At 35.5% G+C, this 144179-nt stretch overlaps 2 protein-coding genes across 3 annotated transcripts; both read left to right on the forward strand.

Annotated features, from left to right (window-relative positions):
* Window positions 1-16860: 16860 nt before the first annotated feature.
* Window positions 16861-84368, forward strand: LOC148941261 (uncharacterized). Of its 2 annotated transcripts, none has more exons than XM_089104095.1 (11): window positions 16861-16957; window positions 34622-34807; window positions 36712-36853; window positions 40937-41041; window positions 43469-43723; window positions 52763-52881; window positions 56914-57187; window positions 63136-63499; window positions 70154-70341; window positions 76405-76563; window positions 79580-84368. In XM_089104095.1, the coding sequence occupies exons 1-11, from the start codon at window positions 16926-16928 to the stop codon at window positions 80471-80473; spliced, it is 2718 nt and encodes a 905-aa protein (XP_088960221.1). In that variant the 5' UTR covers window positions 16861-16925; the 3' UTR covers window positions 80474-84368. The 2 variants fall into 2 exon arrangements, with proteins under 2 accessions (XP_088960221.1, XP_088960222.1); XM_089104096.1 differs by having other exon boundaries at window positions 16940-17010.
* Window positions 84369-103795: 19427 nt separating this feature from the next.
* LOC148941262 (uncharacterized) lies at window positions 103796-140228 on the forward strand. The gene is made up of 8 exons (XM_089104012.1): window positions 103796-103884; window positions 114150-114885; window positions 117390-117623; window positions 120623-121048; window positions 124070-124284; window positions 130220-130445; window positions 137936-138205; window positions 140053-140228. The coding sequence occupies exons 2-8, from the start codon at window positions 114166-114168 to the stop codon at window positions 140176-140178; spliced, it is 2217 nt and encodes a 738-aa protein (XP_088960138.1). The 5' UTR covers window positions 103796-103884; window positions 114150-114165; the 3' UTR covers window positions 140179-140228.
* The last annotated feature ends 3951 nt before the right edge of the window (window positions 140229-144179 follow it).

A 144179-nucleotide genomic window follows, 5' to 3' on the forward strand; every position in this document is an offset into this window, starting at 1 on the left:
TTTATTTTTGCTCATTTTTTGTTTAATGGAGTTCTTTACTTTTCTTTGAAAAACTTATTTTGTGGAAAAAGTTTTTTTTAATTAATTTCTGTTCGTTTTATATTGACATAGTCTTTTCAGGGAAAAAGAAAATAACACTTTAAATCTTTTCGTTTCTTAAGACTTTGTAGTTTGGCCTGCTATTTGTATGCTGGATAAAAATTTTCAGCAATTTTTAACAACATACCCATTTTAAAAATCTGGACACAAATAGTACTGTTTAACTTAGTTTCATACCTCCTCTAGTTGACATGAAATGGAAAATTTGATACCATTCGCGGAAAAAATCTGTTTACTTTCTTTGATAGCTTTGATACACTTACGCTATTTTGATTCGGTTAAATTTTAAGAGCAGAAGCAGCCTCGAAAGTTTGAACATAATACCCTCAGTCATTTTTGGGATACTGCTGAGATGCCTTATTCGGAATTAGCATTATCACAGTGCATTTTGTCTTAATCTTGAGGCAACATTTAGTTTTTAAACATAATGGGCAAATGGGAGGGTGGGAGTAGAAAGGGGATTAGTTGCCCTCCAATCACTTTCGAATATTAAAAAGGGCATCAGCCCATTCTATTTTCAATCGAATGAGCCCCTTTCGAAGTTCCCACGACAACTCCTTCGATACAAAGTGCCCTGGTCTAAACAACAATAACAACAAAAAATATTACTAGTCACCTTCGACTATTAAAAAGGGCACTAGCCTTTAGAATTTCAAATCGAATGAGCCCTTTTCTGCAGTTTCTACGACAACGTATTCTATAAGAACCTTATATGCCCCCAGGGCATAACTTTAAACCCTTGCCCTGAGGGCTGTGGCGGAGTATCCTCCTCAAAAACATATTTTCTATCAACTACGCTGAACAAAATGGATATCTCCAAATTGTTATTGGATGTGTCTGGGGGAATGATGGGGGTGAGGGGGGGGCTAGTTGCCCTCCAATCACTTTTGACTATTAAAAAGGGCACTAGCCCGTTGAATTTCCAATCGAATGAGCCTTTATTGAAGTTTCTACAACAGCGTCTTCTATAAAAATATTTTATGCCCCCTGGGCATAACTTAAAACCCTTGCCCTGAGGGTTGTGGGGGAGTGTCCTCCTCAAAAAAATATTTTCTATCTGGAAATCAACCACGCTGAACAAAATGGCTATCTCAAAATTTTGATTGGATGTGTTTGGGTGAATGATGGACGTGAGGGGGTGGCTAGTTGCCCTCCAATCACTTTCCACTATTAAAAAAAGGGCACAAGCCCTTTGAATTTCCAATAAAATGATCCCCTTTTGAAGTTTCTATGACAACGCCTTCTATAAAAACCTTATATACCCCAGGATATAAATTAAAATCCTTGCCCTGATGGTTTTTGGGGAGTGTCCTCCTCAAAAACGTATTTTCTATCTGGAAATCAACTACGCTGAACAAAATGGCTATCTCAAAATTTTTATTGGATGTGTTTGGGAGAATGATGGGCGTGGGGGAAGGACTAGTTCCCCTCCAATCACTTCGACTATTAAGAACGGAAATAGCCCTTTGAATTTCCAATCGAATGAGCCTTTTCTGAAGTTTCTACAAGAAAGCATTCTATTTGAACCTTATATGCCCCCAGGGCATAACTTAAAACCCTTGCCCTGAGGGTTGTAAGGGAGTGTCCTCCTCAAAAATATTTTTTCTCTCTGGAAATCAACTATGCTGGACAAAATGGCTATCTCAAAATTTTGATTGGATGCATGTGGGGGAATGATGGGCGTGGGGGGGACTAGTTGCTCTCCAATCACTTTCGACTATTTAAAAGGGTGCTAGCCCTTTGAATTTCCAATCGAATGAACCTGTTTTGAAGTTTCTACGACAACACCTTCTATAAAAACCTTATATGCCCCCAGGGCATAACTTAGAACCCAAAAGGGCATAACTTAAAATGCCCTGAGGGTTGTGGGGGAGTGTCCTCGTCAAACACATATTTTCTATCAGGAAATCAACCACGCTGAACAAAATGGCTATCTCAAAATTTTGATTGGATGTGTTTGGGGGAATAGTGGGCGTGGGGGGGGCTAGTTGCCCTCCAATCACTTTTGACTATTAAAAAGGGCACTAGGCCGTTGAATTTCCAATCGAATGAGCTTTTTTGAAGTTTCTTCGACAACACCTTCTATAAAGACATTATATCCCCCCTGGGTATAACTTAAAACCCTTGCCATGAGGGTTGTGGGGGAGTGTCCTCCTCAAAAACATATTTTCTATCTGGAAATCAACTACGCTGAACAAAATCGCTATCTCAAAATTTTGATTGGATATATTTGGGGAATGATGGGCGTGGGAGGGGGGTCTAGTTACCCTTCAATCACTTTCGACTATTAAAAAGAGTACTAGCCCTTTGAATTTCCAATCGAATGAGCCTGTTTTGAAGTTTGTATGACAACGCCTTCTATAAAAACCTTGTATGCCCCCAGGGCATAGGGAAAACATATTTTCTATCAGTAAATTAACTACGCTGAAGAAAATGGCTATCTCAAAATTTTGATTGGATGTGTTTGGGGGAATGACGGGCCGGGGGGGGGGGCTAGTTGCCCTCCAATCACTTTCGACTAATAAAAAGGGCACTAGCCCTTTGAATATCCTATCGAATGAGCCTGTTTTGAAGTTTCTATGACAACGCCTTCTATAAAACCTTAAAAAAAAGGGCAGTAGCCACTCCAATTTCCAATCGATTGAGCCCTTTTCGAAGTTTCTACGACGACTCATTCGATACGAAGTGCCCGGGTATGGAGAAAAAAAAACAAAAAACGACACATTGTGCCCACATCGTTCTTTACTTAGGCAGCGCTAGCGCGCTGCCTATGAAAAGGTGGGCACGAGAGGGGGGTTAGTTACCGTCCAATCATTTTCAACTATTAAAAAGGGCGCTAGTCGTTTGAATTTTCAATCGAATGGGCCTTTTTTGAAGTTTCTACGACAACACCTTCTATAAAAACATTATATGGCCCCAGGGCATAACTTAAAACCCTTGCCCCGAGGGTTGTGGGGGAGTGTCCTCCTTAAAAAGATATTTTCTATGTGGAAATCAATTACGCTGAGCAAAAGGGTTATATCAAAATTTTGATTGGATGTGTTTAGGGGAATGATGGGCGTGGGAGGAGGGCTAGATGCCCTCCAATCACTTTCGACTATTAAAAAGGGTACTAGCCCTTTGAATATCCAATCGAATGAGCCTGTTTTGAAGTTTCTATGACAACGCCTTCTATAAAACCTTATATGCCCCCAGGGCATAATTTAAAACTCTTGCCCTGAGGGTTGTGGGGGAGTATCCTCCTCAAAAACATATTTTCTATGCGGAAATCAACTACGCTGAACAAAATGGCTATCTGAAAATTTTAATTGGATGTGTTTGGGGGAATGATGGGCGTGGGGGGAGGGCTAGTTCCCCTCCAATTACTTTCGACCATTAAAAAGGGCACTAGCCACTATAATTTCCAATCGAGTGAGCCCTTTTCGAAGTTTCTACGACGAATCCTTCGATACGAAGTGCCTGGGTATGGAGAAAAAAAAACAAAAAACAACACATTGTGCCCACATCGTTCTTTACTTAGGCAGCGCTAGCGCGCTGCCTATGAAAAGATGGGCGCGAGAAGGGGGTTATTTACCGTCCAATCACTTTCAACTAATAAAAAGGGCACTAGCCCTTTAAATTTCTTATCAAATGAGACTTTTTTGAAGTTTCTATGACAACGCCTTCTATAAAAACCTTATATGGCCCCAGGCCATAACTTAAAAACCTTGCCCCTAAAAAACCTTGCTTAAAAACCTTGAGGATTTTGGGGGATTTTCCTCTCAAAAACATATTTTATATCTGGAAAACAACTACGCTGAACAAAATGGCTATCTCAAAATTTTGATTGGATTTGTTTGAGGGAATGATGGGCGTGGGGGGGAGGGGTTAGTTGCCCTCCAATCACTTTCGACTATTAAAAAGGGCACTAGCCCTTTCAATTTCCAGTCGAATGAGCCTGTCTTGAAGTTTCTACGACAATGCCTTCTTTAAAAACCTTATATGCCCCCAGGGCATAACTTAAAACCCTTGCCTCGAGGGTTGTAGGGGAATGTCCTCCTCAAAAACATATTTTTATCCAGAAATCAACTACGCTGAACAAAATGGCTATCTCAAATTTTTTATTGGATGTGTTTTGGGGAATGATGGGCGGGGGGGGTTAGTTGCCCTCTAATCACTTTCGACTATTAAAACGGGCACTAGCCGTTTGAATTTCCAATCGAATGAGCCTTTTTTGAAGTTTCTACGACAACGCCTTTTATAAAAACTTTATAAGCCCCCAGGGCATAACTTAAAACCCTTGCCCCGAGGGATGTGGAGGATTGTCCTCCTCAAAAAGATATTTTCTATCTGGAAATCAATTACGCTGAACAAAATGGCTATCTCAAAATTTTGATTGGATGTGTTTGGGGGAATGATTGGCGTAGGGGGGGGGGGCTAGTGACCCTACAATCGTTTTCGACTATTAAAAGGGGCACTAGCCGTTTTAATTTCGAAACTATTGTGCTATTTTCGAAGTTTCTACGACATCGCCTTCTATAAAAACCTTATATGCCCCCAAGGCATAACTTAAAACCCTTGCCTCGAGGGTTGTGGGTGAGTGTCCTCCTTAAAAAGATATTTTCCATCTGGAAATCAAATACGCTGAACAAAATGGCTATCTCAACATTTTGATTGGATGTGTTTTGGGGAATGATGGGTGTGGGGGGGCTAGTTGCCCTCCAACCACTTTTGACTATTAAAAAGGGCACTAGCCCTTTGAATTTCGAATTGAATGAGCCCTTTTCAAAGTTTCTACGACAATACCTTCTATAAAAACCTTATATGCCCCCAGGGCATAACTTAAAACCCGTGCCCCGAGGGTTGTGGGGGAGTGTCCTCCTCAAAAAGATATTTTCTATCTGAAAATCAACTACGTTGAACAAAATAGCTGTCTCTAAATTTTAATTGGATGTGTTTGGGAGAATGATGGGCGTGGGGGAGGGGCTAGGTCCCCTCCAATCACTTTCGACTATTAAGAATGGAACTAGCCCTTTGAATTTCCAATCGAATGAGCCTGTTTTGAAGTTTCTACGATAACGCCTTCTATAAAAACCTTATATGCCCCCAGGGCATAACTTAAAACCCTTGCCCTGAGGGTTGTAAGGGAGTGTCCTCCTCAAAAATATTTTTTCTCTCTGGAAATCAACTATGCTGAACAAAATGGCTATCTCAAAATTTTGATTGGATGTATTTCGGGGAATTATGGGCGTGGGGGGGACTAGTTGCTCTCCAATCACTTTCGACTATTTAAAAGGGTGCTAGCCCTTTGAATTTCCAATCGAATGAACCTGTTTTGAAGTTTCTACGACAACACCTTCTATAAAAACCTTATATGCCCCCAAAGCATAACTTAAAACCCTTGCCCTGAGGGTTGTGGGGGAGTGTCCTCCTCAAAAACATATTTTCTATCTGGAAATCAACTAAGCTGAACAAAATGGCTAGCTCAAAATTTTGATTGGATGTGTTTGGGGGAATGATGGGCGTGGGGGGGGGGGGGGCTAGTTGCCCACCAATAACTTTTGAATATTAAAAAGGGCACTAGGCCGTTGAATTTCCAATCGAATGAGCCTTTTTTGAAGTTTCTACGACAACACCTTCTATAAAAACATTATATCCCCCCTGGGCATAACTTAAAACCCTTGCCATGAGGGTTGTGGGGGAGTGTCCTCCTCAAAACCATATTTTCTATCTGGAAATCAACTACGCTTAACAAAATCGCTATCTCAAAATTTTGATTGGATGTGTTTGGGGGAATGAAAGGCGTGGGGGAGGGACTAGTTACCCTCCAATCACTTTCCACTATTAAAAAGAGTACTAGCCCTTTGAATTTCCAATTGAATGAGCCTGTTTTGAATTTTCTATGACAACACCTTCCATAAAAATCTTATATGCCCCCAGGGCATAACTTAAAACCCTTGCCCTAATGGGTGCGGGAGAGTGTTCTCCTCAAAAACCTATTTTCTATCAGGAAATCAACTAGGTTGAACAAAATGGCTGTCTCAAAATTTGCATTGGATGTGTTTGGGGGAATGATGGGCGTAGAGGGGGGCTAGGTGCCCTCCAATCACTTTCGACTATTAAAAAAGGCGCTAACCACTCCAATTTCCAATCGATTGAGCCATTTTTGAAGTTTCTACGACGACTCCTTCGATACGAAGTGCCCGGGTATGGAGAAAAAAACAAAACAAAAAACAACACATTGTGCCCACATCGGTCTTTACTTAGGCAGCGCTAGCGCGCTGCCTATGAAAAGGTGGGCATGCGAGGGGGGTTAGTTACCGTCCAATCATTTTCAACTATTAAAAAGGGCACTAGTCGTTTGAATTTCCAATCGAATGAGCCTTTTTTTAAGTTTCTACGACAACGCCTTCTATAAAAACATTATATGCCCCCGGGGCAATAACTTAAAACCCTTGCCCCGAGGGTTTTGGGGAGTGTCCTCCTCAAAAAGATATTTTCTATCTGGAAATCAATTACGCTGAGCAAAATGGCTATCTCAAAATTTTGATTGGATGTGTGCGGGGGAATGATACGCGTGGGAGGGGGCTTTTTGCGGTCTGCTTACTTACGACTATTAAAAAGGGTAATAGCCCTGCCAATTCCAATTAAATGATCCTGGTTTAAAGATTCCATGACAACGCCTTCTATAACACCTTATATGCCCCCAGGGCATATAAGGTTAAAACCCTTGCCCTGAGGGTTGTGGGGGAGTGTCCTCCTCAAAAACATATTTTCTATGTGAAAATCAACTACGCTGAACAAAATGGCTATCTCAGAATTTTGATTGGATGTGTTTGGGCTAATGATGGGCGTGAGTTTGGGGCTAGTTGCCCTCCAATTACTTTCGACTATTAAAAAGGGCACTAGCCACTATAATTTCCTATCGAGTGAGCCATTTTCGAAGTTTCTACGACAACTCCTTCGATACGAAGTGCCTGGGTATGGAGAAAAAAAAACAAAAAACAACACATTGTGCCCACATAGTTCTTTACTAAGGCAGCGCTAGCGCGCTGCCTATGAAAAGATGGGCGCGAGAAGGGGGTTATTTACTGTCCAATCACTTTCAACTATTAAAAAGGACACTAGCGCTTTGAATTTCGAATCGAATGAGCCTTTTTTAAAGTTTCTACGACAATACTTTCTATAAAAACCTTATATGCCCCCAGGGCATAACTTAAAACCCGTGCCCCGAGCGTTGTGTTTGGGGGAATGATGGGCGTGGGGGGGGGGGGGTAGTTGCCCTCCAATCATTTTCGACGATTAGAAAGGGCAATAGCCCTTTGAGTTTCCAATCGAATGAGCCTTTTTGAAGTTTCTACGACAACACCTTCTATAAAAACCTTATATGCCCCAAGGGCATAACTTAAAAGCCTTGCCCCGAGGGTTTTGGGGGAGTGTCCTCCTCAAAAAGATATTTTCTTTCTGGACATCAACTACGATGAACATAATGGCTATCACAAATTTTCTATTGGATGTGTGTGGGGGGATGATGGGCGTGGGGGGGGCTAGATGCCCTCCAATCTCTTTCGAATGCTAAAAAGGGCACTAGCCACTCCAATTTCCAATTGAATGAGCCCTATCCGAAGTTTCTACGACAACTCCTTCGATACGAAGTGCCCGGGTATGGAGAAAAAACACATTATGTCCACATCGTTAGGGGGGCTAGTTGCCCTCCAATAACTTTCGACTATTAAAAAGGGCACTATCCCTTTGAATTTCCAAACAAATGAGCCTTTATTGAAGTTTCTACGACGACACCTTATATACAAACCTTACATGCCCCCAGGGCATAACTTAAAACCCTTGCCCTGAGGCTTGGGGGGGAGTGTCCACCTCAAAAATATATTTTCTATTCGGAAATCAACTACGCTGAACAAAATGGCTATCTCAAAATTTTGATTGGTTGTGCTTGGGGGACTTAGGTGCGTGGGGGGGGACTATTCGCCCTCCAATTACTTTCGACTATTAAAAAGGGCACTATCCCTTTGAATTTCCAATCAAATGAGCCTTTTTGAAGTTTCTACGACAACACCTTCTATAAAAACCTTATATACCCTTAGGGCAGAACTTAAAACCCTTGCCCCGAGGGTTGTGGGAGAGTGTTCTAATCAAAAAGATATTTTCTATGTGGAAATCAACTACGCTGAACAAAATGGCTATCTCAAAATTTTGATTGGATGTGTTTGGAGGAATGATAGGCGTGGGGGGGCTAGTTGCCCTCAAATCACTTTCGACTATTAAAAAGGGCACTACCCACTCCAATTTACAATCGAATGAGCCGTTTTCGAACTTTCTACGACAACTCCTTCGATACGAAGTGCCCGGGTACGGAGAAAAAACACATTATGTTCACATCGTTTGGGGGGGGGCTATTTGCCCTTCAATAGCTTTCGACTATTAAAAAGGGCACTAGCCCTTTCAATTTCCAATCGAATGAACCGTTTTTGAAGTTTCTACGACAACACTTTCTATAAGAACCTTGTATGCCCCCAGGGCATAACTTACAACCCTTGCCCCGAGGGTTGTGGGGGAGTGTCCTCCTCAAAAAAATATTTTCTATCTAGAAATCAACTACCCTGAACAAAATGGCTATGTCAAAATTTTGATTGGATGTGTTTCGGGGAATGATGGGCGTGGGGGGGGGGGGGGGCTTCCTGCCCTCCAATCACTTTCGACTATTAGAAAGGGCCGTTATCGGCCGTTTGAGTTTCCAATCGAATGAGCCTTTTTGGAAGTTTCTACCATAATTTTTTCTATAAAAATCTTATATGCCCCCAGGGCATAACTTTCGACTACCAATAACTTTCGACTATTAAAAAGGGCACTAGTCCTTTGAATTTCCAATCGAATGAGCCTTTTTTGAAGTTTCTACGACAACACCTTCTATAAAAACCTTATATGCCCCCGGGGAATAACTTAAAACCCATGGCCAGAGGGCTGTGGGTGAGTGTCCTCCTCAAAAAGATATTTTCTATCTGAAATTCAAATACGCTTAACAAAATGGCTATCTCAAACTTGTGATTGGATGTGTTGGGAGGAATGATGGGCGTGGGGGGGGGCTAGTTGCCCTCCAATCACTTTTGACTATTAAAAAGAGCACTAGCCCTTTGAATTTCCAATTGAATGAGCCTTTTTTGAAGTTTCTACGACAACGCCTTCTATAAAAACCTTATATGCCCCCAGGGCCTAACTTACAACCCTTGCCCCGAGGATTGTGGGGGAGTGTTCTCCTCAAAAGATATTTTCTATGTGGAAATCAACTACGCTGAACAAAATGGCTATCTCAAAATTTTGATTGGATGTGTTTGGGGGAATGATAGGCCTGGGGGGGGGGGCTAGTTGCCTTCCAATCCCCTTCAACTATTAAAAAGGGCACTAGCCACTCCAATTTGCAATCGAATGAGCCGTTTTCTAACTTTCTACGACAACTCCTTCGATTAGAAGTGCCCGGGTACTGAGAAAAAAAAAACACATTGTGCCCACATCGTTCTTTACTTAGGCAGCGCTAGCGCGCTGCCTATGATCCCATGAACAATAACTTTATTTAGACACACTAATTGTGAAACAGATATAAACAAAATTCCAGCAGGGTTTGTATTTACTGAAGATATACAAACAAGCACACTAAATGCTTGATTTTGTGATTTCCAAATCTATAAATAGTAAAAAAAAAATTTCTAAAAGCCTTCCACCCGCTCATTTGAGCAAAATCACATGTCATAGCAATATAACCTTGGGTTGTTTAGCATGTCTATAAATTGCTTGCGTGGCTTAGCCTCTCTAAAATGCTTGAAAAACAACAGGAATTTCAAACAGAAATATACAGATAAACCAGACAAATATTAACATATTTTTCCAAACTTAGTGCTTTTTTAAAGAAAATTTTCAGCTAAGCCAATTCACAGTTTTAATGTTGTTTTTAGGCCATCCCCCTAAATAAATTAAATTGTATTATATGTAATCTGGAATAACATACTTAAAACATGTTTAATCAAATATGTGAAATGAGAGGTCATGTTCCCCATGAGATTTTTGCACTCTGTACAAACACAGTAATTTACCTTTTTCTTAGAAAGCAAGAGCTTGATTTTTGAGAATATATTGGGGGGGGGAGCACTACTAATTTTTGGAAGATTTTTTGGGAACTATGAAACCAAATTTTATTTCTAACAAAGCCTGAGAATTTTACTATGTATTCAGGGACAATGAAAGTGCTGTTCATTGCGTTATTCAAAATGTGCATGTAGTGCTTCCAGTACTGCTCTTACCATTCCAGGTTTTGGCCTTGCAATCAAGCAATTGTACTATTAGCAGTGTTCTTCAGCAATGCTAGCAGTGCTCACATCTTTTGGAGCAGTAGTTCAGTAGCACTAAATCAGTACTAGCAGTGCATGATTGTACATACCTCAATGCAAGTAGCTGAACATGCTTGAACCAAGCGAGCATCTAGTGTACTCAAAGAAAAATCATACCTTATGTGTAGAAAGCATAAATCAATAGCACCTTGGAATATTAGGGAGGGAGGATTCCACCCCTTTCCCCTGAGCTGTACCCCTGGATGGGAAAGGTGCCTTTCATGGTCATTTTTTCAAAGAAAAAAGCATTTCAAGAATTTGTTTTCAATTCAAAAAAGTAGTTAAGCATTTGCTGTTCCCAATCAGTCAAATGTTACATGCATAGGAATTTTAACAGTAAGATAGACTAGAATTCAAAATCTTATGACAGGTCAATCTGTCTTTTTTATTGTCTTCTCAAATATGAATAAACAAAAAGCATGTTAATATAGTCAAATAATTTTAATCATATCTATAATTATTTTTTGTAAAGAGACTTAAAAAATAGATTATTATGTCTTGTTTGGCAGTGAGTGTTTTATAGTTTTTGCTTTTCCTTGGCGGATATGCGTATTGTTTCTGTTTTGATTCAGAGCTGAAGAATGCTCATCAGTCGAGCTTGACATAGTAGCTGCGTTTACATTTAGTACATGATAGGAAATTTATAACAGTAAGATAGCCGAGAGATCAAAATTTTATAAAAGTTCAGTGTGCTTTTGTAAGCTCTTTATAAAAAAGAATACACAAAAGCATGGTAATATGATCAAAAGTGCTTTTTTCAAATATGACTGCACAAAAAGTATGTAAATATGATCAAAAGTTTTTAGTTGTACCTGTACACAGGAATTCATTAGCTGACTTATAAATTGTCAGACCTGTGTTTGCCACTTATACCTCATTTTGTGGTATAATACTGCAATTTCGAGAGAAATGCCGCACTTTTTTTATTATACCGCATACCGTAATTATACCGAAATGACTTTGATTAGCGTCCTTATACTGCGAGATGATGTGTATCACTGAATTTATACTAAGTAATGTCACGGTACGGGAAAAGGGACAAACGTTTGCTCTCTACTTCTAACGATATATGGCTTCATAAGTTACTGCGGAAATAGCGATAATTGTAACTAGTAATTTACGTGCTTCCAAGGGCAAAGATTTTACATATCAGTCAGGTACCTGAATGAAAATAATTTTCAACCATTAATATGGTAAAGGTGCACTGACACTGCAAAGACGACTCAATACTGTACTAGAATTGAGTAAATAGGTTGTCCCGGGCTATCCTTTCTTGCTTCTTTTGGGAGTTACCTTTCCACTTTTACTGCCCAATAGACTGAATAGTATAGAGTAAAAGAAGTGTTTTTAAATATGTTTTAAATTAAGAATGCAGAGCAATGGTTAAGAAATAAAAATGTTATTTCATTTAGAACTTACTATTTGTTGACATATTGGCTAGTACTCATATCCTGTACAACCTAAATTCCAAAACGTAGAAAATTATCTGTTGATTAATTTTTACCTGATCCTTTATTACATATCGCTTATTCAAATAATATATGAACTCAAATTTGTAGAGGGGCTGTCTAGAGGAAGCAAGTTATAAACCACTTACTCCTTCTTGTAACCTAGGCTGTTTAATGGTCCCATTGGGCAGCCCATCTGTAACCTTTATTGTCAGGGGCTAATGAAAATACATGGGTTGCTTCGTCTTCTCAGATTCTGCCACTTATTCATCACTTTTTCCTAAAACGAAAAGGAGACAACTATTGAGGCAAGGCTTGTCTCATTGCTTGTTGAACATGATGTACCCTATTCGGTCGCTGAAAACTTGCTGAAGTTTGTGAAACGTATGCCATGACCAGATTTGCTGAGCCATGCTAGTCTAATTAGAATAAAGGTAACCAACAATGCTCAACAGGCTCTTGCATTTCATCTTCATGATAAACTTCTCGTCAACCTAAAAACTAGCCTTTTCTCAGTGGATACTGACTAGACAATAGATCAGTTTGTAGCCAAACAACTCTGTTTGTGTCAGTTTCTGTATTGTCATAATGGATTTACTGGTAGATTTACTTGTTCTGATAGAGTGTAATGATGGATCAATATATGTTATTTTCAGTCAGTTGGTTGGAGGGAAGGACTATGTTAAGAAGACAGGCGTTCCCATAAAAAACTAGATTGGAGATTGCTTCACCAACGGGAATAAATAACCAAGTCGAGAGGTTTTTTTTAGGTTTAATAACCATGGGTTGCTGTTGTGAAATTTAGCTGTCATTAATATGCCCTGGTTGCAAGTCATAAATGTACAAACAAATCTAAGTCTGGAAGATTTAAGCAAAAGTATAGGAATGAATATATCTTAGTCTTCACTCAGGTGGAACAACACATATTCCTTGCTTTGGCTCCCACCTGTTGGCTTTGATTTGAAAACTTTACAAGGCGTATTCTCGAGTTTTTGGATACTCAAACATTGTGCTCTATTATTAAAGATCCTGCACTTGTGTACATCAAACCAATTCTAGATCGTTTTCACTTTTCTGAAAATAAAATGACTTCCTGTATTTTCTTACCCCTCTAGTTATGAGATAAGAGTAGTCATAAGTAATTCTTTTAGTGCTATACGTCTGGTATATTGAATAAGGTAAAGATGGATCAAAAGTGGCAGTTTTTATCGAGTGTAATTTTATCTGAAGGTTTGAATCTTAAAAATTTCGACAACGCTGACATAGTGGAGTATTGGTAGTGTACATAGTGATGACCTTTGTCTGCATATGCGAATGATTCCTTTTAATGTTTTAGATTCTTTAATATGATAATTATCATTCAAATCTAGTCGTGGTCATAGTAACGCTCTTTTGGTAACCACTTCGTTTTCTATTTTTCCATCTCTTTTTTCAGAAAATGCCACATCTCTGGTTCATTGAACATTATTTCTCCCATAAAAGCTGCAAGAGTTACTTTTGGTATAAAAAAATGGCCTTAAGGTCACCACAAACCCTGTAAGTGCACATGAAGCTAGATGCAATCTTTTCAAGCCTAGTTCTCATTTCTCCAAATACCATTAACATATTATGTCAATCATTCTTTTGAACTAGGGTTTTTCCCGATAATGGAGTCAAGCTTCGGTAAAGAAGGGGAAGAATCAAGAAATAAAATTTCAAACACTCATGGCTTGGGCACTTATGTAGACAAGAGTGCTAAACCCTTCTTTGCTTTGGGGCAAGGGAAGCAGTAAAAATATGCAGACAAATCAAAAACCAAACCATGCTGAGGAATTTTTTTAAGCAAGTAAATAATATGCTCTCTCGAAAAAATGAAAATTGTAGAAAAGCATCACAAAAAATTGTACTTTTCTTTACATTAATTTCTTTGAAATATATTTTAAGGAAGTAAGTTGCGTAAAAACTGCTTCTGTAGCGCAAAGCGTATAAAATTAAAAGTGGGAAAAAATGATTATTTGGTTGGAGAATGTCGTTTGCATATTTGCTGAGCCAGTAAAAACTTTTAAATCTAGCATTTTCGTCTTTTGGAGTCCGTCAAACTATCTACTTTCTTAAATAAAAAATGTAGCAGAAGACTGGAAGTGTAGACTAGCACGTTTGTCTCTTTTTTTTCGTTTTCAAGGTCAGTATATATTAGAGAATCCGAAAATAGAAAAATGAGACAAAAACCACAGGATACGCAGTATTTCTGGAGAAAGTGCCAAAAATGAAACAAATATTGATAAATAAACTTTTGATCTAGTTTAAAACAGAAAAAAAAGTAGATTATCCTGCTTCCAATTTTTTTAGAGAACGGATGGTCTGGACGAGCTATTAGTGATGAAGAACGGATGAGAGTGCCAAAAACTGGGAAAAAGATATGAATTTATCATTGGGGACTTTTTTTCTCTTTTATATTTCGGGTGTGTATCTGGGGGGTCTTTTTTCATTTGTATTTGTTGTTCAAATTCCATTGCAAAATCTACTACTTAAAAAAAAAATAATAAAGTACAGTATCCATTTGCTAGAAAAATAGCAAGGGATTAATTGCTTTTAAAAAGTAAGCTTTTTGTTGAAACTAGTAGTGAAGTGTATGCATTACGGGTATCAAAATATACCATAAATTATACCATGTTTGGGTAGAAAGGATACCGCAAAACACCGCTTTTTTCATAGACCGGCGCCGCTTTTTGGTGTTGGTGAGTGGCAACACTGTTTCAGTGTCTCTCAACAGTGGCAGACACTGATGACACATGTTTGACTTTAGATAGTGCACCAAGGGAAGCGAAAATGCACCATCGGCGCATTTTCGCAATAAATTTTTTGGGTGGAGTTCGAAATTTAGGATAAATTAGATCTTACAGGGATGAGTGCAAAAAAAAAAAAAATATTCAGAGACATTGTTACGAGATAGTGTGAAATTTGCTTTTCTGAATACTAGAACTCAAATTTGGTAGGATTCAGTCTTCATTGAAAGACTTCGGCTCCATATTCCGAAATCTTTAACAGTTAAGCATTTTTGACTGATTACATGCGCGCTTTTGTGGTCGAAATTTTCTGTTCCCAGTCTCTGGCTTGACAAGAAAGATATTTCCCTTAGTTCTCTGGTATGTCAGAGAATTAAATGAAAAAAGGGAATTAAAGAAGATATAGCAAAAAAAAATACTTGCCAATATCTAAGGTGGTACTTTACAGTGCTTTTCGGCTAATATGCTGAATTATTCCCTATCAACAATAAAAGTTGTGATTAAAGAACTAAAAAAAGAAATAGGTACTCAGTATACTGGTTTTGCAATATAGATAAGTTATACAAAAACGTGGAAGTTAAAGGCGCATTTCACAAAGATAACTAATAGATTGAATTTATAATGTAGAACTAAAGAGCAGCATAATCCTTAAAGGTCATATCTCTCCAAAATGCCATTTAGGTAAGTGACATCAAAGTTTACTTCTTTATACAATGTTTTTATGACATTGCAATTCTAAGCTTAAAAAGAAATAAATTCTCGAACTTTGTAATGAGAACAAAATGTTCGTAGCTTTAAAAATATAAATTAAAACGACAAGAACGACAAAGTCAAAGATAAGAAATTAGACCGGGCATTATTAATGCAACTATCTATGAAATTGCAGGCTAAAGACAATGTTCTGAAATTTGTCATGAAACAGAACCCAAAGACAAATATACGAGACAAAATTGTACTTGGCAAGGTCCTTCAACAGTTCCGATTGTTATTTTATTTGTGTTTTCCTTTTAATAAACTTGGAATTAGTTCTGTACATTTTTAAATCATATATTGTATTTATATTCGACTAGTATTCAAGATCATTTTCAAAGTTAAACAGCAAAACCTCCTTCTATATTGCTCAAAATTTACTCAAGAGTTTCATCTTCATTTTCATTGTCATTGGATAGGCTATTGATGTTATACATGTCAATTGTAAATCTATTCAGCATAGCGGGTAAAGCATCAAAGTCCCTGCAGCCCTTTCCCTGGCAATTTAGCCTAAGTCGGATGGTCACATTAGAGTTAAGCATTTTAAGGTGCATCCTGTTTTGAATTTTGTACTTGACAAGATTCGTAACAGAAAACACTCTCTCGACGAATGGGTTGCTGATGGGTAAGCTTAAGACAGAAAGAGCTGATTGAGCTATGTCGAACGAAGGTCAGCTTTTCCCACACTTTTCTGTATCTTTTTATCGAAATTTGACCACTTTCCCATTTGTCTTTTCACGCTAAGGATAATTCACGCTTTGATAATTTAGAATTTAGGTCGTCATGGAGCCTGAAATGCGATATGAGAATCCCTAGGGGGCTTTGAAAATTCCACTTATCCTTACAGACAGATTCCTGAATATGTCAGCAAAAGTTGTGAGCAAACACTAGACTTTAAAACTTTGAGTTTTTTCATTGTTATTGTGAAGGCAAAATGGGCCCACTTTGCGCCTTATTTTTTGACATGCGCAAAATCGGCGCAATGCGCCAATTTTAAAAATTCAATGCGCAATCAACTCAAAAAAGAGCCCAAATGGCGTAAATACGCACCACCTGGCAACTATGGTGGCAGCTCTACACATCCCGACACTGTCTACACATCCAAGTTGTCTAGAAAACACCGAGTGTAGATGCGGCTTAATTCTGTAAGAAACCGCATAAAGCCATGATGGCTTTTTCAGGCGAAGTCGGCCGAAAAAAAACAGCTTTCTGCTGATCAAAAATAAACTTCAGAAAAGCCTCTTCAAATGCATTTGATTTGCCTTCTTTAGCCTTTAAAAGTACCAATGTAGACTTGGGCTGCCTGAAAAAGTAAAAAAAAAAACTCGGGTGACTTTAAAAAACTCGGGTTACCTGAAAAGCCATTGCGAAGACACGGCCTAATTTCTTGTCGTTTCGACAGAGGTGAATTCTGAAGTCGACAGACTATCTGCAGAGTTGTTGATAAAACGCCAAGATTTTCAAACCCTTGACTTGCGTTATTTTCTATGGAAGATACAGACTTTGAGCCAGTAAATAGGCATGTGATCTTGAATAATATGACAGCTTTCCCTTATGATAGCAAAATAGAGGGTAAAATTAAAAGTAAAATTCTACTTTTGGCTATCTTGGAAAGGGGTTAGGTTAGGAAAATGAAACTTTCAGGGATGGGTCTACAGGTTTAAGTATGTCCCAGGAAGGTATTTTAAAGTACCCAAATCTACTCATTCTCCCTCTAGAGGACCTGAAATTTGCCTACATGACAGGTATATGTCTATTGAAATTTTGACAAAACAACATTTTCCCTTAATTTTCAGTAATCAGTTTCTTTTTCTCTGGCTTTGGTTCTGAAAATTCAATTCCTGTTATTTGAGTAGAATCTTAAGCCATATCAATTTTTTTCAAAATTTAGGAAATGTATTTGCATATCTTTATAACCTTATTAATCAGGATTGAGCAAAGCTGTGAAGCTGAAAACAGTTTTTTTGTACTTCTTTTAAGCAGAAGATCTATTTTACAAGGTTTCGATTTTATAACACACAGATTTTTAAAGGTTATCAAAGGTCAGGACCCTTTAGAGAGAGAAGGAGTGAAGGTAGGTACTTCAAAATACCTTCCTGGGACATACTTTGGTAAATATATACCAAATCATATTAGCCTATTGAGTTAGGAATAAAGTGAATACAGCATTTGATGCCTTTTTTTATGCTGATTACAAATATAATAGTCATTTCTATCAGAAATGAATTTCAGCTAAAGTAGAATTTTACCAAATATTGATATATTCATTTTGTTCAGCATAGTCAACAAATCTAATAACTATGTCTTTAGGTGTATAATGACCTACCACAGCTCCCAGGGAAAGGGCTGCAAGTTGTGCACTTTGCCTATTGTTTATGTATAGTATTTTTTATTGGGAAGTATACAGCCATTTTTTGGGGGGGGGGTGTGTTTGGGGTGGATTTCTAAGGGGAGAATCTTCCTTTGGGAGGGAAATTTCTGATGAGTGAATATTCTAGGGGGAATGTAACACTGGGGGGTTTTGACAGAATTACTATACAAAATTCTTTTTAGTTGTCATACATTTTCTTTGCCAAATTTTTTATATGGATATGTTCCAGGGGGATTATCTGGGGGCTGTTTTCTTAATGTTTTGTTTTCTAGGAAATAATATCCATGGAAGGGGGCATTTCTAGAGTGACCAAGAAACCAATTATAGATTAAAGTCTGATTCCAATGAAAAAATGATAAGGAGAATTTTTCAGGGTGAATTGTCCACAAGTAGTTTTACAGAGAGGGGGGATTCTCAGCAAGGAAGGAACTGTCTGAAGGGAATTTGATGGGGGGGTGCATTTTATGTTGGATGAAATTTCCATGGAGGAGTTCCATGAAAGGGAGGGGTAATTTCATAGAGGGTGAGCCAGATTTAGCGGCATTTTTTGAAAAACGAACAGAAATTATGCCACACATGAAGGGTTGCCCTCCTCCTCAGTACCTTATTCTTTACGCTAAAGTTTGACTGTTTACTAAAATTGAAACACAGGGGCTGTTTAATTAGAATAGAAAGCCTTTTTAAAGTGCTAACAGCTTTAGCATAAAGAGCAAGGTATTGAGGAGGGGCAACCCTTCATATCTGGAATAAATTTGCCAAAACTAATATGCAAATTGTGTTATAATTTTTCATTTAGGGTGAGCCAAAATTGAACCTGCATTAGTTGAAAAATTTTCAGAAATTAAATAAAAACAAGTTTTTTTTAACTGAAAGTAAGGAGCAACATTAAAAATTAAAATTAACTGCAATTATTTCATATATGAAAGGGGCTGTCCCCTCCTTAACACCTCACTTATGCTAAAGTTTGACTCTTTGTCACCACTACTTTTTAAAACAATAAATAAACTTTAGCATAAAGAGCAAGGCATTGAGGAGGGGACAGTCCCTTTCATATATGGAATGATTGCTGTCTGTTTTAAGTTTTAATGTTGCTCCTTATTTACAGTTAAAAAAAACTGTTTTTTTTTTGTTTTTTTTTAATTTCATAAAGACAATACTTTTGTCAACATATGAAGACCTATCTATATTGCAATTGTATCTGTCTGGTTTATATACAAAGTAACACAAGAGACAAAAATTAACAAAAAAGAGAGTAGTGAAGAATTATGGTATACAAAGTAATATTTGGCAGGGATAGTCACTAGTGATGAATCGCTAGGGTGGCACTGTGATTGGGTGATTTTTGGGGATTTGGGGAACAAAATTTTTTTTTCAGGGTGACACATAGATTTTCAAGGAAATTCCCAAATTTGGGGATAGTGCAAGCCCTGCTTGATTTCTAATCAGGAAAAATCAAAACACTTAACCACACAAGAAAAAAAAAGCTCCAACTTTGAGGTTGATGCAATAAAGAATTGCTGCAAAATTAATTCAAAGTCAACCAACCAAATGGCGGTGGCGCACGTGCAGTGCAGCAGTGGTTGTGTTACACTTTGGCATTGTTCAACAACGCCTCTTGTTGGTGGCATTCAGTCAATGCACCAGCTTGGTGCCAGGGTCTAGTAGTAGCCCAACTTCTGTTTAGTTTAATTTATGTTTGTTTTTGGTTCATTTATTCTTAGATATTGTGAATTTTGGTTTTAAGCTTATTTGTTATTTTAAGCATATTTTGGTTTTCTCAAAAGAGAAGCCAATACTTTAATAGTCCCAGATATAAATCTTATAACACTTTCCCAATCACTGAATCAGAAACGTCAACAACCCCTTAAGTTTCAAAGAGTGTCTGCTGAATGCAATTTTTAAAATCAGGAGTCAGATGACATAGCTTTCCAACTCATTCAATGCTGTTTTGGTTTGAGTGAATGAATGTTTTTCTTTTATTTCTCAGTTATTCACTAGTATCTGTTGATGGCGGTTCAATTTTTGAATTTCTTTGCAAATCACAGATATTGGTGAATGACTAAATTTTATTGTTGTTAGGTATTTGGTTTCAATTCTTACAATTTTTTTTTGCTTTATTGATATTTCTTTGTCTTTTAATTTCACATTAACTTTTTGCATTTTATATGTTGGTTTTTTTTTGGCACTCACATTGATAATATTTTTTCATTCCATGCTGAAGAAGAGAGGCATTTGTCTCCTCAAAATATTTGCTTTGTTGTGTTTTTTCAGTACTTTCATTTGGCCTTTAAAAACCCCATTTTTGCTCGTTTTTCTTTCTTTATGTTATATCAGGCCAATGTGGTTTAAGAAATTATATTTGTTATAGGATTTTATTTTGTTTTGTCTTAAGTTTTCAAATGGTTCTTTCTTGTCTTTGAAAAACTTCTTCTTTCAGAAGAAGCTTTTCTTTCTTTCTTCTTTTTTCAGAAAGTTTAACTTTCATATAGAACTTTTTTTAAATCCCTAATAATGACAAAATAACAGTACTAGGCTATTTGGCTTCCCAATCACCACTCTTTCCAACCCTACTATGACAATAAATGCATTCTAAAACCACACTGGCTATACATGGCATATGAAACTAAGAGAGGAAAGAATTAAATTATGTCAATGATATTCTATTCTGCAATGGCTACCCAATAAACCTTATTGAAAATATCATAGATAGACAATTAAAAAAGATAAAACAAGAAAATAGGGAGCTCGTTCCCCTTTATTCAGTTATTCCAGCAATTGAGAACAAAACTTTCACCACTTTACCATACATCTCAAAACTTTGATAACTTTTAAAAAAAAACATAATCTCTCTGTTTCTTTCAAAACTGAACAAAAAGTTGAACATTTTTTCAATACAGGAAAAGATAAAACTAACCCTGTACTGGGTAGTGGTGTCTACAGAGTCCTGTGTTCATGTGGAAAATTATACATTGGTAGGACCCATCAAGAACTTGGTGAATGTTTGCATGAACACAAAATTTAATAGATAAGTCTCTGAAATTCAAAAATAAAAATGATAACTTTGATTCTGCCTTGGCGCTGCATATCTTTGAAAATCCTACACATTTGGTTCTTTTTGAAGAGGCCACTTTAATATCTACTGTAAATGGCCTTCTGCAATTTTTTAAAGAGGCAATTGAGATACAGAAAAATATATATAAACAGAAATTTGGCTATAAATAGAGACCCAGAGATATTTCATTAAGCCCAATTAATGACAATTTAAAAATAAAAGACTTGATCAATATTTTCACCCAGTCTAATTTAAGAGAATCTATCTGTATATCTAATGAAAACCGAAATTGCAGACAGGCTAAAACTATTGCAAGGCAAACAATTCTTGCTCAATTATTTTGGTAAATCCTCTTTCATTTATTCCTAGCTAGTTTTTACTCAGTATCTGTTCTATTTTTGTCAAGTACACTTTGAAAAGTTAGATTTTTTTTTAGCACTGAGGACAATCTTGAGCACTGGCAGAGGTCCTTGTCAAAATATTTGCTTGTTTTTTGTCTTCATATTTTGCCACTGGCTGACAAAATCCTCATTTTGTCACCTATTTGATTCTATTTTTCATTTATTATTTCCTTTCCACTCTTAGTTTTATACTGTGACAATGCCTAGCCAACAGTGTCCTGTTGTTACAAAAGCATTGAGATCAGTTAAATAAATGTATAAAATAATAACAATTTAATGTTGATAATGATTGGAAGAAACATGAAAATCTAATTAATAGAAACATACTGCATATTATAAATTAATAATTCCATTTTTATAGCCATTTCTTTTAGTTTTGGGTAAAGGTAGAGGTGTTTCCATTACTGATATATGAAAAAGGTGAATATACCTCTTGATGCCTTTTTATGCTCTTTCCAAATAGCCTATAATAGTTGTTTTACTTTGAAATTCAATTTGAAGCCCTTATAGACCCTCAAAGATGATACCCTTTTCTCTTATTTTTGGCTATATAAAAGGGTTAAAACAATAATTCTTACTTCATTATATGCAGAATAGTTGTAGTTAGCACATGTTGACTACAGCTCCACTTTACTTTACCCCCACCCCCTGATGTGCAAATATATAGCCTAAATTATATATTTCCCATGTGTTTTCTGGTCCTTGTTTTCATCACAATTAATTCAATTTATGGGTAAACTGGTTTAAACAAGAGTAATGGTAACAGCTTAAAGTAAACACAGCAATTTTTATAACATTTATAAATTTTTTATTCAATTGGAGCAGGTTTTTAACCAGTATTTTAACCCTTTTCTATAGCAAAAATACAAGGAAAAGGTATCACCTCTGAGGACCCATAAAGGGCTTATAATTTAATTTATGAGTAAAACAACTTATATTCAGAAAGACAATGACAAAAGGCATTGAGTGGTATCTTTACTTTTTTTGTAGGCCAGTAATGGAAACATTTCCAGCTTTACCCAATTTTGTATATAGTCTATGGCTATATTAGGCACCAATTAGGAATAGGGGGTACACTTTTTTCAGGGTAGCAACTATTATATTTGGAAAGAGGATTGACTTGGAAAATCAAATGGTTCTCTTCTTGTTATTGTTAGGTTTCCTTTAGAAGGTAGCCTACAGTGTTACCATTTTTTTTTAGTACTTATTTCTTGTCAACTGTTGGTTCATAATTTTAAGTAAGCTAGTTTGAAAAAAAAGAAGCAAATTTTGTGTTTAGCCAGGGGTATTGTAATTGCCACTGCCAGGGCTGTCACCAACCATATGTCAATCTATCAGACATGTTTTTATTAATATTCCATATGCCTAATATTATAAGATCCTTATTCCACGTGCCACAGTTGCTTTTTTGCAGCCTTTTTCTATATGTATAGGTTTATTTAAATTATTCATCAATTTCCCTCTGTTTAAGAATCTAATTACTTTAAATTACCTTAAATTGTAGCTAGGAGCAATCTAAGGATTTCCCCTTGTAGAGCTCCAGAATGATGACTAGTTGTATGCAGGTTCACTGGTGACCAGGTGCTGTTGCATCTTCAGTAGCATCCCAATTGAGTTTACACTCTCTGGAGGACCAGTCAGCAGTCAAGTCAGCAGGACCATTCAGCATTTACAAACATCAACGGATTCAGCAGTAACTGTTTCATTAGATAATTTGTTCCAATTATTGACAATAAGTGTTGAGAAGAATTGAGTACAGACTCTAGAAATTGTAGACTGCTTGACAAGTTTCAGGTGATGACCTCTAGTTCTAGAATTGGTACCAACAGTAGGAAAGCTCTTGCATGCCAGATATCACTTTAGTGGCACATCTCTGCACATCTTCAAGAATTTTTATATAAAATGTGGAGAGGCAAGAGACATTCCAACTTCAAGCTTAGGACGCACAAGTCCCTTATAAATAAGACTGATGACCGTAGGGAAGTGAGAGGAAATAGTAGGCCCTACGCTTAATCAGTCCCAAGGTCAAACTAGTCCCAGCAGCAGACCTCTTAGCATGAGTGCTGAATTTTAGTTCATTATCAATAGTGACACCAAGATTTTACATATTATTTACAGAGAAGAATGGGTGGCCTAAGAAAAAATAAGAGTAGCAATGATTCAGTTTACCAGAATGAATGATATGGCACTTGGCAACATTGATTTCAAAAAGCCAGGTCTCAGCCCCTTGACCCAGTAGTTGAAGATTGTTTTGTAGCAGTGAATGATCTTCACAGGACAAAGCTGGTCCAAGAAGCTTCAGGTCATCTGCATAAAGGGTTAACTTACTGCTGATAATGGAGAGAGCATCATTGATGAAGATATTAAATAGTGTAGGACCCAAGGGTAACCAGCTGTTTTTTGATGCTCTACTTTTTACCTCTAAAGACATACAATAAAAATTTTGAGATATCCATTTTGTTAAGATTAGTAACGAGCACAGTTCATATAATTATCCAGTATGATCATTCCCTATCTCACCCATTATAAAAACCAGGACTGGGGTGCGAGTGCTCCGGAGAACGTTTTTGCAGATATAAACATAGGCGGTATCAGATCTTTTCACGGGTAGACAAGTCAGATTTCTCTTGGACGCGAAACTTGGCTTCAATGTTGAAACACTAATTTTGAAATAACTAATTTTAAATTAATTTATTCGAATACATACATGAAAATCCGTAGTTAGTAGTGTAATGTTATTATTAGATGTTTTTAGGAATTAAAAATAGGTTTCGAAGTCTCAAGTTGGTTTCAAAGGCATTTTGAGAAAGTTTCTGCCAAAATACGTGTTCCAGGGTAATTGGACCGCTGATGGCAGATCAAATGAGAGGAGCTGTTTGTACGCGCCGATATAAATATAAATATATATATATATATATATATATATATATATATATATATATATATATATATATATATATATATATATATATATATATATATATATATATATGTATATATATGTATATATATATATATATGTATATATATATATATATATATATATATATATATATATATATATATATATATATATATATATATATATATATATATATATATATATATATATATATATATATATATATATTATATTATATATATATATAATATATATATATATATATATATATTAATATATATATATATATATATATATATATATATATATATATATATATATATATATATATATATATATATATATATATATATATATATATATATATATATATATATATATATATATATATATATATATATATATATATTATATACTTTACGAAAAAGAAAGTTTTTTCAAAGAAAAGTAAAGGGCTATATTAAACTTAAGACCAGTAGAAATAAAAGCCTACAATAATTCAAACTCAAAACAACCAAAAATTACTATTAAAGAATAAAAAAGGAAAGGAGAATAATTGGTATGGCGGTAATCAATCAGGAACCCTTATCGCTATCTAAATTCAGAAAGTGCAAAGATTTTCAAACAGAGGTGTTTATTGTTTAAAGTTCAGGAAAGGTCTGCCCATTTCATATGAAAACTTTGATTGAAAACGAAACTAGTCATATTTAGGCTCTCAGCCAAAACAGATAACTAGACTATTCAAATATCACAGGAACTACAATCTGAGAAAATAAATATCACGACGTGAAAAAAAATGATGAACTATCCAGTTGCGGATCCAGAGGGGGGGCGAGGGTTACCCCCGTAAAGTAGTCTAAAGTAGTGTAATTTACCTAATTAACGCAAGTTTGCATTAATTAAACTTGCTCCTAACGTAAGTTTGTCGGATCAACCTACTTTGCGCCCCCCTCCCCTAAAAAAATCCTGGATCTGCCCCTGAAACCATCACACCTACTCCACCAGTTATTAGAAGAAAAAAAAAATCCTTGTTTTCAGAAATTTCATCAACCCCCAGCCTCCTTTTTTACAAAATCCTACATAGGCCAATCATTTGAGTCCACTGTATGTAAATAATAGATTAAGTCATAATTTGTATATAAATTAATTCATACCTGTGAGATGGGACACTTGCAAACCACTTGGCAGGCTCACCAAGTTTTTTCCTGCTTTTGCAATTACGAACAATGCACGTTGTAACCATTTCTCATACTAACCCGCTAATGCAGAAATAAGTGGGAGGAGCTTTTTGTTCGCACCGAGAACGAAGACCAGAAATGATCTGCGATAAGCTTACTGGATAATTATATGAACTGTGGTAACGAGGTACAATAGCTGTGCCCCCAGGGATGATATGACCCTTCACAGCCCCTGGGACAAGGACTCTGAATTGTGCAAGTTGTCTGTTGCTTATATACAGGCTTTGTTAGAAAAGTGTTTGATCCATGTTTCTGAAAAGGCTAAGGGAGTTGAGATGAAACTTTAAGGGGATGATGGGGGAAAGGTTTTATTTTGATAAAAGTTTATGCTCAATTGAAGTAAAAAAAAAAACCATTGAAACTACCTTTTCTGAAAACTGTTAGCTGGAAGTTTACAATCTCACCTTATATGACAAGAAAACAAATTTTTTTAATGGGGAATTCTAAGGTGTCTCCTTCTCCCCCTCCCCAGGGGTTATATATATATATATATATATATATATATATATATATATATATATATATATATATATATATATATATATATATATATATATATATATATATATATATATATATATATATATATATATATATATATATATATATATATATATATATATATATATATATATATATATATATATATATATTAGTGAATAGAAATGATTGTAGAATAGAAGGAAAGGGCTTGTTTATGCCCCCCCCCTTTTTTTTTAAATATTCCCTATGTCTATAAAATTCTGAAAAACTGCTATTTAATTGAAAAATGAGTTTACTTGACTTTTTTTTATCAAGTTGTAAACTAAAAGCCAGGGTAATAAACATGGTCCACAGCTCTCTTTTGTATAACACATCTTTCTTGTATTTTTGGACCATAGTCATAAAAAAATGGCAGCAGAAGGAGCATTATTAGAAAATTGAACATGGCTCAAATTCAAAACAGCATTTTTGGCAACTTTCACATCATTCTTGGCATTCTTTGGTAAATAAACATAGAGTAGTTTTATTATTTTTCTCTGCCATTTCTGCCAAACAGGCATACCACATTCAAGAAGAAACCGGATCAAACAGTTCGTGGTAACGAACTGTAAGTAAGGAGCGACCCGGCTCAATGGTAACCGAAACTCTAAAAAACGGGATTTTGATACCAATAGATACATCAAAAGAAACAGATTTTAATTCTGATTTCAAATATATAAGTTTCATTAAGTTTAATTTTACCCAACAAAAGTTACGTGCCTGAGAAAATTTGGCTGATTTTCGAAAAAAGGGGGAAAGACCCCTAAAAGTTATAGAACCTTAATGAAAATCCCACCATCATATTCAGCGTATCATACAACTCAGCTGTAGAGGTTTCAAGGTCCTATCTACAAAAATATGGAATTTTCCATTTTTTGTCAGAAGAAAGATCACGGGTGCGTGTTTATGTGTTTGTGTGTTTGTTTTTTTTTTCCCAGGGGTGATTGTTTCGACCCAGTGGTCCTAGAATATCGTGGGAGGGCTCATTGGAACGGAAATTAAAAGTTCTAGTGCCCTTTTTAAGGGACCAAAAAAAATGGAGGGCAACTAGGCCCCCTCCCACGCTCATGTTTTTTCCAAAGTCACCCGATCAAAACTCTGAGATAACCATTTTGTTCAGCATGGTCGAAAACATGATAAAAATGTCTTTTAGGATGACTTGATCCCCCAAAGTCCCCAAGGGGAGGGCTGAAATTTATGAACTTTACTCAATTTTAACATATTGCCTAGTATTGGTTATTGTGAAGTATACAGACTTTTTCAGAGGTGTTTGTTTGTGGTCGGGGGGGGAAGGCGCGGGGCGGGGGCAATATGGAAGGATCTTTCCATGAAGGAAGTTTACATGGGGGAAGGGACATTGCTATGAAGGGGGCGCCGGATTTCCCAGCATTATTAAAGAAAAAGATCAGGAATTAAAAAAAAAACAACAAGTTTTTCAACTGATCAACTGATTGTGATTAAGAGATAATTTTTAAAGAACTGGAAAAAAAAATTCGAACTATAGTTTAAATAGCAGGGTATTGACTAGGGGGCGAACCCCCTAACATACGTGTTAAAAATTTATGAATATAGAAGTTCGTTACGTAAGTTAATTCTAAGTTACATATATTTATTACTAATAAAAACGTTCGTAAATAAAATTAAACAAGTTTTGAGAAAGCCATTTAACCAAATATAATATGCAAATTTTGTTTTAATTATTCATGTACGGTGAGCCAAAATCAAAACCTGCATTAATTCAAAAACGTTCAAAAATTAAATAAAAAAAACAAGTTTTTTTAACTGAAAGTAAGGAACGACGTTAAAACTTAAAGCGAACAGAAAGTATTCCGTATATGAACGGGGCGGTCCCCTCCACAACGCCTCACTCTTTACGCTAAAGTTTGACTTTCTCACAAATCTATTTTTTTAAACAATAAAAAAAACTTTAGCGTAAAGAGCGAGGCGTTGAGGAGGGGACAGCCCCGTTCATATACGGAATCATTTCTGTTCGTTTTAAGTTTTAACGTCGTTCCTTACTTTCAGTTAAAAAAACTTGTTTTTTTTATTTAATTATCTATAAGAAATGGCTTGTTTTAATAGGCTGAGTTGCTCGAGAGATGTAATTTGTGTCTGTAGGATCATCCCAATTTTGCAGTATTGCGGTAAAAAGTAAGTCACATTGGAAAAAAATCTGCCTTTTGATTCCCCAGTCAATGCTATTTCGAAATATGATATTCACTGTTATTGTAATTGCCTCCCTCATTCCTAGTGGTTCAAGGTATGACCCTAGGCTATATACGTGTTGGCTGCTTTTTGTCTTTTTATGCTTCATATTGACTTTAAAAAAGGTCTTCTTGTTGGTATTTTTGTTAAATTTTTTTCTTTTTTTGCTGGTATTTCCATTAAAAAAATTAAAACAAACAACAAGATCACCTTTGTAGATTTTGATATTTTTGTCATCCTCCGACATTTGTGTGAATTGTCACCAATGGCAGATAATGAGGATGGCTCTCATGTCTGGATAGTGAGAAATATGGCTTCAATGAATTATTTATTTATTTATTATTTTTTGCCTGACCTCTTTGTATGGAAGAACCAGTTTTAAAAACTTCAGAGAAGGGTTATTTAATTGAATTTTGAAAGTTCTAGTGCCCCTTTTAAAATTAAAAAAGTGATTGATGGCTGCCAGCCTGCCTCTCCAGCCCTTCTTAGCTGCTCACCTCCCCTTTAACCCCAAGACATTCATTCAAAATTTTGAAATAGCAATTTCGTTCACACCACTTTAAAGATTCAGTAATTAGTCTTTTAGAGATGGCATGACCACCGGTCCTTGGCTAAGCATAATAAGCTGAAACTTAGTGCACGACAGTGCACTTTGAAACTTTGAGGGAATATCAGGGGGGCGGGGTGTTGACCTTAGCCAAAAGACACTATATGCATCCTGGTTGTCAAAGGGGGTATTTGCAATATCATTGAAATGGCTGAGGGTATTAGGTTGAAATTTTCAGGGAATCTTCAGAAATTTTAATTAATTCAAAAAGCATTATGTGCATCCAGGTAAGTAAAAGGACATATCTGCAATACTTCAGGAACAGCTAAGGGTATTAAGTTGGAACTAAGTTGAAATTAAGGGTATTAAGTCAGGGAATGCCAAGCTAAATAAAAAGTTACTATGTGCAGCCAGGTTGTCAAAAGGGTTTGTGTCTGCAATGTCTAAGCAAAAACTATGGATATTAAGTTCTAACATTCAAGGAATGATTAGGGGAAGTTGAAGTAGAACATCCAGGTTGTCATAAGGGTTTGTGTCTTCAATGTCTAAGCAAAAACCATGGATATTAAGTTCTAACATTCAAGGAATGTTTAGGGGAGGTTGAAGTAGAACATCCAGGTTGTCAAAAGGGTTTGTGTCTGCAATGTCTAAGCAAAAACAATGGATATTAAGTTCTAACATTCAAGGAATGATTAGGGGAAGTTGAAGTAGAACATCCAGGTTGTCATAAGGGTTTGTGTCTACAATGTCTAAGCAAAAACTATGGATATTAAGTTCTAACATTCAAGGAATGTTTAGGGGAGGTTGAAGCAGAACATCCAGGTTGTCAAAAGGGTTTGTGTCTGCAATGTCTAAGCAAAAACTATGGATATTAAGTTCTAACATTCAAGGAATGATTAGGGGAGGTTGAAGTAGAACATCCAGGTTGTCAAAAGGGTTTGTGTCTTCAATGTCTAAGCAAAAACAATGGATATTAAGTTCTAACATTCAAGGAATGAGTAGGGGAGTTTGAAGTAGAACATCCAGGTTGTCAAAATGGTTTGTGTCTACAATGTCTAAGCAAAAACTATGGGTATTAAGTTCTAACATTCAAGGAATGATTAGGGGAGGTTGAAGTAGAACATCCAGGTTGTCAAAAGGGTTTGTGTCTGCAATGTCTAAGCAAAAACTATGGATATTAAGTTCTAACATTCAAGGAATGATTAGGGGAGGTTGAAGTAGAACATCCAGGTTGTCAAAATGGTTTGTGTCTACAATGTCTAAGCAAAAACTATGGGTATTAAGTTCAAACATTCAAGGAATGATTAGGGGAGGTTGAAGTAGAACATCCAGGTTGTCGAAAGGGTTTGTGTCTGCAATGTCTAAGCAAAAACTATGGATATTAAGTTCTAACATTCAAGGAATGATTAGGGGATGTTGAAGTAGAACATCCAGGTTGTCAAAAGGGTTTGTGTCTCCAATGTCTAAGCAAAAACCATGGATATTAAGTTCTAACATTCAAGGAATGATTAGGGGAGGTTGAAGTAGAACATCCAGGTTGTCAAAAGGGTTAGTGTCTGCAATGTCTAAGCAAAAACTATGGATATTAAGTTCTAACATTCAAGGAATGATTAGGGGATGTTGAAGTAGAACATCCAGGTTGTCATAAGGGTTTGTGTCTACAATGTCTAAGCAAAAACTATGGATATTAAGTTCTAACATTCAAGGAATGTTTAGGGGAGGTTGAAGTAGAACATCCAGGTTGTCAAAAGGGTTTGTGTCTTCAATGTCTAAGCAAAAACTATGGATATTAAGTTCTAACATTCAAGGAATGATTAGGGGAAGTTGAAGTAGAACATCCAGGTTGTCATAAGGGTTTGTGTCTACAATGTCTAAGCAAAAACTATGGATATTAAGTTCTAACATTCAAGGAATGATTAGGGGAGGTTGAAGCAGAACATCCAGGTTGTCAAAAGGGTTTGTGTCTGCAATGTCTAAGCAAAAACTATGGATATTAAGTTCTAACATTCAAGGAATGATTTGGGGAGGTTGAAGTAGAACATCCAGGTTGTCAAAAGGGTTTGTGTCTGCAATGTCTAAGAAAAAACTATGGATATTAAGTTCTAACATTCAAGGAATGATTAGGGGAGGTTGAAGTAGAACATCCAGGTTGTCAAAAGGGTTTGTGTCTGCAATGTCTAAGCAAAAACTATGGATATTAAGTTCTAACATTCAGGGAATGATAAGGGGAGGTTGAAGTGGAACATCCAGGTTGTCAAAAGGGTTTGTGTCTGCAATGTCTAAGAAAAAACTATGGATATTAAGTTCTAACATTCAAGGAATGATTAGGGGAGGTTGAAGTAGAACATCCAGGTTGTCAAAAGGGTTTGTGTCTGCAATGTCTAAGCAAAAACTATGGATATTAAGTTCTAACATTCAAGGAATGATTAGGGGAGGTTGAAGTCGAACATCCAGGTTGTCAAAAGGGTTTGTGTCTGCAATGTCTAAGCAAAAACTATGGATATTAAGTTCTAACATTCAAGGAATGATTAGGGGAGGTTGAAGTAGAACATCCAGGTTGTCAAAAGGGTTTTAGATATAGAGAAGGAGAAAGGTAGCACTACTCCAATTTGTAAACTTTGATTTGCCTTAGGATAAAAAATTTGTTCATTGATGGCAATTTCTGTTTGTTTTAAGTTTGAATTATTGTTTAACTTTATTTTTGCCTGTCTTTAGTTTAATATTAAATTAAAAAAACAAGTTTTTTAAACTGAAAGTAAGGAGCGACTTTAAAACTTAAAACGAACAGAAATTATTCCGTATATGAAAAAAGCTGTCCCCTCCTCAACGCCTCGCTCTTTACGCTAAAGTTTTTTATTGTTTTAGAAAATAAAGTTGTGAGACAGTCAAACTTTAGCGTAAAGAGCGAGGCGTTGAGGAGGGGACAGCCCCTTTCATATACGGAATTATTTCTGTTCGTTTTAAGTTTTAATGTCGCTCCTTACTTTCAGTTTAAACAACTTGTTTTTTTTTATTTAATTTCTGATCGTTTTTTAGTTAATGCAGCTTTTGTTTTGACTCACCGTCCTTGAATAAGTTAACAATATTTGAACAAAAATTTTACTCTTCTTTTGCTAAATTGCTGTCTCTAAATTTGGTCCTGACGTAATTTACAATTTAAATTACGTAACGAACTTCTATATTCGTATATTTTTCTTCTGGTAAAAAATACGTTGCAGATATAGTTGCAGATTTTTGCAGATATGAGCTTGAAACCTATGTAATAGGGTTTTCTGATACGCTGAATCTGACGGTTTGATTTTCATTAAAATTCTTTCACTTGTAGGGGATGTTTCCTCCCTCTTTGAAAAATCAGGTAAATTTTCTCAGGCTCGTAGCCTTTGATGAGTAATACTAAACTTAATAAAATTTATATATTTAGAATCACCATTATAAGCCCATTCTTTTGATACATTTATTGACATCAAAATTCCGTTTTTAAAAGTTTCGATTACTATTGAGCCGTATCGCTTGGTTTTTTTTTCGTATATGTTATTACGTATATTAGGGGGTTCTCCCCTTAGTCAATACCACCCTTACTTTCACCTCCCCTTACTTTCAGTTTTTTTTATTTAAATTCTGATTTTTTTTTAAATAATGATGGGAAATCCAGCGCCCCCTTCATAGCAATGTCCCTTCCCCCATAAAAACTTCCTTCATGAAAAGATCCTCCCATATAACCCCCGACCCCCCCCCACCTCCCACTACCAGAAAAAATTCCCCCTGAAAACGTCGGTATACTTCCCAACAACCAATACTATATGTTAACATTGGGTAAAGTTCATAACTTTCAGCCCTCCCCCTGGGGGCTTCGAGGGATTAAGTCTTCCTAAAAGACATAGTTATAATATTTCCGACCATGCTGAACAAAATAGCCATATTAAAATTTTGATCAGATGACTTTGGGAAAAAAATAAGCGTGGGAGGGGGCCTAGTTGGCCTCCATTTTTTTTGTCACTTAAAAGGGGCACTAGAAATTTTAATTTCCGTTAATGAGCCCTCCCACGATATTCTAGGACCACTGGGTCGATACGATCACCCCTGGGGAAAATAAAAAAAAAATAACAAATAAACACGCATCCGTGATCTTTCTTCTGGCAAAAAATGATCTTTCTTCTGGAAAATTCCACATTTTTGTAGATAGGAGCTTGAAACCTCTACAGTAGGGTTCTCTGATACGCTGAATATGATGGTGTGGTTTTCATTAAGGTTCTATAGATTTAAGGGGGTCTGTCCCCCTTTTTCTAAAAATCAGCTAGATATTTTGAAGCGTGTAAATTTTTACGGGTAAGATTGAACTTGGTGAAGTTTGCAAATTTGAAATCAAAATTAAAATTTAATTCTTTTTAGGTATGCTTCAACATCAAAAACCTGTTTTGTAGAGTTTCGATTACCATTGAGCCGGGTCGTTTCCTTACTTACAGTTCGTTACCACGAACTGTTTGATAGCTCTTAAATCCCTTCTTTCAATTTAAGTGCAACCCCAGCCTTGTATGATTATTGCTCTATTGGTGTTGATTACAATTATGCTTGAATCAAAATTTTGAAATGTTTTATTATGAACAGTAAAATGTGTAAAATGTAAGACTTACAGGTAAAATATGTCTAACAATACTTTTTGTGTAATAGAATGTATTGTGTCTAATGTTGGAATTATGTTTGCAACTTAGGTTGCCCTATATGACACCCAATATGAGAAGTTAAAAGCCCATATTTGACACCCCTATCAAAGTGAGGGGGGTTAAGGTAGGTATAACTAAACGGTAGTTACCTCGTGATGAAAACCCCTCCAGCATCCAATGAATAAACTTATATATTCTCACTCCAAATATCGGGGGGTCTATCTCCCTTAATACTAACCCACTGTGATCTTTCAAGGTTCATTTCCTCAACGTCTGGAAAACATTCCTCTGACCTATTTATCAAAAGGTTTGCATTTAATTTGGACTGCACCTTATACAAGTTGTGAGAAAACTAAATATGCAATGGATTGACTTTATAAAAAGTAAAAGAAAGAATTTTAGGAAAGCTTTGGGTTAGAAAACTGTGCCATAGCTGGTCCCAAGCCCACACTGAAAAGGAGGAAGGGTGGATGGGGAAGGGAACCTATTGGTTAGATGAATTCCCATGAAGCATCTACAAATTGCTGTTAGATCTGTTCTCTTCTATGCAGCTGAGTCTTGACCACTGAAGGTGCTTCATGTCCTTGATTTGGAAATCTTTGACCACTGCTGTCTGCAAAAAATCCAGAGTGTACAATGCTCCAAATGGATTTCATATGTTGATATGTACCACCGCTGCTGTAAAATCGAGCCCATTGCCATGATTGTCCAACAGAGGAGACTGAGTTGGCTTGGCCATGTCCTGAGAAAACCCAATAACCGCATCGAAGTTCTTCTAGTTGCTCCTCTGCCTGAGTGGCGTATGCGACCACGTGGTCAATTGAAAAATTGGTGAACAACTCTCAGAAGTAATCTGGAACCCATGGGTGGATTTCAAAAATTTGGTAGAAGGTTGGAGATTTACAGTTTGCTGAAGAGCTGGGACAAGATTGCAGCAGATGAGAGTCATTCATCTGAGTCTTCTGGATGCCGGGTGAGGCTTTTGCATCTGGTTTTGCAACACATACAAGTACAAACAAGTTTGGGCTAAAAAAAATGGCTCAGCAAGGGGCAGGATTTTTTGAAACAGTATTTTTATTTGTTAGGTATAGTGTACTGATAAAAAGGCTCGACATCCAGTTTATATATATATATATATATATATATATATATATATATATATATATATATATATATATATATATATATATATATATATATATATATATATATATATATATATATATATATATATATATATATATATATATATATGGAATTAAAGTAAATTATGTTTAATTCTAGTTCCTCCAAGCTTGGTCTGTTATTTGGAGTGAATTGCTCATCATCAGATAAAAGCCTGTTACGGTACAATGGGGAGAAAGAACAAATCGAAAAGACACCAAAAACGCCAGAAAAGCTGGCATCATCAAGAGTCTCAGAACAAAGTGACAAAGCACTTTTTGCGTGCTTAGTAATGGCAAAAAGGATGTAAGTATGTTTTGGTAGTGTTGCTCAAAGACAGTGTAATGGTTGCGTAATGGTTATATATATATATATATATATATATATATATATATATATATATATATATATATATATATATATATATATATATATATATATATATATATATATATATATATATATATATATATATATATATATATATATATATATATATATATATATATATATATATATATATTATATATATATATATATATATATATATAATAATGGTTGCGTAATGGTTATATATATATATATATATATATATATATATATATATATATATATATATATATATATATATATATATATATATATATATATATATATATATATATATATATATATATATACTATATTTATATGTGAGTAATAACTGCGTGTTTCAGTTCTCGAAAACGGCTCCATTTTTTTGGGGGGGGGGAATTGGTATCTTGGGATACTGTCACATAAAAAACGATCTAGATAGGTCAGAAGTCGGGGAAAATTCGTTAAGAGTGTTAATTTTGGTTTTTGAAAATTATGGCATGTAGCAAAAATTACAATGACGTTATGCACGTGATGCACTTCATGACATCACATGGTGACGTCATGTATTAAAAAGTAATTCATGACATCATATGTTGTCATTCATATCGGGGTTGCAGTGGTATCTAGCAATCTGGGAAACAAACCCCTATATAGGAAACTTACCCTCTCTTAGTACAACAAGAAAAATATATTGGCTTGAAAATAAAAAAGTGGGTGAAACCACGATATTCTGCGTATACGGCATCTTTTTTCTGTCTCTGTCTCCTCAGATAGCTTGGCACTGGAACATCGTAAAGAGCTGATTAATGGCTCACTTTAAATGAAATTGATGTGGTTAAAAAGCCTTAATTTTGAGTAATTGGTTAAAAAGCCTCAATTTTGAGTAATTGTGGTTAAAGAGCCTTAGTTTTGAAAAAAAAAACTATTTATGTGAGTGAAATCCTTTTTATTGAAGATTTTCAGGTATGGGAGAAGTACATTAAATTGCATAAAAGAGCAAAAAATTGGCTATTGCAAAAATGTTTGTATATATTTTTACAAGGAATTACAGCAATTTCAAAACCTTAAAAAAGAAAATCAAAAGTTTGAGACTTAGTAGAAATCGTTATTAGAAATCGGACTTGCTGTAACCGAGTGTTTGAAGCTTAGTAGAAATCGTTGTAAGAAATCGGACTTGCTTTAATAATCGAATATCTTTGAATAGACTGCAGTATGAGAAGACATTGAATTGCGGAAAGAGCAAAAGCTTAGTAGAAAGAGATACATTGACAACCTTGAGTGGGTTAATTACCAAATTCACTCTCCTTGTTTGTGACTTGAAAGCAGGAAGGCTTTCCTTTTTTTTTAAATTATTATACGGAATGGTCAATGACCCATCCTTACTGTGATTGGAGGGGGGTGATAACCCTCAAAAAGTGTCTAATCTTTGCTGATGCTTTGCTGCTTTCACACCAATACTAGGGAGCAGAAGTAACGGAGTGAGAGTATTTTTTTAAAGGAGTGGGAATGAGGACGGACAAAATATACTTGTCATTCCCAATTGCTGTTATTGTGTTCTAACAAACTATGAACAGGAATTTAGCTAAGCATAAACTTGAACTTGATAATCTTGAATAACAAAAATCAACTGAAATAAGCTGCAGTCTGGCAAAATATGAAGCAAATCACAATCACTTTTTTATGGGGGACAGTTTTTAAAACTCTTTTTAAGGGCATTTCAATTTCAAGTTACGTTTTTATTCTAAAAGCTAAGACTATGTCACACATGTCTTGGAAACTCAAATTGAATAATTTATAGTTGCAAAGTTCGACGGAAATGTAATATACTGTATTTTAAAATTATTTTATTTTAGAAACGATGGAAGTGTTACATCCCAAGAAAAGGTTGGATTAGCTCTGTTAAAGACGTCACCTGGCATTTTTGAGCTCTTCTTGTATAAGGATATGAAGAATATTCTTTGGAGAACAAATATACAGCCTGATTCCGAGTACAAGGTATTTTAACGGGGGTGGGGGTCAAATTAACTTTTAATTGGGAATACAATGTTTGTCATATAACATACTTTACATGAGGGTGTTAATTTTGTACAGGAAAGTTCTAATGCTTATTGTACAAATGTTACGAGCTTGAATTGGCTGTTGTCAGACACTCAGTTTTTTTTTGGGGGGGGGAGGTCAAAGGAACTTTAAGTTTGGGAAACGATATTTGTTACATAACAGACTTTATATGAGACTACTAATGATGTGCATGGGAGTACTAATGCTGACAGTACAAATGTTGCAAGATTGATATGGCTGATGTCAGACACGCAGGAATTGGTGTGGGGGGGGATTTTAGTTTGGGAAACGATCTTTGTCACCAAACAGAGTTATATAATAGTTATATATAAATTATTATTATTAAATTATAAATAAATTATTATTTATTTAAAGACTATTATCTAAATATTATTTTACCGCACGCGTAAAATATTTATTAGGGTCCTACATAACTAGCAGAGCACATACACAGGAATTTTTTTCGGTGACGTTTTGGGGAAAGAGGCGCACAAAAAAAGGCTAACTGAGTCTGAAATACCTGGAGGGGGGGGGGGTATTATTTCAAATATGCTTTGAAAATATATGCTATGGGAAATAATGAGATAAGTTTTAGTTTTAAACCAAAAAAAGATGTTATAACTAAGAATCAGAAAAAATACTAACCTAATCAAGGAGTCGAGGAGAAAGTTTGAGGAAAATTTTTCTGAGGACGTTGAAGATAACCCGAAATTTTTCTGGCGTTATGCTTCTCAAAAACGTCCCAGTAGCCGTTCAATCCCTGACATACTGCACAATAGTCCACTTGTTGCTGATCCTGTGCTGAAAGTTGAAATTCTCACCTGACAATTCTCATCTTTTTTGTCTCTTCTGAATCTGGTACTGTTTTTTCCCCTAATGTGTATGACGTATTGCTTTAGATGGAATTAATTTTAATTACTGACTCAGTGGTTCTAAAGCAACTTGTGTCTCTTAAAACTAATGAATCTTCTGGTTCTGACTGCAATCATCCTTGTATCCTGCATGAATTTCGAGCAGTCTTGTCTCGGCCACTTTCCTTGCTTTCTAACTTATCAAGTCTTTCAAAACTCCTTTTGAATTGGAAGACTGTCCATATTATTCCTCTATTTACGAGGGCTATAAAGAGTCCTTCTGAAAACTATTAACCTATAAGCATGACATCTTTGGTTGCGGAAGTTCTTGAAAGAGTAGTCAATTCTTCAGTTATTCAGCATCTTGAAGTAAATAATCTCTTGCTCAGCTCACAGCGTGGTTTCCGCTTTGAAGATCAGTTGATACCAATTTCCTAGAATCGTATGACTACATCACTAGGTTACTTGATGTAGAGGTGCCTGTTGACATGATTCTGCTTGATGTTTGTGAAGCTTTTGACTAAGTTTGTCACAAGAAACTTGCAATTAAGCTACGTGCAGTCAAGCTTAAGGAGAATTTCCTTCTCTGGATCCTTGATTATCTTAACCAGTGATCCCAGTGTATTCGGCTATTTGAAGGCTCTGGCAACGACATTCTTTGCTCCTGTCAACAAGTTTTTAGTAAAGTTCCTCGGGGAAGTGTAGTGTGACCCACGGTATTTAAGATCATGATACTCCTTCTACTGTCAGCAGTAAGCTAACACTCTATGCCGACAACGCTTCTCAGACCGGCCTTTTCAAGTGAAGATCATGCACTTTTACAGAACAGTCTTGAACTGCTTGGTTATGGGGCTGAGGCTTAGCTTCTAGAATCTAATGTCGCCAAGTGCCATGCAATTCACTTCAACAACAAAAATCCTTGTCATTCTTGTTTTCTTTCTGGCCATCCAATATTCTCTTTAAATAATGAGCGAGATATTGGTGTCACTATTGATAATGAATTGAAATTCAGTCCCCATGCTGACAAGTCTGCTGCTGGTGCTAATTGTGAGGCAGATCACCTTTCCACTCGTTCCCCCAAAGTCATTAGTGTTCTGTATAAAGGGCTACTTCAACCCAAGCTTGAAGTTGGAGTGTCTCTAGCCTCCCCTTATTTAAAAAAAACCTTTAAAGTTCTGGAAGACGTACAGAGACGCACCTCTGCAGGAACTTTCTTACCCTACAAGACTAGCTAAGATGAAACCCCCAACATTTGTGTCTAAGGGAAGAAGAGTCGATTTTTTTCTTACCAACAAGCTAATGAAGGCCAACACTATCAGCATTATTTCCTTTTGTTGGTCCTGATTCAAGAATTAGAGGTCATCGGCTGAAACTTATAAAGCAGTCTAACATAACCAGGCCTCTCACAAAATTCCTTTCCTCAAGGGTTGTCACTGAATGGAACAAACTCGCTGAAGATAGAGTCACTGCTGACTGTTGGCATCTTTAAACGAAGATTAGATGCTGAGTTGTCCTCTGGAATGGGGAAAATCGACCTGGAAGCCACTCATCATCCATCAGCACATGATCACTAAACATCATTGTAAACATCTTCTCGATCATCAATCTGGGGCTTCACATCTTTAGATTGCTCCAAGCAGCAACTTAAGGTTATTTAAGGTAATACAAGTATGAGTATAAAATGACAAGTGTGGACAATAACCAAAAATAAATGAATAGTCTTAAATAGTAATTCTATACTGTGAAGCGCCAAAATGCGCTTAATCTAATATATAGAATTGTAATTTATACTTTTTTAGTGAATAAGATATAATAACAATGTGCCACACAGTGGCGAAAGTGTGTTTTTCCGTGAGTTTTTTCTGTCATATTTTTGTCAGAATGTTTAAGTTGTTTTTTAAAAATTAATGGGGTGTCTAATCTTAATTTACTCAAAAACGACCCTGTAATTTTAGGTTATTATGTAGTGATAGGAAATTTGAGCTGTTCCGAATAGTGCGGGGAAAGCTAACAGTGGATTAGACTGTTTTCAATTCCTCAAGCAGATGGGGGAAAAAAAATCTAAAAAGAACAAGAATTTCTGAAGTTCCGACTCAACTGCCGGGTTATGAAACATGATTTATTTAAATTTGAATTCACAAGACCGATTACAAGACGATTCTTATATAGTTAACTTAAGATAGCTGACATGCTCCCTTACCCTTTGTTTGCCTTACCTTTGCCTTCTCCTTTATTATTTATTTAAATGTTTTATTAGACGGGAATTCTTCTTTCGTGTTTCATTTGTTTAGTTTAGCGTTTGTGTTTATTTTTATGTTTTACTCACCATTTTTCTACATGCTTGTTCAACCTAAGCTCTTAGTTATTCATTTTGCTTGAATGGAAAGGCAATGTTGCCTAAAAAAAATTTATTTTGCATTATTTGGTAAATGGCTTAGGTCATATTTTCCTTCATTTTTTTTATCCCACCTCCAGTCTTCTCAGTGACGAAAACTTTAAAAAAAAAATGGTCATCTACGTCCACTTTTTTTTTATTAAATAGCTGTCAAACCGGACACTATTCAAACCGCCACATACTGTAAAAAAATATATATATCGAAAAAATACCTTTCCTGTATTAAAAGGCGCCCTCTCACCACAGAAATCCCTTCTTACGTTGACCTTTTTTACCATTTCACACTTTTCAATATGCTGGTCTATCATGTCTCCCACATGAGGCAATGGACATTGAAGGCCTGAGCCTAGACCCACTGACAGTTGTCAATGGGTTGAGGCATTGACCTTGAATCTCAACTAAATGTTCTTGAACGTCATCTCTTGGTCTTGGGCTTTGGACTTTTCCTTTTTGCACCATGTGGGCATTCAGAATTTATTTGCAGTAGTCATCATGTCATCTTTTCTTTTTGCACCATGTGTGCATTCAGGATTGATTTGCAGTAGTCATCATGTCATCATGTCATCTTTTCTTTTTGCACTATGTGTGCATTCAGGATTGATTTGTAGTAGTCATCATGTCATCATGTCATCTTTTCTTTTTGCACCATGTGTGCATTCAGGATTGATTTGCAGTAGTCATCATGTCATCTTTTCTTTTTGCATCATGTGTGCATTCAGGATTTATTTGCAATAGTCATCATGTCATCTTGAGTAACGTGTGCCTATATTTCAGATCCTTGGAGAGCACGATGTAATGATTGAAGATCAGAAAAGTTCTGCTGGAAGGTGGAAGATTAAATTTAGAGATGCTTCAGAAAGAACTGATTTTCTGTCAAAGGTTATGAAAGTTTTTTATTTTTTTTTACGAATATCATAATTATTTCATTATTTTTGAAAACATTCAAGTCATACAAAATATTTTTTGTAACATAAAAAAAAATCAGCACCGAATTACCCTAGAGAGAGAGATACAAAAATTCTTCCTAGAGAGAGAGGAATTCTCTCTCGAGGAATTCTTCCTAGAGATAGAAAGAAAGAGAGAGACACAAAAATTCTTCCTAGAGAGAGAGGAATTCTTCCTAGAGAGAGAGGAATTCTCTCTAGGAATTCTTCATAGAGAGAGAGGAATTCTTTCTCTAGGAATTCTTCCTAGAGATAGGGGAATTCTATCTCGAGGAATTCTTCCTAGAGAGAGAAAGAAAGAGAGGGATACAAAAATTACCAAATAGTCTGGGAATCGCTAGTTGGGATACACAGTCAAGGAAAATCACTCTCTTTCGTTTTTTTTTCAAAAACTACCGAAAGGTTCAGCTTGAAAGTTTTCTTTTTCTTTTTGAAGTCTTGCCAAATGGATTCTTTTATCTTTTAAATGTAAGCAGTAAAGTTAAGAACTTTCTTATTTATAAAAGTTCAACTCGACCGTGAAAAGAATGTACAAAATTCGCTAAAAATCACTAGAAGAAAATTTCACTGAGAAAAAGAAGTAAAAGTCGTGATGGAATCTAGAGGGTAGTAGTTTAATTGCGGTTGGCCGTTTAGCCACTCACATGGGTGGCAGTGTTATACTAGAAACAAACTCTGAAGGCCAAATTTTTCACATTCACATACAAATAAATACCGTTTGCAACGGGGTGGTAGGCTAGAAGTAGAATCTTACTCCAATGCCAAATTTATACATATTTTTAAGTTTTTTTTTTTTTTTTTTTTTTTTATTAAATTTATTTATTCTTTTATTTTAATTTTATTTTCAAATTAAAATAGTTTTAAATAAACGTACATTCGGATTAAATTAAACATACATACTTTCAATTTTAAATTTTATATTAAACCGCCATTTTTAAAAAAAATATATCCCTCCATTAAGTTATGAAAGATCTTGAATATGACAAAACTAACACAATGGTGTTCATTTTGACAATAAAAGAAAATAGTTGGGTTTTTTTCAGATGTTGAATATATTCGCAGCGTTGAGTATTCCAATGCTCTGATGAAATCACCCGGGCAAGAACCTTTGTAGGATTTTTTTTTATTTGAAATTTACCATATAGATAATGCCACCCACAAGGGGGTGATAAGCTAGAAGTAGAATCTTACTCCAAAGCCAGATTTCGTACATTTTTTAAAATTGAGAAACTATACTAATTGAGTATATATATAACTGTTATTATAGTATAATATAATTATAATAAATAACCAAGACTAGTTATAATTCACGAGAGTGGACAACTCTGCTATCAACCCCCTTAAATCCTTGGGTAGTTCCTACCCATCATTAAAACATAAAAATGGGTAGGAGCAAGGCCGTAACCAGAGGTTGGATTAGGGGGGTTTGAACCCCTCCCGAAATGTTTATTTGACTCGTAAAAACTTAACAAAAATGGATATAAACAAATTTTATATGCGTTTTTTGAGTTTTTTTTGTGTAAACCCCCGTCCCCCCTTACCCAAAAAAAAAATCTTTGAGTAAAACCTCCTCCGAAAAAAAAAATATGGGTAAGACCGTGGATAGGAGGTATAGGGAAACCCTCTGGATGACGTTTGGATAAATACATTAGAATTAGTGAAGATCCGGATATTTTATCCTGTAATTCCGGTATTTTATTATAACAGATTCTGTTTTATTTTTATTTTATTTTTAACAAATGAGTCACAAAAAACAACAGTTAAATCTCCTTATAATATTAACAAAACAAAAATAAACATTACCGTATCACATTCACAATAAGTCTCGACGCAATTTAGCGTGTTTGGAACAACACAAAAAAAACAGCCAGAAAACAACTATTATTACACTTTCTATAAAAAATCTTTTATTTATCTACCTCCCCCACCCCCACTAAACAATTAATCAATCATTCTGAAATTAATATACTTACAGGGAACTCGAATTTGTCCCATACTCATAATCTACAATTCATCCCAATCCCAGACACTCACCCAATCACAAAATATAGGAAACAAAATCTCTTTTAGTAACACACAAGCATAAACTCATTCCAAAATTAATCAATCCATCTTTAGAATGCTGGTTAAAAAAATAGACTGCAAATATATTTAGCATTCCTTGGTCCCATTTCCGCCCTTAATTCTAACCATAAGTCCAGATATTGGCGCTGGGGGTATGACCTCCCGAAAAATGAAAATGGATTAGGCCTAAAAAAATCTAGTGAGCCGTTGGTTTGCCCGAAATCGGGGTCTGAAAAGGGGCCAAAATTTATGTAAGTCTATGCCCCCGACAGAAGGCCTTCAATTACTCAAATTTCAGGTTGTGCAGTGTCGAACTGAGCTACCTTCTGCCCTGTCCCATCCCTCACTTCTGAAACAGAAAGTCATCTTAGGTTCAGAAGAAACGACCTTGAATAAAACCATGAGAATCCGATTAAGTGCGGAAGAATATGGAAAAGGTAAAATTGTTGACTTGGAAAAGAATCTGTTTGAGTGGGACAATGGTCGAAACTTCTTTGAAGGTGAAGGTGTTGGATGTGTCTTTGTAGTTGCCCTTTGGGAATCGCAGTTTGAGGTAATACTCTTGATTATTTTTTTATTGCTATTTTACTATTATTTACTTTTTAATGTAATTATTTTATTGTTTCTACTATTTACCATTTTACAATTCTTATTTTTTTTTTTTTTGATTTTTCATAACCATGACCGCCCCTCCCAAAATTTGCAAACAAGGGTTGTGTCATTGACATTTGCTTTGGTGTTTAGCTATTTCCAGAGGTGAGATAAATTGTGGAATAGCTTTTTATCATTTTTAGAAATTATGTGGTCGAAAATAATATTTTATGCAGTTTTTTATGCTTGGGGGAGAGGGGAACATCTCATCAAAACGATCACATGACTCCAGTTCCCCGAACACACCAAGGGGAATTTTATTATTGGATCCATCCCTCTGTCAGGGAGGGTTGCCACCCAGCGTTTATGTTCATTCCAGCCAGAGCCGTCGTTTCGAGGGGGGAGAATTGCCCCCCCCCCAATTTGCATAAAAACTATTATATAGCCCATGCCCCTTTGCTATCCAGATATGGACCCCGCTCCCCCCCCCCCAATAAAGATTCTGGAGCTACTCCCCTTATTCCAGCACAAGTTTAGTGTGAGTATCCCCGCATTGCACGGATTTAACGGCGTGGATAAGCGTACAACCGGCCCAGCCATTAGGGGAGGGGTATCAAGGTCTTTTCCAGGTAGGTAGGTCAGAACACGATTTCTTGCATTTTTTAAGAGACCTGAAGCAGAACAGACTATTCATGACAAAAAAGGGTTTCACGACCAGTGAAAAAGATAAGAAAACGATATCTAACAAGGTGTCTTCAGTGCAGGTGAGAACCTTACAGGACGGAAACAGAAACAATGAGAAATCGAAACGAATAAAAACATGAAGAAATAATAAAAATATGAAATGGAAACAAGAAATAATTAAATCGAAGGAATAAGACAAATATACGAACATCACACTCGCTAAATCCAATTAGTAACAAAATAAAATATACAGTTCAGTTCAGGTAGAAACATAAAAGTAACAAAATGTACAGTTTTAGTTACCTCTTTTGCATCTAGAGAGTAGTTATAGGTAAAATAAATGGTATAATTACTTTTTAACTCTGCTGAGAAACACTCCTCTATTTGCCAACTATTGGAGCTGGTTCTAGGTATTGAACATGTTTTTTTCTTTTCATTTGTTTTTACTACAGTAACTTGTTTTAAGAGAAGATTTTGATTATCTTTGCTCCACTTATTGTTCTAACACATTCCTTAAAATATTTTATTTGAAATAGGAGAAATATTTGTGAATTTTTCTCCTGTCTTCTTTTTTTTTTTTTTTACTGGCCATAAACCCGTTTCTTTGAAAGTATTTTTTTTATTATTTTTTCCAACATTTTTAACTTTGTCTCCAGGAAAAAATAATCTTAAGTAAGGACACAGTGCTTTACAACTATGAAGGATAACAGTGCTTTGAATAAAAAAAAAATGCTCTGAAAAGCCTGCCTTGGTCTTGAGTTTGACCTTGACCTTAAGTTTGACTTTGACCTCAACTTAACCTTGAGATTCCTCACAATGACGGCATATTCAAAATCCTGAATTTTAATCATTTTGTGAGTTTTTTTAAAGAATTTCTGCAGTTTGTTATTTTTACTATGCTTACTATGCTTCAAATTGGTTAATGGGGTCGTCTCATCATTTTTTTAAAGCAAAAATATGCCTAGGGAAATTTTAAAGTTTTGAGTAGTTGAAAAAACTGCGTCTAATTGGTAGCTAAGAAACAAAACCAAAGTGTTAATCCCGCTACCCTCTCGACGGCAAAACTATCCAAAGGCTGTTGCAAATCTTCACGTTACCCAGGGAAGCTAAATAGGGTTATGCCTAAAAATAGAAACTAAACTGTAGAAGTAGGGCCTTTCGCTAGCTCCGAAAGTCGTCGTGTAGGTGAAACATTCAGGACTGTATAGTCGTGAAACTCTCTTGCACAGGACATGTATTAAGAGTGAAAGGTGAGAGGTTGCTAAAGATTGTTCTTATTTGCTATTTTGATCTGACTCTTTTCTCAGGAGTTAGGGGTTCTTATATTTCTTAACATTGGACGTGATCGTCTCTTACTAGGTTGCTAGCTAACGCTGCAACCTGGATTCACCTGAGACCAAAGAAAAAGCAATTCATTCCCGAATGAGAGGGGAAGATATCGTAAGAAAGAATTTAAAGGAAATTTAGAATTTCTCGGGAAGTAGTGAAGAAGGAAGCTTTGATAGATTGGGATGGAGGAGGAGAGGGCGCATCTGTGTCTGCATCAGGCGACAACGTGCTGCGCTGAATTACTAGTTTAATAATAAAATTAATAATTAATTTAATTTATAATAATTAATAATAATAATTCTAGTTTAATAATTAATAATAATAACTATAATAATTTATTTTTGACTGTTATAATTTTAATTGTTATATTTTGACCGTTATTTTTTAATAGTTAATAATTTAGTTTAATAATTAATAATAATAATAACTTATTGTTTGACCCATTAACATTATAAAAAAGAGGAGTAACAAAAGAAATTAAAAGGGAAAGACATAGAAAACAAATACATGCAAAACAATATCAATATAAAGAACTACAAATGCAAATCAGAACAATCGTACAAGAGGATCAAAAGGACCCAACCGCTTGCAGGCCTCATTTTTTAACTTGGAGTCCAACTTATTATATGACATCAATATATCACTTGCATTAAACATTCGAATAATCTTACGGTTTCTATACCAACGAGGCAAATACAAAAGATATTTACAATAACGGAAATACGAAACTAATATCCTTCATATCACTAGTATTAAAAAAAGGGCGCAAACCTGATAGAAAAAGGATGGAATGGTCGCAATATGTTGAGTAGAGTTTAGACAACGTCTTACGAGAATGTCAGCCACGATTTGGGACAATTTTAGCCTAACCTGCTTTAAGCTTATTCTTAATATCTGCAAGTGCACTAGCACGGATAGCTGAAATAGAAGAGCAGATACTAATCCCGAGCCAACGCAACGCAGGAACCAGCTTAACTGAAAAAGAACTACAACTCAAATCACTACTTGGGTTTTTAGCATTGAAAACTAAATACTCACATTTTTCAGCATTAAGCACGAGGCCAATTTTTTCCAAAAGCTTAGAAACAAACTGGGTAGACTAAGCTAGGGTGAATTTTGAACGGCTAATAAGTAATAAATCATCTGCATAAGCAATATAAGATAAATTAGTTAGACCCGTAAAACACGACGAAAAAATACGAGAAAGCACCGGGTATAAACAAGCATTAAAAAGGTATGGTGTCATTCATTAATTGACAGATTTATTGTCATAACTGAAAAACATAAAAGCATAGTTACATAATTTTACGCAATACGTCAAATGTCACTTGACGTGACGTATTTATTTTTGACATGATTTTGTTGCTCTTATTAGTTTGAGCCTGTTATTTTATGTTGATTTTTTTCGTTTTTCATCTATTCCTCCGTTTTCCATCTATTCCTCCATCTATTTTGGTTTTCCACCTATTTATTTTTGACGTGATTTTGTCGCTCTTGTTAGTTTGAGTCTGTTATTTTATGTTGATTTTTTTCGTTTTTCATCTATTCCTCCATCTATTCTTCCGTTTTCCATCTATTTATTTTTGACGGATTTTGTCGCTCTTGTTAGCTTGAGTCTGTTATTTTATGTTGATTCTTTTCGTTTTTCATCTATTCCTCCGTTTTCCATCTATTCCTCCATCTATTTTTTCGTTTTCCATCTATTTATTTTTGACGTGATTTTGTCGCTCTTGTTAGTTTGAGTCTGTTATTTTACGTTGTTTCTTTTCATTTCCCATCTATTCCTCCTCAGTTTTGTATTTATAAGGGAGATAAAACTATAATAATAGTTGATTTGCATTAAATTTTGCAGTATTCACATAAGCTTTATTCAATATTAATTAAAAAAAAAAAACTTTCCATAAAAATAAGTTTTTCAAAGAAAAGAAAGAGCCATATTGAATTTAATTCCAGCAGAAACAAATCCCTATAATAATTTAATTCAAAAGGACCAGAAATTACTAGAAACAGGAGTTTGGCTACTTTCCCCTTCCCTCTCCCCTAACCTAAAAGTCTAAGCTTATTGCGTCATTTGCGCTTTACTGAAAACTATATGTATCTTGAACAGTGGAGAAAAATAATTCGCTACAATAATCAAGACGATTGGGAAGAACCAATGAACATAAGTTGAATCTAATGATACTAATTCCTAGATACTCAATAATTCAAGATTTCTTTTCACTGTAATTTTATATTTCTATTTTCAATGGTGTAAATATGAAAGAAAAAGTTTGTGACCTAATTCGTTTTCAGTAAAGCACAAATTATGTAATAGGCTTTAGAGTTTTATGATTAGGGGATGGGCAAGGAGGAAATAGCCAAACTCCTGTTTGTAGTAATTTTGGTTTGTTATAAGTTTGACTTGAATATTCAATTAAATTCTTACCTGTTTTGAAATTTATTTATTCATCTATGTTTGTACCCGTTATCTTTATGTTTGCTATGATCGTTTATTTTAATTTTGGTTCTTTTTGGGTTTCATTTATTCTTTAGTAGTAATTTCTTTATTCATCTATGTTTGTACCAGTTATCTTTATGTTTTTTATGTTCGTTTTTTTTTAATTTTGGTTCTTTTTGGGTTTCATTTATTCTTTAGTAGTAATTTCTTTATTAATCTATTTTTGTACAAGTTATCTTTATGTTTGTTATGATCGTTTTTTTTTAATTTTGGTTCTTTTTGGGTTTCATTTATTCTTTAGTAGTAATTTCTTTATTCATCTATGTTTGTACCCGTTATCTCTATGTTTGTTATGATCGTTTATTTTAATTTTGGTTCTTTTTGGGTTTCATTTATTCTTTAGTAGTAATTTCTTTATTCATCTATGTTTGTACCCGTTATCTTTATGTTTGTTTTGATCGTTTTTTTTTTTATTTTGGTTCTTTTTGGGTTTCATTTATTCTTTAGTAGTAATTTCTTTATTCATCTATGTTTGTACCAGTTGTCTTTATGTTTGTTATGATCGTTCATTTTAATTTTGGTTCTTTTTGGGTTTCATTTATTCTTTAATAGTAATTTCTGGTCATTTTGGGTTTGAATTATTATAGGAATTTATTTCTGCTGGAATTAATTTTAATATGGCTCTTTAGTTTTCTTAGAAAAAAAATATTTTTGAAAAGTTTTTAAATTAATTTTTATTCTTTTTTGATCGCCAAAGTTTTGTTATTGGTTAATATAAGGAATATTTCTTCAGTTTTTCACGTTCCTGGCAGATTTAAGATATCCGAATCTAATTCATTAGTTCCAATTAGTCTCTTTTATTTTTTCGACATCCCCCCTCCTCTCAACATTCCCTGAAAGTTTCAAGTTTATTCTTTAATAGTAATTTCTGGTCATTTTGGGTTTGAATTATTATAGGAATTTATTTCTGCTGGAATTAATTTTAATATGGCTCTTTAGTTTTCTTAGAAAAAAAATATTTTTGAAAAGTTTTTAAATTAATTTTTATTCTTTTTTGATCGCCAAAGTTTTGTTATTGGTTAATATAAGGAATATTTCTTCAGTTTTTCACGTTCCTGGCAGATTTAAGATATCCGAATCTAATTCATTAGTTCCAATTAGTCTCTTTTATTTTTTCGACATCCCCCCTCCTCTCAACATTCCCTGAAAGTTTCAACGAAAACCAGGAAAAATTAATCATTGTCTTGGTTTTTTCTATCTTTCATCGGTACTAACTTGTTTTGCTTTCTAATTTTGAACAGAAGTGGTTTGTAGGTTAGAAATGATGTTGAAAGCATAGGACGCAAAGTCTTAATAATATACAAACCTTCAGAAGGTCATGAAGAGTTTTCTGAAAAAGGAACTGTGAAGTGGTTAAGATACCACTTCAGCAAATATTTCGGCTATATAACTAATAGCCATTTTCAGCCAAACATAATGCAAACATTGAAACAAAGAAATCAATAAAAGTCTTGACTCGAAAGCTTTTCAATAAAGTAATGATGAACCAAAAATCACAAAAAATGGAAAAATTTGAAAAACTTCTAATGGAAAAACTTCTAATGAAACAAGAAGTAGGGTTAAATTTACTAAAGAAGAAGTAGAAGTAGTTTCGCTAGCTCAGAGAGTCGTGTTGCTAGGTGAAACTTTCAGGATTGTACAGTCATGAAACTCTCGAGCAAAGGCCACAAAAGTCGAATCAAGGTCACAAAGGCGTAGTAGTAAAATAGTAAATAGAAGTGAAAGTAATTTCGCTAGGTGAGGGAGTCGTCGTTCTAGATGAAACTTTCAGGACTACACAGTCATGAAACTCACCAGCAAAGGTCACAAAGATAAAATCAAGCCCAAACAGGTGTTTTTTACCTTCCACCTCCAACCCTTCTCTACTTCTAAGGATTTTAAGGATTCTGTGGGGATAGGCTTTTAAATTGAATTCTTGTCACTCAGCTTTAGCTATTAGTGTGATTTTGTCTTCAAAGTTAGGGCATTGTATGTTTGGCCAATAAAAAGAGAGCAGAAGAAGATGAAGCAGAAATAGAAGAGAGATGAAGTAGAAGAAGTAGAAGTAGTGTTGGTAGCTGAGAGAGTCGTCGTGCTAGGTGAAACTTTCAGGACATTACAGTCGTGGAACTCATCAGCGATAGCCTCGAAGATAAAATCAAGCCCATAATGGCGTTTTCTATCTTCCATCTCTGACCTTTCTCTACTTCTAAGGATTTAAGGATTCCGTGGAGATAGGCCGTTAAATTGAATTCTTGTCACTCAGCTTTAGCTATTAGTGTTATTTTGTTTTCAAAGTTAGGGCATTGTACGTTTGGCCAATAAAAAGAGGTAGAAGAAGCAGAAGAAGATGAAGTAGAAATAGAAGAGAGATGAAGTAGAATTAGTTTTGGTAGCTGAGAGAGTCGTCGTGCTAGGTGAAACTTTCAGGACTATACAGTCGTGGAACTCATCAGCGAAGGCCTCGAAGATAAAATAAAGCCCAGAAGGGTGTTTTCTACCTTCCATCTCTAATCCTTGTCTACTTATAAGGATTTAAGAATTCCGTGGGGATGAGCCGTTAAATTGAATTATTCTCAACCAGCTTTAGCTACTAATGTGATTTTGTTTTCAAAGTTAGGGCATATTATGTTTGGCCAATAAAAAGAGGTAAAAGAAGCAGAAGAAGATGAAGCAGAAATAGAAGAGAGATGAAGTAGAAGTAGTTATGGTAGCTGAGAGAGTCGTCGTGCTAGGTGAAACTTTCAGGACATTACAGTCGTGGAACTCATCAGCGATAGCCTCGAAGATAAAATCAAGCCCATAATGGCGTTTTCTATCTTCCATCTCTGACCTTTCTCTACTTCTAAGGATTTAAGGATTCCGTGGAGATAGGCCGTTAAATTGAATTCTTGTCACTCAGCTTTAGCTATTAGTGTTATTTTGTTTTCAAAGTTAGGGCATTGTACGTTTGGCCAATAAAAAGAGGTAGAAGAAGCAGAAGAAGATGAAGTAGAAATAGAAGAGAGATGAAGTAGAATTAGTTTTGGTAGCTGAGAGAGTCGTCGTGCTAGGTGAAACTTTCAGGACTATACAGTCGTGGAACTCATCAGCGAAGGCCTCGAAGATAAAATAAAGCCCATAAGGGTGTTTTCTACCTTCCATCTCTAATCCTTGTCTACTTATAAGGATTTAAGAATTCCGTGGGGATGAGCCGTTAAATTGAATTATTCTCAACCAGCTTTAGCTACTAATGTGATTTTGTTTTCAAAGTTAGGGCATATTATGTTTGGCCAATAAAAAGAGGTAAAAGAAGCAGAAGAAGATGAAGTAGAAATAGAAGAGAGATGAAGTAGAAGTAGTTATGGTAGCTGAGAGAGTCGTCGTGCTTGGTGAAACTTTCAGGACTTTACAGTCGTGGAACTCATCAGCGAAGGCCTCGAAGATAAAATCAAGCCCATAATGGTGTTTTCTATCTTCCACTTCTAACCCTTCTCTACTTCTAAGGATTTAAGGATTCCGTGGTGACAGGCCGTCATCTTGAATTCTATTCATTCAGTTTTAGCTATTAGTATAACTATTTTCTCCAAAGTTAGTGCAAAGTATATTTGACCAATAAAAAGAACGAAAAAGAGAGTAGCTTAGCTTCATTACCTCATAAAGATTCTGCTAAAACTCCGACCGTTTGAGTCTTAGTTGAACCTCTATGAGGCAATGTAGCTAAGGTTATGTTCAAATTTTATATTGTTTGCGATTTTTAGCTTATCATTAATTTATCGAAGAGCTCTGAGTTAGATTCGTATTGATTTCTTTATTTTAATTGACTTAATTGGATGTTCTAATTGACTTTTAATTGATTTCTTTGTTTAATGTTTTAATTGATTTCTTTGTTGTATTTTATTTTTTGCCAAAGATGAGTTGTTACTTATTCACCTTAGTCATCTTAGTCACCTTAGTCACTTAGTCACTTTAGTCACCTTAGTCACTTAGTCACCTTAGTCACTTTAGTCGCCTTAGTCATTTTAGTCACTTAGTCACCTTAGTCACTTAGGTTGTATCTTAGTCACCATCTTCTGAAAATGCTTTATTAACCTCTTATATTTTGTATGGTAAAAATAATGTTGTCTTCGGCATTGTTTAGATTAAAAGGTCAGGATTGAAGTGCTGCAATTACTGAGACGTCACACTCCCATGTATGCCTAGGGCCAGAGATGACGGAAAGGATGGAGTAAGACTTCAGCCCCTTCTTTTGCCTTATAATATCATGATTTTATTCCTAATTTCTGATACTTTTCTTGAAATGTGCCTAAATTTTACGCTTTACGATTTTGCCTCCCCCCCCCCCCCACCCTAGATATAAATTTGTGTGCACACGGACTTGATATTAACACCATCACTATCTACGAAGTCTACTTTATTTTTTCTTTGGTTAATAATACTGTTTCGTCAAAAATGATTATTCTTAGAAATCAGCTAAGCCTTTTTGAAAAAGAGGCTAAATGCCTCGTTGACCAAATTCTGAACTGATTTCAGGAGTTGAATATTCCTCATGGAACATTAATTTCTCTAACTGTTGAAGAAATTTTGGGCTCTTCTCTGGAATTCATGCAAAGAAGAAATTCAAATGACCAAATCGATGGAAAAAAGATGAGGTATGTCGCTTAAACTTTCCTAAATTTACTAAAAGATTATTCTGTATATCACTAAAGGCCCAGCTGCAGTGACATTTTCTTAATACCGAGATTTAGCTAGCTCCAATTTGAGCCAATCAGAATTTTGCATATAATTTTTCAGTCAATCAGAAAATTCAATAGAAAATCTAATTGGCTCAAATTGGTGCTAGTTAAATCTCGATATTTGTAAAATCTAAAATCTCATTGTGAACAGGGGCTTAAGAGTGACGTCATGTGCAGCATTCATATTGCTGATTCCCACATACGCTCACAAATCACACTGACCCAGATATCTGGAGCCATATATATTTTCAAATTGGCTTCTAGCTCTTTTAGAGACTAAGTCCATGCTAAAATATACCGTAAATTAGCTTATTGGGCTTTAAACAGAGCTTGGGCTTATAAAATGTTTTAAGTGCACTTGATTGCTCAATAAGCCGAAGTATTTATTGAAAGTTTTTAAGTAAATGCTCTGTTTATATTGACCTAAAAGTCCTTTTATTTGACTTTAAATTTTGCGTATATTTTTATTTGTTAAAGTAGGCAAATTTGCTTTTTAAAACTTTTCAGCTGATTAAATAGGTTAAAATAAAGCAAAAATATTGGTTTTAGATAGACTCTATTAAATAAGGAAATAATCAAAAAAATATTTAAAAAGCAAAACATTAACCGACTTCTGAGTCATTAATAACCATTATAAAAATGTTATTGGCTTCTGAGTTTGATATGTTAATTGGACGAGATCAATATCTTGAAATTAGCTTCTACAAGCTAATAAATGACAAACAGTACATTGGGAGCTGATTTAAAAGCCAATTTGGTGATGTCAGTGCTGGAATCTACTTTAGATTTTGAATTGGCTTAAAAAAATTATAATCAAATTAATTTTTAATTTTGCTTTAAAACCCCTACAAAATTGCCTTTAAGCCTTTAAATTTGCTCCTATCTGCTTTTAAATTTGTTTCTTTGTTGATTTTGGTTTTTAATCGGCTTCTATGTTTTAAAGGTTATTTTTTGAGTTTAAAGTAGCAGACTTGGCTCTTAGATACTCAGAAGCCAATTATATTTTTGAATTGGATTTTAAAACTGAGAAGTCAATGAAATATGGGCTTAATATTAAAAAAAAGGTAAAGGATGCGGGACTAGCTAGACCCTTAAGTTCCGAACCGGCGGTGCTGATTTCCGTCCCAAGGCCCTTCGGCCAGAAAGTGGAATGGGGGGATGGGGGCCAGCCATCCTGTCCTTTCGCACACCCCTCCTGTTTACCTTCCCCAGATTTCTTCAGGTACCCATTTAGAGCTGGGTCGACTCTAGCTGAGCTTACAGAGTCACGCCACTGACCCCCGTCCCAAACCAAATAATTGGATACTCTAGGATTCGAAGCACAGTATAAAGATATAGCAGTAAGTTTACCGCAGATAATTCCTGGCTCTTCATTCTCGGTGCGAACAAACAGCTCCTCCCACTTCTTCTTGCATTTAATTTAAAATTAGTTTCTTAAAAATTTAGTGTTCCAACTTTGAAGCCAAGTTTCGCGTTCAAGAGAAATCTGACTTGTCTACCCGTGAAAAGATCTAATGTCGCTTATGTTTATACGTTCTCTGGAGCACTCGCACCTCGGTCCGGGTTTTTATAGTGGGTGAGATAGGGAAAGATCACACTGCCTATAATTTATATACTGTGATTCAAACCCTCGCCCTCTCGGACAAAGGATCCTAAATCCAGCGCACTAATATTAGCTATAACTTGGCTTCAATCGGCTTTGCTAAATTATATATTAGAAGCTTAGAAGATGACATATTTTGGCTTTTAAATCGACTTGAAAATTATCCCAATCCATTTGATCTTTTAAAATAGACATGTAAGTTGGGTGTTACTTAAGTTTTAAATTTTCGTTTTCTTTCTTTTTGGCCTTCAAGATAATCAAACGAGTTTTTAAATACTGAAAAGTCAGTCACATTTTTCAATTGGCTTTCAAAACTTAGGAGCCAATTCAAAGCCGATAAGCTAAAATGTAGCGACGATAATGTTTTTAAGTAGAACCTTACTTTAAAACTATTAAAAAGCATTAATTGATTTCCAATTATTTTTCAAATTGAAAAATATAATTGGCCTCTTATTTTTAAAATCCAACTCAACGGAGTCGATAGAAGCGAATTAAACCCAATAAGCTAAAATGAAGTATAAACACAGAATTTGGTTTGAAAAACCTAAAAGCCAATTTAGAAGTCATAGGGGTTAAAAGCTAATATTGTCTTTTAATCGACTTAAAACCCAATGCAAAGTGACTATTGCTGATTTACTTTAGCCAATTGGCTTTTAATTGAATTCCAATTTAAAGCCAAAATCTTTAAACAATATCCTAAGTTGGCTTCTAAAGGGTTTTAGTCAACACAAATAAACAACACAAATAGTCAACACATATGAACACAAACACTAGGTAGAACAATGAGGAACTTTGTTTTTTTGTTTTTTAATTTGTTTTTTTGTTTATTATTTATCATGTATTGTTTTTATTTTTTATTAAGACAGTGGAACTCAAACCTCAAATGAATATTTCGGTCCTATATTTAAGGGCCTTCCTCAACAAAACACAAATGAATATATATATAAAAAACTTAGATTAAAATAGTTTTAAAGGTCGCATTTTCATTTTATATGTATATATTCACTTGTGTTTTGCTGAAGACGACCCTTGGATATAGGATCAACATATTCATTTGAGGTTTGAGTTCCACTGTCTTACATAAAAAAATTCCCTATTGTTCTACCTAAAGTTTGTGTTTATCATGGAAAGGCAGTGTGGTCTTCGTCGCTATTTAGTCTGTATTGACTCAAATTATGAAATGAAAGACCTAAAACTTTGCCTAACGTTACAGAAGTGGACGCATAAAATTACACCTTAATCTTAGTAATTCTTGAATCGTGTAAGAACCAACAAATAACTTGGGGTTAAAACCCTTGGAATACCCTTGGAATAAGAAAAGAAAGAAAGTGGAGTTAATCAGCTGTTCTATTGTTGAGAGTTGATATGAGTATTATTGATTCACAAATTTTAAAGCATCCGTCATGTATTAAAATGTCTGGACCTACAAGCATCCCACATGATTATGGATGATCTGAATTGAAACGGAGAATTTGAAACGAATTCAATTATGTGAATTGTTGAAATGATTGTGAATAATTTCTGAGACCACACTGGTTAAGTATGGCAAAACAGGAAAACGTAAAAAAAAGGAGGTGAACGTGAAAAAATGGAGAAAAATGGAACTATTTCGGTCTAAACTTTGGCTCAGTCGTTCTCAGTGCAGAAATATGAACGTCCATCAAAACTTTATAAGTTTTCTCGTTTTGCCAATGATTGCGAAAAAAAATAAATTACAAAAAAAATTAATTTGAATATAATGCTTAAAGAAAGCAATGCATATGTTATATCAGATTAATTATATCAGGTTATATCAAACTAAAAATATATAGATATAGGTCCATCGGAAAGTCCCCAGCTTAAAATAAATTTATGCACACAGGTAACAAATCAGATTGAGTATAGATAGTTTGTTTATATTTTTCTGATCTCTATTTTATATCTTTTCTATTTTTATCACTAATTTACTCTCTATTAATGCCACTGCCATGAACTTGGAAATTATCTCTAAAAGGCTCCAGCCAACATGGGGTAAAGTAGTAATTTGACATTCTCTGCAGACATGGGCGGAGTTACTGAAGAATAGGAGCGCCAGTTCACGAAAAGATTGGGGGAGGGGTATCGATTTTTTCTTTAATCTTTTGTAGTTATGGCATAAAAAATTATTTTTTATTCCCCCTTCAAATGAAGGAGAGGGGTAACTGCTACCTTCTCACCCCTCCAGTTGTTGCCCCTGCTCAAGAATAGCTGACAGACAAGGACGAAGCACAGCCAATATCGGGTAAACCCAAATCACATGTTTTCAAACCATGCGTACTTTATATATTATATTGTCCAATCTGGTCCTTAATAAAGTTTTTGTTTAGTGACGTCGAGATAACCCCCAAACATACCTCTTTGAAAGACAGAATGTCCAATATTGGGTATGCCACACCCTTGGTTGCTGCTGGAAGTTCCGACAGCCTGGCGGCACAGAAAGAGCCAATTGTTAATAATATTGACCCTACGCTTTCTAGTCGCCCTAGTAGCTCTCTCAATATCAGCAAGAGTTTTCCAATCAATAACTCAGAGCCAGGACCTAGTTCTTTTAGAGAAGATGCCACTGGAGTATCTGCAAAGTTAGATATGATACTGAAGAAGGTAAACTTTTACTAATTTTGCAGTCCTTTTTTTAATCAGTCATTTTTTGCGTAGTGCCTTACTTCAAAGTAAAGGCTTTATTTTCATACTAAGCAACTGCAAAAATGTTTCTCCTTCTCATTTCCTCTTTTTGCATGTGGCTCAAATGTATTCTTGTTAGCTACCTCCGTGTTAGAGCTAAGTGCTGCCTGACTTAGGTACAGAGGGAGATGGTGAGCAATCCCCCCTCTAAGATTTGTTACAAGGACTTACCTATCCCTTTGAAAATCAGGTATCCTGTTACCAAACAGGTATCCTGTTATGAATAGCAATGTGATATATTCTTCAGGGGTGGGGAGGGGTCCGTAATGGGAAAAGTCAGGTCTACTCTCTTAACTGTAATTTCTGTGAAGGGATTCTCTGGAATAATTTCTGAAGAGCCTCCCTCCCTTCAATTCTCAATTATGTAACTGATATCTTAGATGTCTACTACTGTTTCTGAAAAATCACTGCAGCATCAAGCCGCCTGAGGCCAAAACACATACGCAGACTCCTCCTCCATCCCAATCCATTCAATGCCTCCCTCTTTACACCCTCCCAAGGGGTTCACTTTCCCTTAAATCTTTTCTTACGACATCCTCACACCCCATTTGGGGATTACCTACTTTTAGTTTGGCCCTAGATGGCTGTTTGACCCTAGATCGCCCCTTAGTTTGGCCCTAAATGGCTTTAGTTTGGCTCTAGATGGCTGTTTGACCCTAGTTTGGCCCTAGATGGATTTTTGGTAATCTCAGGATAACAAACTTTATAAAAATCTTGTCTCAAGTCTGTTATATATATTATGTGATAGTAATCATAAATTCCAGAAACTTTATTCTAGAAAATAATGCAGAGGGTTTGAACAGAAGATGTCTTTACGTGTCCTTGGGTTGCAGAGATTCGTTTTCGCACAAAAATATTAATTTTTCAATTTGTAGTAAAATTTCTCCCAAACAAATTAGCCTACTGTGTCATTGACGGATAATGAGGGGTACTGTTCTTTTGAGGTGACACCGGTTTAGCGTCCTTGTCGGAAAAGTCATTCTTTATTTATTCAGTTTCTAATACATTTATTAAATGAATTTATAAAAATTTTGTTTATCTTGTTTTATCGCTAAGCGTAGCCATTGGAGTCTAAGAACTTGTCATGCTTTGGGGAAGATGTTTGTAAATTTGATTTTTGAAAGATTTGGAAGATTTTGTCAAGATTTTTGTTTTTTAGTGCATCTAGTATAGCCTAATACTGCGGAAGTCACTTTACCATTTAAAATGAAATATTTTCTTGTCCAGTAAATTTATTTTTATTTTCAAGATTATAAACTTGAAGCAAATTACAATTCTAATTTTTAAAGTTTTTAATAAAAAGGAACTAATCAAGTAGCCTACACTCATTTACAATTGTTAAGTGACTTCTGTTCAATGCTGCTATTTTTTTTTATATTGAATGATCCTTTTTTTATATTGAATATATTGAATTTTTTTATATTGAATTTGTTATTTAAAATAATTGTCTGCTTTGCTCCAGAACTCCTTAGATTGCTCCGAGCTTCAGTTTAAGGTAATTATAAAAAAGAATACGGCACTGCAATTTACAGTCCCTGTCGGTGATTCTGATCTCCATTTCATGGCCTTTCAGCCAGGAAGTGCAGTGGGAGGATGGGTGCCAGCCATATTTCGCACACCCTTCCTGTTTACCTTCCCCAATTTCTCCACGTAGAAATCTGGAGAAATCTCGACTCTGGCTGAGCGTGACAGAGTTACACTACTGACCCCCGTTCCAAACCAAATAACCAGAGACGACAGGACTTGAACCCCTATCCTCAGGGACAAATGATTTCAAGTCTAGCGTGCTAACCACTCGGCTAGGACGGTTCAGGTAAAGTAGTTTTAAGGCACGTGAAATTATTTCACGTGCGTGAAATAATTATGCCATTAATTGTGCCATTTATTGTATTATGTGAAATTATGCCATTTATTGTAAGAGATTAATCTAAAAATGACTGAAAAGTTATTTCAATTTAATCATTGCAAGAAAAAATTGCTGGTTGACAATCATTCCCCATGTAGATTTTATAATATTAGTTGTCTCCCCCCCCCCCCGAGGGTCTGCTCAAGCTATTTAGTTAGCTTATTTTAGATGGATCAGCTCTGTCTATATAATCTCTGAGTTAATATAAAAATCATTCTGTAGATAAAGTAAATGTTTTCAAATAAGATATATTCTTAGTATAATCTCAGTGTAGACTTAGTAAAGAGCCAATGTGTCGTTCAATTTTCTTTTTTGCTATTGACCTTATCACATAGAACAGAAGATCAGAGAAAGCTGAGAGAGGGCTTATTTGATCGTAAGCTCTGAGGTGTGAGAACTTTTTAAGGTCACATTTTAAGAGAACTAATTTCATCGATTGTGAAAAAATAATTGAAAAGAAATTCAACCATAACTGCATATATGGGGAAGGGGGAGTAGGATTCGTCTGATTTTCTCCTGCAAAAAAAAGTCACCGTTGATGGGCGATTAATCTAGATAAGCGATTGACAACTGGCTCCTCCATAAACCTAAATTATGAAACTCAAAATTGCTAATTTAGATAAAAAAATTATTACATTACATTAAGGATTACAGGGTGTCTCGAAAAAATGTACTCACACTTAGAATAACGAGAAATCCTTTATTTATGAATATACAGCAAAATGGAATGGCTTCGAATATAGAAGACAAATATGATTAAGGAATCATGTTCATTAATCGTTGCTAATATGCTGTCTTAGAAATCAGCTTAGCTTTAAAGAGAAGATGTTTGTCCTGAAATGTTACTGGAAGACCGAAAACGCCATTGAAGTGCAAGGACAATTCAGAACGGAAATATCAAGATCGCCACCAACGCGCCGGACTATTGCTCGCATCAAAGAGAAATTTGAAGCAGAGGGAACCATTCAGAACGTCAACAAGAACCGTTCTGGACGACCGCGGACATCCACGAGCCCAGGAAAAGAAGAGAAGGTGCAGGAAACACTTTTACAATCACCACAGAAATCACTTAGACAAACTGCTTGGGAAACAAACATCTCAAAAGATAGCGTCCATCGTATCATGAAGCGTCTGCACTGGAAAAGCTACATTCCAACACCAAGTCATAACCAAAACGAAGACGATCCTGACCGGCAAGTTGAATTTTGTGAATGGTATCTGGCAAAATGTGAAGAAGATGCAGGGTTTCAACAAAAAATTTTTTGGAGCGACGAGGCAACCGTTAAATTAAATAGCACCATTAATCACCATAATTGCTCGTACTGGGCTCCTGTAAATCCTCATGTAACACTTGAATACCATGTCAACTTGCCAGGAGTAACAGTGTGGTGTGGGATATCTGCACTGGGCATCATAGGGCCATTTTTTATTAACGGAACGGTCACTGGTGAGAGCTACCTTAACTTGCTTCAGGAGTTTGTTGGTCCACAAATTTCTGAGATGTTTAGTGATGACGGCGAAATTTACTTTCAGCAAGATGGTGAACCTCCCCACTACCATTGCGATGTACGAGCTCACCTCAATGCAGCTTTTCAAGACACATGGATTGACCGAAGGGGTGCCATTGTATATCCTGAACATTCCCTGGACCTAATGCCCTCGGACTTCCTTTTGTGGGGATATCTCAAAGACAAAGTTTATCGCACCAAACCAAGAACAATTGAAGCTTTGAAAATGGAAATTGAAAGACAATATCGCGATATTCCTAATGACCTGTTTCGTGATGTTTGCGAATCCCTTGGTGTGCGTTATCAACGTTGTCTGGACAATAATGGTCATCAATTTGAACATTTGCAAACATAATTCCTTAATCACATCTGTCTTCTATATTCGAAGATATTCCATTTCACTGTATGTTAATAAATAAAGGATTTCTCGTTATTCTAAGTATGAGTACATTTTTTTTAGACACCCTTTATAACTGTTGTAGCTCATTTTAATAATAATAATAATAATTTATTTTTAACCCGCTAAGGTAACAAAAGCGGAGTATAAGTAAAAGAAAAGAAAAAATACATACAAATCGACTAAATACACTAAATCACTAAATACATCACAAAATACACAATCACAAAATCACAAAAAACACACTAAATACACTTCACTAAATCAATGAAGGAGGCGTACAAACCCATGATGAGCTGGGAGAGCCTTCACTGTCTGGGGGAGTTTGTCAGCAAGCTCAACTAGCTTTTCAGTTATATCTGGAAGCCCAAAAACTGAGACAAGGTTACGGTTCCGGTACCACGGAGGCATATATGCCACGGAGGCATATTGGAAATAGACTTATTTTCAGCAATTTTTCTTTTTCATTTATTCATTTCATTTCATTTATTTCATTTTTTCATTTCATTTATTTTCTTTTTCAAACAGACACGCAGTAGCATTGGAAAATATTCTTCATCTTTCATTAACGATATTAGCGAAATTTGTAATGTGAAAATAGTTTGTAATTTGGCTTTTATTCTTAAATGTCTCGCACAAAAGCAAACGCTGTGTACTTAATCAAAACCGTATATTTTGTAGCAGGTTTAATGCGTTATGACGGCTCACGGACTGTGCTGAAGTATTTAACGGACTGTGCTGAAGTATTGAACTTAGACCTTAGATCCTCCAAAGCCAGGAACGGCGCATAAGACGTTTACGAAGCCTAATGAAAGAATAGTATTAAATATGGAACGCCTAAATGCGCTTTTTGTAGTTTTTTTCAACTTCTTCTTGCTTTGCAGTACAGAAAAAAGAAATTATATTTTAACCATTATTTGTTCACTGAATTTTTTTGAGGGGTGGCTTTGGCTTTAACTTCTCCGTCAAATTTCAAACACTGTAATGCAAAACACTTTAATTTAATTTAAATTAATTAAAATTGTAAATTTATTAATTTTAAATTTATTAATATTAAATTAATTTGATTAAAATGAAATTTAATTTAACTCTAATTTGAATTTACATTTAATTTTAAATTAATTAAATTAAAATTTAGTTTAATTTAAATCCGATTAAAACATTAAACCAGTCAAACGTGACTACACAAAACCTTACAAAATAGGTGACTTATGCAGAAATAGAGGAGAATATGGGAAAATCACTAAAAATCTATGTGTTTAGAGGAAACTGTCTGAGGGTCCCTACTTTTTATATTAGCCTGAGGTCATTGTAAATCTTTGTTTGCAACTCGTAATCAGGGCTTTCATTTTGCCTTTTATGTACCATTGCGTTTTTCTTTCTTCTGTTACCCGCATTGTGCCAGAAAAAATGCAACTTTTTAAGCTCTGTTAAAAATTCTGGCTTTATCTTAAGAATTTATGTTGATTAGGTACATAACGTCCTTAGATTTCTGTTAAGGGCAAAAAAGGGCAATAAAGATTGTAGACCTTCAAATAATATTTTGAAATGTTGGCTCAAATTGGGGTCAAGGAATTTTGTTTAATTCTGACTGGACTTTTACTACTATTGTTAATGGGCGGACTTGTTAATATCCACTCCTATTGTTATTATTGTTAATGAGTCAATGTGCGAACTCACCTAACTTAGTTGAAGCTCAGTCGATAAGGGCCCATTGGTTCAGTATCTTCCCCCTCTCTCCAAAGAAAAGAATTCAGCCAGCGGTTTACGGACTAGGGGCTAATTTTCACATCCTCACCATACACCTTACCAGCTGTCGGACCTTACCCTCCACAATTATGTCCTTCAGGTTAAGATCCAGTTTATGAAATGTCTTCAGCCGGCGTCTAATCCCAGCTGGACATTTTTCTATTTATTAGATGCCTTCCTGTTTCTTCTGCCATCTGAAGTTTTTGTTAAATTAGGAATCAACTCTTCCGCCTTACTGGATTAAATAAATAAATAAGTTCAGCCTTTTATTATAAATTTTCATTTTTAATTTATATATTTATTATAGGTAACTTGTTTAGATGCAGCAAGAGAGACATCTGCACAAAATTTCAACTTCATTGACCCTTTCATAATATTATCATCAATCAATAAAATTGTTGATGACAATCGAACTCTGAAAGAAGAAGTCAAAGAAAAGCAAGGAAAAATTGAAAACTTATCTGAGAAACTTGCAGAATTGGCATTGGCTTTGAAATCCAAAATATCTAACGGAGGAAATGAGGAATTGCATGCCAAAAATCAGAAATTAAGTGAAGAATTAGTGGAGTCGCAAGTTCAGTGTTCCCGGATGGACGAAGAGATAATCGCTTTAAATTTAAAAATTTCCTCATTAGATGGGCAGCGTCAAGAAAAACATAGAGAAACAGAAGGTAAATCATAGTAATGAAATGAAATGAAATGAAATAACAATTTATCGCAAACCACAGGCATTTGCACACACTCAAACGCAACACTTAGTACAACAACACAACAGCGCCAACTTATGTCAGTTTCTTTGCAGTGTAATGTATAATGAGGGTTACCAATGCTTGAGCGCCTAGTGACAGGAAGCGATAAATTTTTGTTCGTTATAGTCTGGATCCAGATGAGACTGGATCTACCTCGTTGTCATAAAGCATAATAAAATATAAATTACTACTACTACTGCTAACAAGTCACCGCAGCACCAAGTTGCCTGAGGTCAACACAGCTGCACACGCTCCTCCTCCATACCAATCTATTCAAAGCCTCCCTCTTTATACTTTCCCAGGAAGTTCTCATTTCCTTTAAATCTTTCTTTATGACATCCTCCCACTCCAGCCACGGACGACCTGCTTTCTATTTAGCCTTACCCGATTGGCCAAAAAGGACAATCTTTGGCAATTTGTCATCCTTCATCCGAAGAACGTGCATGTTGCCATCTCAACCTTTCAAGCTTAATAGTAATAATATTTTTAATTAAATATTTTGTTAATCATTCAAGTACTAAGGATGTCAAAACGAAAACATTTCTCCCTCCCCCGCACACCCACCTATACACCCATGTTAGGTTTATTCGCAGCTGAAAACTGTGATTTACTAAAAATTTTCTTTTGGAAATTATGAAGTTTCTTAGGCAGTACTACATTTTCATCAATGTTGCCACGTTGAACAGTGAGTAAAAACTTAATCGGTAAAAACTCGAATATTAACAATACATTTTTTTTTTAGCTATACCTTCTTAAGCTGTTTGGTACTATATGTTTTAGCTTATGTTTTGCTAATTTTTCATCCATATTTTTTTTTCTAATTTGGCACCACGTGCAACCGAAAACTACTTAACTGCATATAGAAGATTTTTTCCTTAAAAACTGGATTCTCAATTTTTCCTAATTTTTCAACATATATTCTTAATCACTTCATATTAAACAACCCACTTTCTTTCAGTTTGTGCTTATCGCCGTGAGTGCGATGTTCCACTAAAGGCCAAACAAATACCGAGACCCGTCTGGTCAAAGTGATAAATTTCATTTTGTCAGGTGGCTACCTTCCTTGTCTTGGGACCCATTGGCAATTTTTTTTGTGTTAATTTGCAAAACTTATAAGATTTTGTCTCTTGGACCGACTCAAGTTAACTAGGCCAAGATTGACCTATAAAAATAAAAATAAAAGACTTAAGTTTCCACTTAACCAATTCAACGAATCATATTTCATTTTTACTGTTGCTGGTACCATATACCTTACTAGCTGTCAGACCTTAACCACCACAACTTAACATTCAATTTTTGAAATGTCTTCAGCCGCTATCTAATCTCGGCTGGAGCAAGTAATTACGAGAAAAGTCTAATATAAAGAAGTTAAAAAAGGGAAGGGAAAAGAAAAAAACTGGTAAAGAAAAAGAAAGAGGAGAAAGAAAACTGGTATAAGAAAAGGGTTTGTCTCTGAGAAAGTAAAAGCAGTCAACACCATCCAGCGCTATAACACAAAAGTATAAGTCTAATTAAAAAAAAAAGAAAAAAATATTTGTTGTTGTTTCTCTTTCTGTTTGTGCTTTAAATTGAACCAAAAGATTAAGGAGTTTCTTTGGGCAAAATGCCACAATAGATATTAGAGTTCATATTCTTTGAAACTAGCCTATTCTTTTCATACTAATTTTGTTTTTCCATCCATAAAAATCATGTTAGAAAACGGTTGTAAGGATATTGTAAGGTGCACTACAAGAATGTTACTGTGATATATCATATAAAAAAAGATAATAAAGAGTTAGTTACTAATACTAGTAACTAACGACTGCAGGACCAAGTCGCATGAGGCCAACACAGCTGCCCGCAAATCTATTCAACGCTTCCCTGTTTACCCCTCCCGATAAGGTTCAGTTTCCTTTAAATCCTTTCTTACGACCTCTTCTGCTCCTATTTGGCAACGTCCTGCTTTTCGTTCAGCCCTAAATGGATGGCCGAAAGGAATAACTTTTGGCAATCTGTCATCCGCGATGTTTCTTAACTTTTATTTTGTTTTGGTCCTAGAAACTGACAGTTCTATAATCAACTCAAATCAACCATTTGAGGCCAACGCAGCAGCACATTTTCCTCATCCATCCCAACTTTGTGAAGGCTTCACTCTTTACTCTCTCTTTCATTAAGTCCCGAAATCCTTTAAACTTGTTCTCATGATCTCTTCCCACCGCAATCAAAGACGACCTGCTTTTCGTTTAGACCCAAATGGATGGCCAAAAAGAACAACCTTTGGAAATATGTTATATTTCATCTGTATACCGTTTCCTAGCCAATTCAATCGTTTTCTCATTTTAACCCTAGAAACTGGGACAGTACAAAATTTTCATTACTGTTTACTGTTTGAAATGCAGTCATGCAAACTGGTACACATAATTATTCACCTCCTGGCTTCCTGGACGGCATCCAACCTCCTCCGTCTTACGAAGCGCTGACGTTTCACAACCATGCTTGACCACAGTCGTCACTGTAGCTTCCAATATTCTAATCTTGGTTCGAAGACTTATCTTTCTTTTCTTGCAATTTTTTTTTACTGTGAAAAAATACCCTGGGTATTCACTATTCTACTTTTTACGTCCTCGCTGTGTCCACATCATAGTGTAAAGCGTATATCTGACATTTACTTAATTATATAAAAGCAAATATTTTAATTTTTTTTTTAATGGTTGAGAGGATACGGCAAGGATGACTATGAGAATGTTACCTTCGGCAGATCTGATAAAAAAAAGATTAATGGACATATCCGTTGTTTACATAATTTTAAGCGAGAGCAAGCTTTTAGTGAAAATAAATTTTTCCTTTGATAATTTGAAGAAACCTATAAATTGGAGAATATAGTCGTGGCTTCAATTTGTGACAGCCTTGAAGATAAAATGCTGAAACATTTTATCACAATGATGCTGGGTCTCCTTACCTCTTGAGAAGTAACGACGCTATATCTCACTTTATTGTGCGGTACCTCACACCTACACCACATCGTTCATAAATGTATTGCTTATGGTGGGACCCAAAATCATGCCTTGGGGGACACCGCTTCCCTCTCTAGTCGTCCCGGAAAAGAATGTCGGAATTCTTGCCAAATACGTTAACCATCTGTTTTCTCTCTCTTAGAAACTGAATCGCTCACGATAATCGAACACGTTTTAATAGTACGACATTTACCCGTGCAACGCCGGACCAAGGACCAAGCTGTGTGTCTTCGTGTCTGCTTTGACGGCTGGACAAAGGGGGGCACAATGCCAGAGAGCTCTTCTGAGGAAAAAGCTATGTCTGATGTTACATAGAGTCACATCCCTGGGAAATTTTCATCCCAGGGTCACGTCCTTGGGAAAATTTTGAGAAAAGAATCTAGGGGATGTTATAAATTGCGAGAATTTCTTTGACAAATAGGTATGTTTTTCAAAGTACAAATTTTGAGGTTTTCTGACAAATTGATATGCATAAGAGACACAAGTCTATAAGAGAATTAGACATGAATATAGCCTAGACGAAAAGTGTGGCTGTTCGATGAATGATCCCCCACATATCAATCTTCGCTCTGTAGATTTGGCCAAAAGAAGATGAAACTAGACCAGATACTAAAGAATTGTAATGCTCCATAGATGAAATCCTGTAACAGCCAATTACAGCTGCTGGAAGCATTTCAGGGTCTAGGTTTCACACAAGCACCACACTCCCTTGCGCAGATAGAGTTCGACCAGCAAACCTAGAGGGAGATCTACTTGGCCCTTCGTGAGTTTCTACGATCTTGCCGACTGCTAGCCTTATTGTGGCCGCTATCATTACTTGAACCTCTGTGAAGTTACTGTTTGTTGGTGCCCCTGCTGGTGTTGAATGGATTGAAAAGTGTTGAATGGCCTTATTGTGGCCGCTATCATTACTTGAACCTCTGTGAAGTTATTGCTTGTTGGTGCCACTGCTGGTGTTGAATGGATTGAAAAGTGTTGAATGGCCTTATTGTGGCCGCTATCATTACTTGAACCTCTGTGAAGTTATTGCTTGTTGGTGCCACTGCTGGTGTTGAATGGATTGAAAAGTGTTGAATGGCCTTATTGTGGCCGCTATCATTACTTGAACCTCTGTGAAGTTATTGCTTGTTGGTGCCACTGCTGGTGTTGAATGGATTGAAAAGTGTTGAATGGCCTTATTGTGGCCGCTATCATTACTTGAACCTCTGTGAAGTTATTGCTTGTTGGTGCCACTGCTGGTGTTGAATGGATTGAAAAGTGTTGAATGGCCTTATTGTGGCCGCTATCATTACTTGAACCTCTGTGAAGTTATTGCTTGTTGATGCCACTGCTGGTGTTGAATGGATTGAAAAGTGTTGAATGGCCTTATTGTGGCCGCTATCATTACTTGAACCTCTGTGAAGCTATTGTTTGTTGGTGCCACTGCTCGGGTTGAATGGATATGTAAAAATGAATGGGCCAAAATGGACTAGTACCCACAGGCCTCTATTTTAAAAGAAGAAGAAGACGAACCATGACTGATAAAGACGCTGCGCTACTCCAACTCACCTGGGTATCCCCATTGTAGGCTACTTCTCGCTGTACCTAAAGACTACTCTTAAAACGGAACAATACTCATCACTAGTACTCCTTATTTGGGACCACATTATAGTACCCCATTTAAAAGATGATGAAGCAATTTGTAAAAAAGAAAAAACGAGGGTATTCCCGGTTATTGAAAAAAGGAAGGATAAATGTGCCGATACTGGCGTCGAGACCTCTACTCAACCACCCTCATTGCACAAACGTAAATAAGGAGTAACAAATTCACAGACAAAAATTCCAAGGATAAAATGAAAACATTATTAATGGGATTTAGGTAAGTTTCACCAGTGTCTCTATTAAAGGCGACTTTTTGATGTATATGTTTCTTAATTTGAACTACCTGCCTGAACACTTGCTTGAGACCTTTAGCGGGGGCAATAATGGAAGCGTTATCAAATAAAATAAAATGGTGGCGGTTTATCATAAACGTGCTGAGTGAAGGTAGAATCAAAAGTATCAGGCTCATGGCGTAGCTTCATGGCTTCGTCTATTGATGATTTGTGTTCTGATAATCTTTCTTCTAGTTGTTGGTTGGTCCTCCCAATACAGAAAAAAAAACACAAGAACATAAGATTTTATACACACCGAAACCCAAAACGGGGCTGGCCATATTCTCGTTTTCTCTAGGATAAGGTTTATTACTGAATAACGGCTATCACAAGCCCAAATGGACCCAATTTGCACTTTAGTGTCAATAAACAAAAAAACAACAACGAAAAAATTATAAAAGGGTCAATTTTAAATACGTGAAAATGTCAAAAAAAAAATCAAAACTCATAAAAAATCTTCACAATTTGCTTTATTCGGTCTAGAGAGAATTATTTATTCCCTCATTGGATCAGCAGTCAAAGAGTATGAGTAACTTATTAGAGCAGAAACATGCCCTAGTGTCGACAAAGAAATACACCAGCGCCATCTAGCGTTTGGTGAAAAGCTTTGTAATCGTTTTTCTGTCAGGAACTAATATCGTGCTCTTATCGCTACAGTAATTTTACTAACTGCACAAATTAAGTTAATTATTCATTTTATTACACTTAAAAAATGTCAATTGCCGCCAAACGCTAGATGGCATTGAGTATTCATATGGATCTAAAGAGCAAATAACATGCATAATAATATTTCAATGACGTCATACATTGTATAAAAGGTTTCTTATACCAGCAATACTACTACTACCACTACTAACAACTCACTGCAGTCCCAAGCCACCTGAGGCCAACACTGCTACGAACACTCCTCCTCTATCTCAATGCATTAAAAGCCTCCCTCTATACACCCTCTCGGGAAATTGTAATTTCTCTTAAATCTTCCCTTATGACATCCTTCCACCCCAACCGTGGATGACCTGCTTTTCGTTTGGCCTTAGACGGTTGGCCGACAAGGACAATCTTTCATCCTTCATCCGCACAACGTGCCCTAGACATCTCAACCTTTCTCTCATTAAAGCCCTAGAAAGAACCACACTTTTTTTTTACAGCCTACTGTTTGAAATACGGTCAGTCAGTCCAAACCGTAGGCAATTTCTCTGGAAAATACGAAGAAAATCTGGAAAATACAGACAATAGTTATCATTATCATAAAATGTGCCTGGAGGACGACCCCCTCAAAAAAATGCTAAGTTAATGGCCTTCTAAGCACCCTTCAAGTGAATACATGTAACATTTTGAATAATATAATTTAAATATCACGAGGGGAAGGGGGCATCAGGAATTTAGAAATGCCAAGGTGGGGCATGGCCCAAAACCAATTGGAACCACTGGTTTAAAGCAAAACTTATGCTTCAGCATAAACTTACAATTTGGTTACGTCAGGATTCGAGGCACCCCTTATTTTCAAGTTATGTTTCAAAATCGATTAGTAGGTGCCACAAATACAGGAGTCAGTGTAACTTATATGCTTATCAATTTATATTATAATAAGGTATATATATATTGTACATTAAATTACTATATTAACGATGTACTTTGCTTGAACTCATTCTTGCTCCTTTTATTTTTAGAGCTAAGGTCGAGAATTTTAAGTCTGGAGGCGCTTTTGAAAACCAAAGAGTATGAAATAGGCAACAAGTTAAAGGCTGAATTGGCGACCAGACGCTCCATCGAATCCAACTTGAAGGAGACGAAACTACTCGCAGAGACTGCAATCAACTCCAGGGACAAGCTTGCTACACACGTCGTTGAAGTTCATGTGAGTTGATATCAGATAGGAGGTTTTTTTTGTGTATACCCTTTTTTGGTCTTTCTTGTCACTAATTTTTCTCTCTCTCTGTTTCTGTTCATTTTGAAAAGTATATACGAGATTCCATAACTAAAATTAGGCACAAGATTAACTATTAATAAAATTAACTACTCTCTGCCTCTTCTTATATGCTTTAAATAGTGATGAAGACCACACTGCCTTTCCGTAACAAACAAACACATTTAGAAACAATAAGGAAAAATTTTTCTCAAGACAATGGAATTCAATTCAGTGGATATTTCGACCCATGTCCAAGAGCCGTCCTTAACACAACACCAACAAAAATATATATGTATAAAAAAATTACATTAAAATCCGACCATATGACCCTTTATATATATATATATATATATATATATATATATATATATATATATATATATATATATATATATATATATATATGTTAGTGTTGTGCTGTGATTGTTGTTCTGCTATTATAGGGTTGTGTTGTGATTGGTGTGGTGCTGAAGACGGCCCTTGGACATAGGGTCGAAATATCCACTAAATTGAATTCCACCGTCCTGAGAAAAATTTTCCTTATTGTTTCTAAGTGTGTATGTTTGTTATGTGCTTTCCAAATATAATAATTGTTTTCCTTGCAGTACTGGCCTTTGGGAGGTGGTAGGTGGTGCGGCCTACCGGACCGCTCGCTCTGAGGGCTGAATATCGGCCCTTCGGAAATATCATCAGCCAGATCACAGCAAAAGCAGCTGGTTTTCCAAAATCCTGCGCAAATCTCAGAAGGTTTGGAATGACAGAGCAACTCCTTCTTTCGTGCTATATAATTTATGTCATGCTAGTAATAATGTCCAGTCTGCCTCCCGTCGCTTACAGAGAAACACAGAAACACAACTGAAAACAATTCAGAAGAGAGCCTGCAAAATAATTCTTGGGCCAAATTAAAAAACTATGAACAAAGCTTGAGTGAGCTCAAGCTCCCAACCCTGGATGAAAGGAGGCATGGAATGCTGATGAGGTTTGGAGCTGACATTCAGAAGTCCTCAACACACCGAAATATCCTGCCTCCGTTTACTCAAGACCCACGCACACAATGCAAGGTTGGCAACTCTGAAAAAGGAAAAAAAAAACTGTTAGAATGCACACCTACACACTCGACGACAAGATTGTTAAACTTCTTCGTGCCCTACTACTTCAGGTGTTGCAACAATAGTGTCCTGAAGTTGAGGTGATGGCTCATCATTTGGGTTTTTTGGTGTTGTGTCTTTACGTGCTTTATTTGTGTTGTTGTTTGACGATGCCCATGCTATTGCAATGTGATAAAGGGAACGAATAAAGATTATTATTATTATTTATTTATTTATTTATTATTTATTTATTTATTGAAAAACCCGTCAAATCAACACACAACAAGACGGAGCACGTAAAAGAAAAAGAAGACACAAACTACAACAAACTGAACCAACAAAGAAAACGAATCACTCAATGAGCAGATGGGACCATTCGTGTAGATTTCGGCGTATTTTCTATTATGCTTCGCTATTCGTCTAGCGACGGTGACGTCAGGGTCTGCGACTTTAAAATTTACAATTACTTGCGAATTCTTATACCACGGAGGTAGACGAAGCAAATACTTCGGAAAACGAAAATACATCGCTCTGATTTTATTCTGGTCAGTTTTATTGAGAGTTTCCGGAAGGGCGCGGCATATAAAATGTGAAGAAGAGTGATAGCGTTAAACAAGCTTGCTAGAAGCAGCTGGTTCAATCGGAGCTTGCACGATACAATTGAAGCGTAAGACGCTGAAATTCATCGTTTAAGTTGTTCGAGGAGAAGTTTTCGGGTGTGATGGATAGACGAACCTATGGGTAAACCTAGATAAATGAGGTGATCCACTGGCTGGACAGAGCTAGAACCAAGGGCAATAGTAGGAACACAAAAATCAGTTTTCCAATTGAATAGGGCGATTTCCGATTTTGAAGAGTTGAACTGAAGTCCAACTTTAAGATGTTCGGCTTCAAGGATTTCGAAGATATCAATTGTCCGCTGAAGGGTTCGGCTAAGATTCAGGATGTCGTCCGCGTAACATACCAAAGACAAGTTAGCAGATGACAGAATCAGCGAAGATGGACATTGATCTTGTACATCAAGGACACAGTTATTGAAAAGGTCGGGAGAGTTGACTGCTCCTTGACGCGCTCCTTTCTTGACTGAAACTAGTCGGGTGCGTGGAATGGGGGTCAAACCCTTGTCAGGAGGTAGCTTCAGTCGGATCCGTAATCTAGAATACAGATTGACACTAGAATACCTGAGAGAACGAATGACAGCTAGATTCAACCCACGTTTACCGGCCTTCAGAAGCATCGCAGCATGGATTAGAGAGTCGAATGCGCGTCTAATGTCGTGTCCTGCCAAAGAAAGGCTCTCTCCAGAAGATTCGGCATCTATCAAGACATTAGCAACGACTGAGCCATGTTTTCTTCTGTCCTCCTGCTTTTATCCTCCCTGGTGTTAGACTCAAGGTCAAAATGGGCTGTTCCAAGCCATGTTTTCTTCTGTCCTCCTGCTTTTATCTCAGAACATCCAGTTCCTCAGCACATCCAGGCATCAGCACATACAGTTCCTCGCTTGAAGCCAAACTGATGCGAAGGAGTGTAGCATTCTTTTTCGAGTTCCTGTATAAACATCAACTCGAAGAGCTTGCAGAGTGACGTAGCTACAGTTACGACTATCGGACGGAATGCTGTACATTGAATTTCAGATTTTCCCTTTTTAGAAATGGGAGTTAGATCTCCGATACAGAAAGAGGCAGGAACAATCCCTTGAAAAAAAATCATCTGCATAAGCAGAGAGAGATGTGCCGCGAGAAGTTTACCTCCGTATTTCAAGTGGATCGCACTAGCTTCGTCAATGCCCGATGAGCCTTTCCATTTGAGTCTACGGATGGCATCTTCAACAGAGCGGGTACTGAAGATAAAATGTTCATCGGATGAGGAGATAGAAACTGATGTAAGGTAGTCTCGTAAGATTGTTCGATGGAGGGGTCAAGAGCTGAGAACTCCGATTCGTAATGAGCATACCATTCATCTTCAGGGATGTCGGCTGGGGATGGTGACGAAGAATTTTTTGCAGAACGAGAGACTAACTTGAAGATCATATTTCTATCTTGTTTAGCACGGGCAGTAAAACAATTGACTAGATTTTTCCGATGCCTAGCCAGGGCCTTAGAAAACTTTCTCTTCCTGAAAATCCGTATGCTGTTCACAAGACCCATATTCGGACGTCCACACTCTTTCCATACTGAAAACTAAAATTTTTGCTTGACTGCATGAAATGACGAGATCTGGATTTGACGACCACCCGGGAATGATTCCTTTACGAATTCGTTGCAAAGGAACAGCTTGTTTTTCTGCGAAGTTGAGAGCATGGCAGATTTCTGCGCAATATATATCTAGACAAATCGAAAATGGGCTGTTCCAATCAATGTTTTCTTCTGTCGTCCTGCTTTTATCTTCCCTGGTGGTAGGCTCAAGGTCGGAATTGACTGCTGTGAGCCATGTTTTCTTCTGTCCTATTGCTTTCTTCTTCCATGGTGGTAGACTCAAGGTCAAAATGGGCTGTTTCAAGCCATGTTTTCTTCTGTCTTCCTGCTTTTATCTTCCCTGGTGGTAGGCTCAAGGTCTGAATTGACTGTTGTGAACCATGTTTTATTTTGTCCTCCTGATTTCTTCTTTACTATTATTCTCCATGATCACACTGCTTTTATACTACACGGCTCAAGGTCTGAATTGACTGTTGTGAACCATTTTTATTTTGTCCTCCTGATTTCTTCTTTACTATTATTCTCCATGACCACACTGCTTTTATGCTAAACAAAATAATCACTTCCGCGTCAAAGCAAGTTACCGGTTCATTGACTTAAAAGTTCACTAACTGTTCTTGAATTTTTTAATACTGCGTTGAGTAAAGGTGGTACAAGTTTCTTCGAAATTGCAGGTCAAATCTTCAGAATTCAAACCTTCAAAACTTCAGAATCAGCAACATTTTATTTTCTATTAGAAGAATAAAATGATAAATTTAGCACCTGTAAATTAAGCATTATTTCATTTTTAATTATAAAAATATTCAACGCAGTATTACAAGATTCAAGAACAGTTAGTGAACTTTCTAAGTCAATGGACCGGTAACCTGCTTTAACCTGCAATTTCAAAGTAACTTGTACCACCTTTACTCAACGCAGTATTAAAAAATTCAAGAACAGTTAGTGAACTTTTTAAGTCAATGGAGCGGTAACTTGCTTTGACCCGGAAGTGATTATTTTGTTTATTATAAAAGCAGTTTGTTTTAATTTTGATAAGTTAGAAACTCTACTGATGATGATGACCGACTGTGTCATCGAAATATTTAGAGTCTTTGTTTTATATTTTCGTTTTACTGTCTAATAAAAGGACCTAACCCTATTTGGAATTCTTATTGTTTTCGCCTGATTTCTTCTTTCATGGTGGCAGACTCAAGGTCGGAATTGGTTGCTGTGAGCCATGTTTTCTTCTGTCCTCCTACTTTCATCATCCATGGTGACAGGCTCAAGGTTGGATTTGACTGTTGTGAGCCATGCTTTCTTCTTTCATGGTGGTGTTGGAAGGTTATTGAGGCAGTTTTTACCAATATACTCTTCTGATTTCCGCGCTGTGTGGCCAATCTTCTGAATAAATAAACGGTAAATAAATTTGAAGAAAAAAGGGAGAGAAGATAGAAAAAAAATTCGATATTTTGTTAAGTGAACTGAGCTTTCAGTGTAGTTTACACGGTATAAAATGTAAATGTGTACAAAAGTAAAGATACAAAGGGAAAAGTATAAAGCTATAGAGCAAAGATTATGTCTAACTTGCAAGAGTGGGAACTGGCACAGAGTTGACAAAACTCAACGCCATCTTGTGTTTGGTGACACCTGGCATTTTTTCGGTCTAATAATAGAACAATGGGACTTGTATGATATAGTGCCGACCACTCAAGAAGTAAAGTTAGGTTAGTGCTAGTGAAATATACCTAAGTATGATAAAAACATAATACTTTAGAAACATTGGTTTATATATTTGCACATTAGAGTAAAGAAGGTGGTAATAGAAAATTGGGGCGGTGGTAAAGTATAGCGGATCTGCATGCAAAATGTTTTAGCTACAATTATTCTGCATATTATGAACTAAGAATTGTTTTATACTTTACTCCCCACCCCTAATATGCAAATATATAGCCCAAAATATATATATCCTATCTATTCTGTCAATTGTTTTTGTCTTTTCTCACGCTAAGAGATTAAAGGAACCGCTTTACAGTGCGTCAATGGATGAAAAACTTGAGTGGTCGGCGCCATATCATACAAGTACCAGAACAATTAATATAATTTGTGCTGTTGGTAAAATTAGTGTATCTTTGGTACACTACCCATACTACCCATACACATTTGGTACGCTACCCATACTCTTTGGTATACACCATGAAGATGAACACAGGAGCATGGTACATTTTATCGATCATAAATTGAACGAAATCGCTTCAAAAACCAAATTTAATTGAGTCTTTGTGAATTTAATTAAACTTCGGCTTCTTTGCACAATTTATGAATAACAGAGGAGAGTTTTGGGAGAAACTTTAGTTGATCACAGCTCGGACAGAACATGTCTAAAACTGATTTCTAATGTAAATGGGTAACAAATGATCATTTTGGTCGGATATTTTACTTATCTGGAATCAAACATCGATTTATAAATAAACCAAACAAAAATACAGAGAAACTGGTATATCAAAATGTGAGCTTTTATCGTTTTTTGATTTTTCCTTTTCTTTGTATTTTCTTTTTATTTTATTTTTAGTTTTTTTTTCTGATAAAAGCTTTCAAAATGGTTTTTGAATCATGGGTTGTCAGAAGGTCTCTGAAATGCCTGTATAAATAAATGCGTTGTATCCTATTTTGAAGGAAGCCAACAATTAAAAAAACAGCTAATTTTGGTAAAAATAACTTTTAGTATTTAAAAATACTTTTCCATCTTTCAGAGGAAGCATTCCGTTGAAATCCAGAAAACGCGTGAAGAATGTAATGACAAGATTAAGAAGATTATGAATCAAGTGTACAAAAAACTAAGTCGAAGCTTTCAACCTAATATTCAATACTCCGGGGACAGTATAAAAGCCATCCTGAAGGAGTGTGTCAGAGTAAGTCTGTATCCTTTTTCTAAATGACAACCTTAATAAATGCGTTCATTCCTAAATATGTCACAAAACCTCACATTCAATTCACTGCTAACTGCACAAAACCCATCCTGAAGTAGTGTATCCAAGTAAATTTGAATTCATTTTCCAAGTGACAAGCGGAATAATTACGATCATTGCTGAATATATCCCATTTCACATAATTTCTCATTTATTGATCCACTTAGTTTGTTGAAATTTATAATAAGATTTGATTGTCTTTGTATTATTAAGATTAAGAGTTAAGTTTTTAAAAGTTTTTATGTGATCTTATGAAGAAAAAATGATTCACTTAGTTTTGACGGGATTCATATTAAGACAAGTTTCCTTTTTCTTATGAAGATTTTATTAAGATTAAAAGTTAATATTTTTTAAGATTTAAAGTTTTATTTGATTTTGTGAAAAAGAAATGATCCACTTAGTTCTGTTGATAATTATATTAAGATTTATATTTTTTATTAAAAAAAGATTTAAGTTCTTATGTAATGTGAAAACGAAGAGCATCCACTTTGTTTTGATAAGATTTATATTAATATTTAAGTTTTTTTTATTAAGATATTATTAAGGTTAAGAGTTGAGATTTTTTTCAATTTAAATTTTCATTTGATCTTATAAAAAAGAAATGCTCCACTTAGTTTTGTTAAAAGGTTTAAGTTCTTATGTGATATGAAAACGAAAAGAATCCACTTTGTTTTGATAAGATTTATATTAATATTTAAGTTTTTTGGTTATTAAGATTGTATTAAGGTTAAGGTTTTTTAAGGTTAAAGATTTAAGGTTTTTTTTAATTTAAGTTTTCATGTGATCTTATAAAAAAAAAGAAATGATCCACTTAGTTTTGTTAAGATTTAACTTTTTTATTAAGATTAAGAGTTAAGTTTTTTTTTAAGAATTTAAGTTTACATTTGATCTTATGAAAAAGAAATGATTCAGTTAATTTTTAAAAGATTTATGTTAAGACTTTTTTTCTATTATTGAGATTTTATTAAGTTTAAGAGTTATTAAGATTTAAGCTTTTATATATGATTATATGAAATAGATAGGATCTTAGTTTTTTAAAATTTGTCCGGTCTAATTTCTTTTGTTAAGGTTTAAATAGCAAATTTTTTTATTATTAAGACACATGAATTTTACTCAACTTTGTACTCGTTTTTGTCTGTCAAATAAAAAGTGATTTTATGTTAAAACTTTTTGTTTTTTAATTAAAAAAGTCACTAGAACTTTCGATTTCCGTTCGAATGAGTCCTCTCGTGACATTCTAGAACCAATGGGTCGATACGATCACCCCTGGAAAAAAAAATAAAAAATAAAAACGCATTCGTGATCTTTCTAATAGCAAATAATACCAAATTCTACATTTTTGCAGATATGAGCTTGAAGCCTCTACAGTAAGGTTCTCTGATACGCTGAATGTGATGGTGTGATTTTCATTAATATTCTGTGACTTTTAGGGGGTGTTTCTCCCTTTTTGGGAAAATAAGTCAATTTTTCTCAGGTAACTTTTGATGGGTAACACTAACATTGATGAAAATTATATATTTAAAATCAGCATAAGAATGCGATTCTTTTGATGTATCTATTGGTATCCAAAACCCGTTTTCTAGAGTTTCTGTTACCATTGAGCCGGGTCGCTCCTTACTTACAGTTCTTCTGTCACCAATGGACGCCTCGTACTGTTTGATAAACAGCCTTCACTCGATTCTCTGTATTCTATTCTCTTAAGTCTCCTGTCCCTGAATTGCACTTCCTCCCTCTTGGTCTCTTGATTTATTACCCCCTTCCCTCCCTCCCCTCACCCTTTCGAAATTTGCTGTATAAGTTGGGTGGTCTGAAAATACTGGAAATAATTCTTAAGAAACAAATAGATAAGAAAGCATAGAATGTAATACAATCACCTTCAAAGTAGTGACCTTGACAAGAAATACAATCCTATCACTTGTAAAAAGTTTTAGTTATCTTGAATGTAGTGACATTGAAAGTAATGACCTTGGCAAGAAATGCACTCTCTTGTCACTTGTAAACAGTTTTTAGATTTAAAGTCATGATCTTGAAAGTAGTGACCTTGGCAAGAAATACACTCCCCTATCACTTGTAAACAGTTTTCTCGATTATTATTGGCGTTGTTCTAACGTAACTTGTAGCGTAGTTTTTTTTTTTTTTGGGGGGGGGGGGTCTTTTGCCTGTGAAGTATGCAATTCTTCCAGTTTTTTTTATATTTCCAGGAAGTCATTTTAACTTTTTAAAGAAAAATTGAATTGACCAATAGATATTAATCTTCAGGAGTATGTCAAATACATGGGTTGTTTTGAATCTTAAGCAATACTTCAAATATAAAAAAAAAATATGCATCAGCAACAGGGCCGTATCCAGGATTTTTGGGGCGGGTAATTTTTTGGCTGGGGGGGGGGGGGCACAAAATTAAAAAACATAAAAAAAATTGTCTATTTAAAAATTGTGCATTTTTGTTACGTTTTTAAGAGTTGGACAGACATTTCGGGGGGAGTTTCAAACCCCCAAATCCTCTCCCCCTGAATGGCCTTGATCAGCGGTATTACACTTAAAGGCCGTAACTCATTTAACTATTTCTAGAATTTCTTGAATAAGATTTTGGAAACCAAATAAATATGTGATGTGCTGTATATCTCGAAATTAACTAAACTATTTGGCTATTCTTTATGTACATACACTTTCCTAGTTTTATCAAAGCGTGATCCAAGAGCAGCTCGGGTTGTATGACCTAAAATCCATAGATTAAATGGAAGCATAAATTGTATGTCAAACTTAAATGTCAAGTGTCAAATTTGAAGGTTTTATGTCAATTTTAATGTTTAATGTCAAATCATTCTTCATTTTTAAGAAGCATTTTTACTTAAAAAATAATTTTTTATAGTGACCATTACGTATAAAAATAGATGGTGCCACTCTCAAAAGCCTTGATGTTTGAATTATACCTTAATCTTTTAATGTTCTATATTTTCAGGAAGTCACTTTAACTTACGTAGATACCGGAGAGAAAAGTGGCTCGAGCAGTAGTGAAATTAGCCAAACACCGAAGAAGGAGGCCAAGGTATTACCGGGTACTTCAACCTCAGAACTAAAAACAAATGAATTTAAAAGTGCCAGTCACCAAGACCCTAAGAGGTCTACTGAAGGGTCATCAAAGATTATATCTCAGCCCATTGTATCAGGGCTGAATGAATCCAGTGGTAGCTATCTAGGCTCACCAAAACGTGAAGCTAAGGAATTGCCCAGTTCATATGCCGCGACAACAAATGTAAGTGGAGCTAAAAACGCAACTCCTGACCCTAAAACAACTGTAAGTAGCCACCAAGAATTAAGGAAATTGACTGAAAGGTCGTCGAAAGTTATTGCTCAACCCATTTTATCAGAGTTTTACGGTAACAATCCAGAAGCAGTTAATGAAGAAAGTTATGATATCCCGCCAGTGAAACGTAATGGTGGTAGTGAACCTATATCCCCTCCTACACAACAGGCAATGTTTGGTGATGGCTTAAGCCATGTAAGAACTCCAGAAATTCTTCCAGAGCCCTCTTTACCAGTAGTAGTAAAGAAACCGCTAGAGCGATACAGTGGCTCACCAGTTCTTCCTAAGAAAGACATAGTTCCTGAAACATCTCCAAATATTTCAGCAGTTTGCAACGATTCACCATCAGTCGAAGAGAATACAGAACAAACGGATGTTGTTCATGGTCCCATTACTCCCAATGATTCTTCACCAGTTGATAAAAGTACAGAACTAAGGGAAGCTATTAATGTAAAAATTGCTGAAGGTGTTCGAGAGTATACGCCAGAGCCTCCACCGCCACCCGAATTTGTTATCGACTCTGATAGTGAATCCGATTGGCTTGAATAGATGGCGTTGTATGTTGTTTGGCATGTTTGGAGGACAGTTTAACGAAGCCAGATATCTAATGTGATTAACCTGCGTGTTTTTTACAATTATTTTTTCTGTGGTCTTTCCTCCTCCAAACAAGTCTCTCCTCCTTTTCCTTCCTCCTCCTGGCTCACATGCAAGAGGACATAGCTGTAGAAACCAGGCACAGATTCTGAGCAAAGTTCATTTGAGGGGAGAAGGTACGAAATATTGAGGCTGAACTATTTTTCGACTAATAACCCATGATAAAAAAGCAAATATTTGTAAAAAAAACAAAAAGAAGAAAAATTATTATAATTGAATAAAGTACTGTAAAAACAGCAAAAAAGGTAATTTAAATCAGTAGAATAGCATGTTCTGGAACAAGGACTTTCTTTCAGGAGTGTCAATTTTTGGGGGGGGGGGGCAGGGGGGAGCATTTACCCACCCTCTAGATGTCGAAAAATACCTTCTCATTTCTATTTCGTAGCTATTTCTGAATTTATCATGGCTTACTGATACTTTTTGTCCCTCCCTACAATCCTTGCCCCCCCTAAATTTTCGTGAATCGGCACCACTGTTTTCTTTTACTACCTCAAGGAGTAAATCTACCACGTTTCCTTAGAATTAAACTCAAGAGGTTTCATGGCATAATTGACCTGATATTGAATGACTCATTTAAAGACGATTTATAATCGTATGAATTAATACTTTGTTGTTGTTGTTTTTTTGGGGGGGAGGGGGATACCCTTACTGCCCCGTTCTTGAATACGTGTCTGGTAGGAACTTTCCATTCTCTAGCAGTCCTATCAAATACAAGGGTCCCTTTACCTGTACCTAGAAGTTTTGAGGTATTTTTTGTCCAGCGGTTGGGCGTATATTGTCTCATTGTCTTTTAAACGGAATTGGCTTTAAAAGTGCTTTCTATCTTTATTATGTTGATTTAATAGTTGGTACCCTTGGATTTATTTACTGAATAGATGCCAAATAACAAAGAAAAGGTAATATTATACTTCTTTACTCTACTTATTGCTTTAGGCAAAATAAGACAAAATCAGGGACAACTCTTGCTTGATGAATCAGTTCGATCTCTCTTGTTGCCTCATTTTTTCCATATTTTCAACTCAGAGCCTCAATCATGCAGTGCGTTCCCACGAGGCAGTGCGTTCTCACGTTCCCATGTAGCTTCAGGTTTCTATGTTTGTTTTTCAGCTTATCATTAGCTTATTGAAGCATTTCTTCTACTTTACTTCTCTCCTTTTTGATATGTCTGACCTATATTCGGGATACCTACTTTTTATTTTTTGAAAGAAAGGCACTGCGATTTTATAATATTTATCTTAGTTAGAAGTTAAATATCTTAGTTAGAATTCGCTAGTAGATAACAGCCACAAGATGTTAGAATCAATCAGTTTTGATAATCAGGTTTTAACAACTGGTTTTGTTCCTGTAGCATGAAATGAAATAATTACGTAAGATGAAACCTTGGGAACCTTTTTATGGTGGAATAAAGCAAGAAGCTTGTGGAGCTCGTAAAAACAAATCTTGTCTGTCGCTTATTGTAAATTAATATGTGCCTTACTACTACTCCCACCTAAACTTTTTGATTCTGTGGATGAGATAGCAATGCGGTAACTATAGATGGATTGAGTAGATGGCACTGCATGCCGTGATCCAAGCAAGTAAATACTAATAAATAAAATATTAGTAGACCAATTAAATACGGGTAAATACTTTTTAAATACTAATTAAAATCAAATAAATTTAAAAAGTAAATAAATAATCATTTATATATAAATACATAAAATTAAATGTTTATTTGTGTGTGTCTTGTATGAATTACTACACTGTTCATCTGATCGCCAAGAAACTTTAAGAAATTGTTGAGTAAAGTCTTGCGAAGGTTTTAGGTATAAAATTTCTTGCCCCCCCCCCCCCAAAGGCCCTCTTAACACTTCGCGCTGACTAAAATTAGAGACCCCTGGCCACAACTGCTTGACAGTTCCTTCCGTCCAAATCTTGCATTATTCACATTTTTGGGTATTAATTATCTCACAGCGCCCGATGGGCACGTTAATAATCCTTAACTAATTTTTCAAATACTTCTAAATTTAAAAACACGATCATTTATTTTATATCTAGGAAGAATTTTTCAAGGGGGAACTGTTGGGGGGAGAATTTTCAAAAAACTTTTAAATTTGAGATACGATCGTTGTTAATACGCGAGGGAGAATTTTATTCTCTGCGGGGGATTGTTATTATTTTCCGTGGGGGAGAATCTTCAGTAGAGGGGAATTTTCCATGGGGACGGGGGAATTTTCCCTGGGGGATTTTCTCGGTGGAGTGTTCCTTGAATTTCCTTTCTTTGGAGATCGCACCTACGAGCGAAGGCTAGGCTAGTACTTTGTTATAAGTAAATAATAAATAAATGTTAATAGACTAAATAAATACTAGAAAATACTTATTAAATGCAAAAAGGAAAGTAAATAAATATAATAAGTAACTAAAATAATAATTGAATACTAAGACGCCAAATAACGCCATATTCAAGGATCTCCATCTGTCCTTTCTTTGTGAATAGCTAAAGCTAATCTGCCCTTCAAGTCCCTCGTAAACATGATTATTGAGCTTAATCCCCCTAGTCGAGAAGAATCTTGATACTGGCGGAATGGCACAGTGGAACAGTTGTAGGTTTAGAAAGCTATAAATTGACAGAGACTTTTAGGTAGACCATGGGAAGAGGGGCGGGGCTCCCCTGTCAAATGATTGCAATGAAATGTTAGACTTAAAACAATGATCTGCTAAAATTAGCTTACAAATCAGAATGCCCATTCAACGCTTAAACAGCTAATATTAGGTCGATAAGGATTATGCGTCTCTGATCTCCCAATAGGAATACAAAATAAGTTATAACCTAACCTAGGAATTAATTTAAGAGTTCTTAGTTGAGAGATGAATTGAAGAAATCAGACAATTTCCCTAATAAAATTGGCAAATCGCTCTATTATAACGCTGTCCTACATAAATCGTCTTTGATACTTAATTAAATAATTTGAATTATAAAAAAATATTTTACTTGCTTCTATTTTTAACGATTTTAAAATAATTGACAAATTAGTCAATAGATTTTTTTCGGCTGCAAACTGAAGTAATGAATTCTACTCAAAATTGTTGCTAGAATATCAATTAAATTGCTGAAGAACATTCATAAGGCCATTATTTTTAATCCCTTTTGGACGTTGTGTTGATTGCTTTTTGGGGCATCTTTCCTTCACCATTCAATAAAGGGTGTTTTTTGTGACTAGCGGAAAGCTGCCACACCGTTATTTATGACAAGACAAGAATTGACTAGTGCGGATCTAGGGGGACCTGGGGGCCTGGGCTCCTCTTAAGATTTTTCCCGGTGCCCTCATTCTGTGTTTTTTTTCTGTTTTTAATTCTTTTTTAAATTTAATTTGGTCAATTATTGGTGCCCTTGTCACATTGCCCCCCCCCCCCACCCAAGATTTTGCTCTAGATCCGTCCTTGACTAGAGTTAGAAAGTGAATCCAGACCGCCAGTGGAAAGTGTGGCTTGCGGTTTTTGACGCTAAATTCAAGTTAGTACGCATATGGCTTTAATAAAGCAACCAATTTTGACATTTTTCTTCATTTAATGTCAATAACTTCAAAAAATGAATAGTATTTTTCAAAACTTTGTAAAATTATTATTGAGACCCATTACTAATGCTGGTTTAGTAATAAACTGATTTTGATTTTGTAAGTGTGGTTAATTTTTAAATAGTTTTCTTTTTCACTCGTGTTTGGGACTTGCCGGTAAAATTTTCAGTAGCCTGTCTTATAAGCTAGCTTCTCTTTCTACTTTTTGTGTGTGATTAATTTAAAAACTATTTCCACAAGACAAATTTTTCAAAGAAAAATAAAGAGCTCCATTAAGCCAAAAATGGGCAGAAATGAAGTCAAGTAACCTTCCAAGCTTAAAACTACCACAAATCACTATCAATAAATAAATGAAACTCCAAACGAACAGAAATTACAGTAAATAGCCGAGTCAAACTCAAACCGAGCAAAAATTAACATGAGTAGGGCTGATACTTATGCCTTCTTATGACCAAAATACAATTTGCACTTTACTGAAAAAAAAACAAATGACCGTGGATTGTCAGTTAAGTTGACATATACTGATATTTCGTCGTAAATATATATTGTTTTCACTAAAGTGCACATTTTGTTCTGATCTTGAGAAGCATAGGGTTATCAGCCCTACTCATGTTAATTTTTGCTCGTCTTGAGTTTGACACGGCTATTTATTGTTATTTCCGTTTGTTTCGAGTTTCATTTATTTATTGAAGGTGATTTGTGATATTTGTACGCCTGGAAGATTATTTGACTTTGCTTTTGCTCATTCTTGGCTTAATGGAGTTCTTTACTTTTGTTTGAAAAACTTGTTTTGTGGAAAAAGTTTTTTAAATTAATTTCTGTTTGTTTTTTATTGGCATAGTCTTTTTCAAGGAAAAAATAATATTTTATATCTTCTCAGTTTTCTTCTATAAGAATCCATAGAATTGGTTGCTATTTGTATGTTGGAGAAACTATTCAACAATGTTTATTCCTTACACACACAGTGTTTTTTAATTTAATTTTATAGCTTCTGAAGTTGACCTGAAAAATAAAACTTAATATCATTCCTGAAAGATTCTATCAATAATCTTTGACAACCTCGATAAACTTACACTCTTTTTATTTGTTTAAATCGTAAGAGCAGAAGTAGTAATAGTATTATCCCCAAAAGTTTCAACTTAATGCCCCTAGTGGATCTCGTTATATTGCTGAGGTGTCTTATTGGCAACCATTTAACACTATGCCTCTTGATTTATTTTAAAGCAATATTTAGTTTTAAAGCTTAATAGGCAAATTGCATAATTGTTTAGGGTTGACATGCCGAATATCCCTAGAAACATAGTTGTTGAACCGTTCTACTATGCTGAACAAAATGACTATCTCAAAATTTTGACTGGATGAGTTTGGAAAATGAAGGGGCTTGGGAGAAGGGCTGCTTGCCATGAAATCTCTTTTTACTCTTACAAAGGCCACCATACACTTGCGCTGTAATTGGAGCGCGAGTGGAGGGGGACTTCCCCCTTCATATATCTAGTACCAACATTTTAAATAAGTAAAAACAAATTGAAAACATTTTACATGTATTTTGTTGTCAGTAAACTGCAAATTATGTTCTGGTCTTGAGAAGGCATGGAGGTTGTCAGCCCTACTCTTTTTAATTGTTTCTCGTTTTGAGTTTGACTCGGTTATTTATTGTATGATTTAAATAAACAAAATACGTTTAAAATGTTTTAATTTTTTAACTCTAATAAATTAAAAATTATTAAAATTTTAAGGAATATATATCAGTAAATGTATTCCAAACTGACAGTCCACAGTCATTTTTTCAGTAAAGTACAAATTACGTTCTGGTCTTGAGAAGGGATGGGGGTTGTCAAAAACATAATTTCCAGACCTTTCAACTAAACTGAACAAAATGGCTATCTGAAAATTTTGATTAGATGTGTTTTGGGAATTGATGGGTGTCGGAGGGGGGCTTGTTTCCCTCCAATCACACTTGACTTATAAAAAAGGCACTAGCCCTTTCAATTTCCAATTGAATGAGCTTTTTTCGAAGTTTCTACAACAACAAATGGCCATCTCAAAATTTCTATCAGATGCATTTCGGGAAAATACGAGGTGTGGGGGAGAGGTGTTGGGTATCCACCCTCCGATCACCCTGAATCCTAAAAAGGGCACTAGAACTTCTGATTACAAATCCAACGAGCTTCCTCTGAAGCTTGTACGATCACCCTTTCTATATATACCTTATATGCCCACAGGGCATAACTTACCTTGCTCTGAGGGCTCTGGGGGTTCATCCTCAGAGACATAATTTTCGGTCCTTTCAATTACGTTGAACAAAATGACTATCTCAAAATTTTGATTTGATGAGTTTGGGGAAATGGTGGGCGAGGGAGGGGGGTTATTTGTCCTCCAATCACTTTCAATTATTAAAAATGGCACTGGCCCTTTAAATTTCCAATCCAATGAGCTGTTTTTCTTCTTTTTTTTCGTGATTTTTTTTTCTTTGGAAATTTAGGACAACGCTATAGATATACGTACTTTACGGGTTAAGCCAAAAAAAAATTTGATTCCAGGAGACAATTACAAGATTTGAACTGAGAGATGAAATTCAGTTATTTTATTTAAATTTACAGAAATTACTCTAGTTTAAATTCACAAATCAAATTTTTTGTTAAAACCCTTAAAAGAATTACTGCATTTTTCATACCTATATCTACATACTTTTTGTAATGTTAAAAATAACACTTTCTTCAACAGTGTTACAGAAAAAGGCAGTTTTACGTAAAAAATGATTCTTGTACTTATGTATTTCTTATATTATTATCTTGTCGAAAGGTAAGCTTCAATAAATATTGCATTCACTTATTACGTCAAACAGGGTTTCCACCCTGACCTGGAAGAACTTACTAAATCGGAGAGGAAAAATTTACTAGATCGCATCTGTTTTTATTAAATACTAAAAAAAAATTTTTGCGAACGCGCACCCTCAAGCTTTGATTTTTACTATAGGAGGGATAATCAATACGATTCTCACAATCTTTTTTCCTTTTTTCTTCTTTTTTTCTCATTCCTCTTTTCCTCTTTTCTTTCGTTTTCGTAGTATGATTGAAAATTCCGGAAACCTACAAGTTCAAAAATCCTTTTTTCGGATATATATATATATATATATATATATATATATATATATATATATATATATATATATATATATATATATATATATATATATATATATATATATATATATATATATATATATATGTATATATATATATATATATATATATATATATATATATATATATATATATATATATATATATATATATATATATATATATATATATATATATATATATAATGTTACGTTTCTGCTTACTTTTAATTTCTCTCAGCGGGCTCCTTTTTCCTCAGTAAAAATTTTCAAACTGAGGAGATTCACCTAATCACCTTGGGTGGTTGGCTTTTGTTTTGATTCCAATAGATTCCCAATCATCACAAATCCAAGTGTCATCATAGCTTCATTTTTAGTTGGTAAGATTTGATGCACAGAAAGCTGTTTTTGTCGACCTTTAGACGCCCGAAGTGGTGTCTGTTTATGAAAATAGGGGACTGCTTGTCTGTCTCTGAGACAGACAAGCAAAATTGTAAATTGTAAAACAGACAAGCCAAAATTGTAAATTGTCATATGTTTACGATAATTTTTTCCCTGAATTCATGGAAAATGAAAAAAAGTTTCGTTTACTATAAATCATGACTTTTTACTAGATTTCGAGAAATTTACTAGATCCTCAAAATTTACTAGATTCATTTTTTTTACTAGTTCTAGTAAAATCCTACTGACAGTGGCAACCCTGAGGTCAAAATTGATTCTGTTAAAAAAAAATTATTTGTAATTACAAAAGGCTCTAGAAGTAGCACTTTCCTTTAAAATGGGCCGTTATACAGCTCTCTATGATTTTCCAGTGCCCAGCTAGCCGAGGAGAAAAAAAAACACAAAAAAGAAAAAAAGATAACGCATATGCAGAATATCGTGGTTTCAATCACTTTTCTTGATTTTCAAGCCAATATAATTTCCTTGTTGTTCAAATTAAGAGACAGTAGGTGTTTTATATAGGGGTTTCGGACATGGTGGTTCTAATATTGTATTTCTTGTTTTGATCTGACTTTACCTTTCGGAGTTATGGGTTATTTTAGTTTTTACTATGGGGCGTGATCGTCTCTTACTAGGTTGCTAGCTACCGCTGGAACCCGGATTCAAAAGTTACCTTTGTTTTAATATCTATAAAATTCTTACTAAGAACGTCCTTAATTAAAAAAATTACAAACAGGAGTTTCGGACAAGGCGGTTCTAATAGTCTACTTTGTGTTTCGATCTGACATTATTTTTAGGAGTTATGGGTTATTGTATTTCTTAGTATTGGACGTGACCGTCTCTTACTAGGTTGTTAACTTAATCTACGAAAATTACAAACAGGAAAAGCCTATGGCTTTTTCTTATTTGGAATAGTAAGAGACAAACCTCAGAGAATGAGGCAGCTAACTAAGTCCAATATGTGCCATAGTCTGTTCGTTACTAGGTTTCAGTTATCTCTACAGTCATGATACGACTGAAACTTACAAAATTCTCATTTATGTTTAATCGATCCTTTATGTAATACTATTGGCTATAGTTTGTTCTTTAACATAAACTTCATTAATCAGATATTTTAATATATTCTATCTGGTCTAGTGGTTAGGATAGCTGGTTCTTACCTAATTTGCCTAGGAATAAGCCAACAACCCTGAGGTATTCAGGGTTGCCACCCCTAGTGATTTATCACTATTTCTAGTGATTTTTTGTGTTGTCGAAACAAAAAATTACTAAATTACCACACAAATCACTTGATTATTGAAGAAAATCACTAAAATCTAGTGATTTTTTTCACGATGTAGCAACCCTGGAGGTAATGCATCTATAAAAGCCAAAGGTGCAGTCTTCTAAACCGAAATTTTCTTTGAAGAATGTGCCGATGTTGAAAACTATTTGCAAATACCTCGAAGCGCCCCTGAATGATTCCTCGAAATACCATCGACCTGTATGGTTTGTATGTCGGTAACTCACAGATAATCTGAAAACTATCATGTGACTATACGTAATGGGTACCTGAAGCCAAACGAGTTTTTCTCATTATAAAGTCAATAAGTTTCGTTTAGCCTGGGGACCTAGTTGAGACTGAGAAAAATTTCGGTGGGAGGAGGTAAGGGGCATGAAACTTTGTTGGGGGAAGGGGGCAAAATATTTGTCTCCAGTCCCCAATCCCCAGGTTATGATCTCAATTCTATTTTATACTTTTCGTTTGCTGGTGGTGCAGAGAAGTCAATTCATAAAAATGTGGGGGGGGGGGGCAAAATATTTGTTTCAAAAACTTAGGTGAGTTTTTTTTTCGATTTCTTTTTCAATGAAAATACCATAAAATCGTATTTTCCAATGAAAATGCCAAAGGAAAAATTTTTCAGAACCTTGGGAGGGGGGGGAGAAAATCTAGGGAAGCAAATGCAAACCTCACTCCCAATTGTTGTGCCCGGGCTAGCGTGGCATAATAAAATACAGGACTTAAACCTTCCCCAGCCTAATCTTGGTTGTGTTGCTTCCTTCCGGGCTACTTAATAAAACATTTCTATGGATTAAAACTTTATGTATGCCAAGTCAATGTTGCTGCGGTTTTTCAAAAGAGATTACCATGCTCGATATTTTTCGGGGAACGGAGATATAAATACCTGTGTAGGCAAACAGTGAAACACAAAAACTAGTGTGAATTCTCTTTCAGCAAAATCAAGCGACATCTAATGTCTGATCCGAAAACAAGCTGGGTGATACTAGGCCATGGTAGAAAACTGGTATAGCAACGTTATTTTGTATATTTAAAAAAAAAACACACTTCTCTTCTCACCTGCAGAAATAGTTAGATTTTGAATCTGTTCATGTAAGATTTGGTGTCGTTGTATCATGGAGGAACATGCCATATCACCTTTCTTTCACAAAAAAGGTGTTTCATAACAATTGGAAAATCAATAATGATTTATCTGTTTTTTGCTGTCCTGTAACGTTCAAAGTTCTTGCAATAAAAATGTGTGGCTTACAGTTGGGCGGGGGCAGGGAATGGTATTTGTCGTTTTCAATAAATACCTCATCTTGGTATTTTCATTGAAAAACACCTTGTTTGGGGTTATTGTCTTGGAAAAAATCGAAAAACTGCAAAATTGCTTCCTTAGATTTTGAAAAATGCTTCCATCCCTATTTCATGAATTAATGCCAGTAGCGGTTAAAATATAAACTAGGGAGCATTATGCAATTTCTAAGCTTCGTTCTTTTATCCAGTAAGGGCTGAGTCATACCGTAGGATGTTCAGCAGAGGAGAGGGGTGAAGGAGTTGCGTTCTGCTCTCGTAGACGTAAATTTTTGCTCGTTCGAAGCGGTGCCTCAGACGTTATTAAAATGTTTCTCATTCAGTCTTGTACATATGGATTTTATGCTACGAAGTGATGATTTATTAAATATTTAGAATATTTAATAGTCACTATATGAATAAAGCGTTTGTGTTCACAGTGTAGTCGGTGTCATAATGACAGTGTAATTAGATGGACGGTTTTTACAGCTTGAGTGATTACGACAAAAGTTTTTCATTGGTAAAACTCAAGATTGGGTGGGATGTAATGTGAAGAAAAAAAAGGATACACTATTCTTAACAAGACATTAAAGAGTAAGGGAAGGAAATAAGTGGGAGGATTTCAAATGATAGGGCTTGTGTAGAGATTTTCATATACGTTATTTTGGGTATGGGAGCAAATCCAAAAATTAAAAGTTAGGGATTTCATAAAACATGAAAACTTGTAAGAAAAATGGTATAAATATAGATATTTTGGGGACAACACTGGCTCGAAGCCCTCCATAACTTTTGGAAGTGCTTGTTTATAGGTACTTATGGGTGATTACAGTCAGACCCCCACTTGTTTGGCTTTATCAGAGGCAACGCTGTACCGTTGCCTATAGTAAAGGCCACACGGATCAAATGTTTTATTATTTATTTATTATTTTTTTTTTCCAGAGGCACTTCATATGGAAGGGGTCGTCGTAGAAACTTCAAAGGGGACTCATTCGATTGGAAATCGAGAGTTCTAGTGCCCTTTTTGATAGTCGAAAATGATTGGAGGGCAACTAGCCCCCCACGCCCATCATTCCCCCATACACATCCAATCAAAATTTTGAGATAGCCATTTTGTTCAGCGTAGTTGATTTCCAAATAGAAAATATATTTTTGAGGAGGACACTCCCCCACAACCCTCAGGGCCAGAGTTGTAAGTTATGCCCTAGGGGCATACCAGGTTTTCCTAGAAGGTATTGTCATAAAAATTACAAAACAGGCTCGTTTGATTTTAAACTCAAATGACTAGTGCCATTTTTAATAGTTGAAAGTGATTGGATGGTAACTAGCCCCCCAAGCCCATATTGCTCCAAACACAGACAATCAGAATTTTGAGATAGCCACTTGGTTCAACGTAGTTGATTTCAAGATAGAACATATGTTTTTGAGGAGGACACTCCACCAAAACCCTCAGGGCAAGGGTTTATAAGGTTTTTATAGAAGGCGTTGTCGTAGAAACTTCAAAAAAGGCTCATTCGATTAGTAATTCAAAGGGATCAATCCTTCCCATCATTTCTTATGGAAAGGATGCTCGTATAAACTTTAGAGAGGGCTTATTTGATTGGAAATTGAAAGTTCTTGTTCACTTTTTAAGAGTCAAAAGAGATTGGAGGGCAACTAACCCCCTCCCCCCCCCCTCCTCCACACCCTAAATGCATCAGATACAAATTTTGAGATAGATGTTTTGTTAAAATAGTTCAAAGTTATGATAAAAAAAAACTCCGGTGTCGACACAGCCCTCCAGGGCCCGGGGGTAGGCGTTGTAAGTTATGGCATGAGGGCATACAAACAATCATTAAATAAAAAATCAATGCAAACAAACAGACAACAGATATCGCTGTAAGTTATTAAATAAATTTAATGTTGATATTACTTTTAGTTAATCAGCACATTTCTAATGTAAGGACTTTAACCTGGGGAAACAACTAGCATGAAAAGAACTTGCTGCTGCAGGGGGGATGAATTTTTTAGGGGTGGGTTTTCCAAATGCTAATGATACAGGGATCATATGATTAAAACCATTCGATAATATTTAAAATTTTACATCTGAAAGTAACGGGAATAAAGAATCAACTGAAATGTCAGAGATAGCACTTCAGGTTCCTTTAGAAGATTTTGTTCTCGTCTTTTGGAAAAAGACATTTTCAAAAGAAATATTATTCTCATTTTTTTTACTCTCTTTGTGGCTGCTCAATTATGTATGTGAGGAGGGTGACTTCCCCCCCCCCCCACTGTTGATACGAAGGTGTCAGTTTTTTTCTCCCGCCTGAAAAAGTAACCGCGTGCAATAAATGTTTAACTCAAAATAACATATACAGAATAATATATGCACATACCACGGAGCAATTAATCAAAATTACATTTTATGAGTTGAGGCTCACCCAAATGATGGGCCAGAAGGCTCACCATTCCACAATCTATGAAATCCATCCTGCAATAACTGAAAATATAAAGTATTTTTGAGTATTCTAACGTCCTCCACAGCTCAAACGGTCCAACATTCTACAGCCCAATGAGTCTGTCTAATCTCCGAAGTCGAGAATGGAGGAGATAAGTGAGGTTCTGCCCCGTATTGAATGAGCCTCCAACCTCCCCCTCTCCTTCTTTCTACGCTAAAGTTTTCTTGTTTATGCCAACTACGCCACCCCCACCCCAAAGATTTTACTAAGGTAAAGGTTTGTATGGGAAGAACACATAGTAATTTATCATAATTATCCAATTATAAGGTTAAAATACATACTCTGTGATAGATGCAAAATTGCTTTGGCACACAAAATCCTATTAAGGTCAATTCCAAACAGTCATCATCCCTTTGTGTCAGGAAGTGAAATGGTCTAAACCCCCGTATTGGATCTATTTTTTCAATCCATTCATTGTTGTCAATCTCTGTCCACAAGTTATGCAAGCTGTCTATTGTTCATCTATAAGGTTTTTATCAAAGAGGTAATCGTACAGACTTTGAAAAAAGCCTCATTCGATTTAAATTGAAATTTCTAGATCCGTTTATTAAAATCAAAAATAATCGGACAGTAAACAACCCCCCCCCCCCATGCCATAAAAACTTGAAACTTTTTGCAATCAAAAATGAACAAAAATTAATTTTAAAAAAAAACTTTCCGAAAAATAAGTTTTTCAAAGAAAAGTAAAAGCCATTTTAAACTTAAGCTCAGAAGATACAAATACCTGTTCAAACTCAAAACGACCAGAAATTACTATTAAAGAATAAATGAAACCCAAAACGAACAGAAATTAAATAAACAATCATAGCAAAAAACATACAATAAGTAATGATAAAAATGAGTAAATAGATCTTAAAGCGAGTAATTCTTAGATTGAATATGAAGATCAAGCTTAAAACGAAAAAAAATATTTTACTATTAAAGTATAAATGAAACTTAAAAGGAACAGGAATTAAATAAACAATCAATGCGAACAAACATACAATATATATTAATGTAAATGAATAAATAAATCTTAAAACGAGTGAAACTTAAATTGAATATGCAAATCAAGCTTAAATCGAATTAAAATAAATACAAACAAGAGTTTGGGTATCGCCTCACTGCAGAAGCCTAAAACATACCGCGTCATTGGCGCTTTACTGAAACCGAATTTTATTACAAATATCTTCTTTTATACTTAATATTGAAAATACATATTAAAATTACAGTTAAATTTTGAACTGATTAGCTTTCAGCAATTAATGTCATTATACATCAAATATTCAGTTTAATTTATTAGTTCTTTCTAAGATTGTTCAAGACAAATATAGTTTCACTACAAACAAAATTTGGATAATCCCCCCTTCTTTAACTGTAAAAACCTAAACTTATTTGTGTCATTCACGCGTCACCAAAAATGAATTACTCGTATATTGCAAATTTATTCCTTTCCAGTTCTTACGGCATTTAAAATGAAAATAAAAACTAAAGTGAAAAAAAGTCTTTGATTGATGGATCTTTCAACAATTAATGTCATTATATATCTAATATTCAATTTGATTTTGTTTATACTTTCCCAAGACTGTTCAAGACTCATATAGTTTTCAGGAAAGCGCCAATCACGCGGTAGGTTTTAGATTTTTGCAGTGAGAGGATACCCAAACTATCGTGTGCAGATATATTTATTCGATTCAAACTTGACTTGCATTTTCAGTTTAGGTTCTCACTCGTTTTATGATTTATTTATTCACTTTCATTAATATCTATTGTATTTTTGTTCGCATTGATTGTTTATTTAATTTCTGTTAGTTTTAAGTTTCATTTATGCTTCAATAGCAAAATAATTTTTTTTGTTTTAAGCTTGATTTTCATATTCAATCCAAGCATTACTCGCTTTAAGATCTATTTATTCATTTATGTTATTACTTGTTGTATGTTTTTTTATATGATTGTTTATTTAATTTCTGTTCGTTTTGGATTTCATTTATTCTTTAATAGTAATTTCTGGTCGTTTTGATTTTGAATTTTAAAATGTATTTTTATCTCCAGATCTTAATTTTAAATTGGCCTTTACATTTCTTTGAAAAACATAATTTTGGCAAATTTTTTTTAATTAATTACACCAGAAAAACGGATGTCTGTTAGGGAAATTAGTTATCAGTAAATGACTGCCGTAAAAGAAATTAGTGTCTACTCCAATAATTTCCTGTACTGGCTTGATTTAAAGTTCTTTATAATTTAAAAAAAGAGAAATCAAACGAATTTTGATCGTAGGCAAGGCCGTACCCAGAGGGGGGGGGGGGGTTAAGGGGTTTGAACCTCCCCTCCTGAAATGTTTTTCTGACTCGTAAAGACGTAACAAAAATGGATATCAACAAATTTTTTACGCGTTTTTTGAAGTTTTTCGTGTAAACCCCTCCCCACCCCCCCACCCCGATTTTTTTTGGTAAAACCCCCTCCGAAAAAAAATCCTGGGTACGGCCTTGATCGTAGGTTTAAAGATAGGACATGTTCGTGATTTTAAACAGTACAATACATGGAAGCGTCGCCATACTGCTGAATACTGGTATATCCGAGAGAAACCCACGCATCTGGGGTTAAACAAGATGGCAGGGGTTCAAATTCATAAATAGTTAGGGGGAGATCTACTTTTCAAAGTTTAAGTGCGTAATTTTATTTAAGTTATCAGGAACCATCATGATCGGTACAGAAAATACTTCTGGCTGGATGACTGCCTCTCATTCTTTGCTTTACTTGCAGCATTTTATCAGTCAAGTCAAACCCTACGAACAGTCACCTGTACTTCTGAATTTATAAGGCCAGATCAGCCGATACAAAATTGAATTGGTTGATCTAGCTATAAATAATGGTGTTATACTTTTAACTATCCCTCCCCGCACTACTCACAAACTACAGCCTCTAGAAAGGATAGTCATGGGGTCTTAATGCCTAAAACAACCAGGAAACCACAATTTTTAAGACAACCCATAAATGTTAAACTATGTCAGTGCATAGCATTGCTGACCTGCTGGGGAGAGCATATACAAAGGTTTTTACTCCTGAAAATTTAATCAATGGAATCAGAACAATGGAATCAGAACAATGGAATCAGAACAATTGGGGTCTACCCCACCAATAAAAATGTCTTCAAGGATTATGAGTTCCTCTCGTCATATGTCTCAGACAGAATGCCTACCGCATCTAGTGAAACACTTACTAGGGAAGTTTCTATGCTCAGAGCAAGTCCTGTGCGACATTTCAACTCCTTCTTTAATATAGACCGCGAAACAGACACAGCACAGGTTCTGTCTCTAAATGAGAAGCAAAGGTCAGTAAATGAATCGTCAAAAGGGATTGTTCATGCAAACCTCTTTCCAAAAGCCTCAACACGAAAAACAACAGGAAAAAAAATACGAAAAAGTCACAAATGCTCACTGACATCCCCGTGAAAGAACGCAATACTGCTTGGATAAAATCTGTATTTGTCAAGAAAGTCCCACTCCTGGAAAGAAAGAAGCCAGAGAAGTGAAAAGGCTAAAAAGCAAAAGGCATGTTTCTCATAACAAAAGTTGCAGTTGGAGAGACGATGCTGACGTAGATGAGCCTGTATACAACAAATCTTCAGACTCCAATCTAAACGTTCCAGACAAGCCCGCTATCAGAAACTTCAATTTGACACTGAGAAAGTCAAAAGTGATGATTGCATTCAGGTTGAGCTGAAGAGCAAGAAAGGGAATCCTGTTCACTACATTATCCATATCAAAAAAGTAGCAACTGAAGAACTTAAGGTCCACTTTCTGAAAGGGACTAGAGCAAGAGACTTCACACTAACTGACGAGACGGATAGTTTCTTAAAGACAGAAGTTGAAGTGAAGCTGCAACCACTGACAAGTGGAACACCAAGATAAGTGGAACGGTTTACTTTTGGTGTTGATCAGTTATTTTGTAATTTGAAATTAATGCCCTTTAGTTTTTTTTAAAATATCACTGAAATTCATTTTGTAGTTTTTTATACTGACCGTATTCTTTCTTAATTTTATAGCTGAAAAATAAGTTTGAATGTTTCCTTGGCCACTTTTCTTGTTTGTTTTTTTGTCAAGTGGCCAAACGTAAGCTAGAGACGGCTAAACCAGTAAGGCAGTTTCTTCCCCTGCCACCACCCCTCCCTTTTCATATGCCCATATATGACAGTAAGATTATTTTTGAGTATATCTACTCCTTCTGTAACCTATTCAAAGGTTCAGGAAATTGCGTAACAACAAGTCTAAGTCTGTTATAATCTTCGGAAGCAAAAAAAATTTCTGTAATTTTAGTTTGAATCTGACTTTCTTTTAAGATTAGATACGTTATACTTAGGTATATTATTGATTAAATAGATTGATCCCTCTACAAGGATTCCTCGTCGTTTAAAATTTACTTTTTGTTTCATTTTGCATGTAAGTTTATTTGCTCTTTTTATTTGAGACTGTTTTCTAAAATGTATTTCAAAATGAACTTATTCCTAAAAAGAATATACTAACGATAAATAAAAGTTCAAATAGGGATAAAATCCTTTTAATAGACAGTGATGATAGAAATTCACAAAAATACCAGATATTTCGGTCACATATCCAGTGACCGTCATCAGTAGTAAAACTCGTATATGTGACGTGAGTTTTACTCGTATATGAGTAAAACTCACATATACGGTCACTGTATATGTGACCGAAATATCTGGTATTTTTGTGAATTTCTATCATCACTGTCTATTAAAAGGATTTTATCCCTATTTGAACTTTTATTTATCGTCATGGAAAGGCAGTGTGGTCTCCGAAATTATCTAAGAATATCCTAAAATACATTCCTTGTCCCCCAACAGCCACCGCTATTATGGAGTTTGCCCCCCCCCCCCTCACCTGTAAAATTTTCTGCTGGTGCCCTTGACTCTTTGATTAGAGTTTGTTATTATGAACTTTTGTCTGTTACATAACATTAATAAATGTATAAAAGCAAAATAAGATCTGTAAAAGGGGAAATTTTTATTGTTGTGTGTCTATTCAAATAAATAATCAAACTATGCTGCAATAAATTGAAAGAACTGGTGTCAGTGAGAGAAAACCTCTTTTTAAAAACCTGAAGAAATTTCTGGTGGGGGGCAGGCCCTCCGTCCTGCCTTAAATACGCCATTGTCTCTTCTGTCTGTAAGTTCTTATTCCCATTTTCTGGTTAGAACTCGATTTTGCTAGAATTTTACACAATTATTTAGCACGTTAGGTTACTTAGCACATCGCAATCAACAATTTGCTTTAAAAAGGTAAGAGGCAACGTAGACAGACTGACTGCGCGCCGCCGAACTTTTTCTCCACGCTGGCACTTCTTTCATCGGTGGTGTTGGGGTCTACCCAAAGGTGGGCCAAATTTCTATCCATTGAAAATTTCGTATGTAATTTCAATTTTACATAGACAAAATTAAAATTTAATTTAGATGATAACTGATTTTTTTTTAACCCCCCTTCTTGGTGTTACAGGGCATGAAGCGGCCTTCACATTGCCAGCTTTGCATTTTTCTCAATGACAGCTGACAAGAGGTATCTTACAAGCAGTGTTGCCAGATTGGGCTAGTTTCCGCCAATTGGGCTAGTAAAATTTCATTTTTGCGGGTAAGATTCCCAAAAACCCGCAACGCGGGTTTTTGGGCTAAAAAACCTTTCATTTTGCTATTTTTGGGCTATATTTACAAAACATGTTTTTTAATTTCGAAATCGACCGAGACACGATGCAAAAGCCAGCGGTCATCATGTCATGTCTGTAGTTGTCATGTAGATTGTCTGTGGCGGAACTGCCGAGCTCCAACGCTCCAACAACTTTCAAAGAAGAACGGAAAGAAAAGACCAGTGAGTAGTGTGTGACTCATTCTCTAGCCAAGAAAGTGATAAATCTTGGAACACGGGGAGAGGTAGAAAAACTTTTTTTTTCCTTTATTGATAGGTAAATTGTACTGACCTGCTGTCCGAGTTGCTGTGTCTGTTATGAGCCAAGATTCTGAAGTAACTTAGCTTAGATAAGATAACCATAGTTAAACCATTAGATAAACCATAGATAACCATTCTCCAAAGAGAGTACTCAAACGTAACCTCTGCCATTGTCCAGCCCGTCTGACACCAGTAGGGGCCACTAAATTTTGTTGGTACAGGAAGAGGACAGGGTAAATTTGGAATATAGGACCATAATGAGATAGCTAGGAAATAAACATACCATTCGATTCAGAATTCAATCCTCTATCCGAATATAACAATAAATTCCGGCGGAAATTGATTCTAGAAATTTTGAAAATTCTGGAATTTCCAGATTCTGGGATTGGAAAAACCTAGTTTCGGTTTAGTTTTCGGCTCACTCGGTATTCGAGGTCTAGGCCACCCCACCTACAACCCCATGGCCCGCCCCCGAATCCCTTCGTATCCCCGCAAAGCTTGATTTGTAGAATCTAAGGGATGAGTTTCCGCCGGAAATGATTGCTATATTTGGACACAGCATTGAATTTTGAGTCGAATGGTATGTTTATTTTTTAGCTATCTCATTATGGTCCTATATTCCAAATTAACCGAGGACAGATACCGTGAATCTTATTTGCACTATATCTTCCCAAGGCTGGACCAGAAGTGTAAAATTTTTACACAGCTGAAAATATCTGGTCTGCTTTACCTGCTGTGTGAAAATTATTAATTTCTGGTCAAGCATGAAGGAGATATGGAGCAGATAAGATTCACGGTATCTCTCTTCTTCCTATACCATACTATATTGTACACACAGAAGGAGATGTTTATCTGGACTGTGAGCAGAGCATCGTTCGACTGAAAACCATATAGGCTACCTGACCTTAGTTTTTCAGCATTTGCTTAGAGAAGGAACCAGAAAATATTCAGAGTAAATCAGTAAACAGATGAAAGGCTCAGCTAGACACTAATGTACCAGTATTGAGTTTCTACAGAATTTTTTTAAGATTCATAATAGCAAAATGGACATTGCAAAACTTGTGTTTTGATGGTTGCTTGTTGCTTTTATGTTACCTTACTTCTGCTTAACTCCAGCATCTGGTAAAATAGGAAAAGAGGTTTTAAAGATAAATTAAAGTTTTTTTGTTGATTGCTTCAGTTTGGAGTCCTCAATTTCCTTCCCTTTAAATGAGCCGAACAGCTCGTAGCTTGAAATACTTGATGGTTATGGTTACTCGAAAGTAGCATAGGGTAAAGGAGCTGGTAGTCGGCCAGGTCAGAGTATTCTTAAATTCAAACAAATAAAATTTTATTAAAAATTTGTAAAACAACATCTTGTGTTGTTTTTTTTTTATGCAATAAAATAAGCAGTGTTTCTGGCCCAACAGGAAAAAAAAAATCCAAACTATATATTATAAAAATATTTTTTTATAATTTTTTTTCTTTTTTACTGTAGTGCTAATATTACCAGGCCGTCTACCAGCTCCGTTACCCTAATGGCTATACAAAAACTATATAAGTCCTCTTTCTGTCTTACTAAAAATCAGAGTGAAATGGTTAATGGTTATAAAGAACCCTCATACTAAAAATGGGTGACAATTTGTTTATTTTGGTGTAATTGCCAATTTTTTAATAATAATTGCCAACTTGCTAGCTGGTTAGATTGACAATGATGTTGATGGGGTATGTTTTGGATTATCAGACAATATGCCAAATTAAATTATACTTCATGTAAAACTATAACTGTCAGAAGCTTAATATTCTTGAGTGCATGGGACAATCAGAAAAATTCAGTTGATGCAAATCCCCAGTTAGCTTGATGTGCTTGCTAATTAATAATTTCAGGACTTTCTAGCCAAAACTAAGCTTTAAATGAAAGGGTAAAACCTATTCCTGTTTCATTTAAGACTTTTCTGCAGCAGATAGACACAAAAAAGTTGTTCATGCTTTTCCAGCAGTTTGCTTTAGATGGTTAGAACAAGCAGGTGGTTAAAACATCCCTTTTTTCAGATTGTCGCCATGGGAAAATGGGCGAAGCATGCCAAAACATATAATGAAAGGTGGGAGAATGAATTTCCTTGGGTCAAGCAATGCCCAACTGATGAGTCAAAAGCATACTGTACGGCGTGCAGAAAAGAAATTAGGGCTCATCATAATGACCTGTCAGTGCATGCTAGCTCTCAAAAACATAAACTGAAGTCAATGCAACAGGTCCCGTCAAAAGGTTGCAAGACACTTGATGGCCATGTGACAGTTTTAAGTGACAAAGTGAAGAAACACGAGCTTGCCATTGCCTGTCACATTGCTTGCCACTCATCTGTTAGAACGGTAGACCACCTAGGAGAACTGATTAATGTCATTATATCTTCAACTGCTACTTCTGCTGCCAAACCAACATATCGACTTAGACTACATCGTACGAAATGCAGTGCTTTGATTGTGCATGTGATTGCACCTAGTCTACTAGAAGAAATAGTGCAAGATTGTAATAACAAGTATTCTTTGATATTGGATGAGTCTACAGATGTTGGAACGCACAAATACATGGCTGTATGTATTAGATTCTTTTGCAATAGAAGGAAGAAAATAGTGACACGTTTCCTAGGACTTGTCGAGATTCAAAGTGCTACAGCTGAGAACCTTTATAATGGACTGAAGGACTTCATTGAAAACAAAATTAAATTGAAGCTGGAGAATATTACAGGACTAGGAACTGATGGTGCCAGTAATATGGTTGGACAGAACTGCTCTTTGTTTACTAAACTAAGGGAGCATAATCCTGATCTAGTTTTGATCAAATGCATTTGCCATTCGTTGCACTTGTGCATGTCAGCAGCAGCTAAAGTTTTGCCAACAAACATAGAGTTTTTGCTAAGAGAGACTTATAACTGGTTCAGCAATAGCCCTCTCAGACGGGAGGCTTATCGTCAAATATACTCCTTGATCAATAGTACGGGAAAAAAGCCAAAGAAGATTTTGCAGCTCAGTGGCACTCGTTGGCTCGCCAGAGAGGCTGCCATTGATATGATTCTTGAGCAGTGGCTTGAGTTGAAGACTCACTTCAAAAGGGCAGCGCAGACTTAGCGATGTTTTACTGCGAACACGCTTTCGATGATGTACGAGGATGATGTGAACTATTTCTTTTTGACATTTCTGCTTCCTATTACAAAAGAATTCACCAGAATGAGCCTCTTATTTCAGCAGACTTCTGTCGACCCAGCCAAGTTGTTCAAAGATTTTGAATCATTTGTTTCTACATTATTCCGTCGTGTAGTGAGAGGGGCCGAAAAACTGACTACCGCTCAGTTGCTAGAAATAGAAATGATAGAAGAAAACTTTTTAGATGTTACACTTGCTGATCTTGGAACCAATTTCCGTCGAATGTTGATAAACTCGAAAGTTCCAGATGAACAAAAGAGTGAACTTAGAAAAAGATGCTATGACTTTCTGAAGAAATTGTGTGAAGAGGTGAAGAAAAGAGTCCCTTCACACATGAAATTGCTTTCAACTGTGGTTTTGTTATCACCAGAGCACTGTCTGAGTCAGACTCGTTGCAGTTTTGATAACCTACCTTTGTCTCTTCTTGTGCCAGTGCCAGATAAAAACTTGCGGAAAGTGGAACTAATAGAAGATCAGTGGAGAAGACTGCTGTCTATCGACTGGACACTGGTGGTTGAGAAAAGTGAATCTCTCAATTCTGAACAATTTTGGGTCGCTGTGTACAATTACACAAATGCAGGGGGAGAATATTGTTTTAGAGAACTCGCCGCCTCTGTACTCAATATTTTGGCACTACCAGTGTCGAACGCGTTTGTTGAACGGGTTTTTAGTATAATGAACTGCGTTAAGACAAAAGTTAGGAATAGAATGGGCCTGAAGCTGCTTTCGGCGATATTATTGATTAGAGGGTGCCTTCATGGGGATGAAAAATGTTGTCAAAATTTCATCCCTTCGAAAGCAATGTTTCAAAGGTTCGACAGCTCTATGTATAAGTGCGAAAAAAGTAATGCTGAAACTGAAGATGAAGACATCGCGGTTTTTGAACTGTTAGATGAGTTTTTTGAGGAGTGATAACCCACAGTTGTGTATTTTTTCTGTGGTGCATTTGTTGCTGGATAATATTTTTCTTCTAATTATTTATACTCAGGGCGTATTTTTCGCTATCATCGGACTCGCGTTAATGATTACGGCTGGACTTCCACCAACTGTCTTCAGTGCAAAAGAATAGAGCCTCATGGCTAGAATAGAGCCTCATGTATGGGATTTCCTTGTATTTCGTAAGTTTGAACCCAGTTAACAATAAAACTTTCTGTAATTGTGGTTTCGGTCTGATTTTATTTTATTCTAGGTTTTAAAATATCGGATAAAGATTGAATGCCTAACAATACATAATAATTAAGTATATAAGCTCCATGGATTAAATGGGTTTATAGAGTGAAGTTGAAACTTAAAACGAACAAAGTTATTACCCCTCTACTTGTGCCGTAATAGATTTACTAGCGCTTTACTTAAATAAAAAAAAAATTGAAGAAAGTTTGTTCTCTCACTGATAGAAAAAAACAGCCACTTAGTGGGCTGTACGTCTTATCGATTATCGCCCCTGAGCCTCTGGAGCATATATATCCGGTAAATTTGCCAGTTATATGCTAAAAACTTGGGACAAAATAGTACAGATGTGAATTTTCTGTTTGTTACTAGGTATTCTTTTAATCTCACATAACATTGTTTTTCAATTATATCATGGTATGTATAAAATAAACCAAGTGTCTAAAGAATACATTGCCTTTTTGTTTTCAGGGAAGCACTTGTCAATTTTACGACGTCATACGTAGAAGATTTGTTATTTTTGTTCGCTCACAGAGCTCTTTTTTGCTTTTGACCTATCCTTAAGTTTAGGTTATCTGATATGCCAATTGTATCTCTCCTCGTTTTACCCATAACAGCGCTATAATAGGGTTATAATAGCGTTCGCTATTTTTGGGCTACTTTGGGCTATTTTTGGGCTAATGATTGCTCCTCTTTGGGCTATACGTTATGCCAAAAACCTGGCAACACTGACTACAAGTTATTTGACTACTATGCTTTTATCGCAAAAGATTTTAAATTGAAATTATTCCACATGATGCTTTTGCTATTATGCTTAAGGAATTTGTATTTTGCTTTTTAAACATATGTTCCAAAATTATGGTAATGCCTAAAACATAGTCTAATAAGCTCGATAATTGGCAGATAGTAGAAGATTTGCTCATGGCTGCTAGGGTAATTTCATAGCTTAGGCTAGTTTTGCAGGGCTCAAGCTAACATCCAAATTAGCTTGAAGCAGTTATTTTCTTGGGAAATTATATAGGTTAATGATTTTACAAGGTGACTTACAAAAGTTTTAAGTCATGCCTTGGGGGCATATAAGGTTTTTATAGAAAGCATTGTTGTAAACTTTAAAAAAGGCTCATTCAATTGGAAATTCAAAGGGCTAGTGCCCTGTTTAATATTTGACAGTGATTGGAGGGCAACTAACCCCCCTCTCATGCCCATCTTTTCCCAAAACACATCCAATCAAAATTTTGAGATAGGCCTAGCCATTTTTTTCAACATAATTGAAAGTTCTGGAAATTAGGTCTTCAAGGATGACAACCCCACATCCCTCAGAGCAAGGGTTGTAAGTTATGCCCTGGGGGCATACCTCTCCTATGGCATGTCACTGGGCCCTTACATAGTGACAAATTTTTGCCATCATTGACCTGGAGCACAACAGATCCAGTAGGCTATGGACCTTAATTTGCTCCAAAGTGCAAATTAAGGTAATTAAGGTAACTTACTTCTTGCTTTCAAGTGAAACCTAGCAAAATAGATCTTCTTAGAAGTAGGCTAGGCTACAAGAATAGTATTTTCACAATCCCAATTTAGGCTATGAGGTTTCAAAGATCTGTAAATATGTATTCTAAATTTGAGAAAATCATATCAAGTAGGCAAATTTCTTAGACCTAGAAATCAAAAGAGGGTTAGCATTGCCTAGTGGTTTAGCAATACCTTTCTAGACCTTGTTTTGTCCCTAGATTCATTACTGATAATTTCATGTTCCTAATCTAATCATAGCTTCCAGGTTCTTGGAAGAATTTATTGCCCAAATCAGTGTAGTCACTAGCCTAGCTCAAAAATAGCCCAAAAATAGCAAATGCTATTATAACCTTATTATGTCCTATTATAGCAATTATTATGGGTAAAACAAAGAAAAAATACCATCAGCATATCAAATAACTTACACATAAGTATAGGTCAGAAGCAAAATAAGAGCCCAACAAACAAAATCCCTTCATGCATGCCATTGCAAAATTAACTAGGTAGTGCTTTACTAAAAGAAAAAAAAACATAAAAGCAAAGAGATAAGTTTCAACTTAGTTTTATCAGCCTATTTAATTCATGACATATATATACTTAGATATTATGCATTATTATGCATTTAACCCATATCAATTATATTTAAGACCTAGAGTAAAAGAAAATCAGAGTGAAACCACAATTACAAAAAGGTTTATTGTTACTCACTGTTAAAATAGATATAAACTTAGGAAATGTCAAAAGGGCTTAGGAAATGTCAAAAATTTCATACAAGACCTTGAAAACTCCTGCTTCTTCAATGTCACTTGATTTCTTGCTTTCCTCAATTTTATACATTGAATTATTAATCTTCTGAAACATGGATTTTGATGGAACAAATGTTTGACAGCAGATTCCATCCCCAGAAAAAAAACTCTCTAATTTTAGGCAGTGTGATTGCACTGCCTAAGTAAATAACAATATTGGCACAATGTATTATTTATTTATTTATTTTTTTCCTTTAAACCAGGGCACTTTGTATTGAAGGAGTTGTCATAGAAACTTTGAAAAGGGCTCATTTCATTGGAAATTGGAGTGGCTTGTGCCCTTTTTAATAGTCAAAAGTGATTGGAAGGCAACTAACACCCCTTCCACACCAACCATTTCCCCAAGCACATCCAATCAAAATTTTGAGATAGCCGTTTTGTTCAGCATAATTGATTTCCAGATAGAAATTATGTTTTTGAGGAGGAAATCCCCCCACAGCCCTCAGAGCAAGGGTTGTAAGTTATGCCCTGGGGGCATATAAGGTTTTTATAGAAAGCATTGTTGTAAACTTTAAAAAAGGCTCATTCAATTGGAAATTCAAAGGGCTAGTGCCCTGTTTAATATTTGACAGTGATTGGAGGGCAACTAACCCCCCTCTCATGCCCATCTTTTCCCAAAACACATCCAATCAAAATTTTGAGATAGCCATTTTGTTCAACATAGTTGAAAGGTCTGGAAATTAGGTCTTCAAGGATGACAACCCCACAGCCCTCAGAGCAAGGGTTGTAAGTTATGCCCTGGGGGCATATAAGGTTTTTATAGAAAGCATTGTTGTAAACTTTAAAAAAGGCTCATTCAATTGGAAATTCAAAGGGCTAGTGCCCTGTTTAATATTTGACAGTGATTGGAGGGAAACAAACCCCCCTCTTATGCCCACCTTTCCCCCAAACAGATCCAATTAAAATTTTGAGATAGCCATTTTGTTCAAAGTAGTTGAAAGGTCTGGAAATTATATCTTTGAGGATGACACTCCCCCCCACAGCCCTCAGGGTAAGGGTTGTAAGGTATGCCCTGGGGACATATAAGGTTTTTATTGAAAGCTTTGTCGTTGAAACTTGGAAAAGAGCTTATTCAATTGGAAATACAAAGGGCTAGTGCCCTTTTTAATAGTTGAAAGTAATTTATTGGCAACCAACCCCCCTCTCACGCCCACTTTTTTCCCAAACACATCCAATCAAAATTTTGCGATTTCAATTTCGTTCAATGAAGTTAAAAATTTTAGTAACTAGGTCTTTGATGTTTATAACCCCCTCAGAGTCGTCGGGGCAATGGTTAAAAGTTATGCCCTCGGGGCATATAAGGTTTTTATAGATAGTGATGTTGTAGAAACTTCAAAAAGGGCTCATTTGATTGGAAATTAGAAGGACTTGTGCCCTTTTTAGTAGTTGAAAGTGATTAGAGGATAACTAACCCCCTCTTATGCCAATCTTTTCCCCAAACACATCCAATCAAAATTTTGAGATTGTCATTTTCTTTAACGAAGTTAACAGTTTTAGGAATTGTGTCTTAGGAAATGAGGATGATAACCCCTCAGAGCCCTTGGGGCAAGGGTTACAAGTTATGCCCTGGGGACATATAAGTTTTTTATAGATAGTGATGTCGTAGAAACTTCAAAAAGGGCACATTCAATTGGAAATTAAAAGAGCTAGTACCCTTTTTAATAGTTGAAAGTGGCTGCAGGGCAACTAACACCCCTCTCATGCCCACCTTTTCCCCAAACACATCCAATCAAAATTTTGAGATTGTCATTTTGTTTAACATGGTTGAAAATTCTGGAAATTAGGTCTTTGAGGGAGACAACAGCCCTCAGAGTAAGGGTTGTAAGTTATTCCCTGGGGGCATATAAGGTTTTTACAGATAGTGTTGTTGTAGAAACTTCAAAAAGGGCTCAATCAATATGAAGTTTAAATGGCTAGTGCCCTATTTAATATTTGAAAGTAATTGGAAGGCAACTAAAACCCCTTCCAGGCCCACCATTTCCCCAAACACATCCAATCAAAATTTTGAGATAGCCATTTTGTTCAGTGTAGTTGAAAGTTCTGGAAATTATATCTTTGATCTTGATACCCCCCCCCTCCCCAAGGTCTTTGGGGCAAGGGTTATAAAGTTATGTCCTGGGGTATATATGTTTCTTATGGAAGGGATGCTCATATAAACTTCAGAGGGCTCATTTGATTGGAAATTGAAAGTTCTAGTTTACTTTTTAAGTGTTAAAAGATGCTTAAAAATGTATCCAATAAAAAAATTTAGATAGCTATTTTGTTAAAAATAGTTCAAAGATCATATAACAAAAACTCTGGTGTTGACACAATCCCCCAGGGGCAGGTGTTTTAAGTTATGCCCTGGGGCATATATGGTTCTTATGAAAGGGATGCTTGTATAAACTTCAGAGAGGGCTCATTTGATTGGAAATTGAAAGTTCAAGTTCACATTTTATTAATCAAAAGAGATTCAAGGGCAACTAGCCCCCCCCCATGCTTTCTTTTTCTAAAAAAAAATCTGTTAAAAATTTTGAGATAGACATTTTGTTTGAAAAACAATAGCTCAAAGGTTGGATAAGAAAAAGTCTGGTGTCAATACACACCCCCCCCCCCCGGGCGTGAGGGAAGGTGTTGTAAGTTATGCCCTAAGGGCATGTATGGTTTTTATGAAAGGGATGCTTGTATAAACTCCTTAGAGGGCTCATTTGATTGGAAATTAAAAGTTCTAGTTCACTTTTAAGAGTCAAGAGGATTCAAGGGCAACTAGCACCCCCATGCTCTTTTTTCCCCAAACCCTTCTGCTACAAGTTTTGAGATAGCCAGTTTTTTTAAATTGTTCAAAATTAGATAACAAAAATCCAGTGTCAGCACAACCCTGCAGGGTCCAGGGGGTAGGCGTTGTAAGTGTTATCCTGGGGGCATATGTGGTTCTTATGAAAGGGATGCTTGTATAAACTTCAGAGAGGGCTCATTTGATTGGAAATTGAAAGTTCTAGTTCAGTTTTGAAGAGTCAAGAGATATCCAAGGGCAACTAGCCCTGCCCCCTTTCCCCACACACCCCTTTTCCCCAAGCCTATCTGATAACATTTTTAAAATAGCCATTTGATTTAAAATAATTCAAAGGTCTGATAAGACAAACTCCTGTGTCGACAAAACCCCCCATGGCCCGGAGGCAGGCGTTGTAAGTAATATTTTGGGGGCATATGTCGTTTTTATGGAAGGGATGCTTGTATAAACTTCGGGATGGGTTCATTTGATTGAAATTGAAAGTTCTTGTTCACTTTTTAAGAGTCAAAAGAGATCAGAGGGCAACTAGCCCCCCCCCCTCCATGCCCTAAATGCGTCAGATAAAAATTTTGAGATAGACATTTTGTTAAAAATAGTTCAAAGTTCAGATAACAAAAACTTTGGTGTCAACACAGCCCCCCAGGGCCCAAGGGTAGGTGTTATAAGTTATGCCCTGGGGGCATATATGGTTGTTCTGGAAGGGATGCATGTATACACTTCATAGAGGGCTCATTTTATTGGAAATTGAAAGTTGTAATTCCCTCTTTAAGATTCAAAAATGATCGGAGGGCAACTAGCCTCCCCCACACTCCATTTATTTTTTTCCCAGATGCACTTCATATAGAAGGGGTTGTCATATAAACTTCAAAGGGGGCAAAGTTTTTTCACTTTGATATTGTTACTTTGATACCAGTTTTGATACTTTGATGAAGATTTGGTTGTTTAAGTTTGATTTTGAAATAAGGAATTTTTAAAAACTTGAAATTTTTGCAATAAAAAACAAACAGAAATTAATTTTCCAAAAAATAAGTTTTTCAAAGAAAAGTAAAGGCCATTTTAAACTTAAGCTCAGCAGATACAAATACTTTTTAAAATTCAAACTCACAACGACCAGAAATTACTATTAAAGAATAAATGAAACCCAAAACGAACAGAAGTTAAATAAACAATCATAGCAAAAACATACAAGTAATAATATAAATGAATAAATAGATCTTAAGCAAGTAATGCTTGGACTGAATGTGAAAATCAAGCTTAAAACGAAAAAAAATATTTTCCTATTGAAGTATAAATGAAACTTAAAACAAACAGAAATTAAATAAACAATCAATGCGAACAAACATACAATAGATATTAATATAAATGAATAAATAATTCTTAAAGTAAGTGAAACTTAAATTGATTATGCAAATCAAGCTTGAAACAAACAAAAATCACTACAAACAGGAGTTTGGGGTATCGCCTCTTTCTCTCATTGTAAAAGTCTAATACCTGCTGTGTCATTGGTGCTTTACTGAAAACTATATGCGTCTTGAAAAGTATAAACAACATCAAATTGAATATTTGATTTATAATGATATTAGTTAAAAAAAAAAGGGAGAAAGATTACTGGACTTGAAAAACCCACCAAGAAATGGCATTTGCAGAGAGGGATAGAGGGATATCAAAACGGATAATGTTCCATAGTAGAATTGATTGATAAACAGGATATCTCTGAGTTGCTGTTGAGAATTGTCTAGGTAAAGTAAATCTGCAAGAAGAACTATGCAAAGAGGAAGAGTGCTTATCTGAGCGGGTCTGTGAGAAAAACTGCTGCAGAGATATTGGATGTGTACCTACAAAAGCAGAATGCACTAAATAAAAATTACTTTTACCCACAATACAATCCAGCAGAGCTATTTCAGTTCATTATAAAGATCAGAGGAAGGTATAGCCAAGGGAGAAGAAAAGTAGCCTGCACTGCCCTATTTTGGGCTCTTTGAAGTGACCACAGAAAAGATTTGTTAGTACTACACAAGACAGAGGAGCAATAAGAAAGGTAAGGAAAAATAAAATCATAATAAAGAGAAAGTATAACATCTGGGGAAGAAATGAGTTAACTCTGTGCAACATTGAAGACTGTAGGAGGATGAGGGAACAGGTGGGAGTTATATAGGGTTTAAAAGAAAGAAAACAGTCAAGATACCTTAAATTACCTTAAATTTCAGCTAGGAGGAATCTAAGTATTTCTCCTTGTAAGGCTTTGGAATGATTACCTGATATGTATACAAAGTTCATTAGTGACCAGGGGCCGTTCCATGTTCAGTAGTATACCAATTGAGTTTAACTCTCTGGAGGACCACTCAGCATCTAGCCTTTGTTTGAAAAAAAAAGAGATACACACCAAGACTTTCCACCATAGTGGCTTGCAGTATCATTCCCATAAGTTAGGATGATTGTCTCCTGTACATCACTCATATGACAAGGGACCCTGAAACGTACAATGGCACTCTTCTGGCTGTTAAGAGCCATACCGTTTGATCAGCACCAATCCTTTACTTTATCAAGAAGACCTTGAGCTACAGAAGTGACAGATGACAGCTCCACTGCAGCAATGAAAAAGTTACTGTCATCAGTAAAAAAAACAGGATGTAATTGGGGATGAAGACCATCAACAAGATTGCTACTATAAATTAAATAGAAAAGTGGTCTAAGCAAAGAGTCTTGTAGGACACCTTTCAATATAGGCAAAGTAGAGGAAGAAGTACCATTAACTAAAACATTCTGAGATCTCCCTGAGAAGTAAGGCCTTAACCATTCTAGAGGGACTCGATGCTCTCCAAATAAAGATGGTTTAGACAGAGTGATTGACCATATTAAATTCCTATGAAATTTTGTCTTCAAAATATTTTAATATTAAGGCTAATGAAAATAAATCGCCATTCCTGAATTAGCTATAAATGACAATTTTTTTTCTCATTAGACATATTTTTCTGAGAAACATATTTTCAAACTGTTGGCTATGATGGATTGTTTTACCTTTTTGAACCCGATTAAGGTACCAAAATACAATTTCCCTTGAATTGTGAAAGAACATGAAATGTATTAATTGATGTATTCATTTTCCTCCTAGATAAATAATGTTGTCAGCTACAAATTTGCAAAAAATTCGGTAAATTTGCAGTTTTCAACGTAATTTAGTTAGGATGAAAGTTAATACAGCAACTGATACCTTTTCTTATGCTCTTTCATGGTTCAAAAATTGTTTCTAGGGAAAATTCGATTTTCACATATAACTAACCTCATTCTTCCTTTGGGTGTTTTTCCTCATTTATTTAAAGTTGCTGATAAAAAATTGCATAAAAAAGGTGATTCGTCTCTAATTTCAAACTATGGACCTATTTCTCTTCTTCCTGTTGTCTCTCTAAGGTTGTTGAAACAGTAGTGTATTGTAGACCCTCCTCATTTATATTTAGTACTAACACAACTGTAGGAAATTCTTTCATATCTAACCATCAAGTTTCCGTCCCTCTTTCTCTACTTTACATGCACTCTCAGATATAACAGAGTTTGTGCAATTTAATCTGGACAAGGGGTTGTGGGTTTTGGGTTTATTTCTTGACTTTTCAAAGGACATATCACCAATGCTTCAGGAATGGTTTATGGTATTAAGTTGAAATTTTCACTGTGTGTCAATAGGGATGCTGATGAAAACCAGAGGTGCTATGCATATACTGCTACTACAACTATTGCAACTACGCAAACTAAGGATATTAAGGTGAAACTTTCAAGGAATGTTAAGGTAGATGTTGAACTAAATCAAAACTAACTATGAGCATTTAGATTGTCTAAAGAATGACTCAGCAATATTTCAAGAATGGCTTACGTTATTAAGTTAGACCTTTCAGGGTAAGTTATGGCGGGTTGTGAACTAGCCAGAAGGCACTATGTGTATACCATTAATACTACTGCTACAGTTACTGTAACTAATGATGCTAAGGGTATTAAGGCACTAGCCCTTTCAGTTTCCAATTGAATGAGCCCTTTTTCAATTTTCTATGACAACACTTTCTATAAAAACCTTTTATTCCCCCAGCACATAGCTTGCAACCCTTACCCTGGGGGGTGTGGGGGAGTTTTCTTCCTCAAAGACCTAATTTCCAGAACTTTAAACTACATTGAACAAAATGGCTATCTCAAAATTTTGATTGGAATTGTTTGGGGAAATGGTGTACATGAGAGGGTGGTTAGTTGCCCTTCAATCACTTTTGACTATTAAAAAGGGCACTAGGCCTTTCAGTTTCCATTTGAATGATCTCTTTTTGAAGTTTCTATGACAATACTATCTATAAAAACCTTATATGCCCCCAGGGCATAACTTACAACCCTTACCCTGAGGGCTGTGGGGGTTTGTCATACTCAAAGACAGAATTTCCAGACCTTTCAACTACGTAGAACAAATAGCTATCTCAAGATTTTGATTGAATGTGTTTGAGTAAATGGTGGGGATGAGAGGGGGGTTAGTTGCTCTCCAATTACTTTCGACTATTAAAAAGGGCACTAGCCCTTTCAATTTTCAATTGAATGAGCCCAGACAACACTTTCTATAAAAACCTTATATGCCCCCAGCACCTAGCTTGCAACCCTTGCCCTGTGGCCTGGGGGGGGGGGTTGTCATCCTCAAAGACCTAATTTCCAGAACTTTAAACTACATTGAACAAAATGGTTATCTAAAAATTTTGATTGGATGTGTTTGGGGAAATTGTGGGCATGGAAGGGGTGTTAGTTGCCTTGCAATCACTTTTGGCTATAAAAAAGGGCACAAGCCCTTCCAATTTCCAATCAAATGAGCCCTTTTCAAAGTATCTACAACAACTCCTTCAATACAAAGTGCCCTGGTCTAAAAACAAAAAAAAAATAATACATTGTGCCAACATTGTTCTTTACTTAGGTAGCGCTATTGCTCTGTGGGGGGGGGGGTTTGTCATCCTCAAAGACATAATTTTCAGAATTTTAAACTATATTGAACAAAATGGCTATCTCAAAATTTTGATTGGATGTGTTTGGGGAAATTGTTGGCATGGAAGGGGTGTTAGTTGCCTTGCTATCACTTCCGGCTATAAAAAAGGATTCTGATCTGCACAGCATTTCTGAGCAAAGACTTACTGAAATTGGTCAAAATGCTGGGGAGAGGGTGGGGGGGGGGTCAAAGTTGAGACTAATTTTCCCAAGTCAAGTGAAAATGACCAAGTAAAAAATGAGCCGTAAAGTACCATAAAGGTACTGTATTCTAAAGAAAAACTAATGTTATAGTCTAATGTTATAGTTAACTAATGTTATAGTTATACTAAGTACAAAATTGTTAGTTTTTATGATCATCTGGTTGTAAAAACTGATTTAATGCATTGATTTAATCTGGACTGACCTTTATATCAATTTTATCACAATTATTTTATCTTAAGATGTATAGAAAGCAGAATATATCAGAATTTTCTTGGTGAAAGAGAAAACCCTTTAGGTAATTAGAAAACTGTCAAAGGGATTGTGGTCTAATGCTTGAATCTTCAGGCCAATATTTCAATACTTCTGTTCGTATTTCCTCTTAGAAAACGGGTTTTCTTCAGATTATGTCAGGCAGCGCACAAAGAAAATGGTGAACCAAGAGAAACCCCTTTTGAGACAATTGATCTTCTTAAAGAAAAAATTTAACTGCCCTCAAAGTTATACTTATGTGTATCTATATTTCAAGTAATTTCCCTATTTTCTTTGAAATTCTTAACTAGGGGCAAGGCTATATTCAGGGGGGAGTAATAGGTTTGAAGCCCCCTCCCCCCTCCAAAAAAAAAAAAATAAAATCTGACTTGTAAAATGTAACAAGTAGCCTATGGATATAAGCAAATTTTTAATGCGTTTTAAAGTTTGTTTTTGCAGATTCTTCCCCCCTCCCAAACAAATCCTGGATATATTCTTGTTTACGGGTCCTTGGATTCATTATAGGGTAATATATCCTTATCATCCTCATCACAATTAAAGGACATCCGCTTAGATTATTTAATTTCCAGATAATTTTCTTTGGTAATGATGGAAGATACAGAGTCCAACATAAGCAGCATTCAGTTGTCTCCATTGAGTCTGACCTCTGATGATATAGATGGCTCTGAAGCTAGTGATGCTGGCGTTTCACAGCTTAGTGAATCTTTGTTTAAGTTTATAACACCTATGCCCAAAGCTAAGAAACCTGAAAACGACCAAAAGCAAGTGAAGAAAAATTTAGCAAATAACTTTGAAAGTTTATCCAAAGCTGATCAAAATGGTGTTAAAGATATACAGAGTGAACATGCAAGTCATGAAAAATTACCAGAAAATGTTAAAGAAAAAATAACAATTGTTACATCAGATGATAATAGATCAACTTTGACATCAAAAAGTGTAGAAGCGGTATATGAAGAAAAGGGTACAGATGAGGTGCTTGCTACTGTAAGGCAGAGTAATTCAATGTCAACCCAGGAGAAGCACTATGATTCAGCAATGAGTGGTGAAAATACAGTGAAATCCATTTATCAAAATAGATTGTCTATTTTAGAACCAGTGATCAAGAGATCAGAAACAGAATTTTCTAATATGGATAAAGAATTGTCAGAGTTGAAAAAGTTTGGAGATTCTTTAACTGAAAAAACATGGAAAGATATACAACCAGAGACATCAAAAAGATCTGCTAATTCTGGATTGAATAACCTGTCAAGTTTGTATTATATCAGTGATCACTTGAACTTGGATGAAGAAAAAGACAAAAGAGAGGTAATTGATTTTTTACAATAATAACCTTTACCGTTAGCCTAATATAAATACAAACTTTGAGAGGGCAGGGGCGTAATTTGCTATGGGCAGGGGGAGGGAACTCCCCCTCCCAGACCTTGGTTTTCCCACACCCCCCACCCCCACCCCGCCCCAGTTTGCTCCCCAGCTGAAGCTTAGTTTCTTCAAAAATCTTAGTAAAACTAAGATAGACCCAGGATTTTTCAAGCATCTACAGAAATGGGTCAGTTTTTTTTAGGATATCTTTGACTTTATGGTACTATATGGCTCATTTTTCACTGTCTCTTTCACTTGATTTGAAAAATTGGCTCCAACCTCCCCCCCCAAGGATTTTGACAAAATTACGCCACTGCGAGGGGTTGGGGCTCAGAGGTTAGAGGTTTCCCAAAGTGCTGATGCTTGGGGGACAGGCCCCCTATAAGTTAGTACTTGAGAAGCTTTCATATAACTAGTTAACATTCTTATAATGGGACCAAACTAAAGTCATATGATCACTTATTCTATTTATTGTTGGTTCTTGTAACAATTATGAGTTTTATCTTAATATAATGTAAAGTATAAAAATTATGAGCTATTTTAAAAGTCAAAGTTATTGCTTAACATTCTAATGATTGCCTGAAAGAGAATATGGTAGATTTTTTGTAATTCTATGGTAAATTGTACCACTTCACAGAAATGTAAGGTGGAGGCAAAAATGTAGGCCTTTTTCAAAATCTTGGGGGGGGGTTGGCAATTTTTCCGTTATTTCTAGTTTTTGTTCAAAAATAGCAAAAAGTCATTTTTCAATTAAAATACCAAAACAGATATTTTTCAGAATAAACATTCATCAGCATTCATCAGATAACAGTTAGTGAAACAATATATTTACTTAATACTAGGATTTTCTTTTAGTAAACATAATCCCCAGATACCTCGCTATTCTACATATAAAATGTGGCAAAGTACTATTTAAAACATGTGGAAGTATCAACTCAGTTTTTCTAAATATCCCTCCCCTTATTGTACACAGCCCCTGGCACCTTCTCAAGCATTGCACCAAATCATCCTCCTTACTTTGCAAAGCGGGCAAATATACCTCTCTTCTTTTTTCCGTTATTTCTAGTTTTTCCGTTATTTCTAGTTTTTGTTCAAAAATAGCAAAAAGTCATTTTTCAATTAAAATACCAAAACAGATATTTTTCAGAATAAACATTCATCAGCATTCATCAGATAACAGTTAGTGAAACAATATATTTACTTAATACTAGGATTTTCTTTTAGTAAACATAATCCCCAGATACCTTGCTATTCTACATATAAAATGTGGCAAAGTACTATTTAAAACATGTGGAAGTATCAACTCAGTTTTTCTAAATATCCCTCCCCTTATCGTACACAGCCCCTGGCACCTTCTCAAGCATTGCACCAAATCATCCTCCTTACTTTGCAAAGCGGGCAAATATACCTCTCTTCTTTTTTCCGTTATTTCTAGTTTTTCCGTTATTTCTAGTTTTTGTTCAAAAATAGCAAAAAGTCATTTTTCAATTAAAATACCAAAACAGATATTTTTCAGAATAAACATTCATCAGCATTCATAAGATAACAGTTAGTGAAACAATATATTTACTTAATACTAGGATTTTCTTTTAGTAAACATAATCCCCAGATACCTTGCTATTCTACATATAAAATGTGGCAAAGTACTATTTAAAACATGTGGAAGTATCAACTCAGTTTTTCTAAATATCCCTCCCCTTATCGTACACAGCCCCTGGCACCTTCTCAAGCATTGCACCAAATCATCCTCCTTACTTTGCAAAGCGGGCAAATATACCTCTCTTCTTTGTAATTTCTTTCTTTTGAGTGTATTTTAAATCTTGCAAATAGCCCTAAGCTGCATTCACAAAGTTAGATATCTAGCTGGTAAATTCAGCTTAAGGTAGAACTGCCTATAAACTACCCATAAAGGGGTTAGTTAAAGTTTTGGAAAATCGCTAGGTACTTCCCCCTTTTCAAAATAAATGTTCATAATTTCGAGTAATTTCTTAGGGTTTGACTGTCTGTAACTATGCTATTGCATAGGTGCTGGTAACCAGCACATTGGTGCTGGCTACTTATCACCCACCCACCCCCCCCTGGCTAGAGCATTGACTATGGGATAAATTTCAATACATAGTTAATGAGTTTTCTGCTATGCCCTGTCTTTATTTGGTGTAGTGGCTTGTTTTAATTGGCCAATAAAGATATCTTAATTTGTTGTAATAGCGTGAATAAGGCAAATTGCTAATTAAATTAGAGCACCATTCCATATCTCTCAGTCATCTTAGTGCATAATTACCAGCTTAAAGTGGCTTTTGTCTCGGAAGGAGAGGAAAGCGTGGTCTCATCTACTCATCTTACGTGTACTAATAATGATGCTAATAAAGAACAGTCTATTTGCTACTTATAGGCGCTGTTTGCACCTATAAGTTGTCTACTCTATTGAATATTGTTTTGTCCTGTTACAGCACTATGAGGCACAAGTTGTGAAATTGCAAAGTCGTGTTCTTGAGCTGGAAGAGCAGCTAGCATTAGCAAACGCATCGACCATTCGTAAAGACAGAACTATTCAGGAGACAAAACACAAATTCCAATGTGTCATAAAAAAATTAGAAGAAGTATCAAACTGTTCAGCAAAAGAAGTGCAGTCACTTCGAGAAGATAAAGAATATTTAGAAAAAGAGTTGAAGAAAGAGAAAGAGGTAATTAATCCTGTGGTGAGCATAGAATATTTTCTTTTTGGACGTTGGTTAAATATTGTATTGTTGCTATATGTATTTAGCTTGTACTTTTTGCAGCTGGTGTTTTGTATCAAAATCTCTCTGTTCTACTCCTCTCTTAAAGCCTCCATAACAATGCCATCAACTAGGGTGGCAGACTTTGTCTCCTCTTCCCAAAAATTTTTACACCCCCCCCCCTCCAAACCACTAGTCCTAGCCAAGTAGTTAGCATGCTAGACTCGAAATCATTGTCCGTGAGGACAGGGAATCGAGTCGTAGCGTCACTGTTTATTTGGTTAGGGGTCAGTGGCGTGACTCTGTAAGCTCAGTCAGAGTCGGCCCAGCTCTAAATAGTTACCTGGAGAAATCTGGGAAAGATAAACAGGAAGGATGGCTGGCACAGGATGGCTAACCCCTTACCCCCATTGCACTTCCTGGCTGAAGGGCCGTGAAACGGAGATCAGCACCGCCGGCAGGGACTGCAAAGTTCAATGCAATATTTTTTACCTTACCTTTATCTTCCTAGATTTTGGAAAAATACCTTATTTTATATTTTCACTGAAAAGTGGCTTTTTTAGGTACTTATGTTGAAAAAATTGGAAAAAATAACTAGGTTATATGAATTTGGAAAAATATACCCCCCCCCCCTCTCCAAATTTCCGCACTAAATCAAATTCTTAAATTTGAATAATAATAAAGACCACATACAACTAATAGAAAATAAAAGCATTTTGCAAATATATATATATATATATATATATATATATATATATATATATATATATATATATATATATATATATATATATATATATATATATATATATATATATATATTGCTAAAGATGAATTTATTATGAGAGAGAGAGAGAGAGAGAGAGGGAAGAAGGGTTTAAGAATAATTTGAAAATATAGGCAATTTTTTCAAATGTTTGAAACCCTTAATCACAAAAATGGCCGTATTTTAGAATTCTTTTTTGGGGTGGATGGGGGTTTTACAAAATATTTTTTTCGGGAGGGGGGTTGTTTTACAAAAAAAACGTATAAAAAATTTGTCTATGTTCATTTTTGTTACGTTTTTACGAGTCGGACAAAAATTTCGGGGGGGGGGGGGGCTCAAACCGCCTATCTCCCTCCCCTTGGATATGGCCTTGATTGCAAACATCTTATTTCTGTAAAAAAAGAAAAATTATATCAACGCATTTTGCTATTTAAGGTTTTATCAGGACAATGTTTGGACCAGGGGTTCTGCTGCTTCTTCAGTAATCGACCAACCGTCAATAATTTCAAATTTATTTTGTGCTATCAGTATATATTATATTTTACCTTATTTTGTTACCCCTGCCCCAGGTCCACACCTATGTTCACGCCAGTCCACACCGTGTATAGTAAAAGGAAGCTAGTAAATGGAATTGGTATCATTTTACCTAATCTTATTTCCCCTGCCCCACTTCTACGCCAGTTAACGCCACACTGGCGTGGTTCATGCCACGCCTGGTCCTGTCATGGCATGAGCTAGTAAATCGATTTTATATCATTTTACCTTATTTCGTTATATTTGGCCTGGGTCCGTGCCTTAACGTTCGCTATTTCTTAGCTTCTTAAAAATACACTAATTTTTATGTGATGTAATCTTATTTTAGGGGACTTCAAAAATAACAATAACAAACTTCTTAATATAAAAAAATTTATGTCTTGTATGCATAGCTCCGTGCAAGGGGGTTCCGAAGAAGAAAAGAAAAAATTTCAAGAAATTTTGGAAGTTAAGAAACATACTATTTCTACCGTTTTTATAACCCCACAGTCCTAGGAATCCTCTCCTTAAAGAAGTTGCCTGACTAGTTTTTTGGAAGTAATTTTGGAAGTAAGTCTTTTGAAAAAGACATTTTGGAAGTTAAGAAACATACTATTTCTACCGTTTTTATAACCCCACTATAGCTTTTTAATGCTGAGAAAAGGTGTGTGAACAAGACAGAGGCTTTTGAAACTCAATTTTCCTTACATTTGAATTTTTTTTCTATAATTATTCCACTTTTTTGTACAATTTATCTGTTTTTGGTTGTTTGTTGTTCTTGGCACCGTATCAGACAGGTTTCGTAAAGCCAAACTTTTTAACTAGTCCAGCTGTCATATTCACCCTTTTAATTCTATCATGGGACCATGCTGAGCATAATTGACATTTTACCTTTTTTCATATTCCTGATATATAGGTGACCCTGCCGGGGGTCGGATTAGACCATTCAGAGAAAGAAGTTGTTTTTGCCCAGATTTAGGGACTTTGCCTGTTGAATTTAAAAACTTAATCTTCTCTAGAAATAATTTCAAAGTGGGTCTTGAAGAAATAAGACGATGTTAACTTCAAAAATGGCTATAAGAAGCCCAAATAGGCTACTTTCAAAGTCAATAAACACTGAAAAAAAAGATAAGAAAAAAATCGGCATGTCAAAAAGATTAAGAATAATTAAAACTCGCAGAATTTGTAAGGGGATTAAACCAAATAAAACACAAAGACAATTTAGTTTTATATAATATTATAAAATATAAAATTTAGGAAAGGAAACGCATAAAAAGAAATTTCAAAATTTAAATAATTGTAAGTTAAAAAGTGAGTGGGAGGGGGGGCAACGAGGAAGTGGGAAGACGGCTAATATCGCCTGACACAATCCTTGATAAAAATCAAACAGATAGACAGTGACCGCGAGGAAGACCACGGAAGCGGTGGATTGACAACTTCGACCGCAAGCACATCGTGCAACTCTCCAGAACAGCACAACACAGATCTTCATATCGAGCCTTGGCTCATACCCTGTCAAAAGGAGTGGCCCCAAGACGTCCCACGAGGATGGACGGGACTTAATTAAGGGGTGACTTATTGAATATATCGATTACGTTCATTGAGCTCATGAGCTCATTTCTCCATGAGCTGACTCAGTTTCTCTTGACCAACAACCCGACTTTGTATAATTTTTTTTTTTTTTTAGAAAGCTCATGAAATGGAACTTAAATTCAAGGAAGTGCTAAAAATTGCCGAAAATCTACGTGAAAAATACCAAGAAGTAGATGCTCTATCCAGAACACTGAATCTTGAGTTAACAGACTTGCGAGGGAATAATAAAACTCTACATAACGACTGTTCTGTCCTTGACGAAGAGAATAGGAGACTTGTGAATTCTCTTAGTGACCTTGAAAATAAATACTTAAAATTAAGATTGGAAAATGAGAAGCTGATCAAAGAATTTACTGAAACCAGTAACTGTAGTAGAACATTAAAGGACGAAGTGGAAGGATTGTCCAAAAATTTGAGTGAGTTGACAACGAAAAATATTAAAATTGAGCAGGAATTGCGTAATATTATGGACCAAAAACAGAGATTGAAAATTGAAGTTGAAGATTTGATATCAGAAAAGGTAAGTTCCCTTTTTTTCCCCAATTTCTCCTATTTTTAAAGTACTAGATATATCAGAATAAAAAAAATTGGCCCTCCTTGACCTATCTCTGGTCTACCTAGACCCATCTTTGGTGTATTCATAGTGTAAAACCACTATTTCGTAGCATTTTTCGTTTGGTTGTTTCAAGCTTATAACATTTTTAGGGTTGTACCAAATTGTCGGCAATATTGTCACGTTGAACCGTAAAAATAAGTTTGCAAAATTAACTTGTTTAGTTTTACAATGCTCTTCGTCCGTAAAAATTTAAACCTTGATAATCTGTTGATTTCCAAAGACAAATACACCTACAAGGGGAAGCTACGCTTTCTGAAGCTGTTTAGTGTCATATGTTTTTAGCTAATTTTTCGCTGATTTTTCACTCGCGTTCCTTTTTTTCTTTTGTTTTTATTTGGCACCCGCTTCTGCCAAAAACCTAAAACAACATATGAAGGTCTTTCTTATTGAAAATTGAACTTCTTTTGTCAGTCTTTTTTATTCTGATTGTGTAAATTTCCGCTCGATCTTTTCAAGCAATCAGATTTCATTGTCCTTGGTACGTCAAGAAGTGTGGTACGGAAGTATTTATTTAGTCGAGTTCTGAAAATCTGTTCACAAATTCATGTAGCCTTTGAATTAAATTGAATTAAAGATATTTTATTCTGCAATAGTTACCCCACTGAACTTATTGAGAATTTTATAGATAGAAGATTAAAAAAGGTCCGACAAGAAAATATTGACCCCCCCCCCCCCTTCTTTAGTTATTCCTACAAGTGAAAATAAAACTTTTACCACTTTACTATATGTCTCGAATCTCAGGAAAAATTTTAAAGCCACAAGATCTTTCTGTTTCTTTCAAGGCCGTACCCGGGATTTTTTTCCGGAGAGAGTTTTGCTAAAAAAAAAAATTTCGGGGGGGGGGGAGGGTACACAAAAAAACCACAAAAAACGCATACAAAATTTGTTTATATCCATTTTTGTTACGTTTTTACAAGTCAGACAAAAAATTCGGCAGGGGGTTCAAACCGGGTATCCCCCCCCCCCCTCTGGATACAGCCCTGGTTTCTTTCAAAAATAACTAATGTTTGAACGTTTTATCAATTCTGAGAAAGATAAAACTGAGTCCCGGCGTTTACAACGCCGGCGTCCAGTATTCTAGAACGCGTGTTTGACGTCCAATTTTCTTGTGGGAAGTTTTACACTGGCAGAACGCGTCAACAGCTGGGGGAATGACTACATGAACACAAGCTTTCAATAGATAAAAACCTAAGATTTGAAAATAAAAATTATGATATTGATCCTGCCTTGGCCCTCCATGTTTTTGAAAATCCTGACATTTAGTTCTTTTTGACGAGGCAATCTTAATCTCCACAGTAAAAGGTTTAACAGTATCTTTTAGGGAGGCAATAGGTGTAGTCAAAAATCGCCCCATAAACGGGTTTTTGCGACTAGATTTTCCTGGGAGGATGTCCTTTGCATTCATCATAAGGTTTTTTTCTATCAGTTCTGTTTCTAGGTTCATCAGTCCTGGCCCTCTCTCTTCCTCCAATAAGAAGCTGTGGCCCTAAACCAGAGATGTACGAACTAGACCTTTAGCTTTATTTATGAGATCAACGGATTTTTAGTAGGCCATTTCCTTGAGGAAAAGGTCTAAAAGGCGGTCATTGCCAACTCAAGAATGAAAATGTTTTTTGGCCCTCTTCGGGCCCCATATTTTTGGGGGGAGGGGACTGTGCCCCGTTACTTTTTTTTAAATTAGGCTTTTCTTTACCCAAAGACTTACGGCTGTGGGTTTCAAATTGATGAAGGACAAAAAGGTAGTGGCCCATTTTTGGGCCACTACCTTTTGAGTAGGGATTTGTTCGAGTCAAGGGAGGGTAGGTACATGCCCTTTTTTCTAAATTACTGCTTGTATGGCTGGTCACTACATTTATGTGTTTGTGTTGTCTTGAATTGCATAAAGAAAGGAAACATAAATTATTTAATTTATCTCTAAATGGCTAATAACAAAAGATAAAAGAATATAACTGCAAAAAAGTAGTGTTTATTGAGATTTTTGAAAGGTTTGACTTCTCTCTTAATTTCAAAACAAAAAATAAATCTAGAGAAGACAAACGGTTCAATGGCCAGTATCACGAATAAGAAGAAACGCAATCAAACGAATATTTTGCCTGTATGAAAAAAGGTGTCTTCGACATTAAAATAAAAACGAGAAAAAAACGACTAAAATATAAAACTAAAAGAATACATATACAAAAAAAAACAATATACGTATATGTGCAATTAATGCTCATATGTAAAATTAGTGCTACTTCTATCAAGTCACAAAAGCAACTGGCAAAAATAAGACAATAAAATTAACTTAATTTTAATTAAGTTAACTTAATTTTAATTAAAACTTAGCATCCAGTGTTGCCAATCTTAGTGGTTTTTTTTATTCATTTTTATCTCTTTGAGATTTTGCAAGACTTTTTTACAATTTTTTTATGTTTATTTTTTACAATTTATGATAATTTTTGATAATTCGTAAATTGAGTCAAAATTTAAATTTTCAGTGTCCATATTAGTCGACAAATCTGCAAAAATATGTTTTTTGTTTCTATGATTTTCCTAGCCCATTGCATAAAATCTTCACTAGAAATGGCTGTTGCTTCCTCAAATTGTAAATAATGGTACAGCTGATCAAAAATATGTTCTTCTAAAGCAGAAAACAAAGCTTCAATATGTTTTCTAAATTATAAAATGTTATCTATAGAATTGTGAGCATCGAAGTATTTTTATTTATATTTGTAAATTTTTCGTTTTAGATTTTAGTTTTTTTTTTTTTTTTTTTTTTTCGTTTTTCTTCTAACGGTGAAAACATGTCGTTTTATACAAGTGAAATATTCGTTTGATTGTTTCTATTTTTCATCATACTAGCCATACACCCGTTTGTCCTTGCTAGATTTATTTCTTTGTTTTGAAGGACAGTTCGGCTTTGCATCTATCGTTCTCCTAATTCAGGCAGAATTGAAGAAATCTTTTGAGGCAAAGGAAAATCTTCTGTTGGAAAAGTGCCAAAAAAGTGAAGAAGACAACCGTCAGCGAATGGAAGAGTTTCGTAAAGACTATGGTGAACGATCCAGCAAAATGCGGCAACAACTTTCTGATGAATATGATGTCAAGCTTCATGGATTAGTTGTTTCGTTTGAGGAACAGCTGAACCAGCTTAAGCAAAAGTAAGACCTCGCTTCATATTTGTTCAGGACAGTTTTTAAAAAGGAAATAAGAGCAAAATTTCAGTGGTTATTAAAATACTTATTAATTACGGTATTTATTATTAATAATATGTAAATAAAACAATTCGTACTGAATAATATGCTCCAAAATTGTAGTCAACAGATTTTCAGGGTCGCTTCCACTTCCATTCAATTTTTTTACACTTTTTTCAGATGTATCATTTTCATTTCGTCCTTCTATTTGTATTTATCTATTGGCTAAACGATGCTTCTTGATTACTAAGGTTCTTGCGTTGGCTCTGTGGTGTGTTACTGCAGCTGGGTTTGAACCAGCTGGGTTGTGTATTACCAAGCTGAGATCAAACCCAATGCGCCAATATTTAAAAAGTAAGTAATCGGATTAACGACGCTTCTTTGCTACTAAGGTCCCTTCGTCGGCCCTGCAGTGTGGGTCCGACTTCTGGGTCCTATATTGCAAAGCTACGGTCAAATCCACTCTGATTCATATTTCAAATATTGGCAATAAAACGCCATCTATATTTTTGAATAATAACAATAGATGGCGTAGCACCTCGTTTGATCCGAAATCTCTTTTTTTTTACTACCACCGACATAAAATATCGGTCCTGTGGTAGCGGAGTGGGTTTGACCTTAGCTTGGTAATACGGGATCCAGAGATGGAATCCCGCTATAGCAACAGACTGCAGGGCCGACGCAGGGACCTTAGTAGTCAAGAAGGAACCATAGTAGTTAATAGTAGAACCATAGTAGTTAATCCATTAATCCATTAGTAGAACCATAGTAGTTAATCCGATTACTTACTTATTGTCATAAAATATCAATAGCGTTGATTGCCAATGTCTAAAATACAAATGCACGCAATAGAAGAAAAAAAAACAAGGAAAATGACATATTTATAAAAATAAAAGTGGAACAAACCTAATTGAAAATGGAAGCAACCAAAAAAATCTACTGGCTGCAAATTTTATGCATATTATGAAGTAATAATTGTTTTATTGGCCTCTGGTTGGCCTCGGAAGAGGCAACCATCAAAAATAACCAGATTATTAGGGATTATTTTTCAAGTCAAGACTTCATTACTAAGACTGTTGAAAGGCCAAATTTTTAGGTAATAATAAGTGGAATTACAATTGATTATGAATTAATATTAATTAAAAAAAATGTTTCCACAAAATAAGTTTTTCAGAGAAAAGTAAAGAACTCCATTAAACAAAAAATGAGCAAAAATAAAATAATCTACCGAGCTCGAAACTACCACAAATCAGCATCGATAAATAAATGATACCCAAAACGAACAGAAATTAAAATAAATAACCGAGTCAAACTCAAAACGAGCAGAAATTAACATAAGTTGGGCGCAAAACCCCTATGCCTTCCAAAGGCCAGAACAAAATTTGCACTTTACTGAAAAAATACAAATGAATGTGCATTGTCAGTTTAATATACTTATACTGATATTTAGTAATCAAAATGTTAAAATTATTTGATTTATTAAAGTTATAAAAGTAAAAACATCTTTATTTTCGTTTTTTAAGACTTTATAGTTTGGCCTGCTATTTGTATGCTGGAGAAAATTTTTCAGCAACTTTTAACAACATACACCATTTTATAAATCTGGACACAAATAGTACATTTTAAATTAGTTTCATACCTTCTCTAGTTGACCTGAAATTGAAAAAGTTGATACCATTCGCAAAAAAATCTTTTTACCTTCTTTGATAGCTTTGATGCACTTACACTATTTTTACTTAAGATTTGGTTGAAGTTTAAGGGCAAATACAGTCCTGAAAGTTCGAACATATGACCCCCTGTTGCTTTCGGCATACAGTTTAGACGCCATACTGGGATTAGTCATTACCACATCACAATGTGTTTAAACATTATGCCTAAGCTAAGTTTATAACATATTGGCCACATGTGAAGGTGGGTGTGGAAGAAGGACCTTAATCCCTCCAACTCATGTTAAGTATTAAAATCAACATGAGCCATTTCTCTTTTCAATTGAATGAGCTCTTTTTGAAGTTCCCACGAAAACTCCTTCGATACGAAGTGCCCTGGTCTAAACAACAACAACAAAAGAACATTACTAATCACTTTCGACTATTAAAAAGGGCACTAGCCCTTTGAATTTCAAATCGAATGAGCCCTTTTCTGAAGTTTCTACGACAACGTCTTCTATAAAAACCTTATATGCCCCCAGGGCATAACTTAAAACCCCCTGAGGGCTGTGGTGGAGTATCCTCCTCAAAAACATATTTTCTATCTGTAAATCAACTACGCTGAACAAAATGGTTCTCTCAAAATTTTTATTGGATGTGTGGGGGAATGATGGGCGTGGGGGGGCTAGTTATCCTCCAATCACTTTTGACTATTAAAAAGGGGACTAGCCCGGTGAATGTCCAATCGAATGAGCATTTCTTGAAGTTTCTACGACAACGCCTTCTATAAAAAATTAAATCCCCCCTGGGCACAACCTAAAACCCTTGCCCTTAGGGTTATGGGGGAGTGTCCTCCTCAAAAACATATTTTCTCTCTGGAAATCAACCACGCTGAACGAAATGGCTATCTAAAAAATTTTATTGGATGTTTTTGGGTGAATGATGGACGTGGGGGTGGACTAGTTGCCCTCCAATCACTTTCAACTATTAAAAAGGGCACTAGCCCTTTGAATTTCCAATCAAATGAGCACCTTTTGAAGTTTCTATGACACCATCTTCTATAAAAACCTTATATATCCCAGGATATAACTTAAAACCCTTGCCCTGAGGGTTATTGGGGAGTGTCCTCCTCAAAAACGTATTTTCTATCTGGAAATCAACTACGCTGAACAAAATGGCTATCTAAAAATTTTAATTTGATGCGTTTGGGAGAATGATGGGCGTTGGGGAGGGGCTAGTTCCCCTCCAATCACTTTCGACTATTAAGCATGGAACTATCCCTTTGAATTTCCAATCGAATGAGCCTGTTTTGAAGTTTCTACGACAACGCCTTCTATAAAAAAAACTTATATGCCCTCAGGGCATAACTTAAAACCCTTGCCCCGAGGGTTGTGGGGGAGTGTCCTCCTCAAAACGATATTTTATATCTGTAAATCAACTACGCTGAACAAAATGGCTATCTCAAAATTTGGATTGGATGTGTTTGGGGGAATGATGGGCGTGGGGGGGGCTACTTGCCCTCGAATCACTTTCGACTATTAAAAAGGGCACTAGCCACTCCAATTTCCAATCGAGTGAGCCCTTTTCGAAGTTTCTACTACGCCTCCTTCGATACGAAGTGGAGAAAAAAAAGCGCCTCCGGGTATGGAGAAAAAAAAACCCAAAAAACAACACATTGTGCCCACATCGTTCTTTACTTAGGCAGCGCTGGCGCGCTGCCTATGAAAGGGTGGGCGTGAGAGGGGGGTTAGTTACCGTCCAATCACTTTCAACTATTAAAAAGGGCACTAGCCCTTTGAATTTCCAATCAAATGAGGCTTTTTTGAAGTTTCTATGACAACGCCTTCTATAAAAACCTTATTTGCCCCCAGGCCATAACTTAAAACCCTTGCCCCGAGAATTGTGGGGGAGCGCCCTCCTCAAAAACATATTATCTATCTGGAAAACAACTATGCTGAACAAAATGACTATCTCAAAATTTTGATTGGATGTGTTTGGGGGACTGATGGGCGGGGGGGGGGGGGGAAGTTTCCCTCCAATCACTTTTTACTATTAGAAAGGGCACTAGCCCTTTGAATTTCCAATCGAATGAGCCTTTCTTGAAGTTTCTACGACAATGCCTTCTATAAAAAACCTTATATGCCCCCAGGGTATAACTTAAAACCCTTGCCCGGAGGGTTGTAAGGGAGTGTCATCCTCAAAAATATATTTTCTATCTAGAAATCAACTACGCTGAACAAAATGGCTATCTCAAAATTTTGATTGGATATGTTTGGGGGACTGATGGACATGGGGGGGGGCTAGTAGCCCTCCGATCCCTTTTGATTACTATAAAGGGCCCCAGCCACTCCAATTTTTAACCAAATGACCCCTTTTGGAACTTTATGCGACAACGCATTCTATACGAAGTGCCCGGGTACGGAGAAAAAAAAACAGCACATTGTGCCCACATCGTTCTTTACTTAGGCAGCGCTAGTGCGCTGCCTATGATACAGAATTACAATTTTTATTTTATATAAAATATTATTAAATAAAATATTGGAAGGACAAGGACTATAGTGATGATAGAGGAATAAGTGTGGTATTTACTCGCTGAATCAAATATTCTTATTTGCCCTTTCTTCGAAATATATCGATTCTGCTCTCTCTTTAGATCGTAAAGGAAGAAAAACTCCTTAATAGTATAATTAGTTTAGTTATATAGTTAGGAAGTTAGAAAGAGAAGAAAATGGTTTCGAACAACTTTTTGAGCTTAATAATATCTTTCAGCTTTTTATATCCTTTGCATTATATTAGATTAAAATCAACAGTCTTATGTTAACTCCAGATGGGTTATCTTAACCCCGGATTTATAATTATCTGACCTTTGAACTATTTTTAACAAAATGGCTATCTCAAAATTTAGATTTATTGGGTGGGGGGCTGGTTGCCCTCCAATCAATTTTGACTCTGAAAAAGGGCGCTATAACTTTTGATTTCCAGTCGAATGAGGTTTATACGAAGTTTGTACGACCACCCCTTCCGTATAAAATGCCCCTGGGGAAAAAATGATACTTTAAAATTTTATGGCTGTGAAGGTCCGAAGCACACTTGGCGTTCCTTGCCGATTGGAATTGTACGGCCACCGCCGTACCAGTAAAGGGGAATAGAATGGTATTGTGACATACACATTCGGCGATAAACTAAATAATCTGTTGTTTTTATGCCGGCAGCAGCAATGCAGCCGCCCAATGTCACTACAATAAACGATCAGTTTTCCGCCGAAATGGTGGCCTATGTGACTAAATGCGTGGCGAAATGGTGGCCTATGCGACTAAATGCGAGGCAAAATGGTGGCGTATGTGACTAAATGCGTGGCCAAATGGTGGCCTATGCGACTAAATGCGTGGCGAAATGGTGGCCTATGCGACTAAATGCGTGGCAAAATGGTGGCCTATGCGACTAAATGCGTGGCCAAATGGTGGCCTATGTGACTAAATGCGTGGCGAAATTGTGGCCTAACGACTAAATGCGTGGCGAAATTGTGGCCTATGCGACTAAATGCGTGGCAAAATGGTGGCCTTTGCGACTAAATGCGTGGCCAAATGGTGGCCTATGCGACTAAATGCGTGGCGAAATGGTGGCCTATGCGACTAAATGCGTGGCGAAATGGTGACCTATGCGACTAAATGCACGGTTACACAATCGTCGTCCAGTTTGCTGACGACCTCTGTTTTATCTGCATCGTGATAATACGTTTGCAGGGATAAAAAACAATCCCCCCCCCCCCCCAAAAAAAAAAAGATAAATCTAGTCGATTAAAAACTGATTTGTCTCCAGGAATAATGCAATTGAAGTAACAAAAAATTTGACAAAAAGAGAAACGGTCCTCTTGTATGCGAGACTCACCTCATTAATTAAAAACACTTAATCAACTTTTTTTTATCTAGAAAAATGTTCATCTCTTCACTGCGAAATAAAATTTGAATGTATTGCACTCACTAAAGATAAACAAATAAATACATATTTAGTAATAATAATAGATATCTGGGCTAATGCCAGGGACGTACCCTGTAGGTTTCGGGGCCCGCCCCTCCCGAACTCCTAAATTTTTTGGCAATTCTTAGTCAAATTATTTGATCAAATTTGTTACGAAGAGCCCCCCTCCCTGAAATTTTGCTATTGCTCCCTCCTCGAAAAAAAGTTATTGATACATGCCTGTCTAACGTATTTTGAATTTGCTTAGGAAGGATCTTATGACTCATTCTCTGTTTTAGGATGATTGATGAGACAAACACACTAAAAGTACAAAATAGTAAGGATGTATCGAAGCTGAAATCGAAGCTTGAGGAAAGAGAAGCTCAAATAGTGAAAATGAAACAGTATAATTCGTATTTAGCTGATCATTGCAAGAGTATGATGCAGTTTCAAATCACATACTTCAATGCATCTGGTGGTAGGGATCAAGAAGGTCTTACAGCGTTGCCAGCTTTCTTTGCTCAGGTATTTCGAGTTATTTTTCTATTCTCAATCATAAACTCTAAATTACATGTTTTGATTGTTTTCTGTATCCCGTTGTGAATATAGTTTAAGTATTTACCAAATGTAGTAAGATTTTGGTTTTTGTCTTTGTTGTTTTATGGATGAAATAATTGCTTATTTTAGCCGCATAGCCTCCCTTGAGCTTAATGGCTCGCATTTTTTATGTATTTTGCAACTTTTTTTCCTTTTTTCTAAAAAATCAATTCTTTCTCAAAAATACTAAGGGGTAGGGTGTGGTAAGGCACTTTTTTTTGTTGTATTCAGTCCATCCAGAACCTGATAAACAATTCTCTACAGATACCAAACATATGTCTTTGAACTCCAGTTGAAACGTGTACGAAAATCTTTCACTGTAGCCACGAAGAGAAAAAACTTTATTAACGTTTGGTTAACGTTTATTAATGTTTGGCTAACGTTTATTAATTTGTAACCAAAGTCACAGGGTTGAATGGACAAAACATACAAGGTGGCTAATTGTGTGATCGAAATATGATCAATCGCGTGACCGGAATATGGCCAATTAGTATAGGCAAAATACGGTTAGACCTTGAATAAATTGCAACAGAAATGATTTTACACCATTCAATAGAGAAAAATGCGCTTATTAATATATCCAATATTGGCATCACTACCCCTAGGTGAAATGGGTCAAACCGTGCCCAGAAAGTGCGGAGGAGGGGGTTTTACCCCTTTTTGTCGAATCTTTATTGTATTAAATGGTATGAATATGACTGGAATGTGGCCAATTGTGTACTTGGTAGTATTGACTTTGTAGGTATTAAATCGATTTTAAACGATACTGTAGGATTTAAGAACGGAAACCGTTTAGGTACGGAATTTATGTCTCAGAAAAGAGAATAAATACCAAAAAAAGGCTTTGACACTAATATCGCGAGAAATGTAGCAGAAATGAATGAACCCACCCATAAATTAACTTGGAGTTATAAAAGTAACCTGCAAATTTAAAGGAAAAATATGAAACTGATGGAATATTTTAATGAAATTGATGAGAAAGAAAGAAAAATTCTTACATACCTAGATATATTTTGACGATATACACAAAAGATATTTTTTTCCAAAAATATTCCCAAAAAATTAAACTTTCATTCAGCCCATTCATAAAACTGACAGTGCTATAGCCTTAGAAAATTATTCTAGATGGTGTTGATGATGTTTATCCACTTCAAACTTTCACTTAGATTATTATTAAATCCGACAGTGTTGCCAATGCATAAACAGCGTTGCGAATATAACTCTCGTTTATCTATTTAATAAATCTGATATTGTTGCTAATTTAGTAAACTATTCTAGATGGTGCTGATGTGTTTATTCGCTGTTTATTAACTTTTTAAATTATTCAATTAGGTTCAATTTAATCAGTTTTATTTCTTATTTTTTCATTCAATTTTTTAAACCAGAGGTTAAAAGTTTTGCTTATTTTTCTTTTGCCATTTTGAATAGAAGCTTTTAGAGCTCAATGGGAAACATAAAAACTGATAGTGAAATAATATTTACCAGATGTTTAAGACTCCCTTTTGAAACATGAGCCTACAACTATAAATTGCATCGAAAGGACAAGAGATCTATATCGTCGAATTCGCTTGTTTCAGATCTATCCACCCATTCCGCCGAAATCATGATATTCCTTAGACTTTTTCTTAAATAATTTCTTAGAATCTTTTTTAGAGAAAGTTTCTAAACTTTCTTAAAAATTGGAAAAATTCAGTGGTTTCGTATCTTTCTGACATGTTTGCAACGTATTTTCAATATGAAAAAATGCTAAGTAAAGTCCAAAAATACAATTCACTTGGTGGATAAAGCTAAATCTCAGCTATCGAATTGACGTCTTATATTGAAATCAAATAAAAAAAATCAAGTTTTTTGGACTGAAAGTAAGGAGCAACATGAAAAGTTAAAACGAGCAGAAATTATTACGTATATTAGGACGTTTGCCCCCTCCTTGATACCTCGCTATCTGCACTAAAGTTGTTGTGCTTTTAAGAAAGCTTCTTATTCTAACTAAACAGCCCTTCAGTTTCAGGAGTTGTTTTTAAAGCTTCTTATCATAGGCAGTGCAATCGCGCTGCCTAAGTAAAGAACGAAGTTGGCACAAATTTTTTTTTTTTTTTTTTTTTTTTTTTTTTTTTTTTTTTTTTTTAGACCAGGGCACTTCTTATCGAAGGAGTTGTCGTAGAAACTTCGAAAAGGGCTCATTCGATTGGAAATCGGAGTGGCTTGTGCTCTTTTTAATAGTCGAAAGTGATTGAAGAGCAACTAACGCCCGTCTCACGCCCACCATTTCCCCAAACACATCCAATCAAAATTTTGAAATAGCCATTTTCTTTAATATAGTTGGAAGTTCTGGAAACTAGGTCTTTGAGGATGACAACCCCCCCCCCCCCTCACAGCCCTCAGGGTAAGAGTTGTAATTTATGCTCTGGGGGCATATATGGTGTTTATAGAAAACGTTGACTTAGAAACATAAAAAAGGTTCATTTGATTGGAAATCGAAAGGCCTAGTGTCCTGTCCAAATGTCGAAAGTGATTAGAAGGCTTGACATTTTTATATTAAAGGTCGATGGGGCTATAATGTATTTTGTTTATTTTTTTTTTTTTTTTTTTTTTTTTTTTTAGACCAGGGCAATTGGTATCAAAAGAGTTGTCTTAGAAACTTCGAAAAGGGCTCGTTCGATTGAAAATAGAAAGGGCTGATGCCCTTTTTAATAGTCAAAAGTGATTGGGGGTCAACTAATCCCCCTCCCACGCCCACCCTCCCATTTGCCTCGTATGTTTAAAAACTAAATTTTGCCTTAAGATTATATCACAATGCCCTTTAATCATGCTAATTCCCAATAAGGCATCTCAGCAGTATCCCAAGAACGACTGAGGGTTCTATGTTCAAACTTTCGGGGCTACTTCTGCACTTAAAATTTACAAAGACTATGTCAATATAAAACGAACAGAAATTAATTAAAAACTTTTTTCCACAAAATAAGTTTTTCGAAGAAAAGTAAAGAACTCCAATAAACCAAAAATGAGCAAAAATAAAATCAAATAATCTACCAGGTGTGAAAGTACCACAAATCAGCATAAATAAATAAATGAAACCCAAAACGAACAGAAATTACAATAAATAACTGGGTCAACCTCAAAACGAGTAGAACTTAACTTGAGTTGGACTTGAAACCCTATGACTTCCCAAGGCCGGAACACAGTTTACACTTTAATGAAAAAAATACAAATGAATGTGCATTGTCAGTTTAATATACATATACTGATATTTAGTAATCAAAATGTCAATATTACCTGATTTATTAAAGTTATACAAGTAGAACATTTATATTTTTTCACCTCCTCTCTCCATGTAAAATTCCACTCTAATCATAAATATCATAAATAAAATAAATAGATGATCAGTAAATAAATGAAATAAAAAACGAACAGAAATTACCACGAAAAGGCGTAGGGCTAACGCCCTCTATGCCTTTTAAAGATCAGAACATCATTTGCGCTTTACTGGAAATAATTTTTATTTTCAGTTTAGTATTCAGTATAGTATTAATGTGAACATTAATAATTAATGTTCGTTCTTGTAAGTCTCAGCAATTTTGGATTTATTAACAGTACAGAAAAGGAAATCTTTAAATGTATTTTGTTTATATTTACAAATGTAGCTGTTAATGTATTTCGTATAAAAGAGTCCCTTCAAAATAGTCTTGAACTGAAACGGAAAGTGCACCATTGGGATGGTCTTAGTATGTCGGGATAGAACTTTTGAACGGAATTTGCAATACCTAGTACCCTTTTTAAGAAATAAAAGAGATTGTGCCCCAGTAAGGTAACGTTTTCTGGCAATTTGTGCCACAAAACAATAATTTCTGTCAAAAGAGGTTCAAAATACCAAAGAATGATAATTCTAAGATAGCCTGTTTTACATGGCTAAACCCTAAACGAGAGGGTTTACCCCCTTGTATTGCAAAGCAAAGTGGCGTTTTATGCCATCTTGTGCCACAACCTAAATTTTTGCCCAAAGAGGGTCAAAACGCAGGGGAATGCAAATTCTAAGACAGCCATTTGGCTTGTAATTGTAAAAAATCCTAAACAAGTGGTGTTGAGCTTCCCTCCTCTCCCTCCCTCCATCTAGAAAAAACAGCTCTAAATTTTGACGTGAATGCCACAATGGGTTCCTTGTTTATTCATAAACCTCCAGCTGATAATGACATGAATTGTGCAGAGATTACCAAGGTTTTTCTTTACATCTTCAGCAGATGGTGACTTTTTTAAGCAGCAAAAAGTGATGTTATCTGCGTTTTGTGTCGTTTTGTGTCAGCAGATGATGACTTTTTTAAGCAGGAAAAAGTGACATTATCTGCCTTTTGTGCCACAAAACCGCATATTCTAAGATAGCAAATCGATTTGTCATGGTGTAAAACGCTCAACTGGAGACTGTAATGCCCCCTTCTTAAAAAAAAGTAACATTGTGGCATTGCATTGTTGTATGTTGTATGTGGCATTGCATTATTTATTTCTAATTCTTTTTTCTGTTACTGCTAGCAGGTTACTACCACCGCTCCATGTACGTCTTATAAATTTGTCTTAATTATATAAATTTGCACGTTATTGTAATAACGTTATTGTAATAAAGTATGGTACTTACGTTATTGTACTTATATATGGTACTTTACGTATGCTGTACTTATATAATTTATATCACGTTATGGTACTGCAACGTAAGGTACCATATAAGACCAAAAATTGTACTTTTCGATACCATTTCTGGAGTTAAAAAAGCTGGGAAATATAATAAGGGGGCCATTGTATTCTCCATGGTTTAAAACCCTTAGTCGGAGGTGTACAATTCCCCCTCCCCTGTTTTGCTTGTTCTCTTTTCCAGCCCTCTTGGTAAGCGACAACTAAAAAACGCGTTAAAAATACCAAATAAAAATGTATTAATTTTCATTTTTATGAAAATAATTGGAATTTTCGTGGGCAAATCCTCCGTGATACCGGTGATAACATACCGCATCTACAGATGCAGATGCGGATTACTCTTGCCTCAGATGTAACCTAGGTATTGAGGATGTGGCCCATATTCTCGCCGAGTGTCAGAAATTTTATATCTTAAGGGTAATGTATTTTGAGGGTGGAAACTTGGTGTTCCGGGGTTACCTGAAAACGACTGTAAAAAGGACAATCAGGCAGTTATGTAAATATGTAAATGAAGCGCTGTCATCAATGAGTGAAACTTGATATTTATGTTATTTTTCTTGTTGAGTGTAATTAAGAATACTGTTCTGTAAGGCCTGCTTTTTTGGTTTTTTTTTCGGCTTATAATAAATTATTATTATTATTATTATTATCATACCCTCAGACTCTTTATTTTTGTGATGAAGTTGCAGATTTCTCGTGAGAAAGTTTTAAGGAGATAGGAATTAAAACCCGTATTTAATGAACTATTTTAAAAAAAATTATTGACTTGTTTTGTTTCATCACCTAGCCTAAACAAAAATCATTTTGTAAGTTTATTATGTACGTGTAAAAAAATGAAAACGAACCAAAAAGTAATTCAAAAAAGAACAGGTTTTTTGTTACAAAAGTAAAGAGCGAGGTTGAAACTTGAAATGAACAAAAAATTACTGCTTATCAGAATACACAAGATATAATTATGAAACTAGCGCTTTATTGAAAACTGAGCTTACTTGACTGTTTAGAGAATAATAGTTCTATGCTAAAAAGTTATTGATATTGCAGTCGGGATAGGGCATTATGATGTAAAGCAATTATGGTAAACTAATTATATTTTCTGTAAATTAATTATAAAATTATCGGTTCCTAAGGGAACATCCTTTTTTGGGAGTTGGTTTTGTGTCTTCAGTTACAGTGCTAGTTTTGAGAGTTTAAAAAATATTAGAAGAAAAAAAAATTCACGAGCCAGTTATTCGAGCTGATTTTGTAGATATATGCTGCAGAAACGGTGAACCAACTTTTGTATTTGTTTTAAGTGTTAACTTCCCTTTTTATTCACATTAGAAGAACCTTTTTTTAAATTAGTTCTTCTAAAGGAACAGATTCAATTATTATGTAGTTATAGTTATTGTTTAGTTATATAATTATATTGTTGTATTATTATGTTGTATATGTAGTAGTTTATATAATATATAGTACTGGGAGCCCGGGCCCCGGCACGTGGCAGACTTGTATATATTTGATTTCTAATTGCGCAATAGCATAATCAACGCGTTATTCTTAAGTTTTAAGTCATGAAGTGTCAGCAATTTCAATTTAATTAAGAAATTCTGGCGTGAATTCAATTCTTCCTTCCTGTTAATATAGTTGGGATTCATTGTGATTCTGACTGTTGCTTCTCTTCTAACCGCAGATTTCTTTGTCCACTGTTTTCATGTGCGATTCCTTGTGATGCTTGTTGTCGTATTTTGCCAAGCCACAGATCTCGTTAAGCTTCATTTTCGTGCCTCATTACCTCAGACAGTTTTCCACGCCTTTTTCCTTAGCTGCTCAAATTCATTCTAAATCATGTATAATTTTGCATGACATAGTAGATGCCAAAAAATTGTTTCCCAGCTTTACCATACATGGCTAATAACTCAAAGAAAGAGTAGCTCTCTGCATTCCGAATGACAAGCGCTTCTTGTTCTTTGTGGTATTGCAATACTGAATGATAATTCTGAATGATAAACGATTGTTTTTCTTTTTGCTAGTGCTCAGTACTCTTTAAGAATACTTATACGTTCAATCTTAGTATATCCGTTATTTTTATTTATTTCTTCTTTTATTTAAATCTTTAAGGAGTCATCCAAGGCACATCACTAGAAAAAAGTGGCTAAAAAAAATGGTAGCACAAAAAAATGAAAGCATTTTTTTTGTTTTGGTTTTGTTCAATAATCTTCAAAAATACTTAGTCGTTTAGTCCAATGTACCCGCTATCTTTTTTTTTAAGGGGCCATCTATGGCTCATCACTACTTGGTCGTTTATTCCTAGTGTATCTGTTATTTTTATTCATTTCTTTTTTAAGGGGCCATCCATGGCTCATAACTAAAAAAAAACAGTGGATCTCTGCACTCTGAATGATAAACGCTTGTTTTTCTTTTTGCTAGTGCTCAGTACTCTTTAAGAATACTTATACGTTTAATTTTAGTATATCCGTTATTTTTATTTATTTCTTCCTTTATTTGAATCTTTAAGGAGTCATCCAAGGCGCATCACTAAAAAAAGTGGCTAAAAAAAATGGTAGCACTAAAAAATGAAAAACTTTTTTTAGGTTTTGGTTTTTTCAGTAATCTTCGAAAATACTTAGTCGTTTAGTCCAATGTACCCGTTATTTTTTTTTTTTTTTTTTTTTTTAAGGGGCCATCTATGGCTCATCACTATACTTTGTCGTTAGTACTAGTGTATCCGCTTTTTTATTTTTTCCTTTCTTTAATTTTTTTAGGGGCCATCCATGGCTCACCACTCGAAGAAAGAGTGGCCCCCTACATTTGGAATGAAAAACACTTTCGAAGACTTTATGATGAATTTACAAAAAAACGATGTCAATTCAAACAAGGAGGTATGCTTGCCTGGGACTGATGATGTTGATAATCAATCTGAGTCAGAGACTAGCGGAACTGTTATATCCAGTTTCAACGCATCCTCCGTTAAGATATTCTATCCACATATGAAAGACGTGTCAAAGACGCAGCTTAAAGGCTTAGTAGATGAGGTCAGTAAAAGAAAATATTTTATGTAACTAAAATTATAATTAATTAATAGTCTACTATATAAGGCCTATCTATATATATAGACCATATATTTTTAGTAGGCTATATTCCTTTTGTAGTTTAGCTGTATATAGCTTACTGTATACACTTAGACATAGAGATGCTGCCTACTATAATAGCCTTCTACTTTAAACGAGAGATGTAATATAAAACCCAATTTTGTCATAGAAAAGCTGGTAATAAGGTTTGTATTATGTTACTATATTATGGTATGTATTATGTATTATATTACTATATGTATTATGTTAGGTGTGTATTATGTTACTATAAACCTACATATAAGTGGATAAAAAGGCTTTATTACCCCTCTTATAAGTATTGAAAGACAACCCCTGAAAGTTTGTCAAAGTAACTTCAAAAATTCCTTATTTGTAAATAAAGCGCTTTTTTAATCGTCTTAAAAATTAATTACGGATTAGTCAATGATTAATTAATGTCCTCAATTAGTAAATTATTAATGTCCTTAATTGTCAGTTTTTCTTTTTTATGTTCTTTGGGTTATTTTTTGCTTTAAATTTGAGATACGGGTTCTCTGGTTCAGTTACACATATAGTATCTGTCTGTACCCCTTAGAAATAAGTTCTAATTTCCCCAAACCCCGTGATTCTTTGATTGTGCTCACCTGTGATAGATAAGTGACATTGCTTTTGTGATAAGAGATAACCCTCAAAGGAAACGTGAAAAAAGGGTAAAAAAATGAAAATCCATCTTCAATAAACGATAAATTAAAATAAACAAATGAATCAAAAATGCGTTTCAAAGCTATCAAACGACGAGATCAGTATTAAATCATGTTTTGGTTTAAAGGCCGCATCAGAGCGTCAGTTAGACTTTACTGAAAACAGTTTTGCTTCGAGCAATGTGTTTTTATTTGTCATGGTATCAAAAAAAAAAAAAAAGAAAGAAACTCATAATATTAAATAAGATTTTTTGAAAGAACTAGTTTTTAATAGACTGACTGTTTAATATATAATGATATTCATTCCTGGAATTTTCAGCAATTTTGGATTTACTTACGTTATTAAATAATATAACAAGTTTTTTCAACTAAAATAAAGAGCAACTCTGAAACTTAAAACGAACAGAAAGTATTCCGTATTTGAGGGGGGCTGCCCCTTTGTCAACCATTGCTCTTTACACTAAAGTCTTAAAGTTCTTTATAAGTACTTCTCATTCAAATTCAACGTCCCCTGTGTTTGAGCAGTTTTTCTTAAAGAATAGAGACAAAAGTCAAGGTAATTTTGTATAGAATTAGATAAATAGTTTGGCTAATTTTTGTGTATTATTAAAAGATATTTAAATAATAATTCTTACAAATTATCCTTTCCCAGCTCTCTTGTTGCAGTCACACTCACGAGTATTCTGAATAAGCTACACTCGTGGGTAGCCCATACTAAGCCATATTTGAGGAAGGTCCCAAAAGGGGACTCCAATAACAATTCTGTTAGTATACTATTTGTATCCCAATTTTTTTCCTAGTACATCCCTTTTGTTGTTCAGGTTCACCTACTCAGATGTATTTATTTGTTCAGAATTACACGAATTCTAAATATAGTGCTCAGTTTTAATGATTTTGGATTTGATATCTATTAAGAAATTAAATTTAGTAGTTACTAATTGGTGATTTATTGCTTTTTAAGTGTATTGGAAACTGATCCAACGAAAATTTAAAACTGAAACAATTGACCCTTGACACCATTCAGGTTTTCAGTGTTTACTTTAATAAAGGTATTTTGTTTTTATCGAATTACGTCGGTTTTTTTATTTATTGTGCCTATTTTTTCTGCAGGTTTTGAACAGACCTCCTTCTTCTGCCTTGAAGCCAAAACCGAAAGAAGAAAACGCCATCTCAGATTATAGTAAGGTGAAAAAATTGACACAACGGGGCGGTGAATATGTGCGAAAAAAGAAATAAAACGAGGTTTATTTTTATTGTTTTTGCATTTTAATGGAATAAAATTACCTTTTTTAGTTGACTTTTTGTAAAGGTGCAGAAGCATAGTCTTTAACTTGCTCGAATAGATGTTGTACTAGGCGAATGAAACTCAGAATTGGATCTAAAACTCCAAGTTGGCATTGTGTCAGTCTTCTGAATTCCCTACATCTACCCCTTCTCTACTTGCAACGCTACCCCAATAATGAAAAGGAATGTTTCTCAAGGTTAACTTACTCTGGGTCTCTCCAACTGTTGGCTCTGTATACCCAGGATTTTTACGATTTAAGTTAAGTTCTAGGATTCCAGCTTTATAGGATTCCTGGATTTCCAGGACTAGCCAGGTTCCAAGATTTAACTTAAAGTTTTTGCCAGATTTGAATCTTGTTTTCAAGTTTGAGTAGTTTCAGTAAAATATAGTGCCACGGTGGTTGGTCTCTGCTTGGCAGTACGAAACCCGATGTTTGACCCCAGCTGCTGCAGGGTCGATTCAAGGCCTTTTGTAGTCAAAAAGCGTCGTTAATTTGTAGATCTGTTTTCATAGAATCTTCCAAGTCCAGCTATTGGGGGAGGAGCGAAAATAAAACGCTGGAGAATACTTTTCTGGGCTGCAGATTCATTCAAGAGAGCTTCATTCACGTAGTGAATTTTAAAGCTTGTTTCTTCCTAGGAAACAAGAAGACATTACAAAAAAATGCGTAAAAATGAGAAAAATTGAAAAATAACCATTTTAATCCTGATAAAAACAAAGCTTTTAAAATTCAGCTGATAACTTTTATTGCATCGAGAGTAAACTGCCACCAAGCCAAGGATGGTACGATCGCCCCTCCAGATCTGTCTCTGTAAGCATGGAGACCCCATAGACCCTGTCACCTAGAAACATCAATGTTTTAAAGATTGTTTTCTCCTTTTCTCCATAGAATTTGTCAATTTTGCTGCAAAGTCGTTCCTTCGAATGGAGATGCCGATCTGCTCTTTTGCTCGGATCGTACGAAGACCAAAGATCTCAGAGTCTCACCCGCTGTGGGGATTTGAGAAGACACTGATTTGTTTGTCACCACGCATGCTCTGTAAGCAAGGAGACCCCATAGATCCGTGTCACCCAGAAACATCAATGTTTTAAAGATTTTTTTCTCCGTTTCTCCATAGAATTTGTCAATTTTGCTGCAAAGTCGTTCCTTCGAATGGAGATGCCGATCTGGTCGTCGCTAGGACTGTACGAAGACCAAGGATCTCCGAGTCTCACCCAGTTGTGGGGATTTGAGAAGACACTGACTTGTTTGTCACCACAAAGAAGTACAAGTAGATACTACTAGAAACAAAAGAGAGTGGATTAGATCTTCTGTGGTGCAGAAGCATGGTCTTTTACTTGCTTTAATCTTTTTCCAAAGTATAAAAACTTACTGTTTAAATTCCTGAATAATTAACTCGTGAAGTTTGTTGCAGAAATCTTCAACTAAACAATGTCCACTTTGTAATACCACAGGCGAAGTATAATCTAGCAGTTTATGATATATATAGATGTGGCTTTTTATTTCATTTATGCATTAAATGCTACATTCAATTAACAATTATGGGGATTTTCCGCAGGGAGAAGGGGAATTTTCCTTGAATATCCTTTCTTTTGAGATCGCAGCATCCTAGATGCTGCGACCTCAAAGCATCCTAGATGAAAGTGTGAGCAAAATGAATGAAGTTTTAGAGGTTTTGCGAGTTCAGGGTGCTAGAATAGGTTTGAAAATTAATGTTAAGAAGACTAAGTCACCAAGGCTAGGAATAAGTGAAGATGAAAATGTGAAGTTGCGTAATGAAAAGATTGATCAGGTGGACAGCTTGACTTACCTTGGTAGTATTATTAGTAAAGATGGTTGGAGCAGTGAAGATGTCAAAAGTAGAATAGCCTAGGCTCAGGGTGTTTTTTCACAGTTAAAAAAAGTTTGGAAGAATAGGAAGATAAGTCTGCAAACCAAGATTAGAATATTAGAAGTTACTGTGATGACAGTGGTCAAATATGGCCCGGAAGCATGGGCGCTCCGAAAAGTGGATGACGATTTATTAGATGTTTTCCAGAGAAATTGCTTAAGGATTGTTGTGGGTATTTCCAACAATAGGCTATACGAAAAATGTGATTCAATACCGCTCTTTTGGGCTATAATGAAAGAAAGGTTGAGATGGCTAGGACACGTTTTGCGGATTATGCATGACAGATTGCCGAAGATTGTCCTTTTCGGCCAAACGTCTAGGGCTAAACAGAAAGCAGGTCGTCCTCGTCTGGGGTGGGAGGACGTCATAAAGAAAGATTTAAGGGAAATGGGAACTTCCTGGGAAAGTGTAAAAGGGAGGCTTAGAATGGATTGGGATGGAGGAGGAGCATGCGTAGCTGTGTTGACCTCAGGCGGCTTGCCGCTGTTGTGAGTTGTTAGTTGTAGTAGTAGTTTGAGATCGCAGCAACGCGTGACGGGGTGGACAGTTTTTTGGAATGGTTGTTTCTTCACGACAACTATCAAGGAAAACTGGAACCACTTAGCCCTTTTTTAGTCTCATAGACATCAACATTGCTATCAACACTATTTACAGCGAAATTGAAGTTGGTTTTTAGTAAAGGTGCGGAAGCATAGTCTTTAACTTACTCGAAGAGATACTGTGCTGGTTGAATGGAACTCAGGACTGGATCTAAAAACACCAAGTTGGCGCTGTGCCAGTCTTTTGAATTCCCTACATCTACCTCTTTTCTTCTTGCAACGCTGTCCCAACTACGAAAAAAAAAATTCTTTCGAGGTTAACTTGTTCTGCCTCTCTTTAACTCCAGGCTTTGCAAAACCAGGAATAAAATAAGCTGTAAAATTCCAGAATTTCCTGGACTAGCCTGGCTCCATAATTTAAGCTAAATTCTATGCCAGATTTGAATCTTATTTTGAAGGTTTGATCTAAATAGAATAGAATATAGTGGTAGAGTGAGTTGGTCTCTGCTTGGCAGTAAAAGACCTGAAGTTTGACCCCAACTGGTGTATACTTAATAATACTTAATAATATTGAAGTATTCAAAATATTTTTTTTTTATCCGTTCAAACATGTTCAAAATGAAAGCCTTGCAAATGTGTAGAATCTAAGATTAGATAAAGATCTAAATAATTTATTTGTTTACTCATTTAAATATTTTTTATTTATTTACTTATTTATCAAAGGTTAAACAATGGAGTTAATTGATTGATAAATTCAGAGTTAAACAAATTGGAATTGTAAATTAGGAAAAAACACTTAGGTAAATTAGGACTTTTTTCATTTTTTTATTAGAAGTAGTTGAATTTATTTGAATTTATTTAGTTGATTTTATGGATATTGATGGATATTAAATGATCTTGTGTTGTGTATAATTCGGTGAAGATAAAGCAAATATTCAGCACTTTTTTGGTATTTGCTTGGGTATGGAAATTGTTCTGGATTTAAAACGGAATTGTTCAGATTGGCTTCTGAAAAAAATAATTTAGTAATTGCTGGTAAATTTTTTTCTTACGCTTTTTGAGTTAATCAAATGCTATGACGCTAAATCTTAAAAAAGTTTAAGCACAGGACCTGGTCACCACACACGACACCAAATCGCACAATGATTTTAGAGTGGATTAGATCATGTGTATCTACTTGTTGTGTAGTAGATGTATAATTGTGTAGTTGTAGTTATGTAGTGGTTGTGTTGTAGAGTAGGTGTTGTGTATTAGGTCTACCACAAACGACGAGCACCCAGTGTACAACTGGGTGCTGGGTCCTAAAAAACTTGGTGCTGCTACAACAGGGTGCTGGGTGCTAAAAAAAACGAAGAGCTTGGAATATAAAAAACCAAGACAATACTTAGCGATGCTGCTTGTAGCAAGGCCATATCCAGTGGGGCTAGGGGTTTGACCCCCTTCCCCTCGAAATGTTTGTCTGACTCGTAAACAAGTAAGAAAAATGGACATCAACAAATTTCATATGCGTTTTTTGAGGTT

This window comes from Artemia sp. Qi Xiang Cuo, chromosome 18 (genome assembly GCF_049724085.1).
Source record: "Artemia sp. Qi Xiang Cuo chromosome 18, ASM4972408v1, whole genome shotgun sequence".
Classification (NCBI taxonomy): domain Eukaryota; kingdom Metazoa; phylum Arthropoda; class Branchiopoda; order Anostraca; family Artemiidae; genus Artemia; species Artemia sp. Qi Xiang Cuo.

What these genes read in the sequence shown, in the direction of transcription:
- LOC148941261 (XM_089104095.1), top strand. Translation starts at nt 16,926, where the DNA reads ATGGAAGATACAGACTTTGAGCCAGTAAATAG. An exon ending in TTAGTAATGGCAAAAAGGAT is followed by an intron (nt 34,808 to 36,711) that starts GTAAGTATGTTT and finishes ATTTTATTTTAG; the next exon opens with AAACGATGGAAGTGTTACAT. An exon ending in ATCGATGGAAAAAAGATGAG is followed by an intron (nt 52,882 to 56,913) that starts GTATGTCGCTTA and finishes GTTTTTGTTTAG; the next exon opens with TGACGTCGAGATAACCCCCA.
- LOC148941262 (XM_089104012.1), top strand. Translation starts at nt 114,166, where the DNA reads ATGATGGAAGATACAGAGTCCAACATAAGCAGCATTCAGTTGTCTCCA. An exon ending in CTGAACCAGCTTAAGCAAAA is followed by an intron (nt 124,285 to 130,219) that starts GTAAGACCTCGC and finishes TCTCTGTTTTAG; the next exon opens with GATGATTGATGAGACAAACA. An exon ending in TGCCAGCTTTCTTTGCTCAG is followed by an intron (nt 130,446 to 137,935) that starts GTATTTCGAGTT and finishes TAATTTTTTTAG; the next exon opens with GGGCCATCCATGGCTCACCA.